This window comes from Carassius auratus, unplaced genomic scaffold, assembly GCF_003368295.1.
Source record: "Carassius auratus strain Wakin unplaced genomic scaffold, ASM336829v1 scaf_tig00216984, whole genome shotgun sequence".
NCBI lineage: Eukaryota > Metazoa > Chordata > Actinopteri > Cypriniformes > Cyprinidae > Carassius > Carassius auratus.
In genome coordinates, this window is record NW_020528836.1 from 1 (window position 1) to 144,179 (window position 144,179).

Here is a 144,179-nt window from a genome sequence, read left to right on the forward strand (position 1 = left end):
TTCTTGTGATTCATTAAAAATGTCTGTCAATCATTTCTCAAGTTGTGACCATTTCCGCATTGGGTGAAAGGTTATATTTACGGAAAAGACCATTCTCTTTACAAAAATCGACTTCTCCTGGGCCTAACACCATTTTTATTTATTTGTAACGACTGTACTAGTTTGTATAGGAAAATGTAATACCTGAAAAATGTGTTTTTATAAAGGAATTGGAGGGAGAGTGTGTAATAATGATGACATTTTATTTGATTAGATTTATTTCAGATTTGATTTTAAATGCAAAATATCAATAACAGAAAACACAATAATTTAGATATGGGGCCTATCCTATGGGAATTTTCAATAGCTATTATAATAATACATGATAATCATGATTTACCTTCTTGACTGAATCAATTTTACCTTTTTTTATTATTATTATTTTTTGTTTTTGTTTTCCTTGACTTAATATGATCAAATTAGAAATAATTATAATGATAAAAATAGAAAATGTTATTATCCATTTTTATTTCCAAATTATCCATCATTTCTTATCAGAACAATATATTTTCTAACATGAACGTGAATCTTTTTATTTTAAATAAATATATGAGTAAAAATAGCTCTTTAACATTAATTCATAATTTTGCCCAATCAGATAATTACATATTTCTTTTTCTCTTTGTGAAACCTTGAACCAAATTACATCAAATCTTTTGAATAGTATTGACATCTTGATTGTTCATGTTTCTTAAACTATTTTTATAACATATATGCTATACTTATATAAATGATCTCATTAAATATATAAATGACCATTTCAGTTATGATTAATGTTTTATTAAGCATTTAATTTAATTTCATTCCACATCTCTGAATGCAGACATATAACCTCTTTTCACAGTTTCATTATAAAATAAATAAAACAGTATACAGGTGAAGTATCAAGGTCTGTTAACAAAACATGATCAAAAATATGTTCTGCCCTTAAGGTTCTCAGCCTTTTTCTATTCTTTAAATACGATTGGTTTTATATGTATGTGAGTTAGCTTCAGTGCTGTGCATAATTTGACTGAACAAAACTAAACATTAACTGCAAATAACTGTATAGTCGTAATAAAATTAAATGTTAAATATCTCTCTCTCAATAATCAAACATAATATAAAAGTAGTAAACAAGTCTTCAACAACGCGCAAAAGCGTATTTTATCAATGATAAGGGCTGGCCACACAGATTGTATTTGATGATTGTACGTTTAACACGTCAATCATCCTGTTGTCTCCGCCCACCGTGTCGATAGTGTTCCTGAAACCGCTCGTGCCTCCCTCCTCTACAGCTCAGGAAACCTGGATAACTCGCCGGGGGGTGGGGGGCAAAAACAAACAAAACAAAACAGGTAAGTACTGTATTAATCTCTCTCTGTCGTTTATTGTTATTATTACTATAGTCATTTATTTCCGTAAGACACATAAAAGTTTCTAGTTCTCCCTATTTGGTGAACAATTTAAACAGAAGCGGATCCGTTTTCAGTTTGATGTCTCGAGCTCCCGTCAGCTTGGCTATTGAAATGACACATGTTTGCTGAATACTCTGTTGTCTTCATCGATACAACCGAATTTGTCTTTACCAGCTTTACGATTTTTAACTTCCACAGTTAAAAAGAAAGTCCACTCATATTCATGTGATATGCTAGTTTCTTTGTGTTGGCCTGACATCAGCTAAGTTAGCTGTGTTATATGTGAGTTTGGCTCTGAGTTGCAAGAAACTGCAGTTGCACTTATTAATTTTCTTGCCATTCGTTTCTATGATGGTTTAAAATCGCATTTTGCCTTTTTGTACAAGATATCATAGATGCATTTTGTTTCTGCATTCACTTTTATGATCATACCTCATAAACTCACAAATATCACTAGATGAGCTGCCTTTTGCATGTAAAACCCTGATTTAATGCAAGTACACTCAGATCATGAAAGCCTGATTTCCCACTCGTAACACTTAAATGAATTTGTGACTGTGACAGCTGACTGAACACCTTTAACATTCTGAGACGCTTTTTAATTTTATAAAGTTATTTGATTTGCAATGTGAACAGAGCTTTGCATTTTACCTGTGCTCAACTGGCAACATTGTTTTTAATTTCATAACGACTCACCTAAAGAAAAGGTAAAGCAACCGTGAGCAAAGGTCATTAGTGCTTTTAGTTTTATAATCTGTGACGGTCGCAAACTGACTAATTATAGTCAAAGCCTTTGAAATTTGCTTTGGCGTAACTGAATAGGTCTTTGAAACAATCATATCATTTAATGCAAAACAAAAACATTGCATTAAAACTCTTTTGTGATGAAAGGGTCAAAGCGTGCACGCATGTGTGAGAACCCAGACAGCCAACAGAGCTCCTTTTGGCTCCTGAAAGGTAAAGCTTGAGACAGCCCTGAGAGAGGAATGTACTTTTGGTCTACTGTGGGTTTGATTACTTGACAGTGTCGCCGGCCCAACTTTTCAGGGACACATGAGGACAAAGTGGACAAGTTTATTTGAGTTTTTTAACAATTATTAAGACTTCTGCATTGATTTCGCAGAAGTCTTAACAAGCAGAAAATTAAAGTGCATGATAAGAGTTATATTCTGGATTTTGGTCAATTTCCAAAACAAAGTCTGCAGAATGTTGAACTACAGCTTGAAACATCATACACAGACATCCATTTCATTCTAGATATTTACAGACTGTGTCAATAAATTAGGCCTCCAATTGCAGGCATTTCCTGTCAGCCTATGCTCATACTATGAGAGCTTAATCTGTTGAATCTGTCGTCGGTTCACATTTCAAACATTCCTGATCTCCACTGAGTAAAAAATTGCGATTACATCTCAACTGTAGTTTTCATTCATGGTCCTGGTGTTGCGTTTCAGGCTCAATTGCGGAATTTACATTATGTAGTGTCATCCAAGATTGATGCAGGACAGGTGTAATTCCACCCCAGACTGTCTGCTAAAAATGTAGCTTTTTTGCCATTACAGGAATACATTACAGTTTTAAAACATATTAATATATAAAGTTATTTTAAGTTGAATTAAGAGACTTCTTTCAAGAAAAAAAAAAAAAACATTTGGAAGGTAGTACATCTTCCATAATAAAAGGTCCTCAACTTCTATTTAGAATAATATATTGTTTCATGTTCTTAGGGTTCATATATATCGCTTTTTAGGATGTAGAATATCACGTTTAACTGCGAAAGGTAATCTTTCTCTTTCTGTCTCTCTCCAAACCTTTTCTTCTCTGCGCAGCAGGGCACCTTTAACATCGGATAAAGAGGTTTACCATGCCCTGAGACCCTGTTCCAGCTGTCCTACTCGTTCTGTATTCTGTGTTTTATTTATTTTACTATTTTGAGGACCATCTTGCAAGGGTTGAAGAACAGAATTCAGCGTTCAATGGATATAAAATCCTGGATTTTCTGGCAATTTTTTTTTATTGGTTGAACAAAAACACATGATTTCTCCGCACTACTACAGTCTCTGACACTATTTTAAACCAAAACCAGAAGTGACATCCCTGTTCATCTCTATCATTTCCTAATCCTTGTTGTTTTTGGAGAGGAACTGTATTTTTAGTCAACCACCTTGATAAGGTTTCATTTGATACTTCTCAAACAATATCCTCGGCTGGGCCGTTACGTTTGCTCTCTGTGCTTGTTTTGTGTTATTATAACCTTAGTTTGTGTTTATTTTTAGTCATTTGTAAGTTTGCTGACCTTAAGACAATGCACTGTTATTTGAAATTGTGCTTCCTATTTTATTTAAACAATTTGTAAGAATGGAAAATTGTTAAATTAATTACTGAAGAAAATCTGTTTAATGGTTACTTATTCAGATGCATACACCGTACCATTTAACCTTGACAAAACCTTGACTTTTTTCATATTGTGACATTTTGCCAGTGCAGTCAGTCAAAGAGAGAAAAGCAAATAATCTGACATCTTAATCTTGTACATCTTCGTTTTTATAACAAAACTGTCATTTTTGTTGGGATACTTGCAATACTAAACGGGAAATCTCCTTCTTGTATTGTGTTTTTGATTAGATGATCCTAACAGGATTTAGCATTGTTTTCAAGAAAAATGCACTGATGGAAAGGATTTAACACTATCAGGGACAGAAAAGCCTGCTGAAGTTTTCTTGTGTTTTGAAAAGACACCTGTTGAAACACTGTCATCATTTGTAATTTTTAATTTTAACTCAGTTTACGTCTAAGCCATTATTTGGGCTTAAACCTAACACTTTTCAGAACAAGTAGTGCATCCATCCAGAAAGTAATCTCTACAAATCAGAAGAAAGAACCCTACATGGGGCATTCAAGCTGTATAGTCCAAACATACTTTCCCCATCCCAGTGGCACTACCTTTTGAGCCCAGACGTCCAATATGCGCTCCCCAGGCCCAGAGAGCCCATCTACGACTGAGGAGGCTCTGCTCCATGGACAGTTCGGCGGTTGGAGCAGCGGAGGAGGAGGAAGTGGAAGTAACAGCGACAGCTGCCCCAACAGCTCTGGAGGTGTTTCTTTGCCTTCCAGCCCCGCCTCCACCAACTATGCCCTGACCCTCACACCAACTCATATCCATGTCCAGCGGTTGTCTCCACGTATTGGAAAGCAGTCCAGGCTGATCCTGCCACTGGCGGAACTGACCGGATGCAGCTGCCCACGCTCGCCGGCCCCTCCTTTGCTGGTGCTTTACTGGTACCCTCAGGGACATCGTCGGAAAGGTGTCTCTAGACACAGACAGGTGAGGGCATACTTGGCAGAGAGCAGAGTTGAGGCGGAGAAATGGAACACTGCCATACAGAGCCTTCTGAGGGGGATGGATGTCAACTCCACTACAGGTGGGTGTCAGGGTTTGATCATTCAAACATGCTTTGTCTCAGATATGTCTTTGCTTTTGTTAGTGGGAAACGTTTAATGTACCCCCTCAGTGTCTTTACTAAAGAGAAAAAATGCATCCAGATGCTGCTAATTCTTCAAGACGTCTGAGTCAGTGCTGTTGCGTTAATGTTGTGTCATTAGTTTGATGCCACTTTGATTTCTTCTATAGTGAGCTAAATTTATGTTAGTAAGAATCATGTCTGTCTGCATTTATTTTTGTAAGAGTGTGTTTGCTAGTTTGTGTTAGGTGTGCAGATCTTGAGTCAGTATAGTGGTTCTAATGGTGCAAAAATATAAATACACACCATTTATTTATATTTTCATCCGTCCAATTATGCTGGTAGGTAAAACTTGGATGTTTATAAATAACATTAAAGCAACAATGAAACAAATGTTTGCAATCAGCTGTTTAAACAAGAAAAAACAATGGTACTTTATTACTTTTATAGGCAAAGTTGTGAAAGAATTGATGGGAAAGTCTTGCCTCAGTTAATTTGAAAGTACATGAGTCAACAATCTGAAAAAGACAGCACAATTTTCACCCACATGGGAAGTTTAAGAAGAAGTTTTGATCTTAACAAAATGCCAGCAAACATCTAGTTTAAGATCTTGACTGTATATTCACTGTTTTCTGGATAGATGTGACCTATCCCAATTTCCAATCATAAAAAGAAAATGAATTGCTCTCAAATGCCATCCAGTTGAAGCATTAATGTAAGAAACTCTATGTGATTGATTTTTATTTTGTTGAATAAAATATGGAATTTGTTATTCAGATAGTTTAGGATGTGGCTAAGTGTTGTTTTCAGCCTAAAAATGAAGTCCTTATCCTCACTTGCTTGTTTTTGCTCTCTTATTGAGCAGAATTTTGTAAAAGCATTTTGCCCCGTCCCCGTCGACTGATGCTGCTGGTCAATCCATTCAGTGGCCGGGGTCAGGCAATGCAATGGTGTCAAACGCACATACTTCCAATGATAAGAGAAGCCAACATCAGCTACAACCTCATTCAGACAGGTAAGAACAACATGCACGATCACACTCATACAGCTGCAAATGGTTCAGACCAACAATCCTAAGAATTTGATTGAATTGAATGGATGTGACGTATGTGGTTTTGTTGTTAAACAGAACGTCAGAATCATGCACGTGAGTTGATCAAAGAGATCTTGCTACCAGAATGGGATGGAATCGTCATTGTTTCTGGAGATGGACTCTTGCACGAGGTAAATATCATAACAATCTCGATTGCTTTGTCACATGTATTTAATTAACTTATTACAAAGCAAATTTGTTTGGTAAGTTTCTTGGATCATCTGTGGAATTTATTAAAACAGGGTAAAACATGTTAAACGGCTCTTATCAGTAGCTGAAGATATGAAAATATTTAATAACTGTACGAGCAAAGGATGTTTAGAACATTCTAAATTACACAAGTTTGATTTCTTAAGTACCTGAATGATACCACTGGGTTTACTTTAATTTACTTTACTTATCCATTTTGTGGAAAATTGTCTTTGGCTTCGCAGTACATCACAGACAACATATGTATACGCTTAGGAAAGCATGCAATACACAATAATTTATGAAAAATAAATCAGTCACTTGCTTTTAAAATTTTGACAGCATTGGGCACGAAAGATGACTGATAAACTGATAAAACTTTAGATTATGGAACACATATTCACTATTAACTAAAAGTTTTCCCTCAATAAACTCCAAGGTAGGTGGTTATTATGTTTAGGTATAGGGGAAGTTTGGGGGGATCTAAAATATGGTCATGCAGAATAAGGCATTATAAGTACTAATAAACAGCCAGTATGCTAGTAATAATATTAAGCAAGTAGTTAGAAATGGTCCTTAAAATAAAGTGTTATCAATTGACTTTTAAAGCCTAATGTCTCTACATCTTATCTATTATCTTGCTTGCTTCATTCACAACCTTGGACATCTTGACTCAAAAAAATCAATATATTTTCTACAAAATTTGTATAGACTATTTCAAGTATATTCTATGTAAAAATAAGATGATTAACATATTCATCTGTGTGTTCTCTTTGCAGGTGATAAATGGCCTTATGGAAAGGCCAGACTGGGAACAAGCAATAAAAACTCCAGTGGGAATCCTTCCTTGTGGCTCTGGAAATGCACTCGCTGGTTCCATCAACCACTGTGCAGGGTACGAAGTGTGCTTGAGCTCACCTGGACACATTGTGTGAAAATCCCCAGTTCTTCAAAGAACCTCCCTTATTTTTAAAGGAACACTTCACCCCAAAATTTAAATAGTCATGATTTACTCACCTAGATTTCAAACATATATATTCTTATTGTTTTCTCTCAACTCTCATTGTACAGGAAATAAATATCTGAAAATTTTTTATATGGAAAAACAACAGCATTGTGTTCCCTGTAGAGATAAATTGTATTTTAAAATCTTTTTCATTGTACAAAAAACTTGCCTTTTCTGTTATTAAGATGAGTTTCATACATTTCTCAAGGGCTGTTTGCTGTAGTGTAGGTGTACTGATTGCAATGTACCTGCTTTTACACTCATAGGCAAGATCCATGTAATGCAGAGGTGATGATTCATGGCAGTATTTAAATACTTTTTTGAGTCATGTTTTAAATATGGATAGTAAATTAAGTAGTTTTTTTTTCATCATGAATATTTCTCTTTTCCTGTCTGTCTCTCAGATATGACATGTGCCTTCGGGAGCCTCTCCTTCTCAACTGCTGTTTCCTGCTGTGCCGGGGTGGGGTTAAACCAATGGACTTGGTCTCTGTTACAACCAGCCCATGCACTTCATCCACATCCAATCAGAATGGGCACCCACCCGCTCCCAGGAGGCTTTTCTCTTTCCTTTCAGTGGCCTGGGGTTTTGTGTCCGATGTGGACATAGAGAGTGAGCGCTACAGAGGGCTGGGCTCGGCACGGTTTACACTGGGAACACTAGTGAGATTGGCGTCTCTGCGCTCCTATAAGGGCCGACTTTCCTACCTTCCACCTGCTATAGTCAACCCCGATGCCACACCTCAGCCGCCCCAAAGGCCACTTTCACGTAGCATTACTGAAGGCTTGGCGGGATTTTGTCGCACTCCCATTCACCGCACCTGTTCAGACATGGGCCTGAGTGAACAAAGAAGTCTCTGTAAGGGAGATGGGGAGAGAGAGTGGGAAAGGCAGGAGAGAGAGCGAGAGAGGGAGAAGAGGAGAGAGAGGGCAAGAGGGGTTGGGGTAGTGAGAGCTAGCAGTCTCGCAGAAGACAGAGAGAGAGAGGTGGAAGCAGAAGAGAAGATGGAGGAGACGTCAGGGACCAGCTCGGAATCAGATGAAAGGGAAGAGTGTGACAGCATAGCCAGTAATAATGGGATCAGAGAAGAAGAGAATAAACCGGGTGGGGATGAGATCGACAGAGAAGACTTGATGAAAGTGAGAGATGAGGTAAACGAGTGCAATGAGTGTTATCAAACGACTCCACCTGAGATGAAACACATGCAACGTAAAAACTCGGCCCCTTCTAGCCAGATAATTAACGCCTTCTTCAGCCAGCCAATCGGTGCAGACACTGACCAAGACTTGGAGCTGGCAGCCTATGGCAAGGAGGATGAAGACATAAATGGCACCTACTTTCAGCGAGAGGCGTTTCCACTTGACAAATCTCGTGAGCGAGCCCTCACTATCTCATCTTCTCCGTTCCGTCAGTCTCCTTTCAAAGCTTTTAAATCTAAAACTTTGGACCAGAACCAGAACCCCTCACGGCCTCGGCCCCTCTCTCTTCTCCGCCAATCGCATTCAAACTCTCTCCCTCCGGAAAAAAATCCATCCCTTGCTCTGTCCCTCTCCCCGACCCCTACTTCATCTCCATCTTGCACCTCTCCTCACTCTTCTTATCTTGCGCCACGTCCTAACACACCCAGCTCGTCTTCCCCATCCCCTTCTATTCATTCACCGACCCCTTCCTTCAACTTTGACCTTGCGGATACTGGAGGACCCCTGAAGAACTGCCCTCACATGACATCCTCCATCAACCTGCCAGAGGATGATCTGCTACCTCCTCTGGACCAACCTCTTCCTACAAGTGACTGGGTCACTATTGAGGGGGATTTTGTCCTGGTTCTTGCCATCTATCAGACCCACCTGGGAGCAGATCTTTTTGCTGCGCCTCAGGCTCAATTTGATGATGGGCTGATCCATCTGACATTTGTGCGGGCTGGTATCTCACGGGCAACACTGCTTAGACTGTTCCTAGCAATGGAGAGAGGAGCCCATTTGTCTGTTAGCTCTCCCTAGGTAGTCATATTTCTGCTCGGGCGTTTCGCCTTCAGCCACTTTCACTGCGAGGAACCCTCACTGTAGATGGAGAGGTAGTGCCCTATGGGCCACTGCAGGCTCAGGTGAGCTTCGTCAGTGTTTTATATATATATATATATATAATATAAAAAATATGAAAGCTTTCTATTTTAACATGCCTGATTGTACCTTCTTTCGTCACAGGTTCATCCCTCCATGGCCCGTTTGATTGTTGGGGACTCTGGAATAAAGATTACAAGATTTTGACCTGTTTGGATTTGAACAGGCAGGGATTAGTTTGGCTCTTTGAATTATATAATATTTAGCCGTCCGCATATTGTAGGGTGGGGGTGGGGAGAGAGACAGAAAGCAAGCAGTTGCTATTAGGGATGTAATGATTCACTCAACTCACGATTTGATTTGATTCATGATTTCTTTTTTTTTCTTTTTTTACATAATTAGATTTAAGACAAATTATAAATTAAATGTGTCCTTTTATTATTGCTTGAACAAAATGCTGCACATTTCTTTGTGAAATTGAAATATTACTATAATAATATACTAATATAGCACTTGCATATTATTGATCTCTTGTTGGATTTGATTGCTTCTATTGTCTTCATTTGTTAGTCACTTTGGATAAAAGTGTCTGCTAAATGAAAAAATTTAAATATTAAGTAAATGTACATGACAAAACTAAAACTGAAATTTTATTACTAGCCCCAAATCAAATAAGTAACACCAAGAAAATAAATATCTTCATATTAAACAAAATAAGGCTTTGTCTATGCTCTTTCTATTTAAAATGAGAGGCAACCACTGCATTTTAATCATGATCCAAACAAAGATGCTGGATACAAGCAACAGGTGCAGTTTTAATCTAAATTAGATTGTAGAATTATGAAATTTGAAGCAAAAACAATGGTTTTACTTCAGTTTTGTGAAACTATACAAATATTTTGAGAACATAGTTGAAAAAAATCCTTAAAGTTAGGTATAAAAAAAATCCTGAAATCTAAAAATGTATTGATTGAAAAAAAAAAAAACATTGTTTTTGCCTTTTCATGTCTATTATTGTCATTTTATTTTTTTGAAAAACTGAGACCTAGAGGACATAGCATAACATATGAATAAAATATAATTTTTACAAAAATCGTTTGATCATTTATTTCTTATGCTCTAAACAATGTAATGACATGAAACAATGCTAAATTCACAAAGCTTTTTTTTCTGGTTCTCAGAGAGGCAAGATGAAAATAAAAAATACCATCTAAACTTTTCTAAAGACAGTAAGTTCCCCTCAGACATGCATTAATATAAACTTCTACCCCTAAATGAATTGCGATTTGTTTAGCATCTCAACAGATTTGAATCGTCACATATTTGAATAAATTTTCAACCGGCTTGCGGTTAATTGTTACATCTGTAGTTGCAATCACTGCTTTTACTGGGATTAACTAAGGGATTGCTTATTCAAGCTGCATATGCAAGGAGTATTTTTTTTAATTTAAGGAAGGGATGAAAACTAGGACGACTGTAGGGTTACACTTGGATTCCCTACACTGTAGTTTGAGAGAGAACACTAAAATGTCTATGTAGGAGGAAACGGCGAAACTGAATGTGTCCAAGTGGTGTATACATTTTAATATAATTTGATTCACAGCTGTGCCCCTGCCTTATTTTAAAGTGGAAAAAAATGACAGACATGAACAAAATAGCCAGCTTTTAGGTTGTCATGCCCACATACAAATATGGCTCCAACCGTTTTGCATAATAGGTATCCCTGGAATGCATCCCTCTCCTTTTTATTTACATACTTGTTTAGTATCACTTGCTCTGAAACCTCAATTTGTAAAGATTTATCTGCATCAAACTAAGTTTCCATCCAACTTTTGAAAACTTGTTTTATGGGACTGATCAGAAATGCAATTAGTTCCATCTTACGTACATCCATTTTTTTTTTTTTTTTTTTTTGCGAGTATTTTTGGGACAAAATAATTTTGTAGATTGAGTAAAACAGTTAAATGAAGGATTTTATATTGTATATTGCATTGCTAGTTTGTGTAAGAAATGCATGTGGTGATGATGATGATGATTATATTAAGTAACTAGCTACATGCATTGCAGTGAACACCGAAATAATGCTAGGACAACTTCCAGTTCAGCATTTTTCTTCCCCCCTAGTAATATTGTATCACTGTCTTGACATAATCCAAACTTTCATAACGTTTTGCTCATTTTTATTCCTAATGAATGAGAAAGAACTGGAAGTTATCGATCAACTGGTAATGCACTTTTAACTCCCTTTACTGAAAGATTCTTCTGTTAAATATTAGGCATAGACTATTTCATAGTGATCAGCAACTTGATAACATTTTAGACTATTTATCTCATTTGTAAGACTGATTCACTAGAGTCAATTGTTTTTTTCTGCTGTCTTAAGAGAACAGGCCTTTGAAAAGTTTAGCTGTGGAGCTGATTAAGATTGTAATGGAGCCTTTCCAGTGCTTTTAATTTTAACTAAATATTAGAAAAAATGTGCTATTTACGTTTCTTCTGTCCTTTTCATTTTCCAGAGGACCACAAATGTTCCTCTCTTTTGTGAATTTACAATGATTATCAAATAATTTTTAAATCCAATAACTTGACTGGAGTTTCTAAACAGCTGTTTCTGTCTAGTGCAATCATTTCAGCTTCTGTTGATCAGCGCTGTCCTCATATCTTAAGTGTCTAGCTGGTATGTAAGTCTAGTCATTTTATTTGCAAGTCTGGAAACTCAAAATGATTTTGCAATCAGATGGCCAGGTATTTGTTTTTGTTTTTCATTCCCTATATTTCCTTCCTCCTGATCTTTAGAGATCTAATAAATTTGTAATAAAGCTGCTGTCCATCTTGAAAATGCCAGTTTAAGATGTCTCTTCATTCTACGATGCTTGTATTAAGATTGTAAGAATATAATATTAAACATATTACATCATTTACAGTTTCTGGTATGGTTATGGTTTAATTTCAGATAAAGTTTTACTATGAAACCTTTAATTTGCGCCTCCAGTCTTTTACCTTCTGTAGGCTTTCCAAGCTAGGAGAAATAACTGTACAATAGAGGTATCACTACAGACACTGAGGATAAAAACTTTGGTCTGGTCTGATTCAACAAATCTCAGCTCAGTAATGTTTTTCTTTTTTGATTAGCACACAAACAAAAAGGAGCTGGAACTATGAAAAACGTCTTAGACAATATGAGTAAGGCACCAGTGGTCTGATAGCCTGTTTCACTTCTCTAGGTCTCTTTTTGGTTATTAGGTTTGCACAACTTTGTAAACAAGGAAGGCAACGTCTCAAACTCTCTTCCTCTTTTTCTTTCAGCTCTTCATCCTTCTCTTCACAGTCTACCCCACACCACCCACTGTAAACTTTTTATGATAACGACCAACTGGCTGTACATTACACAGCTGCTTATTGAAACATCATCTGAGATGTAATTAGTTGAGCTTTCTTGTAGATTACACTATAAAACTTTCACCTAGAAAGAATAGTCCTTTACATTGTTGGAAACAATTAGCCTAGTTACAAGATAAACACTGTATAATATATTATTATTATTAATCTTCAAACCAATCCGCTTGATCTATAGGCATACAACTTATTTAGCCTGATTGAAACGTCTTCTCCAGCTTCTTTTCTTCTTCTCTGTCTCTCAAGAGTTTCTTGTTCTTCCGAACCATCTTTTCGTTTTCTTCGTTTAACAAATGTATAGACGCTTAAGAGTGTCCAGTTAAACTTTTTATTTTGGCTTAAAGTCTCGAAACCTGTGATTATTTACCGCGGAGTGATACGAGAGACGTGAAAGTAGCACTGCTTCCTTGACCAACGGTGACTGAAAAAACTGCAATTGACCAATAAGCCATTGAGACAAATTTAAAAAAAAAAAAAAAAAAGGAAAGCATAAAATCATGCTATGGAATTATCTGTGCATAGTATTGATGAAAACAAAGTTTAACATGTGCCCTCTCACCACAAGGTGGCGTAAACAAACCATTTGCACAGCGCTTCGTGGTGATTTCGTATAGAGAGATGAATGGTTAATATTGCTGCATTTCTTAACATTTCACTTTGTCATTGATCAGCATCAATTAGATCAGTGTAATTTTAGTATCATACTAAAATAGATACCATATAGCATCTAAAAGCGATACTATTATAGTTTTAATTAATATTTAGAATTTATATTATTTTTTTATTTTATTTTCCATTTTAAGTTTACACGGTGTCCTTACCTTAGTAATTTAGTTTTTTTAACCTAATATTTCTATACACATATCTATAGTATCTACCTATATCTATAAAATAACCTCTATATAGTTCTATAAATAAATTTTATTTCAGCTTTAGTTTATTTTAGTACATCAAATCAAAATGAAAGAAAATACTAGATGTTTCCTTTGCAAATAGCTGAAATAAAATATGATGATTATTATTTTTTTTCTGTGTTTGAGTTGCTGTGTTTTCTGTGTTTGAATGCTTATGTCAAGTAAGGAAAAACTTTTTTATGGTTTCAGTTTTAGTTATTTATAATATCCCTGGTACAAATGATTTTCGTTTCTGTATATGCATTACCAAATCTATATTAAGAAACAACTGGTGACCTTGAGTGTTCTTTTGTTAAGGCAATTTTTGGCACCGGTTATGTTTCACCTGTTTTACAGGTAGATTTATCCAAGTCTGGAGGGTGGGGGAGGAACCTAAAAAAAGTTTGGGAGGTGTGTGTTTTACTTTCATATGTGTATTATAAGCCGTATGTGAATTATAAACAAAGATGTGTGAGAGCACAACTGTCAGTCGTCCAGGTGAACTCAGGGAAACAGTCTAAAGCAGTGATGGCTTGTTTGAATTTGAGCTTCTTACTCATGTTGTCCGTGCTGGTAGGGGTCACAGAAGCTTCTCTACCACAGTTCAGCCACCAAGGAGCCATGGCCCATGGAGACATCATCATTGGCGGTCTTTTCCCCATCCACGAGGCAGTGGAGGCAGTGAACAATACTGGCTTAGACAGCTTCTCTACTCCTCAGCGTCCAAACTGCAGCAGGTGAGAGTTCATTGTGAAGAATAGTCATGAAGGTCACACCAAAAAAAGTTGTTCATGTTGGATATGAAATTTATTCATGTTGGATATTAAATATTTGTTAATCTGTCATTTACGGGCACTACAGTAACATTTCGATTTGAAGGGTAAAAATAATATCATTTTTATTTTACAGTAAAAAGTTACAGTTCGATTCCAAATTGGGGCAGAAGGGTTTCAGTGACATATTGCTGGTGTTTTAATATTTAATTTAATAACTATAATTTATTATTTAATAGCTATTACAGTTATTATATATATTTATAGTTATTAATCGTTATAATTACTGAATGAAATGCTAAATTATTTATCATAATATTTAGGTAATTATTTATTATTGTTTTTAAGTCTTATTGTGTCTCTCTAGATTCTACACAAAAGGTCTAAATCAGGCTCTAGCTATGATTCATGCTGTGGAAATGGCAAACAGGTCACCCATGTTGAGCAGTTTGAACATTACCCTTGGATACCGCATCTATGACACATGTTCTGATGTCACGACTGCACTTTGGGCCGTCCAAGATCTCACACGGCCGTTCTCAGACTGTGACTCACCAACAAACTCTTCTCATCCGGTCCAGCCGATAATGGCGGTAATTGGGCCCTCTTCTTCTGAGATCTCCATCGCAGTTGCCAGGGAACTCAACCTCCAGTTTATTCCACAGGTAAGTTAACCATGAAGTAATTCATAAAAATAAAGGTTCCAAAAGCGTGGTTTTGCAGCAATGCCATAGAATAATCGTTTTTGGTTCCTCAAAAACCTTACATTAAACAGTTCTTAAAAGAACATTTATTTTCCTTTGTGTGAAGAACATTTTAAAATAACTTTTGTTCAACTACAAAGAATGTTTTGTCCAATGGAAAGATTTAATGAATTTTTGTGTTTTTTCATGGAATTATAGATGGCAATAAAAAACATTAATTTTTAAGAGATTGTAATAAATTTCAACTTTAATTGCTGTCTGTTCATCTGTTGTGCAGATAAGTTATGCATCTACAGCTACGATTCTGAGTGACAAAAGTCGTTTCCCTGCTTTCATGAGGACTGTCCCCAATGATGAGTACCAAACCCATGCCATGGTAAAACTTCTGAAGGACAATAAATGGACCTGGGTTGGCATTATCATTACAGATGGAGACTATGGGCGTTCTGCTATGGAAAGTTTTGTTAAGAACACTGAAACCGAGGGAATTTGTGTGGCCTTTAAGGCAATCCTACCAGACTCACTAGGAGATGAACAAAAATTAAACATCCAAATCAACAACACTGTGGACATCATTGAAAAAAATACCAAGGTTAATGTGGTGATCTCATTTGCTAAAGCATCCCAAATGATGTTGCTATTTCAGGGCCTGCATAGTAGGAATGTTTCAAATAAGATATGGGTGGCCAGTGATAACTGGTCAACAGCTAAACATATCTTGAAAGACGTTAACCTCTCTGATATAGGGAATGTATTGGGCTTCACCGTCAAGAGTGGAAATGTTACAACTTTTCATCAATACCTAACGGATCTCCAGTTTGAAAGTGAAGCTGAGCTGAAAAATCCATTCCTGGAAGAATTTTTTAAACAGCCTGATATAGGAAATGCTACAAATGCAATACAGAACCTGATCAAAAACAAAGATTTGGACATGGTCTTCAGTGTTCAGATGGCAGTCAGTGCTATTGCTAATGCTGTGGCTGAACTATGTGTAAAAAAACAATGCAAGACCACTACAGCTATCCAGCCCTGGGAGGTATTTTACCACACTATATGAGACACTTGCTGTCAAAATCAAAAAAATTTTTTTTTTTTTTTTGACTTGTCACAATCGAAATCCTAAAAGTCATTGCATGTTTGTTTTTCAGCTCTTAAAACAGTTGAGGAACATCACTTTTGAGAAAGAAGGAGAAATATACAATTTTGATGCAAACGGCGACATCAATTTGGGCTATGATGTCTGCCTATGGGAGGAACATGAATCTGAGGAATGTGACATAATCGCAGAATACTATCCATCTAACAGCAGTTTTACTTTCACTAGGAAAAATCTAAGTGATATTGAGGTATTGTGTTCTCATTAATTGTCATGTTTAATTGAATTGAATTGGCACAATAATTATAAGAAAATGCAAACTTATATTTCAGAAAATATGCTCATTGTTGTTAAAAGATCCCTACATTATTACAGGAAAATATCTTGTGATTACTGTGCCGCTGCTAATGCACTATTAAATTAAAGATGACAAACGATAGAACAGTAAAATGGACAGTAGAGTATAACAAAATCTTGAACAATACATTTTACCAGACATGACTGAGTGTGAAAAAAAAAAAAAATTTGAAGGAAATATAAATTTGCTAAATGAATCCAAATTACATGATTCATATTCTTTAGGTTTCTGGACCCAATATTTTTTAAATTTACAAATGCAATAAAAATACAGGTATTGGTATCAGCAAGTACCAAAAATAAAAGTATCTGTATCGGAATCGTTCTGGAAAAATTGGTATTGGTGCATCCCTAATTATTATTATTATTATTATTTTTAACATTTCAATATTAATATTTTTTTATAGTTTATTTAAAAGTTTTATAAAGCCTTCTCTAAAACAATCTTTCACTAATTTCTTCTCAGAACGTGGTATCTAAGTGTTCAGACAGCTGTCAGCCAGGGGAGTATAGAAAAACAGCAGAGGGTCAGCACACTTGTTGTTATGAGTGTCTCGTCTGTGGGGAAAACCAATACTCCAACCACACAGGTAGATTCCTTGGTGCCACTTTACACTAAAGATGAAAATCTCTGATCTTCATTTCAATTTTTATTCCAGCAGTCAATAAATACAATGTTTTTTTCTTTCAGATGCAGATGCATGTTCCATGTGCGACACTGAGAATACGTGGTCAAGCACTAATAGCTCAGAATGTCTTCCCAAGCCTAATGAGTTCTTTGAGTGGAATTGTGTGTTCGCTATCATTCTGTTGATGCTGACTGCCTTCGGGATCCTCCTCCTCTTCTCAGTGTTTGCACTGTTCTTCTGGCAAAGGGACTCTCTGGTGGTAAAGGCTGCAGGCGGGCCGCTTTGTCATCTGATACTTTTCTCCCTGCTGGGTAGTTTTGTCAGTGTAATTTTCTTTGTGGGTGAACCAAGCAATGAGACATGTATGGTGAGGCAGGTCATCTTTGGCCTGAGCTTCACGCTGTGTGTTTCATGCATCTTGGTGAAGTCCTTAAAGATCCTTCTGGCATTCCAGATGAACCTAGACCTGAAGGAGCTTCTTCGCAAGCTCTACAAGCCGTATGTGATCATCTGCATCTGCATGGGGGTCCAAGTCACCATTTGCACTATTTGGCTGACCTTGCTCGTGCCATTTAAAGGCAAAGAGGTGCAGGCCAAATCCATTCTCCTGGAATGCAAAGAGGGCTCAGATGTGATGTTTGGGTTAATGCTGGGTTACATAGCTTTGTTGGCGCTGATATGTTTCACATTTGCTTATAAAGGCAGAAAACTTCCGCAGAAGTATAACGAGGCCAAGTTCATCACATTCGGTATGCTAATCTACCTCATGGCCTGGGTCATCTTCATCCCAGTGTACATCACAATCCATGGCAAATATGTACCGGCTGTGGAGGTGGTTGTTATTCTCATTTCAAACTATGGGATCCTGAGCTGCCACTTTTTGCCAAAGTGTTACATAATTATTTTCAAAAAGGAGCAAAACACCAAAGATGCATTCCTGAACAGTGTTTATGAATATGCCAAAAAGAGTGCCGAGAACATCAGGGGCTTGACTGGAATTGATCCACAAAGAAAAACAAAGAATTCAGTCTACGTCATTTCCAATCCATCACTTGTGACTGAGGAGAAACAAGTTTCTGTACCAAAAATAGATAATGTGGCTTAAAATATGAACATGAAACATGAAACTTCAATAGACTTATTTTGTTTTTGTTGTTGTTGTTTATTTATTTTTACATACAATTATCTTTTAAAGGGGACATCATATATGCCCATTTCCACAAGTTGGTATGATTCTTTAGGGCCTTCATAAAATATCCGTAACATACTTTGGTTCAAATTGTTCAAAGGTCATGTAAAAAAACACCCTTTTTACATGGTCAAAATCAGCTCTCTTCACAGCGACCCGTTTCTTTAAATGATAATGAGCTACTGCTTACCTCACCCCTCTCTTCCATGGGTCATGTCTTGAAACTTAAAGGGATAGTTCACCCAAAAATGAAAATTTTATGTTTATCTGCTTACCCCCAGGGCATCCAAGATATTTTATTCAAATTGTTGCAGTCTAGCAGTCTTATGAATCACATCCAATATATATATATTGTCACGAGACAAAGAAGCACACGACGAGCGAGTGAGTGAAAAAATATCCCCGAAGGGTGGATTTTATTGAGAGTGCCAGTGAGGAAGTGTCGAAAGTGCGGGTCTTCGTGTCCGTGTCCTTGTATCCCTCTTGTGCGCGTGCCTGGGCTGTGCCGGTATCACCGTGGTTCGACGGGGCTGCGGCTTAAGGGCTGCTTTCTGCGGGGAAAAGAACAAAGAGTCACTTCCTGGCATGGAGACGTTTCTCCCCTTCTTCCTCCTCTGCCGTATCTTTATAGCCCGCTTGATGAGCCGCAGCTGGGCTTGCTCAGTGGCTGATGAGCGGGGACAGGTGCGGCGTGTCGGTTGCCAGGGCGACGCTGATGAGGACTCGGGACACTTGTCACACTCCCCCCCCCTAAGCGTCGTCCTGTGTCTGCGGGAGAATGGGGAGAGAGGGTAGGGGTGGGGAGTGGAGCCTGACAGACCTGCGAAAGTTGCCCACATCCTGGAAAGGCCGTCGGCGTTGGCGTTGGCCGTCCCCGCCCGATGTTGTATGGTGAAGTGGAAGTCCTGGAGCGCTAGGAACCACCGGGTCACCCTGGCATTTGTGTCCTTAGCCCGTGCCATCCACTGTAATGGGGCGTGATCCGTGAGGAGGGTGAACCGGCGGCCGAGGAGGTAATACCGCAGCTCCAGGACTGCCCACTTGATGGCCAATGCCTCCTTTTCGACGGCCGCGTACCGCGTCTCAGCGGGGGACAGCTTTCGGCTGATGTAGATCACCGGGTGTTCCTCACCGTCGTGGACCTGGGAGAGGACGGCTCCCAACCCGGTGTCTGATGCGTCCGTCTGCAGCAGGAAGGGGCAGCTGAAGTCGGGGGCGTGCAGGACTGGTTCGGAGGTGAGGGCCATCTTCACCTGCTGGAACGCCTTCTCCGCCTCCGGGCTCCAGGGAATCTTCTCGGGCTGCCCCTTCCTGGTCAGGTCTGTCAGGGGAGATGCTAAGGAGGAGAAGTGAGGTATGAAACACCGGTAATATCCCGCCAACCCCAAAAAGGCTCGTACCTGGGTTTTCGTTGAGGGCTTCGGTGCGGACAGGATGGCCTCCACTTTCTTCTCCTGCGGCCTAATGAGGCCGCGACCGACCTGGAAACCCAGGTACTTGGCTTCTGACAGCGCTAGGTGACACTTGCGGGGGTTGGCGGTTAGTCCCGCCCGGCGCAGCTCCAACAGCACCCTCCGGAGCCGCTCTAAATGCTCTCCCCAGGTCTCCGAGTGGACTACCACATCGTCCAGATAGGCTGCGGCGTAGGACATATGGGGCCGCAGCAGGATGTCCATCATGCGCTGGAAGGTGGCAGGGGCCCCGTGTAGGCCGAAGGGAAGGACCCGGTATTGCCAGTGGCCACTGGGGGTAGAGAAGGCGGTTTTTGCTTTGGCTTCCTTAGTCAGGGGGACCTGCCAATATCCTTTCGTGAGGTCTAGTGTAGAGATGAACCGGGCTCTTCCCAGGCGGTCGAGCAGCTCATCCACACGGGGCATGGGGTAGCCGTCGAACTCGGAGACCTCATTTAGGCGGCGGAAGTCGTTGCAAAACCGGAGGGTGCCGTCGGGCTTCGGGACCATGACGATGGGGCTTGACCAGGGACTCCGAGATGGTTCGATCACACCTAACCTCAACATCTCCTGCACCTCCTCCTCGATGGCGTGTCGCCGAGCCTCCGGGACTCGATAGGGCCGCTGCCGGACGATGACTCCAGGTGGTGTCCTCACATCGTGCTCGACGACCTTGGTCCTTCCGGGCCGGGGGGAGAACACATCGGAGAACTGACCGACTAGGTGTTGCAGCTCCGCCTTCTGGGCCGCGGAGAGGTGTGGATTGACATCTACCACCACGGGAGTAGAGGCGGTGAGGGCCGCAAGTTGGGGTCCGGTCCCCACCCAGCGTTTCAAGAGGTTGACGTGGTATAATTGTTCGGGTCGACGCCGCCCAGGTTGTCTGACCCTGTAGGTGACGGGCCCTACTCTCTCCAGTACCGTGTACGGGCCTTGCCATCTTGCCAGGAATTTACAGGCTGAGGTGGGGACCAGGACCATTACGTGGTCTCCTGGCTGGAACTCCCGTGGTTGGGCGGCCCGATCGAAGTGGCGCTGCTGGGCTTGCTGGGCCTTGGTCAGGTGCTCCCGGACTAGTGGCATGACCCTGTCGACTCGCTCCCGCATCTGGCGGACGTGTTCAACCGTCGTCCTGAGGTTGACTGGTTGTTGCTCCCAGGCCTCTTTAGCCACGTCGAGAAGCCCTCGGGGTTGGCGGCCAAACAGAAGCTCGAACGGGGTGAAGCCCGTGGATGCCTGGGGGACCTCCCGGATGCCGAAGAGGACGTAAGGTATCAGCTGGTCCCAGTCTCGTCGGTCCTCGGCCGCCACCCGTCGCAACATCTGCTTCAAGGTTTGATTAAACCTCTCGACGAGGCCGTCGGTCTGGGGGTGGTAGACGGACGTCCGGAGTTGTTTCACTTTCATGAGTCGACAGAGGTCAGCCATTAGCCGGGACATGAAGGGCGTCCCTTGGTCGGTCAGTATCTCTGCCGGTATGCCGACCCGGCTACATAGGAGGAAGAGCTCCTGGGCGATGGCCTTTGCGGTGGCTTTGCGGAGAGGGATAGCTTCGGGGTAGCGGGTGGCATAGTCGACGATGACCAGGATGTGTTCATGCCCCCGGGCGGACTTCGGCAGCGGCCCAACGAGATCCATTCCGATGCGCTCGAAGGGCACCTCGATGATGGGTAATGGAATCAGCGGGCTGGGGGGAGGTGTGTGTGGTGAGGTCCTCTGGCAGATCGGGCAGGCTTGGCAGAACCGTTTCACATCGGCGTCCAGGCCCGGCCAATGGAAACGGTCCCGGATCCGCTGGACGGTGTTCTGGGCCCCAAGATGACCCGCCATCGGGTGAGCGTGTGCCAGTTCCATCACCGTTCCTATCTTGCTGCGGGGCACTACGAGCAGAAGCTTCTCCTCCCCCCTCCGCTGGGCGGCACAATAGAGCAGGCCATTCCGGATGACGAAGTGAGGGATGGGATGAGGTGCTGGTTGGAGATCCTCTCCTTCCGCAACCCTCACTTGAGACCAGCAGTTCTTCAGGCGATCATCCTCGTGCTGCTCCTTCGCGAAAGCCCCACCTCCTGCCACCTGCTGAAACACATCAAAATATAGGTCAGAATTTTGGGAGGGGGGCTCACCTTCTCGAGGGCTGTCCGATGTCAGCAGCACGGGATGTCGAGGAGGTCCCTTTTCTGGCCTCCGGCGTCGGCGGTTCCCGGTCGAGCTGGCAGGCTGTGCGGCTGCGGCGAGTAGACGGTCGAACCCCGGCCAATCTCTCCCGAGGAGGACGGGGACGGGCAGGTCCTTCACGATCCCTACTTCCAATGACCAGGTTCCCGGGGCAGCGGTTATGGCGACTCGCCGAGTGGGGACCCGTCTGGTATCGCCGTGGACGCACGTGATGGCCATCCGGGCCTTGGCTCCTGACCGTGGAGGGAGGACGGTGGGCCGCATCAATGTAATGGAGCTCCCGGAATCCAGCAGCGCCGAGAACGGGCGGCCATTGACGGCGACTTCGGCCCGAGTCGCCCCAGCTGGGGGGTCGTGAACGGCACAGCCTGCCAGCCAAGCGCGTCCTGGGGAGCGTGGTGGTTCCGTTGGCATGGGCTCGTCCTGGGGACCGGGAACCGCTGGCCTGCTCATGTGCCGCGAGGTGCCCTCCGGCGTGCGTCGCTCCTGGACCACCCTTCGGGGAAAAGGCGGCGCTCGCTCCCCAGCCTCCCGGTGGTAGGCGGCATCCGCCAGCTCAATGGCCTCGATCACTTCATCCACACTGGAGGGGTTCCGCATGCCTACCGCCTGGCGGATGGATCGGGGCAAGGCGCGAAGAAGGCGGTCGACGGCCACGCGCTCCGCCACCTGGTGCGCGCTGGGATCCCCGGCCAACAGCCAATGATGCGCCAACCTGGTGAGTTCCGCTGCCTGTGCGCGAGCGGGCAATCGGGGTCGATATTCCCAATCGTGGAACTGTTGGGCCGCACATATCGGGGACAGACCCACGCGGCCGAGGAGTTCTTTCTTTAATTCATCATATGAAGCCCTTCGGTTGGGAGTCAAAGAATAATAGGCCCGCTGTGCTTCCCCCGTCAGGAGCGGGGCGAGGAGATGTGCCCATTCATCCATGGGCCAGACTTCGCGCACGGCTGTGGCCTCAAACATCTGCAGGTACAGCTCGACGTCATCACTCGCCGTCATCCGGGGCACGAGCTGCGCGGCTTGGACGCGGGGATCAGGCAGCGGAGCGCGCTGGGCGGTGGTAGTGCGAAGCGCGGCGAGCTCCCGTTCAGTTTCCCCTTGCCGCGCGGCCATGTGTTCGACAATTTGTTGCTGGCGGATGCTCACCTCGGTGAGGTGTTTGAGCAATTCTTCCATCACGGGGGAGGAGCTGCCGCCTGCACAAAAAAAAAAAAAAGAAAAGAAAAAAAACACAACGGTGAACGGGGGAAAAGACTCACAATTTTGGTGATCGCTGTCGGTGCTTCTTTCAATTTGCTGCTCGCATTCTCCACCAAATTGTCACGAGACAAAGAAGCACACGACGAGCGAGTGAGTGAAAAAATATCCCCGAAGGGTGGATTTTATTGAGAGTGCCAGTGAGGAAGTGTCGAAAGTGCGGGTCTTCGTGTCCGTGTCCTTGTATCCCTCTTGTGCGCGTGCCTGGGCTGTGCCGGTATCACCGTGGTTCGACGGGGCTGCGGCTTAAGGGCTGCTTTCTGCGGGGAAAAGAACAAAGAGTCACTTCCTGGCATGGAGACGTTTCTCCCCTTCTTCCTCCTCTGCCGTATCTTTATAGCCCGCTTGATGAGCCGCAGCTGGGCTTGCTCAGTGGCTGATGAGCGGGGACAGGTGCGGCGTGTCGGTTGCCAGGGCGACGCTGATGAGGACTCGGGACACTTGTCACAATATATAGAACACAAATTTAAATTTTTGGGTGAACTATCCCTTTAATTAAATGGGGGGAAAATGCACAAAAGGTAATATTTCATCCAATGTCCCTTTTAAGATCTGTAAGAAAGGCCAAACTTTATGATGCTTAATCTAAATGATTAATACTTTCTTTTAATTGTGGAAAACAAATAAATACATATGTTAGTATTTGTACTATTATATATTTTTGTGTACTGTGTATAAATTGTTTAATTGTAGCAATAATGTTTACAATAATGTTTAGTTTGTCAACACAAACTATTACATTATCACAACCAATAAACAGTTATTCTTCTGACATGAACATCTATTATGAATATTTACTGTTAAAAATTATTAATAATAAAATGATACTGAAATTAATTTGTATGAAATAAGCATTATAGATAATTAAATGTTGTCAAGCTAATATTGATTTCACAGCTCAATGCATTAACTAATGCAACGTTTACCCATTTAATTTTGCATATCTACAGTGGTGGGGGGGGGGGGATCCTTGAAAATGGTTTACTTTATTAAAATTAACGTTCTAGAAGCTGGGACTTTTCCAGTAAATTTACAATCAACATCTACCATATCCTGTGGAGAATGAAACTGTCTTTTCTGTTTGCTCTTCTTTTTTCTCTTTTGTGTGACAGTATCTCTCTTGGCTAGAGGCCTAACACATCACAGATACTAGAGAAACATAATGCCAGAAGCTCGTGGATTGACAAGAGCCACAAACTCTCATCCCAGACAGGGAAATAGATCATGTTTCTTATGTCATGCTGAAATCACTATGCACTCAATCACTAAAATGCTTAGTAATTGTGTAACTTGGCACTAAGGATTAGGATCTCAGCTAAGGATTTCGGTTACATAAAACAAGATGTTGTTATGCAGCGTTAATTTGAAGTGTAAAATTCAGTGGTAGCTCACTTTGAATATACATGTATTTGTATGTCTTGCTCTGTGAAGGTTTGTGTAAATGCTAAATGTTTAGGTTTACCTATTATCTGTCACCCTGAGCATAATATCACAGGCTTCAATATCAAATGTCACCCAGTGTAAGAAAGGTCTTACTTGAAATTTGTGAAACGGGCGCAAATATGCAAATATGCTGCTGTTCTTAAAATGTGACAGGTGATGAATCAATTCTTTATTTTTACCCCGTGAGAAATGTAATTATCACAGCCACAAAAGCAGACAGTGGAGTCATTATTGCCTGTGGCATGCAGTCTTCAGTTGTTGTTTTGTGGTATTCCCCTCTATGAACTAGCATGTCCAGTTTTGTCACCTGGATGGAAATATTTCTCAACACAACTCAACACAAAAATAGTATTTACTCAAAGGTTTAGATAAAGTTACACTGAAATTCATGCTCAGGATGCTAATGTTGTTGGAAGATAGTGCTGCTTATAATCTCTTGTCAAATATTTGTTGACATGATTGAGATTATGTACATGCACAATATTCTAGAATATGTGAAATGGTCACCAGGTATATTTGTAGTTATATGTACATAAGCAAATGAAGTCTTAACTCTACCGAGATAAAAGAGCAGTGCACAATGGGAACTTATCAAATTATGTTGATACAGTTTTAAATAATTATTAAATAATTATTTTTTCTAAATGAGGGGTTTTCTTGTATCAGTCATAAACTGGTAAAGATAATTATATATTTTGGCTCACAGTCTTCCTTAGCAAAGCTGAATGCCTGTTATAAAATATCTATCTATCTACCTATATATATATATATATATATATATATATATATATATATATATATATATATATATATATATATAAAAATATAGAGTCAAGTCCAGCTTTATTGTCATTCCACTACATGTGTGGACGTTGGAATTAAATTTCATGTCTTTCAGGACCACAGTGCTCCTTAAATAAACATATATATAAACATTCAACACTAGACATAAGAACAATTTTTAGACCTACACAGCTAATTTAATAAAACTATAATGTCTTTAACTATACATTATCTAACTATACATACCATAAATAGTTTACTATACATACACGTAACCTAAGACAGACTATACAAGTACTTAAAGGTGCTGTAGGGAACTTTTGTAAAAAAAATATTTTTTACATATTTATTAAACCTGTCATTATGTCCTGACAGTAAAATATGAGACAGATAATCTGTGAAAAAAATCAAGCTCCTCTGGCTCCTCCCATTGGTCCTATTGCCATTTGCAGAAACTCCATCGCTCCCGGTAAAAAATAACCAATCAGAGCTGCGGTCCGTAACTTTGTTTGTGTTCAAAATGTGTTTTTGGCTTGTCCTGAATCACTAGGGTGCACCTATAATAAGTGTTTATATTCGGACTATTTTAGATTGCTTCGGGGGTACCGCGGCGGAGTAACCCAGTACCTTTGTGATTCTTCATAGACATAAACAGAGAGAAGTAGTTCCGGCTACGATGTTCTTCCGCAAGACGCAAGCAGTTCTGTTTATTAACCGCTAGAGCGTCAAAAGTTCCCTACTGCAGCTTTAACATCATAACATAAGAGTCTTTGTTTTCACTAAGGGTCAGGTGGTGGGTGGAGGAAATGGCATCGTCCGTGAAGCGGTTTGTATGGTATGCAAACTGGAATGTTTTGGAGAGATTTGATTTGATATCATGCATGACTAACTTATCAAAGCACTTCATCATGATTGGGGTCAGTGCTATGGTACAATAGTCATTCAGGCAGGGCACAGGTAACTTCTTTTTTACTGGAGTGATGGTGATGGTGATGGTGGTGAGCTTGAGACATGTGGGGACAACTGCTTGGCTTAGTGAGGTGTTAAATATGTCTGTGAACATCTGTCAGCTGTTCAGCACAGTAATGGTTGGCACATGTGGTGATGTTCCTGGTGACTGTTACATCATCAATGAACATTTTGATGTAAGCAGTCACTGTTTCAGTATATATACAGAAACAGTGACTGCTTATATCAAAAAGAGTTCTACTTAACATTTTAAAAATGAGGCGCTCATGCTAAAAGTAGCTCATAACCTGCCAATTTAGGAGAAAATGTTAAAAATAATGGGCGTGTCAGTTCTAAATTCAGGCTTTCTAAATGTTTGTTCTAAGAGTATTTTCACAAAGCATTTTACCACTTAAACTTGCTCCTAAATCTGTGAAAAGTTAGGAGTAGTGAAGAGGACTCCTAAGTCACTAAGAACAAATCTGAACTATCCTAAAATGGCTGTTGCCAGCAATCTGCCTCGGAATATAAACATGAAAAAACATTTAAGAAACATTTGAGGATAATGAGCTTTTAAAAAGGTATCGGCTTTAGTTTGGATGTTATCCTAATTCCAAAAAAATGTTTATTAAATCCTTAATGTATAGCTGTTCTAGCGTCCAGTTTGGTTTTCATTTATGTTTGCATGTCTTACTATCAGCCGTGATTATTCCACTCTGTTAATTAAAAGGCTGTTTATAAGCATATGAAAGTGACAGTGACGTGACATTCAGCCAAGTATGGTGACCCATACTCAGAATTTGTGCTCTGCATTTAACCCATCCGAAGTGCACACAAACAGAGCAGTGAACACACACACACTGAACACACACCCGGAGCAGTGGGCAGCCATTTATGCTGCGGCGCCCGGGGAACAGTTGGGGGTTCAGTGCCTTGCTCAAGGGCACCTAAGTCGTGGTATTGAGGGTAGAGAGAGCACTGTACATGCACTCCCCCCACCCACAATTCCTGCCGGCCCGAGACTCGAACTCACAACTTTTCGATTGTGAGTCTGACTCTCTAACCATTAGGCCTGACTTCCCTTCCCATATTCACTAATTGTTTCCGAGAAGCATACATATAAGAGGCTGACAATTAGCTGAATATATACTTGTTTAATTAGTGATACTTAGCCTGCATTTTAAAATCTTTCATTGAATGTAGCAATTAACATTTTTATTTTTAAATATTTATTTGAATGTGCATATTTTTAAACCATTTTCTGAATATGGCAACATAATATTAATATAATATATATATAGTAAGCATGTTGACATCATCCATAGCAAGAGGTCAACCCTTACTCTTAGCCCAACATTTCTCTCTATTCCTTAGTAAAAGTTTGTCTCAGAAGCTCTGTGAATAGGTTTTAAGAGAAAACTCTTTTACTGCTATTTAGGAGACCTCTTAGTGGTAAGATCAAATGTTTTTTGTGGATACGGGCTCAGGTCTGGGCTTTAGCAGGCCAATCAAGATTTTGCACATCAGACTATTAAACTATTTATATATAGATCTTACTTTCTTTAGAAAAAAGTCCCTTCTCAATCTGTCATTACTTCATATTATAAATGTCATGGCATAGCATTGCAATTCATCTTTACTGGAAATAGCAAAACCTGTAAATTAGGTGTCTACCCTTTACTGTAGTGTTCCAAGCCCACATATGTGAAAACTTACTAGGTATTCCTTTATCAGTGCACAACAATTGATGAAGATCTATCTGTTCCTGTGAACTTGAAGAAAGATGTAGGCCTATGACTAATGTTTAGTTGACGTCTTGCAAGTCACACTTGCGTGCAAATTCCTTGTTTGGAAAACTATGACAGAGAGTGATTCAAATGTTATGAATCAAATGGCCCTGGTCTGACGTTTGTCTTTTTTCCTGGTAAATATTTTAAAATAGTTTATTTTGGGGCTTTATGTTACATGGAAGTTTAACATTTATATAAAACAAATAATTGTGTTCACCCAAAGAAAGAAGGCGTAACTTTTATTCTCATTGTAGTATTGTTGTTGGCGCTGCCGCCGTGGGTGGAGATGCTGTTTGTTTCACTGTGAAAGCGAAACTACTTTGTTTGGCCTTCCAAAAGAGGACAATGTCTGCTTCATCACCCCTAGAGCTGAATCCGCCGCCCGTTCCTCACTCTAACTGCCGGCTGCCACTCACTCAGGCCTGCTGACCGTCCCTCACTCTTTGCAAGTAGAAGCTACCAAACACTTCCATGTTTTCCCTATTTAAAGGTAACATGAGTAGTTGCACAAGTAAGTATGGTGACACAAAATTAACAGTGACGATTTCCAAGCAGATACAAATGAAGACTGTGGCAGAAGAGCACTTGCTCTTGCAAGGAGATTACATCCACCATACCCAATTTTGGTGCCACTGTGGTACTTGATGCTGGTCCTGAAAGCTTTCTCTCTACCCCCGTGCCAGCTTTTGCCAGATTTTAAAAGTTGGATGTTAGGGGGGCTGAGTAATCATTAGCCGCATTTCCACTGTCGGCCCAAAAGCGGGCATGCTAGTGCGTGCCAGGTCCAGTCACATTTCCATTGTCACCTCCGGTTCTTGTTCACGCTTCGTTGGTGCTTCCTTGGGGCCAACAGCCAGGGTTTTTTGGCCCAACATAAACCTTGGGCAAAAGCTGGCTAGCTGACATACAGCCAAGTATGGTGACCCATACTCAGAAATTGTGCTCTGCATTTAACCCATCCAAAGTGCACACACACAGCAGTGAACACACACCCGGATCAATGGGCACCCATTTATGCAGTGGCGCCTGGGGAGCAGTTGGGGGTTCAGTGCCTTGCTCAAGGGCACCTCAGCTGTGGTATTGCCAGCCCGAAACTCGAACCCACAACTTTATGGTTAGGAGTCAAACTCTCCAGCCACATAGGCATTAAAACTTTTTTAAATAAGTTAAGCTCAGTGGCGTAGCCACAGGTGTGCCAGGGTGTGCTGGTGCCACCCACAGTGGCAGCTGGAACACCTAAAAATGGATGCAGAATTATTTTTTATAGTCTAAATAGGGTGACCACCCGTCCTGCATAGCGCGTGCGCGCACAGCGTTTAAAGCCCAATTCATGCGTCTCCCACAAATTGAGACTGTGTCACGCATAATCAATGCTTGCTCAAAAAAGTTGGTCGCTCTATATCCTCGAGCCCCAGGCAGCCAAACGAACATTACTTGACAGTTGACTTGAGCACGCTACTGTTGCCACACCCACCCCTCAGTTGAACTGCTGACTAAGCTGAAAGTTGGTCGCTCTATATCCTCGAGCCCCTGGCAGCCAAACGAACATTACTTGACAGTTGACTTGAGCACGCTACTGTTGCCACACCCACCCCTCAGTTGAACTGCTGACTAGGCTGATAGATAGTTTTTGCTGCTTCCATAGACATCGGTGTGTATTTTACAAACCACCAATGTATTGTTTTACTAATGATTATGTATATTCAAATGTATGAAACCTAAAATAAACATTGTGTGGTTGAAAACACTGCATATTAGTTGTGATATATGAGAAGCGCTGAGCGCGTCCGTCTCTGGCTGTTCTGTGATGCCACTGAACATTCTAAATCATACTCTCAGGGGCACAGAAATAAGAATCCAATATATGGTGCAATAATGCTCAAAATGTTAAAATGTAACTTACATTTTAAATTATTTTCTTTAAAAAAAAATATCTGCCGACATTCAGACTGCCAATCAATCAGCAAACAGCAGCTGACTGTGACCCCAGCAGCTCCCCAGAGATCTTTGCCGCACATTTAAACAGAGATATTTTGATTGCACATTGCTAGCCAGCAATATGTCGCAGAGCTCCCTTCTTAATTTTTTTTTAGCAAAAAACCTAACGTTACACCTGATGAAGATGTTTCTTGTGTGCCATACTTGGTCTGCTTGCTGTGCCTCAGTGTGCCTTGCAGGGCTTGGCCCCGTATTGCTGCTTGCAGCTATATTATTTTATGTAGGTTTATGGTTATGTGGGGCATGGTTATGGTTAGGCTTAATGCTTTTGCACAGTAATCTGACAATAAATGTGGCACACCCAGATTTTCACACCCAGAGTCTCTTTTCTGGCTAAACTACTGGTTGAGCTCAAAACTCACTTTCAGTCAGCAGCGAGTGTTTGAAATAACTTGATTCGATGTGTATTATAATAACCATACAAGGCAGAAATATTTATAAGCAATGCAATATGCATGCTAGGCATTAACGTTACCATAGTAAACACAGAAAATACGACCACTTGAAGAAATCAGATGTCAGCTTCTTATTTTCTATCACAATCGTGTATTTATTTAGTAACATATTTTATCTGTCATAAGTCTTGGTTCAAGAGTTTAGCTCAGCGTAGCCTATGTTATAAAAATATAATAATGGTTTTTCTTCGGGAGCTTTTATAAAAATATAGAAATTATCATTCTTTCTAAATGTGATGTAGCATAATTGGCTACTATGACTACAAATAAACAAATACAGACTCGCCTGCATAAGCAGATTATGTTCATATTTTCATATCACTTTATCGTAAAACACTGATGCTTTTGGATTTAAATATTTAACAATTGCATGCAAACAAACGCGGCCGATTTTATCATGTTCGTTTTATGATTGCACTATTTCCAGTGACTTATTTCTTATTCGTTTCCTGATAGATTCTCTTTGTCGGTGAAATTATGGGGTTGCATGACTTTGTTCCTGAGAGGCGTGTAAAGGGCGTATTGCCAGCCCGAAACTCGAACCCACAACTTTATGGTTAGGAGTCATACTCTCCAGCCACATAGGCAATACATTTTTTTTAAAATAAGTTGAACTCAGTGTCGTAGCCACAGGTGTGGTGTGCCAGGGTGTGCTGGTGCTGCCCACCTAAAAATGGATGCAGAATTATTTTTTATAGTCTCAATAGGGTGACCACCCGTCCCGCGTAGCGTGTGCGCGCACAGCGTTTGAAGCCCAATTCATGCGTCCCACAAATTGAGACTGTGTCACGCATAATCAATGCTTGCTCAAAAAAAGTTGGTCGCTCTATATCCTCGAGCCCTAGGCAGCCAAACGAACATTACTTGACAATTGACTTGAGCACGCTACTGTTGCCACACCCACCCCTCAGTTGAACTGCTGACTAGGTTGTCAACTATTTCGTTGTTGTCATGACAGTGCACGCACATGCATACCAGACACACTGGGAAGGAACTTTTAGATGCATGCTTTCCAATTCGAAAAATTTAGAAAGTGAGGCACCGCCATCAAAAAAAAAAAAAGAGAAGGTGTGTCCTGTTTCAGACAGTTTTTTATTCTTCATGTGCCTACCTTTACTAACATGCAAGTTCACCATCCTTCCTCCCCCTCATCCTTCCGTGAACCTCTGGAGTTGTGAGTTTAGACTTTTTTTTAACTGTTCCTGTGGTGTTGAGCAACTACAATTCATTTTAATCCTATAATTTTGTATTATAATTTATTTAAAGTGAATAAATTGTAATGAAAAATAAAATAGCTAAAGTAAATCGTAAGTGGAAGTGCATCTGTCAATTCTGTCATGAGCATACATCAGCAATTACACATGTTTAGGGGAAATAGGGCATTATTAATATACCATGTAAGGTGGTATGTGCTAGAAATGGGTAAACCACTATCAGTGAGTCTGCCCATGGGGTGGGGGCACCACCGCGCAAGACAGTGTCCCACACCGTCCCTCAGAAACATACCCCTTGTCCCCCCTTCGGCTTATTAGCAGGTGGTCACCCTAAGTCTCAATAAAAATGTTTACTAAATTTGGGCTATTGTTGTTTACTTAAAAAATATATATTTTTTTTAAATAAACCCTTTCACGCGTAAGTTACAAATATTTTAACTGACCCCTTGTTTCCATGGCGATCGTAACCTCGGTTCCCTGAGTGGCAAAATACTGCAAATACTGACAGTTCAGCGGGAAGTATAAAATGCATGGGCGCGAAAATTACGTCAGAATGACGACTGAACGTTAGCACAGCTGATCAAACAGCGAACACGGCGGCTAACGTAATGTCTTGTTTCCGCCTCTCAGGGAACCGAGGTTACGATAGTAACCAGAGACGTTCCCTCTCGAGGCGGTAACTCAACATTACGTCAGCTAAGACGTATATGGGAACTGTATAAAATCCCGCCGTGAGAGCAGTGAAGATAAGCCCTGAACGGAGTCAATCATCCCCACACAAAAGCAGGACAGTTCTAGCCAATGGCCGTGTCGCTAAGAGTGCTTGCATCTGATAGGCGGAACTAGACCAATGAGACATCTGCTCCGACCCTAACAAAATTTGCATAACTTCAAGCAATAATTCGCCGTCTGCACTAACCAGGGCAGACACAACGCAATAAGCACTCAAGCATGAGAGTTAAACAGAGTAGACAGCGTTTGCGGTGACTACTGCATAAACCATATGATCCATAACACAGAGTTAGCAGCCATGGTAACTACTGTATAGCTGGTTATAACAGAATGAATAAAACTTAACTCACCGAAAGGACATGTGACGCTACAGAGGGTACATCCAGCTTGTAAAACTTGGCGATTGTGTTCTGGGAAGACAAGCCAGCAGCAAAACATAAATACTGGACAGACATACCTCTAGACCAGGCCCATCAGGAAGCATTTATATTGACCTCGCAATATAAATGCTTCCAGAATGAGCTCTGATGTTGAGGGGATAATCCTTCCCCTGGCATTCGATAGCGTCCACGATCCAGTGAGAAAGTCTCTGTTTAGAAACAGCACGTCCCTTGTACATCCACCAAGCACACGAACAGCTGGTCCGACTGACGCAAGGCGGCCGAGCGATTCATATACATCCGTAAAACCCTAACAGGATCTCGGCGCTCTGAGCATCAGCGTCACGCGAGGCTGACGGCTCAACAGATAAGGCGGGCAGGGAAACAAAACGGTGTATTGAGTGACTTCGGAACGAAACCCGGTCTCGGCTGGAGAGTGACATTACAGTTGCCAGGCCCGAAACCAATGCAATATCGTTCACCAAAAACTCATGAAAGTCTCCAAGGCGCTTCGCCGAGGCGAGAGCAAGAAGCAAGGCAGTCTTCCGGGAAGCTCCTTAACCGCAATCGAAGCTAATGACTCGAATGGTAGAGATAGAGCCCTCAAAACTAGAGCTAAATCCCACGGCGGCACGGAGGGCGGCCATGAAGTACACAATCTCCTCGCTCCCCTGAGAAAACTGATTACCAGAGCGTGCTTACCGATCGTTTGCCCGTCAACCGGGAAACGAAAGCAGCAATAGCGGTCACATACACCTTCAGCGTGGATGGTTTCAAACTCCCGCTATCCATACTGTGCTGTAGAAAGTGCAAAACATCCGACAATATAAATGTCCTTGCACCATTTTGTGAAAACTCCCCACTTCTGCGTGTAGCAGCGAATGTTTGATGGTGCTCGCGTCTCTGTAAGTGTGTTTAGCACAAGTGAGTGCAGAGCGTCCCGCTTATTAGGGTCCCCGCAGCGGCCACACATGAAGGTTCCACAGCTCGGGGCTGGGGTGCTATATTGTGCCGATCGCCTGAGACAGCAGGTCGTGCCTGAGGGGGATTTGCCATGGGGGAGCCATCACTAACTCTCTCAGGTCCGCGAACAAGGGCTGATTCGGCCAGTTCGGGGCCACGAGTATAACTGACGCTCTCTCCTCCATGATTTTGCACATCACAGGCAGAATCTTCACCGGAGGGAGAGTGTAAGCCTGGCTTCCGGCCAACGCGATCTCAGTGCATATCCCTGCAGGGGGGAGTGAGATAGCGAGAAGAACGTCTTACAGTGTGTGTTCTCGCTCGTGGCAAACAATCAACTTCCTCCCTCCCGAGTCATTAGATCTGATCCTGGGTGAAGCCTCCATCTCCTTGAGGAATCCCGATCCTCGAAAGCATGCTCACTCCACGGTTCAAAGTACCAGGGATGTGCGACGCTCTTATGGAGATTAAGTGTCGGTCCGCCCACAACAGGAAACTCGCTGCCTGTTTTAATAGAGCTCTGGAGTGCACGCCGACCTGGCGATTTATGTACGAGACCACAGACGTGTTGTCGATTTGAATCAGTACATGGTGCCGCTCCAATTTCGACCGAAAGGCTTGCAGGGATAAGGACAACACTTCCAGTTCCAAACGGTTTATGTGCCACCTTCTCTGTGACTCCAACCACAGGCCTGAGGCAGGTACACCCAGACGCACTGCTCCCCAGCCTGAAGTAGACGCGTTCGTAGAGAAAAGAACTCCTGGGCTGAACATATCCGGGCTGTTCCACGGTCTTAAAGTGCTGACGCAACTGTGAATGACCGTATGTGCCTGTAGCGGCCGCAGTGTAGCAGACCCAGATGGCACACTGAAGAAGCCACCGCCATCAGTCCCAGAAGCCTCTGAAACCTGCCCGGTCTGAAACAGCGCAGAGTCGATGAAATGCTCTAGAGAGAGATGGGCTCGTATGGCCATCGAGTCCAAACATATTCCCAGATATGTTACAGTCCGACTCGTAAAAACACGCCCTTCTGCATATTCACACGCAGTCCAAGCGTATCCTAACGGCGAAGCATTGTTTCCACGTGACTGATAGCACATCTCTTGAGTGGGCTAAAAACAGCCAATCATGCAGATAATTCAACATGCGCATTCCGCTCGATCTGAGGGGAAATTTCGCTCTATCGCTCCCTCTCGAGCAGACTGAGAACTTCCTGTTGCAGAACAGGACGGTTTTGGGGCAAAGTCAGTGACGGGACCACGCCATTGAAGCGGGGAGGTCTGCGTTTGAATTGGAGAGAATATCCTTCGTGAATTATTCCCAGTATCCATGGTGAAACACCCGGGATAGCCCTCCTACCATCCATGAGATGACACTGCGGACGCGTTACCTCTACAGCCACTGATGGCTTATTTTGATCAGGGCCCCGCCCCCGCAAGGCTGGAAGCACTGGCGGGAGGGTGGGTCACGTCGTGTAATGGTGTGACAGTCTTACGCCATGGAGAGGCCATTATAATCATGGCTTGTGGCTCTGCGCTGTTTGAGACAGGGCGAGTGACACAGTGATGAGTGTAAGAGGAAGTAAAGCTCTTTTGTTGATTGTATACATGCTTTTATTGTGGAACTCACACAAACAGCATTTAAACAGACATAGCAGAAAAGCTCAATGACATCATCAAAGAGGCCGGAGGGAGCAACTGGAACGTTTAGGAGCGTCCTACGGTCCGCGTCTTCCAGGAAAGCTAGGGTAAGTCATAGGTGCCTGTAAGGATGACCATGAGCCCCATGAAACGGCTGAGCAGAGCGCTAGTAACCATCAGTGGGAGATCAGTTGCCGCACGCAGATCCTTGATGACGTCAGCGCTACTGTGCCGCCGTCTGCCTGAAACACCTTGAGTATTGCCCTGGCATGAAGAACAGAAGCTGCCTTCCCTCAGAAGTATAGGCTTTCTGCATCTAAGGGCCGTGAACTGCACGGCTTGGAAGGCAGGCTGTGGTCCGAACCAAATGCAGAGGGAGACGGGCACAGGTGTGCGGAACGGTCTCCTCGACGGGGGGAGGGTTTCCGCCCCATCCTCGTGCGTGAACATGGCCTGCGTAGCAGAGTGGGTGCGCGCCGATTGGGGTGAAGCCCACGACCTCACCACGAGCTCTTGCATGCCTCAATGCCGTCTGGTAGCAGCTCGACTTGAGGAGCCACGAGTCCAGTTACCTTTCACAGGCTCGTCAGGTGCATTGTAAGTGAGACCCAGCTCCATGACGGCCTTTCCAAAGACCCTGATGAGCTCCTCATGGAGGTCTGCAGGGCCCTCTTGGTCGGGGCGGTCTTTTTCCAAACCTTTTCCGACGTCGAAAGCGACATGGAGTCGTTTTCCTCGCCAGCTCCGAAGAGGATGAAGTTCACGGGGCGGAAGCTATCGTCCACCACGCCTTCGGGCGGGGGAGGGCCCACCAGCGGCTCGCTGGCGGCAGTGGGCCTCATTCCCGCTGTTTTCCGAGCCACTCTGGCTCTGAGGGCGCACAGGCAGCTCAGCAACGTGTGATCTGTGTGAGAAACCCAGGCAGGTCACAAAGAACTGGTGAAGGTCTGAATCTAGCATTAGCAGCCATCGGATGCGGAGAGGAAAAACAGGGTGAGTAGTCCTCTATTGCAACTTTCACGATGACTTAGATAAGACTTCTAGCGTGAAGAAAGAGATTCTGATGTAATTTTCGCACCCATGCATTTTATACTGCCCGCGTCAATTGGAACGTGGCAAATTACATTTGAATAGATAGATAGTTTTTGCTGCTTCCATGGACATCAGTGTGTATTTTACAAACTACCAATGTATTGTTTTACTAATTATTATGTATATTTAAATGTATGAAACCTAAAATAAACATTGTGTGGTTGAAATCACTGCATGTTAGTTGTGATATATGACAAGCGCTGAGCGCGTCCGTCTCTGGCTCAGTGCCAGCCAACGCGCGAAAGCTGTTTGAATCTTGCAGTTCTGTGACGCCACTGAACATTCTAAATCATACTCTCAGGGGCACAGAAATAAGAATCCAATATATGGTGCAATAATGCTCAAAATGTTAAAATGTAACTTACATTTTTAATTATTTTCTATAAAAAGAATTATCTGCCGACATTCAGACTGCCAATCAATCAGCAAACAGCAATCCAACAATAAGCCTTGTTATCTATTATGGTAATTTGCAGGTCGTGTCAAAATGTTGTTGGTTTAGAATAGATAAATAACTCTTGACTCATGTACGATAATTTTGAACTTCTGGTACGATACTTGGACATTTCCAATCTGGCAACACTGTGTAGTACCTACTCAGTACGCGATTTGTGACGCACCGAATGTATCCTTCCCGTCTGTCAGGGAACTGAGGTTACAAACAGTAAAGAGACATTTTCTCTGTGTTGACTGGCTATCTCAATCATTTTGACATTAACAAGAACCAATTAAATCACAGTAAACGTATTTAATTGTGTAACAGAACGTTTTATTTGTCTGTTTATTTGTCTACATCATTTCACACAATATCAACATTTGTCCTCGAGGAAAGCATTGATCTCCTCTATACTGCAGGTTTGTACCAATGATAACTTAAAACACGTTCTTTTCTTGATGCGAGAACCCCCCCCCAACTTAGAAACCATTGTACAAACATGAGAAATTGTACAAAACTATACACAATCGAATGTGCTTGATAAAATTTCATTTTACAATCTTACAATTTGTTTTCCTTTGTTAATATATTGAATTTCCATTACTATGACTCTTATTTGGATCAATCACAGGAAAATGGATTCAAGTCATTTATGGGCAGAACTGTAAATAATTACATCAAAAACAGAAAACAGAGAGGAACTTTTTGCCAGACAAGTTTCATTACTAAGGCAATCTTACTAAGTAAATTCATATGAAGAATGTTAAAAAAAGGATATATCATTACAAGAATTAGAACATAAGTTCCTTAGCTGAGGAAATCTGAGCGCTTGTGGGGAGGGACCATATGAGGAAAAGCTCTTTGAATGAAGAAAGTTGTGAACGACATTTTCCTTACATTAGTATTTCACTGTACACCAAGACCATTTCACAGAAAAACATCCTCCTTCTTCCCTCAATGTATATATAATATACACATTTTTCAAAATCTAACATGTGAACATTAAATAAATCAAAGCCAGACAGAGCAAAAAGAAACACCTTCCAGGTGAGATCAGAGACAACCCAATGATATGCATACATACAAACAACTATCTTAGTGATCACATGACCACACTTAAATAATTGCATGCAATGCTTTTAACGCTTTGATAGCATTTGCAAAGAGGGTGCTCAAGAGAAAGCAGGCCATGTGCTGGTCTCTGAACAGCAAGACCCCACAGACCGTTCCCTTCTAAAAAGCACAATAAATACGACTCTAAATCTCCAAGGTCAGCAGTTTGTTGATATTTAACAAAATGCCAGAATAAATAGTGTAACTAGGCATGATATGCCCTCAGGATGCATTTTGGACAAACATGGCATGACATGAACAGTGAGTGCGCTGGCACACAAAGTGAGGGAATTCATCCAATGCAAATACATTGGTTACTTTGTCTGGTCATGTTATTTCTGTCACGCCGAAAATACATATTTGTTTGCATAGAAGCATTTACTTCACAAAAGAAAAGAACTGTCAGAACTAAAGGCTGGGTGTTTTTCACACACTTTGTTTTCTGATTGAAGAGGTAGTTTCACATTTCTCAGGGGATATGGAGTTTACTTTACAGGAGACCAGTGCCAATGTCTTATAATCAAAATAATAACATCAACAACAACAACAAAAGCAAGATGCTTTTTCTAAGTCTCAACAGGACTTAAACTACTCTAAGCTTTGCTCTCCTCAGCCCATCTCACAGATTTTCTCTCTTGATAATGGAGCTTGGGATATGGGCAAGATGGAAATGGAAGATTTAGTGGGTAGGGTTTGGCGTCATCTCTGCTGTGAGTAGCGTGTACGGGCCTCTGTGTCTTGAAGCGAGGCTGGAGCTGAGGTCCTGCGCTGCAGAGAAGTAGGGAGAGGAGACACCAGGCAGGATGGAGGAAGCAAGACCTGAAGCTTGGCCAGTAGCAGAGGGATACGGATTAGAGCTGGAAGCCTTCCATCGGTCCTTCAGACTGCTGGAAAATGTACTGGCCCTGATTCTGATCCACCTGCGGAACGATGCTTGCATCCTCCTCCTCGGCCCCAAAGTAGTGCTCGATCAGGTCAAAGGCCTTCTGGTAAATCTCCTGGTTCTCATGGCTCTGCAGGAACTCAATCTTGTCCAAGCCTGTGTGGGAATATCAGTAAAACAATTCTATAAACATATGAACAAACAGCATGACAAACACAGTCTGCATGAAAGGAAAACATATGACAATTCAGATAATAAAAAAAAAAAAAAACAGCATCAGCAAAATCAAATCTTATAATAATAATGATGTTATTTTTAATGAATACTACTCAGACTATTAGTATAAGACTAATCAGAAATTGTGAAAACCAATTGAAAAATAATATAACGCCTAATTGTTAGAGACTAATATATTAGGATTGAGATAGAATTGCTGACAAATGAGCAACTTTGAACAAATCAAATATTTCAGGGCTGACTGTAACTAGAAATATTTATAAATGACTACAAAAATTCCAAGGAGAATTGATTTTCCAGAGCGGGAAATCAAAAATGACATCAACATGAGGTGATGCAAGGTACGAGGTGCCTACCATAAGCCTCTTCTATGAGAGCGCAGTAAGGATTGATGCCCGATCCATTCTGCTTAGACTCCTGTTCTCCCAGTCTGAGGATGTTCTCCAGGCCGTTTAGAGCCACCTGCACAATCTTGGAGTCCATCACCGTCAGCAGGTCACACATGGGCTTTATGGTGTTGAGAGAAACTAAGTACCTGTGTGTAAAGCACATTTACATCAAATACTGTCTATCAGCAAAATTGTACCCCAGAATAAAGTTAAATGGAAAAAGTTAACAACATAAGGAAAACAAGATTCTCAGAGGATTTGCAGTAATGCAAAGAGCCTCTATCCAAAAAAATCTTAGATTTAGGTAAAAACCAATGCAAAAAAAAAAAAGAGCACCTTATCTGCTCTGGTGTGCCTCCAGAGGTGGCATTGGTTATTGCCCACGCGGCCTCCTTCCTGGTACGGAACTCAGCTTTCTGCAGTATCTCGATTAGCACTGGGAATATGTTGGCATCGATTACCGTCTACAACAGAAAAAGCATCAAGCAATGGCTGTTCAGACACAACATATATGGTATCATAATCTTACAGTGTCTCAGTCAGTCTGAAGTACCTGGATTTGCACTCTGTTCCCAGCGGTGATATTGGAGACGGTCCAGCAGGCCTCTTTTTTGACAGATTCTTTCGGACTGCTAAGTAAATGGAGCAGGCAGGGCAGAGCGGAGCAGTTCAGAATCACCTGGCGAACAACAGAGCAGCACAACAGATCAGAAAACTGCACTCTTATGATACTGCAAACAACTCAGCATATGATAAACAAAAGCTACACTACCTGGGTCTGAATATCGTCTCCTGTTACAATGTTCCCCACTGCTCTCAGTGCAGGGGACACCACCTTGTAATCGCTGTGCCTGTGAATGGACAATACATGGAGGTTATTTAAGTCAGTGATAAAATAGATCACATTGTTGACTGCATGAGTCAGCATGTCTGGTTCTCACATGAGCAACTCCACCAGCCTGCGGCACACGCCTGAGTCAATAACTGTCTGGATTTTGTCATTGGGTCCATCAGACAGGTATGAAAGTGCCCAGCAGGCATCTGCCAGAACATCAGGATCACTGCTGAAGAGCAATCTGGAGAGCACGCTCAGACACGGTGACACCTGTAAAGAAACAACAGTTGTTTGATCAAGTATTCGTATCATGTTTATAAGGAGAAAACACTGGTTTTCACAAAGCGAGGGTGTTTGTGTGCATCACTGAAATTTGATAACTAGGCAACTGGAATGTGGGTTATGCAGAACTGGTTTGCAAACTCACCTTTGCAAAGTCCGGAGGTGGATTTTTTCCTCTGCACAAGTTGGATAGCGCCCACACAGCGTTCCGGGTGGTAGTGAGCCGGTTTGATTTTGCAAGCAACCTGGAAAGACAAGGGAAGAAATAAACTGATGCGCTATGTAATCATACCACTAGATGGAGGTAAAGTCTTTTACAACAGACACACTATAGAAGAAAAATGCTATAGCATAGTGAAATATAGGTCCTGTCCAAAATGGCACACTCCGGACTTGTGCACTTCCTCAGAGTCCACACTTTGGTGACGTCATGTAGTGCTGACCTATAGGACCCTTGGCACGAGTCCACGAGGGTGCATTGTGAGGTATTTTTGGGACAGACTCGATCGTCACGCCGGAAATAACGGTCTGGTCTGGTTGCTTTTGCTTATGCCACCTGGGCATTAGACAATATATACATGCTTATTTAAATAATGTATACAGTTTGTAATAATACATAATGTTCCATTAGAACTAAGATTACAATTTTAACACATAATAAACATGTGCGTGAGTTTTAGATGAATTTACAAGTTTAAATATACATACTAGGTTTACATATGACTCAGTAAAGCCCTGACATTCGGTTCTATTTATTTAATGAATCATAACGTGATCGTATTATTATATGCGTTATTATTATGTTTGAGATATCAACCACTGGTCGATGACCATACTGTTTGTATAAACTGTAGGTAGCAACTGGTAAAATCTACACCTATGTCATAAAAACCGTATTGATATCTACACTTAAATATTTTCTTCTCAGCCATGTCACCAATTGCTCTTGAGCAAAATCTCCTACCATCCGTTGTCTGATTGGCATTTCGCTAGGATTCCTGGGTAGTTAAAGTGTGCGGAGCCTGCATCTATGCGGGCTTCAAGGAAGGCCGCTTCAAGGGTACAAAGGGGGTGCTGCTGAGCACACTTCAAAGCATTAAAATGCTGAATGGGGCGGCCTATGGACTCGTAGAATCAGCGAGCAAGCGCAATTTAAGTCAACGAGACTAAAAGTCAACATGAAGTGCGCCATTTGAGATTTATTCAACGTTAGCTGTTCTTAGAAGGATAAAGCTCCTAATCATAAGGCTTCTACCAATTAGATTTAAATTCCTTGAACAAAAAGAGATTTAATTAATTTTGTACCACTTTATAATCCATATAATTAAAAAAAAACTTAAAATGGATCTTAAAGCAACCTAGACATAATCACCTAGTCAGGCCAGGTAGCATGTCATATATAATAAAGCTTGAGATTAAGGTTTAAATATTAATATTTTTCTTTATAATTCACTCTGCTTCAGGAGGCCTTTACTTATCCCCTGAAGCAATGTGGGATACTTTTTATGATGGATGGATGCACTTTATTGAACTTCTTTTGGATGATTTAAAAATAACACCCATTCACTGCCATTATAAGCTTGGAAGAGCTGGGACATTTTTAATATAACTCTGATTGTTTTCATCTGAAAGAGGAAAGTCATACACCTAAGATGCTTTAAAGGGTAATTTTCATTTTTGGGTGAACTATTGCTTAGGGCAACACAACCGTTTTCAATATTTATTATAAGAAATGTTTCTTAAAAGCAATAGTTCACCATAGTCAATGGGAACCACCAACTGTTTGATTACCAGCAATCTTCAAAATATCTTCATATTTCTAATATGTGCAACATAAGAAAGCAACTCATACAGGTGTGGAACGACATGCGGGTGAGTAAATGAAGCCAGAATTTTTTTCTTTTTGGGTGAACTATACCTTTAAGCACCAAATCAGCATATCAGGATTATTACTGAAGTTCAGCAAAGATATAGTGACCTGCACCATAGAGATACTAGATAGCTTTCACCAGGTGTTATAGACTTCCCTTAAAAACAGCAAAAAGTGCAATCATGGAGTTGTGATCAGTAGAAGACACTTACTGCTGAAGAGAGGGCAAGATGCTACAGTTCAGGACATAGTCTCTGCACTCTGCATTATCCCCGGCAATATTTCCTAACGCCCACACTGCCTGCAAAAACAGTTATACACAACTGATCATCATCATGGTGCTGTTAAGTCCTGATAAACCATCTATTGGCTGAATGGCATGAACCAGGTTAGAGTCTGCAAAAATCACCTGCTCTTGTACATCTTCATACTCGGAGTTGAGCAGCTCTATGAAGATAGGCACAGCCCCCATCTCAATGACCACCTTGGTGTGTTGGAAGGTTCCTGAAGCAATGTTGGTCAGGGCCCAGGCAGCTTCAAACTGGTCAAAACGAGCAAAAATAGCATCTTTAAACTTGGCTGTAATGGCAATTTAGCTTTTGCAAGGCTTGTTCTATGAAATGTACTTACTTGCAGAGTCCAATTATCACTCCTTTTTAGGAATTCAACAAACCGGTTGACGACACCAGTTGTGTTGATCACCTCATCAATGGGAGGATTGGGCTCTGAGACAAATGAATAACATCTTAATCTTATATTTAAACAACTGTCATCCTTGAGTCTATGAGACACAGGAATAAGGTACCAACCTTTAGAGAGCAACTTTCTAAACTTCTGAGTGGCTATGAGCTGCTGGTCTGGATCCTCAGAGAAGATCATCTGAATCATGTCTTGGGTTATAACTCCTTCCTGCAGATTCACACAATTATTATACAAGATGTATTTTTCAAAGAATCATAAAAATTGTATCAAGGTTTCTACAAAAATATTCAGCTGTTTTAAGCATCGATAATAAGAAATGTTTCTTGAGGAGCCATTCAACATATTAGAATGAGTTCTGAAGGTTCGAGTGACATTGAAGATGGGAGTAATATCTGCTGGGGAAAAAAAACAAACTGTAAAATTTATAGAAATAAAAAGTTGTAAAATATATAAAAATATAAAACTTAATTTTTTAACTGTAATATTTTGCAATATTGCTGTTTTACTGTATTTTTAAACAAACAAATGCTTCCTTTGAGTGCATAATTTGTTAATTTATATATACCGTATTTTTTGGACTATAAGTCACACCTGAGTATAAGTCGCATCAGTCCAAAAATACATCATGATGAGGAAAAAAACATAAGTCACACTGGACTAAAAGTCACATTTATTTAGAACTAAGAACCAAGAGAAAACATTACCGTCTACAGCCACGAGAGGGCACTCTATGTCTTCAGTGTAGTCTACAGGAGCACTGAGCAGCACAGAGCGCTCTCTCACGACTGTAGACAGTAATTTTTTCTATTGGTTCATATCTCTTGGTTCATTTCTCTCGGTTCATGTCAAATTAATTTTGATAAATAAGTTGCACCTGACTATAAGTCGCAGGACCAGCCAAACTATGAAAAAAAGTGTGACTTATAGTCTGGAAAATACGGTACTTTATATTGATATAATGCTGAAATTCATGTTAAACAAATTCTATAGCATGCTTCTGCACTACAAAACATGTACAACTGTGCTAGTTTTACATGTTAGAATCCTATATAGGAAATTCAATATGCTTAAAATGATGCAGGACTAATAACCAAGCCCCATGTCTGTTATCTGTAAATCTACTATCCAGTCATCTGTATATTATCTGTTTGTCTGCTGACTAGATTACTTACACCTGATACAGGTACAGTGGAGCTGATATCAGGGTCCTGAATGGGGCATTCAAGCATGGACTCATCACCAGGTGGCAGACACACATTCCTCCTCTTGAATAGCTGAGGAAAGAGAGGAAAAATGTACTTTCATAAATAAGTTACTTCTGTACACAAACCTTATAAAAGCAAATCTGGTCTTACAACCCTCCAAAATATACACTTTTATTCCATATAAAATCAATCCTTCATGAGCAAAACTGTAATTTAATTTGCTTGTATAATAAGGGAAAAAAATGTTGACAAACCTGCTCCTCCCTCTTCTGTTTACGAAGCTGTATGCCATCCTCCTCTCTCCGTCTCCGCATTTCCTGGGGGTTCAGGGCTTTATTCTTGTAGCTCTTCATTCGATAATTTTCTTTGCCTGGGCTTGCCATTGCGTCTTTAGATCAGAGAAAGAAATGTGGTCAGATGTGCATTGTGATACTCAATTTCTGTTGTCTATTCAGCATATCAACTTTGTGAGTTATTGGTTAAGCCTATAGCAATACAGACAAGAATCATAACTGGTCGAGTCAGTTTGCAATTCTCCTCATAATTTGAGCCAAACAGCAAGTTGAGACAAAAGGAATGGTTTATGTGAAAGCAATTATGCTTGTTAATACTAGCATTTCCTGTGTGACAGCACTAAGAGCTAAATGACACTTTGCATGCTGAACTTCCTTCATTATATAGTTAACGTTTTTGTTGTTCAGCTCATTTTCATATCAAACATGGTTCAGAACTAAATATTTTAACGGCAGCTTTTGTCTGTTATTACCTGTATCTTTGGTTAAGGACTTTTTATGTACGGTATCTTGCACATAATGAAGAGTCTTTTAAGCAAGTTAGTGAATCACCAATACAGAATCAGAAACATTTATGCAGAGATGGCCAAGCCAGCAGGCCAAAGTTGGCCCACGATAACCTTTACTTTGGCCCACCATACTATTTTACAAGACATGGGGGAACAAATATGAAAATATAGGGCAGAAAAACATGTCATGCATATCTTAAATTTTAATTTAGTTGTTTTCTTTAATTTTTTTTATTAGATTGCATTGAAATATAAAAAAGGTACACATTTTTAATGTTGCATAGTTAGAAAAAAATCTACCTTCATTTCAGTTTCTTTGTAGTAAAAGGTTTGCTAAACAGATTTTAAAAACCAATGAGTAGTTATTTTAATTTCTTTATTCAGTAAACTACAAAATGAGACATTATGCAAAAGGGAGGTCTGAGTCAACGTTTTAGGTTCAATGTATAAAGAAAAAAAATATATGCATTAAAAATAAATGATTACTAGTGCTGTCAGTCCCAACATTCCACAGAAGAAATAAAAACAAACAGAGAACAACATGAGGGCAAATAAATAATGACAAAAGTGTTTTTTTTTTTTTGAAGGAACATAACATTTAAGATTCAAAACATACGTCGACGTCATCTCTAGCTTCTAAACACTCAGTTTACACACACTGTTTTTAATCGGATCAGCAGGTTTTGTGTTGTATGATGGTGGAGGACTGGACTGTTTTCCAAAGACAATATATCACATACTCCATAAACAATCAAAGCTCTAAATATACAAGTGTAAGAAGCTTAATCTTAATGTCTACACAAATGATTATATACCTCATCATCATTATTATTATTATTATTATTATTATTATTATTATTATTCATATGTTGTGTGCAATAGCTGGACAGCTGGAACCAAGACCATATGGATCCCAAAATCAAATCAGTTATATAAATACACTAAAACACTGTACGTTAAAGGTTTATAATCTCTTCAATCATTTAGATTTTTCACTTTCATCCTAAACTGTAACTCAGCTTCTCTGTGCTAGCATGCTAACAGTGTTATGCTAGCTTGGATTAAACGTCAAAATGGTAACTACTCTATCAAAGCACCATGCTGCCTCATTCACTTCCTGAAAAGAAAATACTTTCAAATCTAAGTTGGTGTATGAATCTCACCCATTGCTCGTAGATCGGAGAGGAAAACACTGGCCGTGTGTTTTTAAATTTCTCTCAAGACCCTCCCGTGTTCCTCCAGCTGAGGGCAATATGGCGTTCGCTGGAGAGGTACGTCACGTCCGCTGCTGTTTCCGGTTTTCAGGAGCGGCCTCATTCAATCATAATAAATGGAAAGTGAAACGGGTTGTTGCTCAAAACAACATATATATCTACCTCTGAACAGGTACGTTGCATATACATGTCGATTTCGACATTGTATCAAACTGATTTTTTGTTGTTGTGCATGAAGTCCGTGGAAGAAGACTTTTAAATGTTGTATATGTTGACAGAATCGATTCACTGTCACGTCTTGATCAAATCCAGATTTCAAGTTAACTACGGCTAAATAGCCACGTCTGAGTTTTATGATCAATTCATAAAGACGTTTTAAATGCATTCAAAACAAAAACGCGTCCATCACCACTGTGTACAACGGTTATCAGTGTTTATCAGGTAACATATCATAATTAACGTTACTACAAATACTTTTAGTTAAGGCCTGTCACGATTATGAACTCTATAAACCAACATTACACAGGAGTAAAATTACATGTATTATTATTATTTATAATATTTATATTAAAACATATACAAAGGTTTACCCATATTTAAGTTTATTTCATTCACACTAATGTGTGTGTGTGTGTGTATGTATTAGGGATGTCAAATTTCGATTATTTCCATGATCGATCATCGTTTAAATTAACGATCAATTAATCGATTAATCGTTAACCATAATACTGCAAAATGCGTCTATTGCAGGCACGCAGTCAGCGGTATGACAGGATGTGCAAAAGCCACACACACACACACACAAAACGCTTTCTCACTTGAATTAAAGAGGTTTTAGTCTGAATAAAATGCTAGTAGCAGGATTATAAAATGAATAGATGCGATTATGATCATTTGATAAAATGAAGAGAGCGCGCCATACTTTTGAGGTCATTTTACTTTGTTGACAGTTTCCAATCCCGCACGGAGAACGCTGAATGCGCCTCTTTAAATGGTTTTGTGGTGCTCGTTGTTGTATTTTAAAGCACAATTGCAATGTTTTCAATTGACATTATTGTATAAAATTATCCGAAATGTGGAGCGCGTGTGACTGCGCTGCACATTAAGTGAACTACATCGGCGCTGCTGCACCAAAACACAGTTGCTCACATTAATTTGATCCTGCTGGATTCTGTCCTAGAAAATGTCAGATTTTTAAAAATCCGGCATACAGCGCATTAGATCGTGACAGTGCATGCGTGCAGACGAAGATGAGCGAGCGGGGGCTTTGGCTAGATTTATTTGGAGGTTATTGCTCATGTCTCATTCGGCACAAATCGAAATGTTTCCATATTCGCAATGTATTTGAATGTTAAACTATTATTTATAATGTAAACTAGGCTTGTACTTAACACGCATTCGCATATAGACGGAAAAGATGATCCTCTTCATATGAGCAAAAACGTCCTTGGCATAACAGCAGAGTGGACCGGTATACTACGGTCTATTTAAACTGAACAGTGTAACCTTTTAATGTTTAGTTGACATTTTATTTTGATAATGAACAGACTGCGATGTAAGTTTGAATCGCTAGAATATACGTGTGCAGCAGGCTCTGGGGCGGTCGAAACAGCTGAGACATTAAAAAATATATATATTTTCCGCAAAAGTGTTTACTTTCATTTGTGCACACTCACAATAAAAACAGAAGATTTGTGCTCTTGTAAAATAAAGCAAACAAACAGAATGCGTTGTCATCCTTTTTTTTTTTTTTTGTGTGTGTGAACTTATGGAGCGCCCACACTTCTGTTTTAAATCCGTTAATCTTAATTAGCCTATTTAAGTCGGATATATTTCGCATAGCCTATTTAAAAAAAAAAAAACATGAAAACAAATTGTTATTTTTATGTTGGGCCTATTACTTAGTAGGCTATAAATTTTCCTTAAAGCGTCCCATTTTGTCCCAGGGCTTAGCACCTGTGCCCTAGTCAGGTCCATGCAGAAACTTGTGAACGATGCTCGGCGTCACCGTTTAGTGACAGCAGTGAATGCTCCAGGAATGTGTCGGTCACAGCGCCTATTAATCGCTGTTTTGAATCCAGAAATTATTTATTTAGAAATTATAAGATCTGATTATGACAAGTGTGGTATAAAAGCTTTGTTTATTAGAGGAATAATAGGTTAACTGGAAAATGTTAGATTGCGACCATGCTTTTGGACCCCATAGTCTTCATTTACGCAGCTTTGTTCTGGTTTGCCGGTTGGTCACGAATTTCCACAAAAAGTATATTTAGGCATCGTTTCTTTTCCTAAATCTTCATAGTCTAACCCTCTAATTTCCCAGGTTTATTTTATTATCTTTCGCTTTTAATAACTGTTTTCGCATCTCTTACTGTGGTAAACATGGGAAGGGAAATTAAAGATTTCATGAATTAAGAATTCGTTCGATTTATTAATTTGTTCCCTTATTTCACTTAAATCATGGGTTATTTAGGGAACAAAATTAATGAAACATGGACAATTGCCACATTAATAATTCGTAGGAATGAATTAACAAGTTGTAGGAATGAATAGACTACCTGTCCTGTCACTGTGTCCCGCAGCCCTGCAAAGCGCACGACATAAAACAGTTATCTGATGAAATGATTAGTAACTACATTTCTATTGCATTTAATGTTGAAGAACTTTTATGTTGTTTCTATTTTAATGTTCTTTAAAGTTTAAATCACATTAAAAGCTTAATTTGTACATTGTGAATGAATGATGATGCTTTTATATATCGTCACCGTCACTCACAGCCGCTCGCACGTGTTGAGTGCGCATGAGCCGCACGCAGCCCAACATTGAATCGGTTAACCGACCATCGACAGCCTTAATCGATTGCATCTCTTATCGACAATTAATCGATCATCGATTAATCGTTGACATCCCTAGTATGTATGTATGTATGTATGTATGTGTATATATATATATATATATATATATATATATATATATATATATATATATATATATATATATATATATATATATATATATATATATATATATATATAAATAGTTATAATTATTATTATATAAAATTTTATTATATAATAGTAATATATGTAGAAATGTATGATTTCCTTTTTGAAATGTATGATGGCTTTTATTTTTTAAAACATTCCAAATGGGTACATTGCAAATAATATGAAATATTAACAAATGTTTGCCATATTTCTCTTTTTGGTCCACTAATGTTTCAAGTATCATATCAAGTATGGTTAATATTATATTACATATTATTGTGTAATATATTTAATATATTTCTGTCATAAATCCTTAGATTTTATTGTAATTTTAAGGCAGTATGATTAAATCCACAAGCATTCATATCACATTAAGGTATGTTAAAATCATTGTGAGAGGTCTGTTGGTACTATTGGTACAAAAATCAGATTAAATGAATATCAGATATCCTTCGAACAGTGTGAGAAGCTTTCAGGGTCATTTTGATTACTATCATGATTAATTTGTCCTTTTGTTTCATCCAGCCTTGTGACAATGCCTGTGTGTGACATCTGCTGTGAAGAGCTCCCATCTGAGGCAGAGATGAAAACCCATCTCTTCCTGAGTCACATGGAGAATGTGATGGCCTGCCCGTTCTGCTCTTTGTCTGGTGTTTCATACGACGAGATGAGCTTCCACATCAACACCGCACACATAGATAAAGACAGCCAGGACACAAAAACAACAGTGGTTGACAGTGGGCAGAAAAACTCAAATGACTGCACTGCTCAAAGACCCAGTTCTACAAAGACATCCAATGTAAATGTGAAAAATATGGAAACTGTTTCTCAAGCCTCACCTCAGTCGCCATCTCCGGTAAATGGGATGACCTCCTCGATTACAGGGACCTGTCTTTCTCAGGAAACCTCAACTAGTTTGAAAAGTTCACCACCTGCAGCAGCCACAGCGAGTGGTGCAATAAAACTTGTCAGAACTACACCAACATCCAGCAACAATGCAAGCAGGGAGAGGAAAGATGGCCGCCGGAAATCAAAGCAGAAGCGCTTGTCCTCACCTATTAAAGGTGCTCTTAACTTTACAAAATAAAACTGATTTAAATGAAGCGGTATGACTAATAGTTTCTCTTTGTGTATTTCAGAAAAATGCTTTTCATGTCCTATGTGCAGTTTGGTCTGCAAAGATTGCTTTATTCTGCAGGAGCATGTTGAGCTTCATCTACAGGACCAAGATGCAACTGAAGGTGTCTTCCCTTAAAACATAAATATCACTGTTGCAAGTATATATATGTATGTTTTGTCATTTTAAGTGGTCATTTTACACTCTTTTTATCATCAGCTGTCTATGATTGATGTTTGATATGGTTTGTCCTCTTAAGGGGCCGGTCCTGGGGCTGGCACTTCAAAAGAAGCATCTTCTACAAGCAATGGTAGATCAGGTCAGTTAGTAAGGTGGCTGATTTGGCAGTTCTGAGTAAGTGAATAGGTCAAACTAAACTATACCTGTATTTTTGGGATCTCCAGCTGTGATGCACTATGAGTGTCCGATGTGTGCTCTGAGCTGCACCAGCAGCTCCTCCCTTCAAGAACATGTTGAGCTACACCTGGAAAATGGCTCAGCATCTGCAACAGGTATGTGTATATTAATAAGTATGCAACTGCAGATTAACTTTTTTCTGGAATTGTTTGTTAGGTACATTTAAATGTAGAAATCAAGATGTTGTGTGGGTTCTGTTTACGAGTAAAGTGCATCAAGAAAATATAAATTAATCAACATGAAATCTGTTGTAGCTATTGGTGCAACAAAACTTGTGGTTTCTTAAAACATATGATTTTATATTCATTTGGTTTGGGTGTTTTGAGGTTATTCATCTGAAGACCTGACTCTGGCCAGGAAGCTTCAGGAGGAAGAGGAGCAAAAGTGGAGGGAGGCTGAGACTAGACGGGAAGCAGAGGACTTTAAGAAGCTCCAGGTTAGCTAAAGAAAATGTCACTGTGAAATTTCAAAAAAATGTTCACCTTAAAGGTGAAAATTGTCCTAATTTATTCACCATTGTATCAAGCCACTACAAAAGTGTTTTTATTTCATATTCAGAAGCAGTTTGGGCTTGATAACAGTGGTGGTTATCGCAAGCAAATGGAGAGGACAATGGAGAGGGCTGTCTCGCGCGGTCAGATGGTTCCTGCAGAGTTCCACAGGAAAAAAGCAGAGATGCTTGAATCTCTGGCCTCTGGGATGGATGATGGCAGAAGCAAAACATCAGGTCTGATGGAGAGTGCATCATAGAGCTACACCAATTATCTTTACATATTTGGTCCAACTGGTGAATTATAAGACTGAAAATCTATTCAGTTATTTTCTTAATCGTATTATAAATGTTAAGAACAGTTGTGATTCTTAATATTTTGTATTGAATTATTTGATAGATAATACAAATTTCTAGATACTTTTTCTGTAAGTTTTTTTAAATAATTATTGATCAATTTAATGTGTCCTTACTGAACAAAGGCATTCATTTCTTTGAAAAACAAATCTTACTGACCTGAACATTTTTTTACAACTGTAGTGTGTGTGTGTATATATTTTTTATCAATATATGTTTAATTATACATTTATATTTTAATGAGTTTAATACTATTAATTAATAATGTGTAATAGTAATTAAGTGAAGTGACTTTCAGCCAAGTATGGTGACCCATACTCAGAATTTGTGCTCTGCATTTAACCCATCCGAAATGCACACACACAGAGCAGTGAACACACACACACACACACACACACTGTGAGCACACACCCGGATTAGTGGGCAGCCATTTATGCTGCGGCGCCCGGGGAGCAGTTGGGGGTTCGATGCCTTGCTCAAGGGCACCTAAGTCGTGGTATTGAAGGTGGAGAGAGAGCTGTTCATGCACTCCCCCCACCCACAATTCCGTCCGGCCCGAGACTAGAACTCACAACCCTTCGATTGGGAGTCCAACCCTCTAACCATTAGGCCACGACTTCATAATGTATTATTTTTATCATTATTATTATTATTAGGATTTTAATTATATAGCTGTTGATTTTTAAATGATGCGGGGAAAAAACTGTAGTAGATGAAAATAAATAAAACGGCTCAAGGCTTAAACGTAACCTTTCCGTTTCAGGACTTGTGGAAGCTCTCTGTAGGTACTATCAGAAGGACGCCTCTGACTGTGCTCATGTGTGGCTCTGTGCTGAGACTGATCACTACTCTTCATCGGAGGGGGACAAAGGTTGGGGATGTGGCTACAGAAACTTCCAGATGCTTCTTTCATCTTTGCACAGGATGGAGCAGTATAACCTTTTACCTGGTATAATATCAGTTACATCATGTTATTGTCTTGGCTCCATGTTGATTGTCCTTGTAACTGTACCCATCATATAATTTCCCCTAACAGTTTCAGTTCCCAGCATTCCGAGGGTGCAGGCCTTAATCGAAGAGGCGTGGGGTCAAGGTGCAGATCCTCAGGGTGCTTCTCACTTCAACCATCGACTGCAGGGGACACGGGCTTGGATAGGAGCCACAGAAATCTATGCAGTTCTCACCTCCCTTAATGTGAAGTACGCATTGAAACCCAAAGTTTACATTTACACACACACACTACCGTTCGAAAGTTTGGGGTCAGAAATTTATATTTTAATATATATATAATATGGTTTTCTCAAAAATATTAAGCAGCACAACATTAATAATAATAAGAAATGTTTGTTGAGGAACAAATCAGCATATTAGAATTATTTCTGAAGGATCTTGTTGTGACTCTGAAGACTGAAGTAATAGCAGCTGAAAATTCAGCTTTGCTATCACAGGTATAAGTTATATTTTAAAATGTACAAAAACAGAAAAGTTCATTTAAATTGTAAAAAGAACAAAACAAACGCAGTATTACTGTTTTTACAGTATTTTATTCAAATAAATGTAGTCTTGGCAAGAGACTTCTTCCAAAAACAAAAAAAAATCGTACCAACCCTAAACATTCTAAATCATGTAAATATCTTAAATATTATTAATTTCACATCTTAACTTTCTTTAAAAATTTTAGAGCCCGAATTGTGGATTTTCACAAGCCCACTGGCCCAGGAGATACGCATCCCAGACTTTTTGAGTGGGTCAAGGAGTATTTCTCACACTCTGCCAGTAGGGGTGCAAGACTGCCACCCAAAGTAGTGCAGACGACATTACCACCTATATACCTCCAGCATCAAGGTATTTCAAGACTTCTCTTGTAAACCACAGCACTTTAATAAGAATCAAGTGAATTTATTATCTCTCTTGAAACTCCAGATTAGTATAGCCTCAGAGAAATAGAAATACCTTTATAAGATGATGTACATGTTGTCCTATCTTTATGATCAGGCCACAGTCGCTCAATCGTAGGAATGGAACAGAAAGTAAATGGAAACCTGTGCCTGCTCCTCTTCGATCCGGGGTGTGCACCCAAGGAAATGAGGAGAGTGCTGTCACAGGATACAGCAGCTGCCATGGTACGACGTATGCGCAAATTCTCCGGTGGCCTAAAACACAGACAGTATCAAGTGGTCGCTGTAGAAGGGCTGCTGACACCTGAAGAGAAACGGGTAATTAAGAGCTACAGCTTAAGGAATTCATAGCTCATTTCAAATAATGAACTGCATTTAGATATTTGATATGCATAGTCTATGTTAAACTCTTGAGCTACAGCTTGATATCTGTTTGGCATGTGTGTTTTTCAGAGCCGTATTCTTAACTCAAGGACACTATGTGCTGAGAAAATCCCTTGATTGGATTGTCCACATCTGCTGACTACAGTTTTATCTACTAGTTCCTGCTACTTTTATCAGACTGTGAAACACTGTATTTTTGTATGAATGTCAATAAACAATAATACAAATAGAACTATATCTTACTTGCTGCACAATAAGTCAGTTATAATTACTTTTTATAATGTGTGTGAGTCTTCAGCTCTTTAAATTCTGATTCATTGAATGCTCAGCTTGTTTTGTCTTTATATTAAAGTTGTATGCATATGGTTTCCATTTTCGACACCATCATTGGTCAAGAGATATTTGTGAGCTTTATGCTTTCTGAGGAAATCTGAACCATCAGCATCTCACTCCTTTTTCCCACACTGCAGGCCAAATTCAAGTCATTTACAGATCCTCCCCTCCTTTCTCTGTTTCATGATCAAATGTGTTATGTGCTAAGATAAGCTTCCTGATTTAATCAGGGCAGACAAGCTTCAAGTCCCAAAACAGACCGGAATCTCACAGTCACTCAAGAGGAGAAACCGTGAGAGAGAGAGAGAGAAATGGCAGGTAAGTGCATGGTTGAACTGACCAGGTAGGCAGCACACCATAGTTTAGAACTAAAACCCATCATTTGGCTTAATGTAAAAAAATTTTTTTACATAAACACTTTCTGCTGCCAAAACAATGGGATTTTAATCCATCTGGATACATGCATTATTTTTTACATCACTTGATTCCTCCCTCATAGACTTTACAATAAGGTTCCATGTTGTAATTTTAGTTAACTACATTAATTAATATGCACTAACAATGAAAAAACAACTCAATTATTTATTAATCTTAGTAAATGTTAGTTTAAACATTGACACGTTTGTTATAAAAACCAAAAGTTGTGCCGTTAATATTAATCAATGGAACTAATCTAAGATTAACTAATAATGAACTATTTTTTTTATTATAAATGAGGGAGTTTGGCCCTCATTTATTATAAATATGAATATTACAAGGTAAGCTGACAGGAAGGCTAAGCGTTATCTCTACTTGTGGTCTGTGGGAGAGAAAACACAACGTAACACTTTGAGTCTGTTTGATTTACATTTATATATTGAACAATATGTTCTCTTATTTTGTAATATAATGGGTATTGGAGTAATTGTATTTTGGAATTCAACATCAGACCGTGACGGACTGTTGTGTATCATTTTCTAGTGAAACTGGGCTGTGTTGAAAAAAAATCTAAAAATCGCGTTCACCGGAAGAGAACTTTCATTCAAATCAGTTCTCTGTAGTTCTTACCGTAATATGAGCAACCCTCGAAATAACATTGCAGCTTGCCTGACCCCAGTCAAATGCTGGACATTCTTTATGCTAAGGTTTCCATGAATATATGTATGCCCTTTAATTCACTTAAGAGATTTTATGTGTAAATATTGTTTAGTTTGTTTATATCTTTTTTTTTTTTTTTTTTTTTTTTGATGAATTCATATTTGCTTTATACATTCTCTTGGTGAATACTTGAATGTAGACACTGACATATAATTTGTAACATGTTTTAAATTGAATTTGTATCTTTATTTACATTTTTGGTCTCTCAGAGGGTTTCAGTCGGAGCAGTGGTGAGGCCCCTGAATATAAGCTGGTCCCTCTTAGAGGCTTCAACCTAATATCTGGAATCCACTCTCCCGAGGTGGTGGATCAAGTTCAGAACTTTGAGATTCAAGACTCGGATGTCTTTGTCATTACTTACCCCAAATCAGGTAAGCGATCTATTGGAGCCACATACTACAGGTAAAAGTGCAGTACAGAACATAACATCTCTTCACTTTTTGGACGAGAAAATTGTAACTTACTGTTTATGAAACTGTATTTGTGTTGGCTTAAACTCAGACAGTATAAACAAGCCACAGTTGCTATTATTTTTTATTTCTCATAAACTGCTCTCAACGTAGTGTGAGCAAACACTACATGAACATTAGATTTATACTGTAAAGTATATTTATTTATTTATAACTGTAAATCCATGCTAACTGAGTATGGCATAATTAAAAAAAATCTTAATTAGTAATCTTAAAAGACATCCTATTTGCAATTTATTAGCGCATTTGTAAACATGTTCTTGCTTCTGTTGATCATCTTTGCAGGGACTATTTGGTTGCAGCAAATCCTGAGTCTAATAGAGGTCAAGGGTGATGTTACAGCGACAAATAATCAGCTGAATTCTGAGCGAGTACCATGGATTGAACTTTTAGATTCTAGGAAACAGTTTGTTTCTGCCCCTTCCCCTAGGATTCGAGTGTCTCATCTTCCATACAAATTCATGCCACTTGGACTGAAACAAAAGAAGGGCAAGGTGAGCTTGTTTCTATCACCACTGCATCTGAATGTCTTCAGTGAAATAATCATGTACTGAATAATTATGACCACTGCCTTCTCTTGCAGTTTTGCATGTGCAGTCTCCTTAAGTGTATTGCAAATGTTTACATGATCTCTTCACTCTTCCTAATGACTAATAGGTCATCTATGTGGCCAGGAATCCAAAGGATGTTTTGGTGTCTTATTTTCACTTTCACAAATATGCAAATATGCTGGAGACCCCAAAAGACTTTGATACATTTTTCGAGAAATTCATGGAAGGAAATGGTAAACAATCTTTTCATCTATGTTGTAATTTCAATCAAAGCAACTGTTTGACCAGCAATACTCAACATATATCATGTGTTTCAGTTTTTGGTAATTGCTGGTTTGAGCATGTCAAGAGCTGGTGCTCCCACAAAGACGAGATGAACTTCTTGTACATTACATATGAGGAGATGATTAAGGTTTGACTGGTTTGCTTGTTTTCTTGATAAATAAGATAAACTGTACTCTACCGTTTAAAAGTTTGGGGTTAGTAGGAATTGTTTTAAGAAATAAATGCATTTATTCTGCAAGGATGCATTCAATTGAATAACAATAGTAAAAACCTTTATAATTGTACAAAATATTTTTTATTTAAATTAGATAGGCTACTATTCTTTTGAACTTTCTATTCATCAAAGAATCCTAAAGAAGTATTACAGTTTATGGAAAAACACTAAGCTAAGTATACTAAGTTTTTGTTTTCCTTTCCACAAATTAAATTGTATTAAATAAGAGCAGAAAGTATACATTGAAAATACAGATTAGGTATATATGCATTTTGTCTCATTTTCCCATACAAATATGTACTTGAGAGGCAAAATTAAGGTGTCATGTTTTGTTTTCTGAGAATTTTTAAACTAAAACCATGAAATTATTTTTGTTGAAATAAAATTAACTGAAATAAAACTTATTTTGTTTCTGTTGCCAAGGCAACATTTATTATTATTTATTATTTAGTCAAATAACATAGAATTTCAATAATTGTTGAAAGTTATTTTCAAACTTTAAAGTGCCGCTAATACAATTATGTAGACATTTACATTTAATTAACATATTTATTCCTTAATTCCTTCTTTTAATTGGTTTTAAGACATCTTGAATTTACTTTCATAAAACCTGCGGACACCCTTAATGTTTTTACTGCATTTACTGATAAAATAAAAGCAGCCTTGTTATAAAGACTTCTTTCAAAAGCATTAAAGAAGAGAAAAAAAAAAGAGTATCAGTCCAGAATTGTATGCTTGCATGCTTGCAGGACTTACGGGCAGTGGTTGAAAGGATCGCTTCATTCTTGGAGAGGAACTTGACATCACAGCAGTTGAATGACGTTATTGAGCACAGTACCTTCAAAAATATGAAGAACAATCCTCAGGCCAATTACCAGCAGATCCCTGTCATCCTGCTGAACCACCAGCTGGGAACATTTCTGAGGAAAGGTACATAACACCTCACTGTTTCAAGCACACAGATTAAGTAAAATCATAAAATTATACAATTAAAAATCAGAAAACCAACAAAGTTTTGTGATTGTGAATCTGTCATCATTTACAGACAGCCTTTACAGTGAAAGTAAATGGTGGTTGCAGATTCTAACCTTTTGTGAAAAAATAATGAAAGTTATACAGGTGGGGGAAAACATGATGGAGTAAATGATGACAGAATCTTCATTTCATAACATTGACAAGAATTTTTACTTGTAGTGAACTTAATAATTATACTTTAACTGTGTGCTCATTTTTGGGTTGACTCATATACTCTTATAAACCAAACTTTCTCAATGTGTTTCCACCCATCCTGTCATTCCTACAGCGTATTTATAGTTATATTTTCTCATGTGCATGTAAGTATTACATCTGTTCTAAACATGAGGATAACATTTGAAAATGTTCTCCCTAATCTCTTCCATTAAGTAATTTGAATGTTATTAACTTGAATTTAGTTATTGACTAGAATATAATCTTACTACCTTAACTCTGAACAGGAACTGTTGGTGACTGGAAGAACTATTTCACTGTGGCACAGAATGAGAGATTTGACAAAGTGTACCAACAGAAGATGAAAGAAGTTCCTCTTTCTTTCATCTGGGATATGAATGATCTCATCACACCATGATTTATTCAAGCTCATCAGCATGGTTTGAAATCAAAAAAGTAAAACAAATAAAGAAAATCTGAAATGGTTTAAAAGTTTGGAGTCAGTAAATTATTATTATTTATTTATTTTGGGAAGATAAAGCACCCTACTGTTTGGTTTAGAATATTTGGGGTCCGTTAAATAAATTGATAAATTTAATTTATTAATAAATGTATTCAGCTAGGATACATCTAATTGGCCAAAAGTGACAGTGTATACTTTTACACGGTTAACTTCTGAAATCCTGAAAAAAGTCATTGTTTTTACAAAAATAATAGATACACCTGTTTTGATCGTTTATAATAATAATATGTTTATATAAAAAAATAACTTTCTCTTTAGCATCAAATCAGCATATTAGAATGATTCCTGAAGAATGATGTTACATTGAAGGCTGGTGTAATGGCTTTTGAAAATTATGCTTTGCCATCACAGGAATAAATTTAAATCTATTCAGTTTTCAAGTTTTATCAAATTAAAGTTCAAGGCAGCGTCAGACAGATATGTGGCGTCACTCACTGCTGTCCTCTTCTGGAATACTGTTTTAAAAAGAGGATTTGTGTAAAAAAATGTACAATTCTAAATCTTGTGTGTGCATTATTTTTTGTGAAATAAACAAATGTTTCAGTTAAATGCAAAATAAAGTTAATTCCAAACATATAATTCCCAGAAGGGACATAACGCACAATTTCACCCAATCTCATATTAATCTTGAGTATCTATGGAGTAGTACTGCATCCTTAAATGTGGTGGAGGGAGTTATTTCTGGATGAATTGGACAGGTGATTTGAAGCGATGGTCTTCAGTGTGGCGCGTGATGCAGTATTTAGTTAAAGCACGTACGCAAGGCTTATTCACCCTCGGCTTGTCGTGACAGCTGAAGTGGATTCTTGTGAAATGTAAAGATGACTGTGTGTACCATGAGCGCGCAGACTCCCCCACCAACATTTCAGCAGTTATTAAAGTCCTGCATTTCTGTCGGCTGAACCAGCAACTATTTCACAAATGGGAATACAGCGAACTCATGACAATATTTTACATTCAAGCTACCCATAAGTTTTATAGTGAAAAGTACTTTAAAAGGTTCTGGAATGCAATAAAGTATTTTTAAAGCATTTGTTGCATGGATAATAATACAATATCATAATAAAGAATTCACATAGGCCTATCAGACGTTACAGGGAATTCTTTATATTTTAAGGTATTCAGAACAGAGCAACATAAAAAACAATTCTATACAATCACAGGACAAAGTTTTACATATATGTCATATGTAGCCTATGTTTCTTTCTTTCTGTTCTTTTTATTGTACAGAATTATAAATTAAAACACAAATGATAATCTGGCCTGTTTTAGGCTTTTTCTTATTTTTATAATTTAGACATCCATAAATTATGGAGAAGAAAAACTTACTCATCATCTCACTGGATGTGCCTTTAGATGCACTGATATAAGAGTTTATATTTTCATTTTTAATTATTTGGTTATAAAGTAGTGATTTAAAGCTTTCTATAATAATAATAATAAAATATATATATATATATATATATATATATATATATATATATATATATATTATCATGTCTGTGAGGCAATACACTGAAAATAGGTTCATCATTGTGAAACGCTCATGTTCAAGCTAGAGACGGCAGAAAGCATGTTTTCTTTATTTTTTAAAAGCACTAGCATTTTATAAAACTAGACCCTTTATAGTTTAGAATGATGTATTACTCTAACCTCTATGAGCAAAAATGACTGCATATTTTAAGTTGTTTCCACTGCTAGAAAAAAAAAAAACAATCTTTGTGCATAGGTAACCCTCGGGAAAAAAGTTCATTAATTTATTTTAATGTCGAATATATGTTATATAAATATATGAAATGTAGGACATGTATACATTTTAAAAAGTGCACCCCCAAGAATAAAAGTTAAACTCTTCCGATGGTTCCACCCTACATTTAGTCATGAAGAGCCACGATTGAAAAAAAAACCTGTACAAAACCCGGAAATCACAATTAGACCTTTGGCCATGTTTAGCATGAGAATCCAACTCTTTAACAGTGTAAACAACTCTGAATGCATAAAACAGCATTGTACCCTCCCTTTAAATATTGATACATAATATAAAGTCAATGTTAATCAGAAACAGTGGAGCAGAATCATTTGATTTTTCATAAAATTTCAGTGATTTCCTTAAGTGTTGATTTGAATATCCTAATACTTTTTGGCAAATATATATTTTTAATGGCATGTACTGAATAGATACAGTCAGACGAAAAAAACAGAACGTGATTGGAGTTAAACTCAGGATGTAATACCTGCCCGGTCACATCTATAGGAAACACCAGACTAATGCAACTCTTGTGTTAATGAGACCATTCAGCAAAATAAGAGAATGTTTTTTTAATAGCAATAATTGTAACAAATGACAACATGTTTGACATATATTGTAAAATCATATATGGTAGTGAATGAAAAAGGTTTTGTGTTTAGAATGGGTGAGCTAAAGTCATGCTCCACGAGGCTGCTACAGAGGACGTCGGCATCTATATGAGAGTTAACAATTCAGTCCTCATCACTGCATAAATCCAGTGGGTTGAAATCAGGGTCATCCTCATCCAAATCCAAATCGTCCATGTCTTGAAACAGTGACTCGTCTACTTCTACACTGTTCCCACCTAGAGGAAAAGAGCAAAGAAGACCAACTTTGAAGGACAATCAAGTTTAAAAGCTTCGAAAAGAAAAAGGCATCCTATGGCAGCTTGAATATAAAATAATAATAATAAAAGACATTGCTTACTGTCTTCCAAGAACTGGATATCTGATGTGTCAAGATTGTGGTCGGTCTCAAAAAGCTGTTTTCCTGTAATATAAAAAATAAATGAGCAGAACATGACAAAAGGTGGTTCAGATTTGGGTTTCCAAACTACTTTCAGGGTTATGATAGCAACTCACCTGTGAGTTTTACTTTTCCGGACTGCTCCTCTTCTTTCTGCCCTTTTTTCTTTAGTTCTGCCATTTCTTGCTCAAATTTAGCTTTCCATGATAAGAAGTTCTCAATTGTCACCACAGTGCCTTGGAATGCACGCTGAGAAAAGCAAAACGAAAACATTTTCCATTTTAATATAAAAGATAGGCATGTTGTGGTACAGTTTGGCTGGTCTTTTTTAACCCAAGTGGTCAAATTTCTTTTGTTAGTCATCATGGCCCTCTACTGGTAGAAGCTGTACTTACACCTTTAGCAAAAGCATTATTTGTCTTCACTGACAGTCTTTCAAAAGTACTTGTTTATTGTGGCTAAACAAACTTTTGGAATTGTTGCAATGTCTTTATTAGTTGTTTGGACTCTCATTCTGATAACACCCATTCGCTGCAAAGGATCAACTGGTGAGCAAGTGAGGTAATGCTAAATTTCTCAAAATCTGCTCTAATGAAGAAACAAACTCATCTACATCTTGGATGGCCTTAGTGGGAGTAGATTTTCAGCAATTTTTATTTGTGGGTAAACTATTCCTTTAATGTTAGTCTATTTTCAGAAGGCGCATGCTCAAACCTTCTCAGCTTCTTCAGCCTCCCTTTCTTTCCTTTGTTTCTCTTCTTCTCTTCTGCTCTTAATCTGGTCAATTATTTCGTTAAGTTTCTCCTGCACAGCTGTCACCAACGTGAATATCATAACCATTCCCAGGTTTTCTTCAGCCTACGAAAGAAAGAGGTTATTAGGAAAAACTAAAGGAGAGTAAAAAAAATAGCCAACATCAGTATGTGCACTTTATCAACTGTTAATGTGTCTTGCTGGGTAAGATGTCATTTGTGCAGACCTGTTCCTTTAAAAGCATTAGAATGTCTTCTGTGTATGAATCTTCCAGGTTCTCCAGTGAGATGATCTCACAGAGAGGGGGCTCGTCTGGGTATTTCTCCACATATGTAAACTTTAGGGTCACCTCCACCGCTAAAACAGACAGAAATCACATGAAAGCGGTACACACAGTAACCCAAACTCAGTCCTGAAGGGCCACTGTCCTGCAGAAATTTGCTCTAACTTGCCTCAACACACCTTCCTTGATGTTTCTCTAGTATGCCTAGTAAGTCCTTGATCAGCTGGTTCAGGTGTGTTTAGTTAGGTTTGGAGCTAAAATGGGCAGGACAGTGGCCCTCCAGGACCACGTTTGGAGCTTACTGTATCATATTGGATACACACATTTATAGGGCCTCTCAGTTATGTATATATCGTTCAATCGACATTGTACTGCATTGCATTTTCGTCCTTCTCCTATATCATACTGCATGAGCAATAAAAGCGTAATATATCAAATATGACACTTAACAGGGATAATGATAGTAGAACACACACTGTAACATATTCATAGGAAAGCACATGAACTTACTCTCTTCATTTTCTCCCGCGTCAGAAGTAACTGTGATGGTGAAGCTTGTGGGCTTCTCGGAAAACACTGCATAAATGGAGATATTTTAAGGAAAGAAACAAACTAATTAAATATACAGAGCTCACCGTTGCTCATGTCTTATTCTCAAAGCCTGGACGTAAACAAGTGTGTGTGGGTGACCACTGACTGAAGCAGTACGTAAACATAAATCTGTCACGACTTCTGCTCCACATTTTGTTTTGCTTTGTTTCTTAACCTGTGACAGCTTAATCTGCTGCTATAAAGAATTTAATCAAAAAGATGACTGATTGGCTCTTACGCTTAACTTACTTTGTTACATGAAAAGCCTCTCGGCTAACAGGCAGCGGGGCGAAGTTATAGGCGTAAAACATACAGTTTTCGGTCAATCTTACCTGTAAATGAGTCTGGGTAAATGGACTCTATTGCTTCTAGTTCATTCTTCTGTTCCTCGTCGTAGTCTGTCATATTTTTTGTCACAAATGTCCATAGATTTAAGGCTGCATGAAAGAAACGTGTGCTAAGGCCCAGCTGTCATCGATGTCGTCTGCAATCACCAGTAATGTCTGAGCTAGGGTCAGAGAGGCGTAACAAATAACATCCCAATTTGACTTGCTCTGCTAAACACAATGGTACCATTGTGGTAATTCATGTTGTCTCCGTCTTGAACCTGCTGCAAAGATTGTACACAAAATAAATAATGGATAAAAATAAGCGTGTGAAAAGGCTCGATTCTGGCATAGATTATAAAGCCTGTCGGTCCAATCCCGACTGCCTCTCCTGTCTCCACAATCTTAAATTTATGTATTTTGTCTTAATGTAATTTAAAAAATAAATAAATAAATAAATAAATTTTAAAAAAAATTTCAGAATCTAAGCTTCGAAGAATAAATTTATAATCATCTTGTCTTTTCTTTTTTACTTATACATTTATAGTTTAATTGATCCATTTTTGCTGGGCGTGTTGCCCATTGAACAAACCCTTTCACAGTATGAATCGGTATTTATGACACTGGATGTAGAGCAGTTTTATTGTTTGTGTGTTTATTTAGTGTACAGACAAGAACAAAAATAAAGGCTTTTCCTTATTTTGGATATGGGTTTATTTACAGTTCTAACCTGTCAAGCCTGCTGACATCAATTAGACAAGTTTGACACTTTAGCTTCTGGATACATTCTAGCTTAAATAGTATTGTACACTCTTAAAAGAAATGGTTCTATTTAGAACCACAAATGGTTAAATCACCCACTTCATATTGAACCCCAAAATAGTTCTACATAGTTTTGGTAAAAGTTTCTATTGGCCAAGTATAGAACATCAGGGTACTGCATAGAGCCTCAAGGACCCCCCCCCCCCCCCCCCCCCCCCGCCATCATGCCACACCTTCACCTTGTAATGTTAACCAGAAATACATTGAATTGGTAATTTACCAGCTGAACAAACTAGGATGGTCTAGACTGCCTTTGTCAGCAGGGTAGATGGGGGTGAAATTGCAGTATTTCTGTCAAAGTACATTCATAATATTTGTACAGTCATAATAAAAATTCAAATATTAGAATATATAATTACATAGATCAAGGAACAAAACAACACACACACAAACAAAACTGCACATGCATAAACAATTTGTTTATTTATATGTTACTTTTAAATCAGTTGAGGCAGATGGACTGAGTGTTTGTTATTGTAGTTTTTGCCATTGCCCCTATCCTTTAAAGGAAAGACCTTGAGTCAAGCTCAGACTCAGGTTTGTACACAAGGGCAATGCTCTGTGGCTCAGACTCAGTTCCATTGTCATTAGTTATTATGCTACATTTTGTTACTTCGTTCCAATCAATATTTATTGCACACTTAACTATAAACAGTCTTACATTGAATAACAGTTTAATATACATTAATATAGTTGTTGGCATATGTACTTCTCTTTCACAACAGTGCAGGAAAAGCATACCACAAACATGTCTGAAACCACAACCTTACTATGTGTAATATTTATGACATTATATTGTAATTGGTCCTGGCCCTTTTTTATTGTTGTTGGTTTTTAATTTGTAATTTTTTTGCTAAGATAAACTCATTTTGATCACAGAGGCCCATTCAGAACTAATCTCTGGGTATAAACTACTGAGGAAATGAGTGTCGGGGACACTGCATGTGGTTTCCTGTTTGTCAGGTCTTCTGCTTAAAACCTACAGAGGAAATAAGAAATGTGGTTTCCATGTTCTAGATTTAGTTGGTTGGCATAAGTACAATGAGACCTTATTGTAGAGGTAATCAATATTGTGCTGGACATTTACTTATCAATACTATACAGAAGTGCATAAAAGTTGCACACTGTCTGTTTTATAAGAATATTGTGAAGAAGGTTTTAAAATGTAGATAGGCATAAGAGAGCTATTGATTCAAAGAGTGCACAAGGGCTAAATGACAATTGCCTTGAGAATGTGATTCATTTTTTGACATTTTTAGTAGTATGCTATGCAAATTGGATGTTGTTACTAAAAGTGTCACTGAAATGTGTGAAACCCCTAGGGCTTGAGGCCTGTGTTGGTTTACTGATATAAAAGTATTAAATTACACAAAGTTTGAATAGCACTACGACCACTTCCTCAATGGGTAAAACAACATTTCTAAAAACTGTCAGAACAGGTTGTAACTACCAAACAAAAATATAATTCTGTCTTGATTCACAGTGGCTTTTTGTCTTCCAGGTCAACTTAAAAATGTTCTCTCTAAAGTTACCAGTCCATGTAGTGTTCTATACCACCTCTTTGCCATCTTCCCCCTCCATAAAAAGTTGCTTCTCAGGGCTGTCAAGATAAGTGCACTCTACATATCTCTGCAGTGTGCTGTCGTATGGTTCACTTTTCTTAAAAGTGTATATAGTAGAGATCTCCTTCCAGGCCTTGTGATTTGGTAAGGGAAAAGGTTCGGGACTTTTGTTGTCGAAGAAACTCTTGAGGTTTCTCTCTGCCAGTTTGGTAGCAAAATCTTCTGCAAACAACTCAAACTGTTCCCTTTCGTTCTCCGTGTAGATCTTCTGGAAAGTTAACTGAATGTAGCTTACTTGAGAGCGACAGTTTTTAAAGCAATTCCCAATTAGTAATACGGTTGCCGATATGATAATGATGGACCAGCCGAGGATCTGCAACAATAGATTGATCAGTTGAATGTTATAAGGTAGAATAAATGTAAGTTTTATAGCAAACTATTATTAAATGAAATTAAGCAGGCAAAAAAGGTAAACTGAAGTTGGGAATGTTTTAGCGAAGCATGATGAAGTCACTTTCAAATGGTTTTCTGTTGATCAACACAGTGATTTGTTTGACCAGTTTAAATTTTTTGCAAAATCTCCTATATAAGGGAACATCTTTCACCCTCAAGATGCAAAATTCCCAATCACATCAACTGCATTTTGCCTGCTAAAATTCACAGAACAATGGTAAATGTGACTGCATCTTTGAAAGGATTCCAGAAAAAAAAAAAAAAAAAAAAAGTAAAAAAAGAAACATTTCACCGTCCGTGCTCACCTGTGACTGGGCTCTCAACATCAACAGCAGTTCCGTGTTTTCTTTCTCAGGAAGCTGGGACTTGCTGCAGGGCACTCTGGGCAACTCGTCCTGGCATATACGGGTCTTGTTTTTGCAGATAATTTGCACCAGCACATTTTCATCCAGGCCACTAACAGCACACTCATAAAAAGTTCCATTTAACAGTGCTACACTAAGCCACATGACAGGGGCAATGCAGGCTCCACACAGCACTTTTACAATCACTTTTGCGCATCCCACAAAGTTACCACTGGGGCAGAGTTTGGAAGGGTTGAGACAACACCCTGTATATAACCGCCAAAGACGTGTGCAAACAAAGAGACCAATCGCCAACAAAACAACAGCAGGGCCAAGCAGAAAAGTTAATCCATAGGCAAAATTCTGACTACGGTTGCATGGACACTGGAAAGACACAAAGGCAAAAATTTGTTCTCTACCTATTGTCACAACAGCCATGAAGCAGTACCCGATAGAGGACTTCTTATTGGTGAGGAACTTGAGTAGAGTCTTAAACGAATCCATTGCTGGTACAGGTGTGGGCGCAACACTCCTAAGCCGATGAACAGAAATGAAACAGGGCTGGCACTCGCATTTCTCGCACTATTATAGGGCTTGGGCGGCGCGTTGCATTCTGGGACGCGGCGGCCATGTTGATGGCTTCGCAAATGTAAACATACAGCAAGTTGAACGAGAAGAAACAGAGTTGGGAGAAAGAAAAAAGATGTTAAAATCGCGAAAAGGTTGTGGGATTTATAAGGATAAGCTAAATAGGTATGCCAGAGACCGGGACAAAATCGGCACTATTAACGGTTTGGATCCATAAGAAAAAAAAACAACAGAAAGTGGAGTACTGACAGCTACTTGCCGCTGCACTTTTCCATTACAGATATCCTCGATTTACTTGTTTGTTTTGAGAGCGGAATAGGTCCGAAGCTACAAGTCATTGGAGTCTCATGTACAGTTCACAAATGGATGGGTTCAGGAGCTGCATATCATAGAACCGGCAAAACAGTATACAGTAATTCGGACAAAGGTAAGCTGCGCTCTACCTAGCTTCTAGTTTAGTAATGGTTAGTGCTAACAACCATTCACACATGGACTTTTAACTATGTGTTTCAAAAGTGTAGTTAGTAGCTGTCACAGTGAAATGACATTGACAATTAACATTCTTTAAATTTAAATGTAAAACAATTTAAAGATGTCCTTAAATTTATATCAAGTATAGAAAGACTCCTATGTAGGTAGATGTGCACTGCTTAGGGTAGTTCAACATATATAGTTCACCCAAAAATGAAAATTCAAAGATCTACTCAAAGATCACCTGAGAGCAGTGTACTCTGCTTTAGAGCCTGTCAATGGAAGGACAATTTTCAAAAGGAATTGCAAATTATGTTTTCAATTGCGTTTTCCACATGTGACAAATTGTGACAAAATCCAAACACAATTGCAAATCTTGAACAAAAACACTTTCAGAAACAACGAACAAAAATTACCTTTTCAGTTTTCATGAATGCACAGTGACTGCCAAATTTCAAATGGAAAAGCAAAGTCCGTTTGCAGCTGTATTTTCCATTTATTATGAGTAATAAGCCTCTCATATTGATCAAATACTGCATCATAGCAGCTTTACAGTATTAAATAGGAAAATAGTGTGTAATAATGCAAAGAGACAACAGTAAACACTCAGTTTTCAGTTAAAGTCAGTTCATCATTGATTCAGTGATGTATCGTCCCTCTGTGCGATCAAGTCGATGATATGGCTTGATATTAATTGTCCCAAACTAAGGAAAACCAAAGAACCGAAACTCCATCGGTGACAGAATGGAGAAAAAACCTTGGGAGAAACCAGGCTCAGTTGGGGTCAGTTCTCCTCTGACCAGACGAAACCAGTAGTTCAATTCCAGGCTGCAGAAAAGTCAGATTGTGCAGAAGAATCATCTGTTTCCTGTGGTCTTGTCCTGGTGGTCGTCTGAGACAAGGTCTTTACAGGGGATCTGTATCTGGGCTCTAGTTGTCCTGGTCTCAGCTGTCGTTCAGGGATGTAGAGGTCCTTTCTAGGTGCTGATCCACCATCTGGTCTGGATAAGTGCTGGATCCGGGTGACTGCAGTGACCCTCTGATCTGGATACAGACTGGATCTCGTGGCTACGGTGACCTCGGAACAAGAGAGAAACAGACTAATGTTAGCGTAGATGCAACATAAGAATAAGTACATGAGGTGTTACTAATTACCTGTTATGTCTGTTTTTTCACTGTGTTGCACGTTACCTGCCAAAACTCAAAGGGAATCGCAATTACTTTAGCAATTTACTTTAGCCTCACATGGAAAACTGTCAATTTTTGCTAGAGGTGGTACCATACTATGGAGCCAAATGCTTTGAACAATGGAGGTTAAGGCACTACTAAAGGCAGCTGCCGCTCCGAGAGATGCGTGTTAAAGAACAGACAGTGCAACCCGGATCTCCCTATATTCTTGGCACCTCACACAATAAATAATTCTGTCATTTTTACCCCAAATGCAACTACTATCCCCTGCTAACAGTTAGAGCCACATGGTACTATTGGTCAATATTCACCATTAACCAAATGCTTTTCACCTGAGGAATAAAATATAGGGTAAGATGCAAATAGGTAAATAAGAGTAGAACTGCAATGTTGTTTTGCTGACGGGCATCAGAGTGCATACAGTGAGAGATTAGGGGTAAAACTACAGAATATATCCCAATAAAAACATGCCCCATAGTATAGTCCCACGCTTGACACAAATTGACAGCTTTCTGTGTAAAGCATCTGTAATTCAAATGCTTTTCAATTGCGTTTGGACTATGTCACAATGTATGCGTCCACATGTGGAAAAATGCAATTAAATATACAATTTGCAATTTATTTGGAAAATAGTCCAGAATATCCTTACCTGTCCATTGATTATGATCAATGTCTGAGAGATCTGCTGGCATTTTTAAATCGCCATGACAATTGGATGGGGTTTTGTGGACTCTGCTGGGTTAAGGAATTCCATGTTTGTTCCAACCTTTAAAATAAGGGGAAAAAAAAATTTGTTATATATAAACAGAATATGATATAGTGATTGGCTGAAAGGTGTGCTTTCAAACTGTCCAGTTCCAGTTATTATAAATCACAGTTTTATGTTAATATGCTGGCTATATCAAACACACACAGTCACTGGCACAGATAAGGGAGATCACACTGCATGCGCGCACACAGACATTTCTATGACAAGTCACGCAGGTACGGGGTTACTCCGCAGCTTTAAAACAGTCCATATATAAACACTTATAGATGTACCAAAGTGATAAGGACAAGTCAAAAACACGAGCTGGAAAATTGGTATAATATGATGTTTACGCTGCTAAATTAGGTAAGTTACATTCTGAACACAAAGTTAGCTTTAACTATAGCACGAAATACAAATATATGTGCGTTTAAGTTACGTAAGGGTTAACGTTAGTTGATTATAACAGACAAGCAATTATGTAAAATGTATAATAAACACGAACTTACCGTTAGACGCATCAATAAGACTGCACTCGACGAGTTATTCTCTCACAAATGTATCCATGTGCTTTTCTGACAGGAAAAAACACATTTTGAATTATAATTTGTATGTAAAAAGACTTTATAAACAACAAAAGCAAAACACCTCACTAACGCGTCCTAAGTCAATCGCTGTGCGTGCGCGCACTTTGAAATGCCCTGAGACGTCGATTCTTTTCCGGGAAATTTGTTCGAGAATTACTGAACCGGTTTATTTGAACTGGATCGTCGGTTCTTTTAGACCTGCAGTCCGACTATATTGTACGTAATTTGTATGATTTACATGTCGATATGGACAACTGCAGGCGTTTAAATTAGAGCAGAAAGTCGTATTCACTTTTTGAACTCATTTGACTCACTTAAATGTTAAATTCGGTTTTCAGTGTCAGAAACGACTTTTTCCTCTATTTTCACAGGTATTCGCATATTTCAGCCATCCGTCACTGTCTGAAACTTAATAAAACTATTAATCTGTCGTCTCACGATTATGCGAGTCACGTAACGTAGGTTGGCCGTTTAACAGTTCATCATTTAACGTAAATAATGTTGGCCTGTAGACGTTTAACAGTATTGTTGCCGCAAAAAAAGTTATAATTCTGCCAATTTAAAATAATTATTAATGAAAACATTAAATAAACTTACCTTAAAACAGTTGAAAGCCGTGGCTTTGCCCCGTTGTTCTTCCAAAATGACAGTTGGGGAGCGATTTAAACATCTTCAAGGCGCGTTAAATAACCCAGCGCTGACCTGAAACAACCCAGCGACGCAACCCAGCAGGTTTAACCCAACACCTGGTAAACTGAAACTACCCAAAAGTGTTTAAAAAGAAATAAAATAACCCAACAAAATGACCCAACAGACTCAACCCAGCATTTTGGGTTAAAAAATAACCCAGCCGTTTTTAGAGTGTACTGAAAGCGTTTTTTGTGCTGCAAATCCATTTATCCTTTGCTGAAATTTCCGTGTCTTCGTGGAGAGAGCGCATCATTTTTGGAGAATCATAGAAAGTGACAAAAATTTGGTTTTATTGTGAACCTTTTTTTTTTTTTATACGAAATTTGAATAGCATTTTCATTTATCGAATAAATGGAGCAGAACGAATATTCGAATGTTCGACTATTGGTGCACACCCCTAGTTTTAGCCTGCTTGATTTTTATCAGCATTGAAACACTTTGCTGCTCCAAGGCTATGGATTATATTTTTACTGGAATGAAGTGTCATTAATCACTAAACATTCCGTCCAATGACATCCTAAAATAATTCACTGTTGACAAGTTAACATTAACTCATTTGGATTTGGAGCTGGCTCCGACCTCCGTTTATACGTATCCGTTAGGATTCTTATTATCAGGGGCCAAGCACCAAAGGTGTTTAGGCACCTATTAGCCACATTTCCACTGTCGGGCCAGTGCGAGCCAGGGCTTAAAACGGACGGGGCGTGGCTAATAGTCTCAGGCCAGTAGCACCGAGGCCAGAATAGCACAGGGTTTCCACAGTTAATATAAGTTACTAAATAAATACGATTGTGATAGAGAATAAGAAGCTGACATCTGATTTCTTCAAGCGGTCATATTTACCATGTTTACTATGGTAATGTTAACCTTTAGCGTGCAGAGTCTTTTGCATTGTTTATAAATATTTCTGCCATGTATGGTGATTATAATTCACATCAGATCAAGTTATTGCAAAGACTCCTGCTGACTGAAAGTGAGTTTTGAGCTCAACTTATTTAAAAACAAAAAAGTGCTTATTGCTGGTGTTATTTCTGTTAACTTTCTGAATTGATCTGCAGCGCAAACTCTTTTTTTTATAAAAGCTCCCGAACAAAAATCATTAGGCTATTATATTTTGATGATAGGCTATGCTACGTGGAGCTAAACTTTCAGACAAGACGACAGATAAAATATGTTACTAAATAAATACACAATTGTGATAGAGAATAAGAAGCTGACGTCTGATTTCTCCAAGTGGTTGCATATACTATGTTTACTCTGGTAATGTTTAGTGTGCATAGTCTTTTACATCGCTTGTAAATATTTCTGCCTTGTGTATTGATTGTAATCCACATCGGATCAAGTTATTTTAAACACTCACTGCTGACTAAGAGTGAGTTTTGATCTCAACTTAATTGAAAAATCCTTTAATGCTGGTCTTAAAGCTGTAATTTTTCTCAAATGATCCGCGCTGACGCTCTCCAGATGCGGAGAAACCCCGCCATTGTTCATAACCACTCCTCTAGCCCCAGCTGGCCCGCTTTGGCCCAAGGTTTTCGTTGGGCAAAAAAACCCTGGCCGTTGGCCCAGAGGAAGCCCCGAACGAGACACAATCAAGCCCCGCAAGTGACAGTGGAAACGCGACTGACCCTGGCACGCACTAGCATGCCCGGTTAAAGCCCTACAGTGGAAACACGGCTATTGTATCCGTTAGGATTCTTCTTCTTCTTCTTCTTATTATTATTCTTCCGCCGAAAGATTATGGCAGCCCATAGAACCGCTTGCGGGAAAGTTGTGAAATTTGGCACACTGATAGAGGACAAGAGGACAGTGTCAACATTAACCTTAGCAAATCTGAAGTCTCTAACTCCAACTCTCTAGCGCCACCACTTGCCCAAACCATCAGAAATGTTAAGCTAGTAACATTATAACCATAAAGTACAGAAGGAACATTATAGTTTAATCTCAATCCTTGGCTCATGGCAAGTCGGATAAACCCCAAAATTCACCAGTTTTCGGTCAATCTTACCTGTAAATGAGTCTGGGTAAATGGACTTGCTTCTAGTTCATTCTTCTGTTCCTCGCCGTAGTCTGTCATTTTTTTGTCACAAATGTCTATAGATTAGACACTGCATGAAAGAAACTTGTGCTAAGGCCCAGCTGTCATCTATGTCATCTGCCATCACCAGTAATGTCTGAGCTAGGGTCAGAGAGGCGTAAGAAATAACATTCCAATTTGACTTGCTCTGCTAAACACAATGGTACCATTGTAGTAATTCATGTTGTCTCAGTCTTGAACCTGCTACAAAGATTGTACACAAAATATTGGATAAAAATAAACGTGTGAAAGGGTAAATTCTGGCATAGATTATAAAGCCTGTCGGTCCAATCCCGACTGCCGCTCCTGTCTCCACAATCTAAGTTTATGTAATTTGTCTTAATGTAATTTAACAAAAAACAAAAAACAAAAAAACAATAATTGAAATATACACGTGAATTAATACGAATTAATGTGATTAATGTAATTATTAGGTTTTAAAACCTCCTAAGAATCTAAGCTTCGAAGAATAAATTTATAATCATCTTTTCTTTTCTTTTTTACTTATACATTTATAGTTTAATTGATCTATTTAGCTGGGCGTGTTGCCCATTGAACAAACCCTTTCACAGTATGAATCGGTATTTATGACACTGGATGTAGAGTAGTTTTATTGTTTGTGTGTTTATTTAGTGTACAGACAAGAACAAAAATAAAGGCTTTTCCTTATTTTGGATATGGGTTTGTTTACAGTTCTAACCTGTCAAGCCTGCTGACATCAATTAGACAAGTTTGACACTTTAGCTTCTGGATACATTCTAGCTTAAATAGTATTGTACACTCTTTAAAGAAATGGTTCTATTTAGAACCACAAATGGTTAAATCACCCACTTCATATTGAACCCCAAAATAGTTCTACATAGTTTTGGTAAAAGTTTCTATTGGCCAAGTATAGAACATCAGGGTACTGCATAGAGCCTCAAGGAACCCCCCCGCCCCTTTAAAGAGTGTATACTTGCACTGGCTGTTATTGTTTCAGGTAGATCAGCTTGACCACTGCCATCATGGCACACCTTCACCTTGTAATGTTAACCAGAAATACATTGAATTGGTAATTTACCAGCTGAACAAACTAGGATGGTCTAGACTGCCTTTGTCAGCAGGGTAGATGGGGGTGAAATTGCAGTATTTCTGTCAAAGTACATTCATAATATTTGTACAGTCATAATAAAAATGCAAATATTAGAATATATAGTTACATAGATCAAGGCAAGAAACTGGAGCAAAAAGTATTAACATTCAGTACAAAATTGCAAACACAGTCTGTATGTACATATGTTACTTTTGTATGCACATGCATAAACAATGTTTATTTATATGTTACTTTTAAATCAATTGAGGCAGATGGACTGAGTGTTTGTTATTGTAGTTTTTGCCATTGCCCCTATCCTTTAAAGGAAAGACCTTGAGTCAGGCTCAGACTCAGATTTGTACACAAGGGCAATGCTCTGTGGCTCAGACTCAGTTCCATTGTCATTAGTTATTATGCTACATTTTGTTACTTCGTTCCAAGCAATATTTTTTGCACACTTAACTAACTATAAACAGTCTTACATTGAATAACAGTTTAATATACATTAATATAGTTGTTGGCATATGTACTTCTCTTTCACAACAATGCAGGAAAAGCATACCACAAACATGTCTGAAACCACAACCTTACTATGTGTAATATTTATGACATTATATTGTAATTGGTCCTGGCCCTTTTTTATTGTTGTTGGTTTTTAATTTTTTTGCTAAGATAAACTCATTTTGATCACAGAGGCCCATTCAGAACTAATCTCTGGGTATAAACTACTGAGGAAATGAGTGTCGGGGACACTGCATGTGGTTTCCTGTTTGTCAGGTCTTCTGCTTAAAACCTACAGAGGAAATAAGAAATGTGGTTTCCATGTTCTAGATTTAGTTGGTTGGCATAAGTACAATGAGACCTTATTGTAGAGGTAATCAATATTGTGCTGGACATTTACTTATCAATACTATACAGAAGTGCATAAAAGTTGCACACTGTCTGTTTTATAAGAATATTGTGAAGAAGGTTTTAAAATGTAGATAGGCATAAGAGAGCTATTGATTCAAAGAGTGCACAAGGTAGGGCTGGACGATTATGGCCTAAAGTCAAAACCTCGATTACGATTAATGAACGAATTCTGTTTAGTTTTTTTGCCCTCCTTGTTCACTTACAAGGTTTGTACTGTAAACAGGGCCATAGTTGGGGTTTGCGGGGCCCCGGTTCAGGTTGTACCAGTGGGGGCCCTGTTTGAAAGTGTTTAATTTGTATGTTCGTTCTGTTTATTTGTTCATCAACACGCCCGCCACGTCCCAGAATGCAACGCGGCGCCCAAGCCCTATAATGCGCGGTCACTTTAAGAGACAATGAATGCATACAATATAATACAAATACGATTTTTTTTCTCAACTGTTTACTTTAACTTAAGACATAACTGACTGACAGCACAGCACACGAGTAACCAGCTATTCAGTTCAGCTTTTCCGAGTCTTGTGTTTGAATGCTTTAAAGTCTTTTGAATGGTTACATTTGCAGAGTGGCAAGGCTTAATAACGTGAAAATTATACGCTTTCACGACGACACGCAGCAGCGTTCTGTCAACTGTCCTGAGCGTCTTTTTATACTGGCCTCAGCCAGACGGTAGAGATCGACTATTAAAGTTGGGATATTTTTTCCTATTGAAAGAACGATCATAGCTCACTATCAGCAGTTATTTTATCTATGTTCGTAAAATTTCTTACATATTATTGCTCGGTGTAAGAGATAAATAAAGATTAAAGGTAAACAGTACCAGTACGAGTGATTGCGTGTTTGAATTAGTCATACCGTCTCTGACTGTTATATTTTTTGTGAAGCTGGGGGTTGTAAATAGCCTAGTTCCTTCAAATGTAGAAAAATATGTTATAATAGGTTTTGAGATTCGAAGATACTTTAGTGATAAATCACAGGACAGCGCTGACATCTGCATTCCTCCGTGCGCACGATCTTCATAGCTATGCAGCTGCGTGAACATGGTAGCTCTATATAATAATACACATCCCATCGTCTAATTGCTTGAACGTCCAAACCATGAAACAAATACAACTGACAAAGACTCAAGGCTCATCGCTCGCGCACCATCACTATGTGTTGAACCGGCGTTCACCTCCGTGTTTTGCTTTTATGCCACTGACTGGCAGAATCATGTGGCTACACGCGCTTTTAAGGGGGAAGTATTAACAGGAAATAATCGAAATAACCGACATGGAAAAATTACGTCGGTTAGAGGTTCTAAATTTCGGTTTCGATTACTTTTTGATTAATCGTCCAGCCCTAGCACAAGGGCTAAATGACAATTGCCCTGAGAATGTGATTCATTTTTTGACATTTTTAGTAGTATGCTATCCAAATTGGATGTTGTTACTAAAAGTGTCGCTCAAATGTGTGAAACCCCTAGGGCTTGAGGCCTGTGTTGGTTTACTGATATAAAAGTATTAAATTACACAAAGTTTGAATAGTACTACGACCACTTCCTCAATGGGTAAAACAACATTTCCAAAAACTGTCAGAACAGGTATAGCTACCAAACAAAAATGTAATTCTGTCTTGATTCACAGTGGCTTTTTGTCTTCCAGGTCAACTTAAAAATGTTCTCTCTAAAGTTACCAGTCCATGTAGTGTTCTATACCACCTCTTTGCCATCTTCCCCCTCCATAAAAAGTTGCTTCTCAGGGCTGTCAAGATAAGTGCACTCTACATATCTCTGCAGTGTGCTGTAGTATTGTTCGTATTTCTTAAAAGTGTATATAGTAGAGATCTCCTTCCAGGCCTTGTGATTTGGTAAGGGAAAAGGTTCGGGACTTTTGTTGTCGAAGAAACTCTTGAGGTTTCTCTCTGCCAGTTTGGTAGCATAGTTTTCTGCAAACAACTCAAACTGTTCCTTTTCCTTCTCCATGTAGATCTTCTGGAAAGTTAACTGAAGGTAGCTTACTTGAGAGCGACAGTTTTTAAAGCAATTCCCAATTAGCAAAACTGTTGCCGATATGATAATGATGGACCAGCCGAGGATCTGCAACAATAGATTGATCAGTTGAATGTTATAAGGTAGAATAAATTATACGTTTTTATAGCATTTAACTATTATTAATGAAATTTAGCAGGCAAAAAAGGTAAACTCAAGTTGGGAATGTTTTAGCGAAGCATGATGAAGTCACTTTCAAACGGTTTTCTGTTGATCAACACAGTGATTTCTTTGACCAGTTTGAACCTTTTGCAAAATCTCCTATAGAGGGGAAAATCTTTCACCATCAAGATGCAAAATTCCCAATCACATCGACTGCATTTTGCCTGTGCAAATTCACCGAACAATGGTAAATGTGACTGGATCTTTTAAAGGATTCCAGAAAAAAAAGTGAAAAGAAACATTTCAGCATTAACCGTCTGTGCTCACCTGTGACTGGGCTCTCAACATCAACAGCAGTTCCGTGTTTTCTTTCTCAGGAAGCTGGGACTTGCTGCAGGGCACTCTGGGCAACTCGTCCTGGCATATACGGGTCTTGTTTTTGCAGATAATTTGCACCACCACATTTTCATCCAGGCCACTAACAGCACACTCATAAAAAGTTCCATTTAACAGTGCTACACTAAGCCACATGACAGGGGCCATGCAGGCTCCAGACAGCACTTTTACAATCACTTTTGTGCATCCCATGAAGTTACCCCTGGGGCAGAGTTTGGAAGGGTTGAGACAACACCCTGTATATAACCGCCAAAGACGTGTGCAAACAAAGAGACCAATCATCAGCAAGACAACAGCAGGGCCAAGCAGAAAAGTTAATCCATAGGCAAAATTCTGACTACGGTTGCATGGACAATGGAAAGACACCACGGCAAAAATTCGTTCACTACCTATTGTCACAGCAGCCATGAAGCAGTACCCGATAGAGGACTTCTGATTGGTGAGGAACTTGAGTAGAGTCTTAAACGAATCCATTGCTGGTACAGGTGTGGGCGCAACACTCCGAAGTCGATGAACATAAATGAAACGTATATGATTTCTGCTATGGAACTCCTATTTCTCGCACTCTTATTATCACTGTTTTCCACACCTCCTTTATATCCTTTTGGCTTCTTCACAGCTCGTCAAATCCCTCCCCAGTCCATCCTCTGCCCCCTCCCATTTAGTGAAGGGCCATGACCAAAACCAGCTCATCAAGTTCCACAAGTCACAACAGAGATGTGTATGGGCACATTTACACATACATCACGCAACCGCAGTCAAACAAAATGTTATCCCAACAATGCAATTGATGTTTAAGTAAAAAGCTGAGATTTGTAACGGACATCTTGCTTTTTTATTATTGGAATGCCTGAATCTGGAGGTTTCCAGCAATGGAATTTGAAAATCAAGAGACTGGAATAGCAGATTAGTGCGTGTTAGGTCAAACAAAAAGGTGTATTGCAACATAATGCTTTACATTAGGAAAAGAAGTGATTTGTTCTGGTTATGTATAAGAAGACAGTTTCTGTTCTGCTCTGGTCTGGTGCCCACTGTGTTGCTCTGCCCTTCTCCAATAAAGACTCAGCTTTAACGCTAAGTGCAAATGGTGTAACTTAATGATTATTGATTTGTTTGTTGAGTGAGTTTTTAGCAGTGTAATTTTCAAATTGTAAGTGATTATTTCATGAAAAAAGGCATTAAATATTGCCTGTTGAAATATGAGTTCACTAATCATCATTGTGCATGACACAAGAATAAGTAACACCAAATGTCTACGATATAATGTAACTCTTTCTTTGTACAGTCCTTTAGAAATGGCCAGGGCACAGCTGTTACAAATACAATTGAATGAGGAAATCTCTTTAACCTGTTTATTTAAAAAAAAGTTTTTTATTGTTCATATATATATATATATATATATATATATATATATATATATATATATATATATATATATATGCTGAAAAACAAAGCTAAAATCAAATAACAAAAAACAAGAAATGTAAAAATCATACAGTTATTGACAATAAAAGCTAAAATAGCAATATAGGATAACAGTGAACTGACAGTGTAATATATAGGCACAGAAAATAAAGAAGCCATTAGAGCTCAGGTTGCAACAATAACAACGTATACATAGCATGAAAAGCTGTCAACTAGACGGCGTCTACAGGACCAGTTTGCTCTCATCCACAAAAGCAAGTGCTGCTGGGTTTGAAAGATCATTTTCAGATCTCACAGAAACCCTTACTACTGGATTTTCAAGGTCCTCACAAGTGCTAACGTACTTGTGCAGGATGCTGTAGTATTCGTCCATACTTCGGAACTTGTAAAAAGAAGATATCTTCTCCCAAGCATGTCTGGGTGGACTCTTCATAGGAATGGGTTTGGTTAAATCAAAGAAACTTGTTATGTTTCTCTTTGCCAGTTTCTCAGCATGCTCAGCTGTATAGCTGTCCAAAATCGCACTCTCCTTGTTAGTGTACATCCTCCAAAACTTCAGCTGCATGTAACTGATGGGAGAATAGCATCTTGCTGTGCACGTGAGTAGAAAGGCGAACGTCATCACAGAACCTATCAGGATCCAACCAAGTACCTAAAAGTATTTTCCAGAATTATTCAAATATTAAGAGACATATTTATTTGTTGAAAAGATTTGTTAAAGCACAGATATCCCTATGTGTGTGTGTATATATATATATATATATATAAAATCTTTTTTTAAAGATGACTGAGGACCTTATGAATGCAAACAACAAGGTATGACTTTCTGTAGACCTGCTAAAATAACCATTTTACCTAAAAATGAATAGCATTTAGGCTTCTGCTGTAAAGACCACTCCTAAGAAATGTGTCTTTGTTCTGAAAATGTGAATGAGACAATCCCATTGTGTGAATGTGAATGAGACCGTATCATGATGGACCCCACCCATCCCTCCCACAGTCTCTTCCAGCTCCATCATCTGGAAGATGATACCGGAGCATCAGAGCCTGCTCTGTCAGATTGCTCAACAGATTTTTCCCCAGGCTTTGAGAGTCCTGAACACCCTCCTCTGAAACCCCACACAAACCTCCTACTACCTGAAACATGGACCATCTCACCCCCTCCACCCCCCAAGCTTACCACATCACAGAAAATCTGGCTGAAACTCTTTTTTGAAACCTTTGCTTGTGTGTTTGTGTGTGCTACCCTCAGGTGAGTGGGCCTGTACAAACCACCTATAGTAACATACTCTCCTCTATGTGCACTACAGACAATTTTTAGACACACTGCTGTGTGTACATAATCCCCAAAAAGTGTTTACATGCTCATGCACTACAAATAATCTTGCACTGTTCCCCAGCTGCTTGACTTACGCTGTTTCTCTTTGCACATGTACAGTATCGTGTGAAGCATTTGTATAGTCTGTATTTTTTAAGTTTATGTGTATGCAAACATTTATATATGGAATATTTATTGTCCAAATCTGTCAGTAGGTAAGTTTTATAGGTTTATACTGTTTTACTTAATTGTACATCTGTATTTATGTATAACACTGTGGCCCTGTGAGGCAACACATTTCATTCCCCTGTATGTCCACACATGTAGCTGAATGACAATAAAGCTAAACTTGACTAAACAATTTACATTTAAAAAATATTTATTTCTTGTAGACCAAAATATTTGTTGTTGTTTATGACTACGACTTATGGACTATAAGTGAGTCATCAAAAGTCTGCGAACCCAGCTATCAGCAAACGTAATCAGAATTCTGGGTAACGTTTTTTCAAACGTTCATTATTCCATTAAAGTTAAAATAATGTTTATTTAAAGTAATCTGATCTTTAATGATGTTCTCAAAACATAATTTATACATGGATTTTTTTTTCTCAGACATTTTTCAACTTTTTTTATGCGTCACTAATTTCTAACTTTCCCATAACATTTTCAAAACGATACAATGGAATGTTCCCTAAACGTTTGCAAAATCGAGAAAAAGTTTTTAAAATATTTAAAAAAAAATCTTATTTCGAATGTTCAGAAAACATTCAGAATTAATGTTTTCATAACTTAATAGGAACGTTGGAACAACGTTCTAATAACCTTTTTATAGCTGGGAACGTTCCTTTATTTCCCTGAAGCTCCAGCGATTTAATCAGTGTCAGTGCATTGAAGAACGAAACTATTGCCATTATTTATTATTAAATTACAGATTTTGCTACACATCACAAATACATTACAAGAACGGTTTTTAAATGTCTTTAAACACAAATCTTAACGTATTATCACCCCTTCAATTTCTGACAAAAAATCCTCTCAAAAGTCGACCCCCCCTGAAACTCTGACTGAGATGGGCCTATTGAGTCCAAGTCAGCTAACAACTAAAATTTCTAATCTCTATCCGAGTCTTGGCAAGTATAGGTCTCTGCAGGAAAGTCTCAGTCTTGGATTTGAGATTTAAGTGAAATTAGGCTACTTAATTTTTTTTCTCGGACAAAACTAAAATGATGCCTTGTCTCAAACTTGGCTCAGTGCTCACCTGCGACTCTGCGCGTATGATGGACAGCACCGCCATTCTCTCACTCTGCGGAATAGTGGTGCCATCACACGGGAACTTGTCCAGCTCTGTCCGACAGTGAGGATACTTTTCGTTGCAAAGCTGACGTCTAAAAAGTGTAATGTTGGCGCCAGTCATTGAGCACTCGAAATACACCCCTCTGAGAAGAGCAACTGCGATCCAGCTGAGAGGCGCGACAATTGCAGTCGTGGTGACTTGAAGAAAAACACACAAGAAGCCCATCGCGTAATTTAAACGACATAGCTTCGATTTCCTAAGACACAGACCCGTGAACAGTTTCCATGTTTTACTGCTCAACATGTAACTTAAGATGAGCAGTGCAAGCGCGGGTACGAGGAGACAGACGTTCCCATAAACGAAATTCCAATCATTGCAAGGACACTTAAAAGCAAAGACCGAGAAGATGTGCTCGCTACCAGCAGTTATAAGAGCAATCAGTCCGAATCCTAAGTTGGTCTGCTGTTTCTGAGTGAAACTAAGCAAAGATTTTAACTGATCCATGCCTGCCAGCTGACGACCTCTTTGTTCTCAAGCAATAAACCATAAGATGACACTCTTAGTTCCGTTATGAGACACTGCGTGTCACCTGCAGGCGGACGCGCAGTAAAAGCATACAAAGTGTTGAGCTTAATTTAAGAAAAACAAGTTAATGTTTGCTTTTCAGCTGTAATAGGAAACTGACTTCATGAAAAATTAAGAAACTAAAGTCTACACACCAGTTTAGTTTAAATTCATTGCAGGCGAAAGTGGCACAGTGTGCAAAACACTTCATGCTTTCAATGACGTGTAAAGTTGCAATCTGCATATTATTTCAACCACAATCTAAAGCAGTGGTTCTCATTGAGGGGCCGGGACCACTAGAGGGCCTCAGCAAACTTCAATGATATAAATATTTTAATTTTTATTCATTTTAAAAGTCAAAGTAATATCATCTTAAAACTTAATGGGACTTGCCAAGTTTATAAATAAATAAAAATATTTTTTATTAGGCTATATTACAGACTGTCTGTTTATTCACTAATTATGTTATAAAACAACATATCAGATACCAAAATATACGTAACTTAAAACCAATAAGAAAATGTTTTTGCTGGTTTGCTCTTCATATTCAGCGCCTGTGGACACACATGATCCCACGCGCATGTGACCGCGAGAGGCGGGGACTGATAAGACTCTAGCGTTTACCGTAGCTCAGCTGCATCGGGCATACGTTACGAGTTACGCCCCCAGTCTCTAGACCTTTTTCTCCTGAGGTCGATGCAGATATTTCGTTTGGGTCAGTCAAAGTTACCAAATGACCCGACATCGGATAAAATCGAGAGAAGGGGACTCTGGACACGAAGGTACACTGCGTGCGTGCGCTTTTTAGCCCGGTGTATCATATGTTTGTATATTTACGTTGAATATTCTCTGACATATAGAAGCGTTTAGACAGTGATTACGGATGGATGCTGAATGGATGTAACGTTACTGAAAGATTTCACAGCTGATTGTCATAAGGTTGCAGTTGGGCGGGTCTTCAGTGAGGATTACATTTCTTGTTGCTCAAATATTCTCGTTTCTGCCCTGTTGCTAGGAGACCTTTGACAGTTGAGGTTTAAAAGTAATTTTGAAAGGACTTAACGACCAATCACTCTAATCTGCCTTTAGTGACAGAGGTGCTTTGTGTTCGTGACGTAATTAACCTGTCAAAATAATGATGATAATAATAATAATAATGGACAAAAAAACATCCGCATACAGGTTATTAATATATATATATATATATATATATATATATATATATATATATATATATATATATATATATTTATTTATTGTAATATATAACCTCCGCTTTGACTTTAACGCGTCGTTATCTGACTTAAACTGTCATTGTCTCCTTTGATGGATTAAGAGTGTATTCTGGTTAAGTAGGTCAGTGACAGGCTGAAGATGATAGATGGGACCATTTGAGTGACACACCAAAGCTACTGAGAAAAAACAAATGTCATACTGTTTAATGGACATTGTGGTTCTTATGTCTTTCCTCTTCTCTTTTCTTTTCTCCTCCATCGTCTGTGGACTACAGTCTGCTGACTGAAGGTCATTTTGTAATCAGATCAATATCTGCTGGGATCCCTCAGACACCATGGGCTATTAGGCTCCAATGAGTTCTGCATCAAATCGCCTACTCTCTGCCTTGAAACCATTTGACCATCACATGAGGCAGTATGAGAGGAGCATCACAGACTGACTTTGGATCAGAATGAACTTTGCCTTGTAGCTGTTTTGTATCCAAACACGTTGTGCATCCATAGGGTGAGTTGGGTTTTATTCTGTTTCTTCTATTGTGTTGTGCTTGAGCATTACCGCATGTGTGAATCTCCCAAAACTATGTCTGGGTCATATTTTCACTTCCCTGCCTTTCATATAGAAAATAATGAATGTTGATAGGACCTTTAAGATTTTTGTTCACCTTGTACCATATTCTTATGACCGTTATGCACATTTCATCCCCAAAATTCTAAATAAATTAATATGCATTATTGTTTTAATTATTAGCTTGAGTGCAAGTTTCATTATTCTCAATTTTTAGATTCTCTATATTGTAATTTGAAGTTGTCCTGTCTGATGAAACAGACATATTTTATTTATTTATTTGTAATTTTGTTTCATGTTAATTTCATTTTTTTTAATTCATTTTTTTTTTACAAATGTTATTATTATTACTATTAATGTTAAAATCAGCATAAAGCTAGAGCAACAAGTGCTACCATAATGTCTAAATACAATTTAAAAAATGTCTAATGATTTCTTTTGTATTACAATATTAGAATTTTGTGAGTTACATTTTAATATAAAGTGTAGGCTATAGCATGTAGGATACTTCATATGTTTCTCAATTGAGAAAATTTTAGAAAAAAAGCTCAATCTTTTTTCAGTCTTTAAAAGCTCTTCATCTCAGTAACTCCATCGAGATATTCAGAAATATTCAGTCTATGAGAGGCTGGAGTGCTCAGATATGTAGGCTATGTCCCTATTCACTCTCAGTCTTTGCTGTTTCTGTTCTTTCACTATAGAGTGCTGCACATGCTCAGTCAGGCCTGTCTGGTGTTTTGTAGTATCAGCAGGAAGCAGTCCTTCCTCCTCCTCCTCCTCTCTCCTCCAGGAGCATGCCCTCTGAGCCTCCTCCCAGGTACGTTCTGGACACCTCAGTCTACCTTGAGAGGTGACCGTGTCCTCAGCTCTTTGGTGAGATTCAATTTGATGTAGGTGCCGTTGGATTTGATGCGAGGTCTTGTGACATGATTAGAATTATTTAAAGAGCTCTGGAGGATATCTGAGGTCATCTGAAGCGTTTATCTCCCAGAAGGCGATACTACTGCATGTTAACTAATACTTTAAAACATTTTTTATAAAGTTTTCTGCAAAAAATACTTAGAAAACAGTGACAGTTTAACTGACATTGATGAGGCATTTTGGTGGCTATATTCTATACTCTACATTTATAAGATTAAAATCATCAAACATGAATATTAACTAGTATTAAAATGTTTTTCTTACTGCAAAATTCTTAGAGCAACATGATGTTTTCATTACTACCCCTCCTCCCAGCCCAGCAACTGTTGTCAATAATAACAATAATAACATTGATCACAGTGTCACCCTCATAGGCCATCTGTGCAAATAATGCTACGTCACGCTACAATAATGCAGTTAGCATTCATTAAATCATGTACAATATAGCATTTAGCTCTCCAATGTGAATAACTAACCAAAAATATTATCAAATGTTGGTAATTCCCATATGCATATTAATTCAAAAGAGGTTTTTATTTTTAAATCATAAAAATATAATTTTATTGTAAAAGTGTATATATTGCCTTCTTAAACCTGTTATAAACAGGATTACACATAAATTATTTGATCTGGTTCTCATGAGAGCCTCTGCAGATGTGGTATGGTGCTCATACTGCACATAGTGTGAGCCATTAAATAGAACTATAAAAAAATGATAACAGTAATAATAGTATTATTGCACTTTGTTTTGTTAATAAAATTAATAAACAAACAAAAAAAGTGTGATAATGCTATTATATTTTAAAATTATGTTTAATGTTTTAATAATGTGTTGTTTAATTTTTATTAAATAAAAATAATACTTTATAGTACATAAAAAAAATCATTGCTAATAATTACATAAAAAAAAAAATTAATAAGCATTTTCAACATTTTCAAAGCTAAAATCAGCAAGCTTTTGTAAGGGTTGCCAGCAAGTAAAGCCTATATCGTACTACATGACTTAAACCATCGGCAGATCGCTGTGTTGTTCAGACTACATAAATTGCTGTCTGTCTTGAAGTCATTGTGGTGTTCACACTACGTGACACTACGTAAAGGCGGTCACACTACACAAGCTGACAACAACTCTGTCACCCAACGACTCTAAAAACACACTCGAGAATTTTAAACAGGAGTTGTTTATTTGAAAATGAACATCAGGAAGAAATTAGTGCTGCAAGCTGCTAATGCTTTCAGCTCAGAATGGAAATCTTATAAATTATAACAGTTAGCTGATCAAAAATGGTGATTGTGCATTCACAGCTGTCAACCATGTTAGTATGCAAAAGAATGGTCTGAACATATTTACCCAGTGCATTTTTTATTTTGTTACAGATGCACACATGTGCTCCACATAAGTGCACCCCTGGTTATAAATATAAATTTTGTTTATAAATGTAAAGTGAAGTGAAAGTGAAAGTGAAGTGACATTCAGCCAAATATGGTGACCCATACTCAGAATTTGTGCTCTGCATTTAACCCATCCGAAATGCACACACACAGAGCAGTGAACACACACACACACACACACACACTGTGAGCACACACCCGGAGCAGTGGGCAGCCATTTATGCTGCGGCGCCCGGGGAGCAGTTGGGGGTTCGATGCCTTGCTCAAGCTCACCTAAGTCATGGTATTGAAGGTGGAGAGAGAACTGTTCATGCACTCCCCCCACCCACGATTCCGTCCGGCCTGAGACTAGAACTCACAACCCTTCGATTGGGAGTCCAACCCTCTAACCATTAGGCCACGACTTCCACAATGTATAACAATTTAGGCTTGAAATTATATTTATTTTATTTGTATTTATCTTTCAGTACAGTAAATGTACAGTATCTTTACAGTAAAATAACTTGTTTTGTATTTTGTAAACATACATACACTACCGCAGGCTGTATGTATGTAGAATTGCAAAGCATACAAAAATATATATATAACCATATGGTAAGGTTAGTTAACCAATTAATAAGTTTCACTATAGTATTTCTGCATTCTTTTTCTATTTATTTTGTATTTTCTTCCCGGTGTACAGACAGAGAATGAGAGCTAAATCTGAATTTGTTGAGCTGAAAAGAGCTGTTCAGGGCCACAGGAGCAGTGAAAATCAATGACATCTCACTTACTGAATAGATGTATTGATAGACCTAGTGTTAAGCAGCAGGCAGAAAGACACATATGCACACATGCACACTTTATTGTTTCTGGGCACAGGATTCCATCATGAGATGTTCACAATTTTAGATGTTCACAATTTTCAAGCATAGGCTTGTCTTGCAGCATTGTTTTGTGTTTCAGCTCTCAGGACATGCTGACAGGACAGAGGCTGTGTCAGTCCAAATCCCACCAGGACTCTGTCCTCTCTGCTCTTAATCAGCAGCGCAAAGACGGACTGCTCTGCGATGTCACCCTGGTCGCCGGGGACCAGAAGTTCCATGCTCACAAGGCAGTTCTGGCAGCCTGCAGTGATTACTTCCGGGTGAGATTTTACATTCTGGAGGTGAAACATGATCAATGAGAGTGTTTACCACTCAAGTTTCTTTAGGCTTCTATGCTCTGTATAAAGCTACACTTATGGGAGCCCATTTCTGCTACGTAGGAAAGACATTGTGTTTTTCAAATCATAATTATGACATAAAAAGTCATAATAATAATATACAAATGTTAAAATTATGACATACTAAGCCATGATTATAACATAAAAAGTTTCAATGATGACAAATTATTACAACATAAATAAAGAAACAAAAAGAGATTATAAGATATAAAGTCATAGTTTAGGACATACAAAAACATTATGATGAAAAATTGAAGTTATTTGATAAGGAGTCATAATCATGACTTCAAAGTATAACTTATGTCATAATTATGACTTTATATCTCTTAATTCCAACTTGTGATGTCATAATTATGACTTTGTATTTCAGAATTCTGAGTTACCAAAGTTTGACGTTTTTCTTATGTGGCAGGAAAGGGCTTCCATGAATATCCATATTTTTGGAACAGAAACGGAGATTCAGTTCACACTTTCTTTTTCCATACAATGAAAGTGAATGGGGACAAGTGCTGCTGAGTTCCAAAAAGGCACCATAAACGTACCACTGAAGTAGCCATTCGAGTTGAGTGCAAAATTACAAATCTTCTGAAACCATCCAAAGCTTTGTAGGAGAAAATGACAGAAATGTAATGTGTACTTCTTAGTCGTTAAACACTAAAAATAATGTGTACATATACATTCAAATATGTATCAAAATGTTTTGTGCCAGGTTTGAAATCACTGTGAAATTATGGGAGCTGTAAAGCATAATTCCATTTCAATACTTGGAAAACAGCAGCATAAATATGCTGTTAAACATCTTGTTTTGTGCTTCACAGAAGTCATGCGAGTTTGGAACAATGTGATGACAGCACTTTACTTTATAGCAGTGCAATCCTGATTCAAAAATGTACAGTTCACATGGAAGGCAAGACAGGAAATGAAAAGTCGGCAGCGGCCTTGAAACTGTATCAGAGAGATTTGATTTTGGTTTGTTCAGAAGATTACAAAGAGGAAACGCATCCAGCTCTGCAACAGAGAGAAAGATTATCTTCACAGTTCAAAGACCAGAATTAAATAGGGCAGGTATATTTATCTCTATATGTCTCCTGAGAAGCTCTCCACCTCTGTTGGGCTGGAATGATAAGATTTTATCCTTCTGTTTTTGATTTTAGCCCTTGGTTTCTGATGAGGACACCTGCCTTTGTTAGCGGTCGTGGCTTATGTTAAACATGGACTCATCCAAAGCTTCAGTCGATATAGTTACTGTGTACACAAATCAAAGCAAGTTGTTGGCTCAGTTTGACAGCTACCCTTTGATGTAGTATGCCTGAAAGGTTTGTATTTTTCCCGATTTCTATTTAGTGAAATGGTTGAAAAGATTCAAATAGGCAGGCTTGCGTGAGCATGTGTCTGATGCTCTACTGTGAATACCAAAATGATTTGCATTAGAAAATTAATCTTATTTTATAAACTAATTAATAAATCACAAGTATTTCACTTTGGCATACAAGTGGTCCTGCATTGTTTGTGCATGAATTATACGTACGGTTTTAGGGCTTGTTAAGGAGAGATGTGTTATCTGAAGCACAGAAAGATGGTGTTGTTTTTGTCTGTTTTGTCCTCGCTGTTGTTTTTGTGGTGCACTGTATAAACATAAAACATGCATTTCAGCTCATGTGAAATACGATTGCGTGGTACTAAAGATTCACAGTGCAGCAATGCCAGAAACACTCATGTGAGGCACTGAATAAATCTGTATTGTCATATGGTTAAAAAGGCATGCGTTGTAAACTAATTAGCTCACAAAGCTGTTATCTGACCAGCTGCTCTGCTTGTCGAAGCTCTGAAGTCAGCCAGCCAGACGTGTGATTTAGGACTGGTCATCCTTAGTACCACAAACCCCTTCCAAAAAAATCCTGTAAGTCTTGCTTATGGGCTGTGGTGTCCCAGTAAGGAGCTCTCTAATTACCGTCAACAAACCAACAACTCTTAGCTCTAATGAGTGCTTTTGAAAGTCTGAATGTGAGGTCAGGCATTAAAAAAGTGCTGCTTATAAAATAGATAATAGAAAAACCCAGTAAACTTGTACCAGGCACTTCAAATATGTTATTACTTCTGGGAAAAAAGTTTCTGAAGGTGAGGTGACAAAGATGAGATTATAAACATTTGCAATCTATTTTCAGCACATTTAGGCTTCAGACTGAGCCAAGACCTGAATTAGATGTCTATTGATTCTTTTAAAGGACTAAACACTGATACTAATTTTAATCCAGAATAAGGCTTTTTTTAACACTGGATCGTCATCATTAGAAGCATTAGGTTTGATCAGTGGTGTTTGGCAGATGTAATGATGATCCAATGTCCTTTGACTTCCTCTTCTCCATGTGCTCTGATCAATGGCCATCCTACACTCGCTGTGTGACAGCAATCAATGCTTTTGATTAGTGTACTCCTGCCAGAGAACACAGCGGGACAGCGCTGGCCTCTTGCTCTCTTTATTTTGTGAGTGCCAAACTAAAGACCGCACTGACTGATGGTCATGGACTCGCTTTCATTTCCAGTACAAGACTCTTTAGGCTTGAATGAAGAGTTTATTGACGTTTTATTTTAACCCTTTAACTGCCCCACCAAGAAAAAAGCATTTGAAAATTTTTTTGTTTGCATTTCTTATCTCCTTATGTCATTAGTTACCACACTCAATGTATTTTTTTCAACACGTCCCATAATTTTTTAAATATCGGCCTCTACCAAATGGTTGATATGTCACTTTATGGCAAAAGTACCGGAATTCATACACATACTATGGAAATCATAAAATATGAACTATAATGAATGATCAGAAAGTTATATTTCTCAGCAAATAGTACATTCTGACAGCAGAAAGGATTATCTGAAAACATTAGCTTAGCTTTTCTACGTTTACCATAAAGTGACAAATCAACCATTTGGTTGAGCAGGCAGTTAAAGGGTTAAAGTCTATTTACAAGATGCTATATTACTCTAGTTCTGTGGTGCATCCTGCTCATAATTTTTTGTGTGTCTGTCTTCAGGCCATGTTCAGTCTTTGCATGGTGGAGAGTGAGGCAGATGAGGTAACTCTCCAGGGTGTGACTAGTGTGGGACTGAAGCACGCACTGGACTTCGCCTACACAGGCCAGGTAAATTCAGCATAGCCCACACAGCTACATAGAACCTGAATATGCAAAACAAACTAAAATTGACTGTGCCTCAAGGAAAGACAGGTCTTTAGGTTCTGGAAAGACCCTATAATGAATACACTCTACAAATAGGAGCAGATAAGTGAAATAATTGTGAATAATCAAATTTATTCTAGAGCTTCACAAATGGGCTTATAAACATCTAATTCTGGTTATTATATGTGTGAATGTTATATTATTATATATATCTTACTATACATTTGTAAACTGTGAGCTTATGTTCTTTGATGCATATTTATGAGGTCAGTAACATTTGATTGAATAAATAAAGATTGCAACAAGCATGTGAGCAGTTTTAATAAGTGCTTGTCCAGTTGTGAAAATGCCACCATGTAGGTCTGCCCTGGCTTTTTAAGTTGCCTAAAGTAGAAGTCTTACATCAGTTAGTTCTGAGCTTGTACATGCTCATACGGTAATCCTGTGCCGTGTTCACACACAGCATATTATGGTAATTTACTGGAAATGTGTTCCTGTAGCTCAACTGGTAGAGCATTGCGCTAGCAAGGTTGGGGGTTCGAATCCCAGGGAACACATGATAGTAGAAAATTGTTAGCCTGAATGCAATGAACATCTAACATCTAACTTTGGATAAAAGCGTCTGCCAAATGCATACATTTAATTTAATTTAATTTAAATGTTACAAGACCATATAATGCACTCTGTACATTACTAAGGATCATGAAGTATGTTAAGACATTTAATAAAGTAGTCTGCTATACACATTTCTATAGAGATGGTTTAAAATGCAACACTTACTTTTAGACAATATTTAACTCAGGGTCACTGTTCTGTGTTTCTCTTCATCAAGGGGTCCTTGACCAGAACAAGACCCCTGATTGCAAGATTGTGGTTTCTTAGGATAGTCTTACTTCAGTCCTTTGTTTGTAGATCATGCTGGAGCCAGGAGTGATACAAGATGTCCTGTCTGCTGGAAGCCACCTTCAGCTGCTGGAACTGCTCAGCCTCTGTTCCCACTATCTCATTCAGGTGTGTTTATGAGTAATTTCTCTTCAGCTCAGCAGGTACTACATATAACTTCACTGTGTAATCAGATCTTTCTTTTACAACATCATTGTTTGTGTCAAAGTTTGTTTCTATAAAAGTGCTACTGTGTTCCTGCTTCCTGTTCATTTATTAAAGGAATGGTTATGAAAAAAATGAATTCACTCTTATGTTATCACCCTTATGCTCTTTTCCATTTGATTACAATGAATGTTTATTTGGAGCTTCCAAGCTTCAAAAAGACACAGATAACCATAGAGTTATCATTAGAGTATATATCATAAGAATATATGATTCTCCTGAAGCTTTTGTGTGAAAAATCTTAGTCAGTATTCTTTAATGATTTTGAGCTGATTCTGCAGAATTCAGATCTCCAGCCTTCACTGCATTTAAAATGTGCTTGTTAATAATTTTATCCAGTAGATGGCAGTCAGTCTCTGTGTCTTCGTCATCATGCGTCTGTGGAACATCCTTAGAGGATATATCTCTCCTTTGTTCTTTCGTTTACTTCTAATTTTCCAGGCAACATTTTTGGATATTGGGGACTTTGATGAGATTCAGCTCTGTCGAGCTTCTAATAAACATTTATTATAACTGTAATATATACTGTATTACAATATTAAACAACTGTATGTGTACATTCATGGTGATATCTTTGTAAGATTAAATTTTATAGTGTAATACTCAACTAGTCTGTGTTCATAGACTTTAGCATGAATAAAACCTCTGACCCCCTCTGACTGTGAATCTGTCTGTATTTATATCTGTGCCTGCAGGAGCTGAACAGTTTTAACTACCTGGACCTATACAAGCTGGCAGACCTCTTCCACTTGCCGGCTCTAGAGGAAGCAGTGGTGGGCTTTCTGGTGGATCACCTCTCTGAGCTGCAGAGGAACAGACAAGAGGAAGTGCTGCTTCTACCTTACCGGCTCCTCAGGGAAGTGCTAAAAAGTGACCGCCTCACCTCCCTTAGTGAGGAGGAGATATGGCAGGTGTGTGGGCCGCAGATTCACAGACTTAAACTCTTCAAAACAGTTATAAAAATATTTAAGTTTTACATCATATGTAGATCACTAATGTGAACCTCTCTGCTAAAGCTCAAGAGGCTCTTTGGAACATCTTGAATCATGTAAACAATGTGATCATCAGGTTTTACACAAACTCGTGGAGCTCTCCGGGCTGCTGTCATTAAACCAAAACAATGGACAGTCCATTTTGTAATCTACCTTATTCACAGACAGTTGTTAGTTTAGATTAGATTCAACTTTATTGTCATTATGCAGAGTACAAGTACAGAGCTAATGAAATGCAGTTAGCATTTAACCAGAAGTGCAAGAATACAGTGTTTTATATACATAAAAGTGAAACTATGATTTACAGAATGTACAGTGGAGTTGCTATATAAAGTATTGAGCAATTTTATACAAAAGTATTTATACAAAATATTTATACAAAATATAAATAGGAATCTAATGTAGGGGTTGTATGTACATTATGAACAGAGCAATGTAGGATTATATACACATTATGAACAGCAGCAACGTGAGGACAGTGGTAATAAATACAGTTTGATGAGTGTGCAAAAGTATTATTAAACAATGTATTCTATGCAAAATTACAGTAGTGCAATGATATTTTTATAGAAATAGTTTACTGTGCTTACAGTAACAACTTTAGACAGTTTATAGTGTAATAGCTTTAACAATGTGCAGTCTGTGCAAAATATGAGTAGTGCAAATACATGTATGTAAAGTACTGTGACCGGTGCATTTAAAGGCAGGTGCAGGTTAGATTGGTGGTGTGGAGTTCAGAAGTGTACTCCACACCACCATATGATGCATTTCCACAGTCATTAACATCGTAAATATAGATTTTTTTTTTTATATGATCATTTTTAAATCTTTATCATATTTTTTTAAATCTTTATGTTTTATTACCTTGGCTTTAAATTAAAGAACACTACTTATATTCAGTTATATTTGTTGTACTTTCCGTTCACCGCTGTAGAAGTTCAGCCAACTATGATGACTTCCGCTTCTGAGGACCCTGGAAATTTGAAAAGGGTCCATTAAAGTAAAATGTTTAGATCAAGTTTTCACTATAATTTGTAATATATTATAATTGAATACTATATAATAATGTGTAATTTAATAATGAAAAATGTTGTATTGAATCAGAAAAGAGCGTCTCAGACTTTAGGACCCTGTGACATTCTCTATACTGGCCGCCAAACACAAAGCGTCTGAATGCGCAAGGCCGTGTACACAAACTCCACCTGTTTAATTTATGGTGTAAGTTTGAGAAAAAAAGGTGTGCAGACAATGTGTGTGTGTGTGTGTGTGTGTGTATGTACACACGGGCGGAGGCTGTAGTCTAGGTGGGGGCTGTGGTGTGACTATTCATTTGCACCAATCAGGCATCCCCACCACACCCCCCACCCAGCCTCTCTCTGATTAGGCCCACCGCGGCTCCATCAGCACCTCAATCCCCCAGCTGTCACTCTGGCCGCCCTACTGATTGAAAACAATCAGCCCTCTGATGGCACAATTACCCTGACCCTTTAACCAGTTGCTGCTGCCATAATCAGGCCCTGATTAGGCTGCTTTGGGCCTCCTTCACTCTGCAGAGAAGGTTAATTTGGGCATCAGATGGAAGCGTGATGGGCACAGGGGCTGGTGCTGCCGTCCGCTGGTCCGAACGTGCACCCGCCATTACTACCCTCGATATAGTTTGGCTTGATGTCAATCATCATCATGCAGAGTTCTCTGAATCTCACGCTCTGGAAATCATATTTTCTTCCTCTTTGTTGTTTTTTTTCTTCTCTCGCACTCACTCTCTGTCTTTCTTTCTCCGTGCGGGAGTGGGTGGGGGAGTTCATTTATTTTCTGCCCTGAGGAAGTTCTCTGATCCAGTGTGACCTTCACAGTCAACAGACGCTGCCTCGCTCACACCTCACTCTCTCTCTCTCTCTCTCTCTGTCTCTCTCTCCCTCTCTCATTTTCCACTCTCATTCATTCTCTTTCTTATTCTTTTCTGTTGGCTGTGAAAAGGAAGAAGGAGGGTTGAAAAAAACAACAACTAAAATGCAGAGAACGGAAGAAAGCAAAACAGAACCTCAAACAGAGCGTTACATGATCAATGACGCCGAACAGGAATGGAGGGTTTTGCTGAAACCTCCGCACACTTAAACTTAACGGTGTAATTATTTAGGAATACACTCTATGGTACCAGTGGTTATCGTCGAGATTACAGATTTTTTAATTTATCAGAAATTGTATACCATTGTGTCAATCTTATACTTTACTCAATATATATATTTATATTTGCTGATATTAGATCTTTAATTGTGCATTTATCACTTCAATTGCTCACTTCACGTTAATCAATGTTTAAAAACATTAAGAATTTAATGGTCTATTATCCATAACAATACATGAATACATCTGAAAACAATACATCTGTTTTTCTTACTGCAAATTATAATGTTATGATGCCTAAATTCACAAATAGCCTTTAGTTTAGACAGTATTGTATAGAATTTTATGTCAGCAATTTATTGCTTATAAGCCATAACATGTAAATAGTTATAGTCTTATGGGCATTGGATATTATGGCTAATTTTAATATGAGTAAAAACATATAATTTTTATTGTTTTATTTGAAGCATTTCTTAAAGTTAAATATGCATAAGTAGGCCATAAGCAGTTTAATGAGATCAAAAGTGGCTCTGTTTGAGCTTCTGACAGAGGTCTGAGTTTGGGGAAGGATTTCCTGTTTAAGAGCCAATCATCATCTCTGCAATTTGGTGCTGTTAGTGGCTCAGAAATAACACACTGTACCACAAACTCCCATGTTTTTTTTCTAGAAGTACCAGTTAATGCATTTTAAATAATTGTGTGTAAGTACAGTAAAAATCGGAATTCCCGTTGTGCCATTAAATATTTAAAGGATGTAATACTCCAAGAATAATGGCTCTTGCGTTAGCAGCGCAAAAGGTCGTGAGCACAATTCCCAGGGAACACACATACTGGTAAAAATGTATAGCCTGAATGCACTGTATGTCGATTTGGATAAAAGCGTCTGCTAAATGCATAAATGTAAATGTAAAAATATATTACAAGCATTTAAATTCGCCATTTGTGTGTAGGAGACAGCTGCGGAATGTCTAGAGATGGTGGCCCATGATCTCGGAATGCTATAATAAGTTCTCCATCTCAGAGCTGATTGTGTTAAAAGCCACTTTGTTTCTACGAGAGTGGCATCGCTTATCTCCAGCCATCTCCGCCATACTCACATGCCTCTGCAGCTAAACAGTCTAGATTGCTCTCAGGTTCAATTAACTCCTCTTTGTCTAACTCCCTTGGCTGCGCTGGAGTGCGTTTGTGTGTATGCTTCACACGCACGTCTCATGAGCGTGTGTGCGTGCTCAGAGATCCCACCCCCCATCTTATCTGCAGCTGTCTTATCACTGTATAGAGACACAATGTCTTAAGCATTAGCATGCAATGATACAAAGCATTGGCCCTGCATAGACAGACGGTATTGTGTGGATGGTGTGAGCTGCAGCCTGTAATATGAGCAGTATGATCTCCTGATCCTGAATCGGTGGTGAATACTGATGAGCCACTCTGCCCCACTGTAGTTGCTGGTGTGTTGGCTGGAGCATGACTGCAGATACCAGTACATGGAGGAACTGCTGCAACACGTGCGCTACGGCCTGATGGAAGTCTCTGCCCTGCACCATGTGGCCAACAGCCACCCCTTTCTCAACTCCAGCAGCACTGTCGCCGCCCTGGTGGAGGAGGCGTTGGACTACCACCGCTCTGTATTTGCACAACCTTTACGCCAGACAGCACGAACCACGCCGCGTTTTCAGTCCTTGACGCTATATATTGTCGGCGGGCGCAAACGGGAGGTAAGTCGTGTACGGGAGCTGCGATTCTTCAACCCTGCCACACAAGAGCACTTGCGCGTTGCCGGGGGTTCGAACTGGAGCGAGTTGACACCCATGCCTGCTGGACGAAGTCACCACTGTGTGGCTGTCATGGGCAACTTCTTGTTTGTGGCTGGTGGGGAGGTGGAACATGCCACTGGAAGGACGTGTGCGGTGAGGACTGCATGCCGGTATGATCCAAGGGTAAACCGCTGGACTGATATTGCACCAATGAAGGCTTGCAGGGAGCACTTTGTGCTGGGAGCTCTGGGACAGTATCTCTACGCCGTTGGTGGGAGGAATGAACTGAGGCAGGTTCTGCCTAGTGTGGAGCGCTACTGTCCCAAGAAAAACAAGTGGACCTATGTGCATCCGTTTGACCGTTCGCTGTCCTGTCATGCAGGCTGCGTGGAGGACGGGCTGCTCTGGGTCTCAGGTACTAATACATTACTTAACATTTAGCACACTCCCATGCATTTATCAGGCATCTGTGTGTGTATAAGACCCTCACTGAGGTTCTAGGCCCAACATTTAAAAGCATTACTAGAATTGGTTTAACGTATGGCTTCTTCTGTTTCAGGTGGTGTCACTAACACAGCTCAGTACCAGAATCGACTGATGGTGTATGACCCAGGACAGGTAATATATTGGTATTTATGTGGTTATATTAGACTAATGTAGCTGGGTATCATTTTTTATGTGTAAATAAGATAAATTTATTCAGCAAGTAAGTTAATACACTTATATTCCAAAATAATTATATTTCTTAAATGCTGTTCATTTGAACTTTCTATTCAACATAAAATCTTAAAAAGAAGTGTATCACGGTTTCCACAAAAATATTAAGCAGTATGATTGTTTTCACTGATGATAAGAAGAAACTCGTTCCTTGGGAACCAAATCATCATATTAGAATGATTTCTGATGAATCATGTGACAGTGAAGAATGGAGTAATGACTGCTAAAAATTAAGCTTTGCCACCAGAGGAATAAATTACATTTTAAAATATTAGCATAGAAAACAGTAACTTTAAATTGTAATAAAGTTGCACAATATTTCTCTTTTTACTGTATTTTTGGTCCAATAAATATAAAATTGGTGAGCGTAAGTGACTTCAAAACACATATTTACTGGGGTTGGGTATCGTTTGAATTTGATTTCCGATTCAGATTCTTATCAATTCCCAGTTTCGATTCCAATGTGGTAAAAAAAAAAAAATAGATTAGAAAAAAAAAATAACAATTAGATATCAGGCACATATTTATTTGGTCTCTTTTTGCAAAACATTTAGATGCAGCTGAATACCATGAATGAAAGTCAACAGGCTACATAAGAAATGAACTTGATTAAGAGCTGTTTGTGTGCAAAATAGAGCTGCATGATTATGGATAAATTGAGACTTCTTTTAATGGATGTTGTAGTTCTCTTACGATTCTGAAGAAAAAACAGACATCTAAACAAAATCACTTGTAATTCATGAATGAATGATTCAGCGACTTACTCAAGATTTACTTCTTTCATTATTTGGATGAATTGCCATTTTTGAATGAAAAATATGAAATACATATGATGAAATACTATTAAAAATATTACTAATATAAATATTTTTAACAGCCACCTACTGGCATAAATCTTTATTTACTTTACTTTCAAAAGGTGATTTACTCTATTTTAATTGCTATGGTAGACATCAATGTTTATTTTTTAACTATAAACTTTTATCCCAGTACTTTGTTACACATAAATAATTATACTGTGTGGTTGAAAAGACTGTTTGTGAAGCTTTTTCATACATATACATGACAGCTGTTCTGTTTAGGTCAGCGGCAGTGCAAACGCAGATTTGAATGTTATAATCGCACAGGGACGAACAGAGATGATCACACTGTTGTGATCGCACACATCAAAGGTTTAAACAGTTGAATTGTTCTCTTTTATTAAAAAGTTACCATTCTGAAAGTGGAATAGATTTTTGATTCCCAACCCTAATATATGCTTATTCAAAATATACAATACACAAAATATGCCTGTTACTGCATTACTGTAGTAAAATCTGAAGATTTTAAATGTGACTTATTTTAATGCCTCACTATAAATATACAAAAATATTAATCTAATGGTTGTTGGTATAATACCATTATTCATTACAGTTTTGTGTTACCAAGAATTGTTTTGGAAAGATGTATTTTTAGTTTTATGTCAGATAAATTATTGACCACAAATTAAAATAATTATGATCTATTAAAAGGACTTTAAATTAAATTAAATATGGCATCTACCCTGATTAAAGTCAGGGGTGTTTCATATGCCATTAACATACAAACTGCTTTTAATGTTGAATAGAAGTTAAATATTAATTCATATTGTGCAAATGCTAAAAAAACAACAACAAAAAACAACAACACAAGGACCATTTACACACCACTCCTCTACACCACTGCCATTTATTAATATTACATTTAAAAAGACACAAGAATAAGTATAGTAGAACATCTGTGGTCAATGCAACTGTGTATTTTTCAAAGAGAGAGATATAAAGAAAAAAAGAGGAGGAAAGAACAGGAGGCAGAGGCTCATTGGTATTCAAAGTGGCTTTGCATTCACCTGCCAGGAAAACTAACCCCCTACCCACACCACCCTCAACAGATGGTCGCCAAACACACACGTGTAGATCCACACTCTCACTACTGCTCGTGCAATCTCTGCATCTACACACACCTCTCACAAGTAAATGGACACACCCATGCACTGGAATATGCTGAAGAAATAATGATTTGCTCAGACAAAATAAAAATAAAATAAAAAAGTGTGTATATATATGTTAAAAAATTCTGTTTAATTGTATATCTTGAATTTATTTTTTAAATAATTAAATTATATGCTTTTTTTTTCTTTTGATATTCCCTCTCTGTCATAGAATCAATGGTTAGCGCGCAGTCCCATGTTGCAGAGGAGGGTGTACCATGTGATGGCGGCAGTAAAAAGGCAGCTGTATGTGCTGGGGGGGAATGATCTGGACTACAACAACGACCGCATCCTGGTTAGACACATTGACTCTTATGACATAGACATGGACCAGTGGACACGGTGCACCTTCAGTCTTCTCACAGGTCACTACACACACACAAACACACAAATTCCAGCCGAGTAATAGATATGATTATTCAACTATTCCCTTTCTCTTTAAAAGGTAGCATTTCTATATATATTGTAATTGTTTTGAATCACTATGTTTTATTACTGCTACTGGTACCTACTGCTACTGAGAAATATAGTATTACATCACTTGCTCACCAATGGATCCTCTACAGTGAACAGGTGCCGTCAGAATAAGACTGAAAACAGCTGATTGTTACAATAATCTGAAAGTAATCGACATGACTCCAGTCCATCAATAAACGTCTTGTGAAGCAAAGGCGTTTTTAACTTCAAACTATTGCTTCAGGCTAAAATACTAGTCCTTTATCCATTATATTGCTTTCTCCAATCATCAAGCATCGCTTGCAAGTGAAAATTTTCTAAACCATTTAAACAACTAAGTAAATATGTTAGGGGATTATGATGTGAAAGAACAATAGGGGATGGACTTTCACTGGAGAAAGCATTATTATGAATTTTTGCCAGAAGTGACAGTTTAAAGTTAAAAATGTCTTAATGTTGGAATTGTTTCTTACAAACTTGCAGTTTTAACTTTACAAGACATTAATTGATGGACTGGAGTCATGTGATTATTGTGATGTTTTTATCAGCTGTTTGGACTCTCATTCTGATGACACCCATTCACTGCATAGGTTCTTCTATCTGTGAGCAAGTGATATAATGCTACATTTTTCAAAGAATTTCGTTTTTTGGGAAAACTATTTATTTAATGGTAGCACATTGTATAACATGTAGATGCCTAGCTGTGTAATTTATATTTTTATACATTTTCATTGTGCAGCATGTTACCTTTTAAAATTGTATTCTTCAATAACTACTGACATTTAATAGGAATGTGTGCAAGAAGTTTTTAAAAACACAGATTTTGGAGACAAATTAGTATATATAAAAAAAAAGAAATCATACTTTCAAGCAAAATGAAAGACAAAGTGGCTTTTCACGTCTCCACTGTTCCTGAAAGGGTTAATAGACCATGGTAATATTTTTTACATTATCCTCATAGGCCAAAATGAGGCAGGAGTGTCCGTCCATGATGACAGAATCTATGTGGTTGGTGGATATTCAATTTGGACAAATGAACCACTTGCCTGCATTCAGGTGAGTTGACTTGGATGGTGCATATGTTTGAATGACATGTTGGATAATTAGTGTTGAGATGCCATCATTTGTCTGTTTGGCAGGTGCTAGACGTGAGCACCAAGGGGAAAGAGGAGGTTTTTTATGGGCCAACGCTCCCATTTGCTTCGAATGGAGTGGCCACGTGTTTCTTGCCTGCGCCATACTTCACCTGCCCCAACCTGCAGACCCTACAAGTGCCACATCACAGGATAGGAGCTCTCTAACCTCTCCACTCATAACTCATTGAGGACATTCCCCCAAACACACTATGAACCAATGAGATCATGTGAAAGCCTATTGTACTTTCACATATTGTGACTGGTGGATGAAATCATCTTTGATCATATACGTTGATCTCATAGGGCCAATGTTTTGATGGATGTGGAAACCTTCAGAAAGAAGTTACGGAGTTGTTTTATTGTCAAGCTTCACTGACATTTATGCATTTCTGAACTGGAGGTGCTGTGAATGATTAAGAGCCACTTTATGGCCCAGTCCCAGTTGGTGCAATTGATCGATGTGAGCCTGTGGTCCGTCAAGTCCACAGGATTGAAGGTTGTCCCATTTATCATTTTAACTTAAAAAGTGTTTTTATACCTCACTGTGAGCTTTTACATAACAATCCATGCAGAATTAATTCAAAGGAAATACACAAGAGCAACATTTGGGACAGGGCTGAGGTGTAAGCGACCTGTTTTCATAGATCCTTAGGACTCCATCCACTCTCCATTCTGACTTTAATGTTACACCGCTTTTATCCACACATCAGTTGAAGTTCCTTTTCATTCCATGTCATTTCTCAGCCTGTGACAAACTGTACTTTTAATCAAAACTCAGGATGAAGACTGTACAATTGTTTACTGAACGTGTATGAGCACAGCTGATGACAAATGCACACACACACAGCATCTTAACAATCTACTTCAACTGCGGCATCTTGACTGTTCTCCATCCTACCACCAGAAACCCATTCCGTAAGAAAACGTGTAAGAGCACACTTTTTTTACACAATGTCTCTAATAAATACAACATTTATGCAGTTATTCAATAATTATTGACATTTGTGAGTTCTTGAATCATTAATTCACTACAAACAAAAGACGAGCAAGAGCTGTTCCCAAACCTATTTTTTTGGGGTTTCCAATCCAGTCATTTGTGATTACTGGGTAAGGATGCTTGAAATTATTTATTTATTTATTTTATTATTATTTTTTTTATTATAAAACGGATAGTTCCGGTCCTTGATTCTGATTGGTTGAGTCGTGTTAGAAGCAGTGGTAAATTAACATACACCTTTGTTTACTTCTGTGTTGCTCGGCAACAGCTTTTTAGGAACCACAACTGTTTCTGAGGAACTAACATTACATTGTTCAGTGGAAGAATACTGTTTTTATTTATATCATATACACAATTTAATTGCTCTGTTTTATTCTGTGAAACATTTCCACGTATATGGAATAACTGTTTTATAAAAGCAGTAAGCCCTGTGAAGCCGTGGTTTACAGTGAATTTATAACAGCTAAGGGGCGTTGTTTGGCACTAAGCGAAGCTGAGAACTGATCAAATGAGTCAATCAGAAGGATTTGTGTACCAGTTTGACCAATTTATCGATTTATGGGTAAGTTTCACGCTACACAAGTAATATAACATATATTTCTGTGTAACGTATGTAGATTAGCTCTGAGTAGTTCAGTGAATGAATGATCGACGTGGCGGAGTTACACGGCGAGTGACGAGAGGGAGACCGCGCGGCACATTTGATGGCTCTGCTCTAATGAAGTGTGATGCCTGTGCCACACGGGCGAGGTGCGAGCGGCACAGCTGTAAGACAGGACCAGGAGCTGAGATGGAAATGGAAGAATGATTTGGATAGAGGAGAGTGGGTGGGGGGAAAGAAGTGTAGGGGGGAGTGATGAGAGGCTCTGGGCAATTTGTGCCAAAAATTGTATGAAGATTGCAAACGGTATGAATAGTTAAAGGAAAGGTTTGGTGTGGAGTGATTGAGGGAGCCATGTGTGTCATATCTGTGGTTTCATGACTGATTTTGATTGCTTGTCTGTGCAGTTGTCATAAAAGTGCTGATAGCAATAGACCATATGACAACTTATTGTAACCAGTAGACAACTTATTAATCGCTATCTCGTGTTTTAAATATGAAACTAAAACCGCCAGTAGGTGGAGTCAAGTCACTACTGTGAGTCATGAATCATCTAATTCGTTCAAAAGGACAGATTAATTTAATTCAGGAACCTTCAAGTGACCGACTGGATTGTTTAAAGGTCCCCTTTTTCGTGATCCCATGTTTTAAACTTTAGTTAGTGTGTAATGTTGTTGTTGGAGTATAAATAATATCTGTAAAATTCTAAAGCTCGAAGTTCAATGCCAAGCGAGATATTTTATTTGACAGAATTTGCCTACAAAAAACGACCCGTTTGGACTATAGCCCTCTAGTTCCTGCAGGAATGACGTCACTAAAACATTTTTTTTACTAACCTCCACCCACATGAATTCACAAAAAGTGGGGCGTGGTCTTGTTGGGCTCTGAAGGAGATGTCGTTGAAACGCTGTTATTTTCATCTCTGAGTCCAATCATCTTTGTTTGGGCTTCCCAGGGATGCTGTACTTGGAGATTAATGGTTACAATTTATGTTTAACTCGGTTCCCGAAAATTATAATCCACATGTAAAACTATGTGCAGCATTTTTTTGCGGAGGACAGCTTGCTGAGGACAAATTCCTCAATCTCAATCAGTTTAATGCCGGATTCGCAAAAAGATTATTCTTGAAAGATGGAGCTAAGATAGATATAAGAGCTGGAGATAATTTGCTCAACCAATTTGTTCATGAATTAAATACCCTACCACTAGTTTGTCCGAAGACACCTTAACAGACAATGTGTTTAAAATGTAAGTTAAGTCATTTATTGTAACTTGTTTAACATAACATAACTGTTTTATAGTATCAATATCACATTTACCACAGTGCCGAAATTCGGGATTCTTGTTCGTCTGATATTGCTTAACTTTGTGTGTCCTTGTCTACCTTGTGGTTCGTTGACCAGCATCAGACAGCGCAGCAACAAAGGAAGAGGAATCGTGTGTAAGGCAGGATCTCGATCACAGTTCACAGGAGAGAACAGCAGTGAGTCGAGGGGGAGGAGCGAGACCTTTAAACTGGAGGAAGTTGTCTCTGCGGAAACATTATTATTCCTGAAATGTTGGTCATTTCCTTCTACACATGACTATGTAAGAATCTACACTCACCTAAAGGATTATTAGGAACACCTGTTCAATTTCTCATTAATGCAATTATCTAATCAACCGATCACATGACAGTTGCTTCAATGCATTTAGGGCTGTGGTCCTGGTCAAGACAATCTCCTGAACTCCAAACTGAATGTCAGAATGGGAAAGAAAGGTGATTTAAGTAATTCTGAGTGTGGCATGGTTGTTAGTGCCAGACGGGCTGGTCTCAGTATTTCACAATCTGATCAGTTACTGGGATTTTCACGCACAACCATTTCTAGGGTTTACAAAGAATGGTGTGAAAAGGGAAAACATCCAGAATGCGGCAGTCCTGGGTTGAAAATGCCTTGTTGATGCTAGAGGTCAGAGGAGAATGGGCTGACTGATTCAAGCTGATAGAAGAACAACATTGACTGAAATAATCACTCGTTACAACTGAGGTATGCAGCAAAGCATTTGTGAAGCCACAACACGCACAAGGCGGATGGGCTACAACAGCAGAAGACCCCACCGAAAATTGCATGAGCTCACCAAAATTGGACAGTTGAAGACCGGAAAAATGTTGCCTGGTCTGATGAGTCTCGATTTCTGTTGAGACATTCTGATGGTAGAGTCAGAATTTGGCGTAAACAGAATGAGAACATGGATCCATCATGCCTTGTTGCCACTGTGCAGGCTGGTGGTAGTGGTGCAATGGTGGGGGATGTATTGTTGGCACACTTTAGGCCCCTTAGTGCCAATTGGGCATCGTTTAAATGCCAGGGCCTACCTGAGCATTGTTTGACTCTGACCATGTCCATCCCTTTATGACCACCATGTACCCATCCTCTGATGACTACTTCCAGCCGGATAATGCACCATGTCACAAAGCTCGAATCATTTCAAATCGGTTTCTTGAACATGACAATGAGTTCACTGTACTAAAACGGCCCACAGTCACCAGATTTCAACCCAATAGAGCATCTTTGGGATGTGGTGGAACGGGAGCTTCGTGCCCTGGATGTGCATCCCACAAAAAATTTCCTTCAACTGCAAGATGCTATCCTATCAATATGGGCCAACATTTCTAAAGAATGCTTTCAGCACCTTGTTGAATCAATGCCACATAGAATTAAGGCAGTTCTGAAGGTGAAACACAGCATTAGTATGGTGTTCCTAATAATCCTTTAGGTGAATATATATATGTAACTAGTACCTCAGCACATGTAGAATGCTCCTCCTGAGTTTCTCCCCTTGTGGGGTGGGTGTTGATTCACAGGCTGCCAGCAGGACAGGATGATTGACCACTACTCCAGTAGAGGGTGTGGCTGGGAGAAATCGGCTCAGGTACTGGGAAATGACACTGTGCAGCTGCTGCTTCAGGTATGCCCCCTGAGATTGGGACACACTCACTGCCACTGACAAACCCTGATGACACCAAGACAATCTTAGTTATGACAAAAACGGGGAACAAAATCAACAGTGATCTCAGGATATAGGGAAAGATGTTCCCAATAGTCTGAATATAGTGTGTGTATTGGATTTGGAGGCATGTTAACCTGCAGAAATAATGGCAGGCTTTATTTGAGGGCTGAGAGCATTTGAGTGTGCGTGCTACTGTCCAGCTGGAGGAGAGCGTGGGGCAATAAGAGCACATCTACAATGCGGAAGAGCAGTTGCTGCGCTTTGGTGGTGGCCAACAGGTAGCTCCAGTGCTTGACCAAACAGCCTAAAAAATATATATATACAAAACATCCATATGTATATAGTCACATGAAGACCTGGTCGCAACCCATTTTACTTTTGTATTTAGATGAATTTTCAAGTGAAATATTACTCCGTACTCTGTCAAAAAGCGCTGACCTACAGTCCAGTATACTAGCTGTAGACCCTCCCGGCTCTTGTTTAGCAGGTAAGGCTTGATGTATTTGAGGATGTCTCCTACATACTCTAGTGCTCGGGCACCACTGAAGAACGCTCCGAGAAGAGCTTGAGCTCACAGTATGAACGACCCACAGCCTAGTAATCCACAAACACACAGTGTTGGAAATACATTACTGTTAGAGTACTATGTTTCCCTTATACATCAGAGCTTCTGGTTTGTGTGTGTGTACCCTGATGAACACAGCCATTGCAGGTTTGGGCTCTTTGGCAGCAACAGGATGTAGTCCTGCTCTCTGCAGCACAGACTCCACTTTTGGAAGTCGGAGGACCTGCCTGGTTAACTCGGCCAACTGTTCATCCAGATTTCTGCCTGTACACATGATACCACACCTGCTTGCTCTGACACACCATAAATAATTTTAATAATACCCAAACCATTTTAATAACACCAATTCACCATCACTTGAACAAACTGGGGTTGAAGGAATAATTCATACAAAAAAAAATTCATAATTTAGTCATAACTCACTTACGCACATGTCATTCCAAACCTGTATGGCTTTCTTTTTTCTGTAAATAGTGATAATTGAAACTTAACTGAATATCACGTTTGGTGAATTTGATCGCAATACATTGTGTGGGTAGTTGTGGCCTTTTGGTTAAAGAGTCATACTTGTAACCCAAAGGTCGCAGTTTTGAATCTCAGGTCTGGCAGGGATTGTAGGTGGGGGTAATGAATGACCAGTGCCCTCTTCCCCCCTTAAAGGTCCCGTTTTACGCGCTTTTTTGTAGCTTTGATTGTGTTTACAATGTGCAATATAACATGTGTTCATGTTTCGCGTGTAAAAAAACACAGTATTTTTCACACAATTCACCTATCTGTATACCACTGTTTTCACTGTCATAAAAAGGGGCTGATGACTTCCTTGTTCTATGAAGCCTCTCCTTCAGAAATACGTAACGAGACCTGATTGGGCCAGTGGTACCTGTGCTGTGATTCGACAGCAGCTGAGAGCAGGCTGCCCTCCTGGTAACGTGATTGGGCTAGAACGCACATGCTGGAGATGTATTTATAGTCACAGGAGCATTTTTACTGACGAGATGCGCATGAAAACCGCATTTGTTTTTTTTGCACAGCCCTAACATCTAGTTAACAAAGCTAAACAGCGTTGCCCTTTGTGTAATAAGTTACAGAAACTGTTAAACGCACCAACTTAAATAATAAAATACACTTACCAGTTGTGGTCCATAAACAACGCCTTCTCCAGACAAAGAGGGAACTGCTCCATCTTTCAAGAATAATCTTTGTGCGAATCCGGCAATAAACTGATCGAGATTGAGAAAGTTGTCCTCAGCAAGCTGTCCTCAGCAAAATATGCTGCACATAGTTTTACATGTGCATTATAATGTTCGGGAACCGAGTTAAACATAAATTGTAACCATTAATCTCAAAGTACAGCGTTCCTGGGAAGCCCAAACAAAGGTGATTGGACTCAGAGATGAAAATAACAGCTTTTCAACGACATGACGACAAAAACAAACGGCTCTTCCTTCTTCTCCGTTGGAGCGCAACAAGGCCACGCCCCCCTGTTTGTGAATTCATGTGGGTGGAGGTTAGTCAAAAAAACTGTTTTAGTGACGTCATTCCTGCAGGAACTAGAGGGCTGTTGTCCAAACGGGTCGTTTTTTGTAGGCAAATTCTGTTAAATCAAATATCTCGCTTGGCATTGAACTTTGAGCTTTAGCATTTTACAGATATTATTTATATTCTAACAACATTACACACTAACTAAAGTTTAAAACATGGAATCACGAAGAAGGGGACCTTTAATATTTAGCTAATTCCACAACTAAGGTGAGACCTTTGAGCAAGGCAATGAACCCCCAACTGCTCCCCGGGTGTGTGTTCACAGAGTGTGTGTGTGTGTGTGTTTGTTCATTTCTCGCTGCTGTTTGTGCACTTAGATGGGTGAAATGCAGAGCATAAATTATGGGTTAAGTATGGGTGACCATACTTGGCCACACATCATGTCCTTTCCTTTCCTCATATATAGCCCTTAATAAAGTGCCTTAAAATAGTAGTTAAAGAAATAAAGCAGTTTTAACAGTAAAATAGTGCATCACAGAGCACTTTCCAATAGGTGGGAGAAATGCACCCTTTTACACTGGTTTGCCAAAAGTCATAAAATGCAGTATGGTTAAATAAGTCGCGCCTTCTGGATAAAAGGCAATCGACAATTAGTAAAATCATTGCATCACTGTAGCTGCAGTTAGATGCTCTAGTTCTCATTGAAATAGTTGCGCTTGGGACTGCAATAGTCCTGCATGCCCAAAATAGCTGCCTGTAAGAACCACAAATATGGCCGAATAGTGAACTGAATTTCCTTGAAAGGGACTGAAGTGTAAAGTCCAGGATAGTGACAATATTCCTGTTAAATTCTTAATACATTAGGTTGTCTTTACAAAAACCATAACCATCCATTCAGTTTTAGAACTACATGAGGTTAAGTGAACGATGAAATAATTTTCATTTTTAGGTGAATTTATACATTTAACCACTTGTCATACCATGCCGTTATGGCTTGATGAGATCTTTGTACCTGCTCTTGAATCTGGAGTATCTTGGCTTTTATGGAGTTACTGTTGTAGAACACATCAGATCCAGGCACGTACACACAAAGCCTGGGCCAAACCTGAGCCTGGCCCAGAGCTGACCCAACTGACCAGCTCTCTATGAGAGACAAGAATTATTGAGCTCACAGTCCAGCTATGCACCAGAAGAAAGTGTAAATGGAGAAAAAACACTCACCCATTTTGTAGCAGGTGATTTAGATAGTGGGTTACCAGCAGGGGGTGGAGCATCTTGTCCCAGCCGACGCTCTGCATAATGGACTGGATGGGGTGGGCCTGTAATCCTAATGGCATAAAATACTATTAGATGTTACACATTCATTCCCACATTTCTACCCTTAAAAAGAGCTACACTTAGTGAGTGAGACCGGGTCATAATATTTCTCAAAATCAATCAAAACCCCCTCCCCGAAACACACCGAGTTGTCCTGGATGTGAGCATCAGAATGAATGCACATTCATACAGTTCCTTTCATTTCAGCTCTTTTAGAGCAGAGCCCACAGAGAAAAGGAAGCTATGCAAAGAGAGCCCCTGAGAGAACAAGAGTTCATTTTCTCAGTTTCCCTGACCTGCTGTGGCGTCCGCGAGCTGTGGCGGGGGGGTCTGGGAAAGCCTCATGCTGCACAGGAAGGGGAAGAAGTGGGACCAGAGTGCTGCTGCCACCGCTTGGTGGCGCTCTTTAGCCACGCTGTGGAGAGGAACCCGACTGGTAGAGTCTATAAAGTGAGACGGCTGGCCACAGCGCTGGTGAACTCTCCTAAAGAGAGAAACAGAATAATACCAAGCACATGACTTTTGTTTTTTTTTCTTTCAGACTACAAGTGTGAAAATCTTCAAAATAATTGTCTCTAGGGCTGCACAATAAATTGCATGTGATATTTAATGCACATCTTCTCAGTGAAGCGGGTCCTGTCCTGGATTTGAAAATGGTGAAAACTCAACTGCTTAACTCTAGGGGAGTTAGAAAATGAGACTATTAAAAAAAAAAAGTGGAGTGTTCCTTTAAATATGACTGCTGACTTTCTCATTGTCTGTATTATCTCCAGCCCCCTCTACCCATTTTTTTGCTTTGAATTCTCCACATCTCTCTGGACAGAGGGATTAGACGGAGTGTGCTGGTGTGGGGCAAGTGGTTCCTCCGTGGCCTGGCGGTAGCTGTGAGGCTAGGTCTGAATGGGAGGCTGAGAGCACGAGTCTGGCTCTGCAGTGGTTGGCATAAGCTCAGATAAGCAGCTGAAGGGGCTGTAATCTCATTTAGACTGGAGATGATCCTCCTGTCCTGTCATTCTCAGCGATGAAAGTGAGAGCGCCGGGGCAAGCGTCACGTGTGCAGGCACATACACACCTTCGCGCCTTCCAGCAAGGTTGCATCTAATCCACGAAGAGCTGAGACAATCGATTAGAAAGTGAATTCATTAGCTTCGTTACCATGGCAGAATGGGCCTTTCACACCCATCAACCCTCATTGTACAAGACATCGTCAGAGACCCCACTTAATCCCCTCACTGCAGCGTTTTACACGCACACACCCCGATTAATCTCTCCCCGGACTGCAGCACAGATTTCGAACACACACCTCTGGAACATACAAGATCACGCCAGGCACCCTTGTGTAAACTGACACACAGAATCACACACTCAGATAAGCACCATGAGCATGCCATCTGACATCTCAGTATCGCTCAACACACACCCCGTTGATGGAGGAGCACGTCCTTCACTGTGACATTAGGCAATGCTGCTTATTTCTGACCATGCATGTGTTGTGGTATCAGCTAATATGCCTTTCAAAATAGTTAGTAGGCATACTGGAGTGGGGAGAGACTCAATGAAAACCAAATCAAAGTTTTGTGGCTTTAAGTCTGTGTTCATAAGCTCTGAGGCTAATCTATATGCTAGTGTGCTCATAAAAAAAGAAGAAAACAATTTGCTTTCCATTTCAATAGTAAATGTCAACACAAGGTTTTTCAAACCATTTCACGGAGTCTGGAAGGTTTTAGGCTATCAACATCAACGTTTGAAGGGTAAACGGAATAGTGAAGAGTTATTGAATGAAATTCCCATAGTAAGGCTGTAGGCTCTGTTTGCTCTAGGGAACATTTCTGGACAATTAATGTAATGCAAGCATGATAAATATTAATTAATAGCAAAATGAATCCTAGCTTAGTTTCCAACTCAGCAGTCAAAGACCTCTTGAAATCAAAATTCAACTTGTATATTAGCTATATGCTAATTCAGGAGTTTTCCAACTTTTTTATGTGGAATATTATAATTTAAAATATTAAAATTGTCAAATTATTTAATTATATTTTAAAATGCAATTTACAAAGCTGAATTTTCAGCAGCCATTGCTCCAGTCTTTATTGGCATGAGATCCTTCAGAAATTATAAATGTCTTTACGCTTACTTTTTAATAATTTAATGCACAATTGCTGAATAAAATTAATTTCTTGCTTTTGAATGGCGTGTGTAAATGAATGTGTGTAAATAGGTGTTGGTTGTGTTAATGTATGTATATTAAAACATTTAATTTTTGTGGAAAAATAATAAATGCATATTAAAAAGAACATACCGTTTAAAAACTAGGTAATTGTCTTTTAGGTTATCTTTGTACAAAAACAGAAGAAATTATTTAAATATGAAATGGAAAATATGGACCCACTTTATATTAAGTGGCCTTAACTACTATGTACTTACATTTTAATTAATAATTTAGTACAATGTACTTATTGTGTACATACATGTTTTTACATTGTACTATTTTAAAAAACTGACATGTAATTACATCTGTATTTAATTTCTGTAATTACATTTATAATTACACTGTTGACCCATACTTTACACCTTAACCCACCCTTAAACTTACCCATACCTCCAACCCTCTCCCTAACCTTACCCCTATCCCACCTCAATAGCAGCAAAAGTGTTTTACAATACAATATGAACACAATAAGTACATTGTACTTATTTTTTTATGTAAGTACATAGTAGTTAAGGCCACCTTATATAAAGTGGGACCGAAAATATTAATAATTTACAATGATAATTAACAATTCAAATGTATTTGTACAGCACTTTTCCCAATAAATTTAGGTCCAAAGCAATATATTTAAAAAGGTTTTCCTCTAAAATATTTACTCTTAAATATTGATAAAAAGTTTTTTTAAATGTCATTCTCTTTATAGAAAACAGATCAAAAACACTGATTACTCCTGTTGCACCACACAGATTTTTATCCAAAGAAAAGCTCACAAGAATTGACCACCTACAACCTGCAACTCACTAACAACAGAAAATCATAGCTCATAGTGGTGAGGTAATGTAACCGTTAGTTCTTTAAATAGTCTAGAGTTGAATCACTGAATGTGTTTAGCTCATTAATAAACCTTAGATTAAATTCACAACGATTCTTGCATTCTTTCAAAGCATTTTTTTCCTAACACTTTAAGTGAGTAATAAAGTTTTTGTACTTAAAGGAGTTTGACAAATAGCCCTGCTGTGTTGAACAGAAACATAGAAACAGAGATAATGCTCGCCACCTCCCTTCTTATCCTCGGAGTCACCATGCTCTCCATTCTCCCGAGGGGAGATGATGTGCATGGCGAAAGCACAGCGGGAAGGAACCAGATTAATCGATTGGCGAGAACTCGATAATTCACTTGGCAAAGACGCCACAGTGCTGCATGGGTCAACATTGTGATCTCACTGCCCACACACACACAGAGGATCGTGGCAGAGAATGCAATGAGGAGAATTAGAGCGTGACTAGAGCCTGGCCTGTGCTATCTGCGTGAATCATCCGTCAGTTACAGTCTGCCTTACGTCGCCCCGTAGCCGCATGCTGGCTAATTCACATAAGCCTTGCACATACAGTCTCCAACCTATCAGCCATAATGAAGCCAGAGTTCAATTTACTGGACCACATAATAACGCATTAATTGTGTCAGTGAAAACGCATTAATTCAAGCAGTACAACAGAACCACGATGAAATTAAGAGTAATTTGTAAGGACACGTCGAAGAACCCCCCCGTCTCTTTAAACTGGGTCAGGGAGGTCAGGGGGATCTTGGTGCCAACATGAGCCTGTTCAGAAAAAAACTTGCTCGCCTAACTTTTATCACCCATTAATGTGCAAATGAGTGCCCCCCCACCCACAGATCCTGCTTGGGCATTGTGAGAATTAGTAGTGTTAAAGTGATTCAGAGTTATATGGGAAAAATGAGAGGAGTGGACACTTTAAGCAGTGAATTCTTTACCTTGGAGGTCTGTGTGTGTGTGTGTGTGTGTGTGCTTTCAAACTCGGACACCTTACTCGATCGCACCCTAGCCACCTCTGACTATGTTAGCCGTGTAAGGCACACCGATGTCCCTGCCATGAACTCGTCCCTCCCTTCAGCTCAGTCCACACTCTCCAGCCAGGACCAGACCCATGGGCCGAAACTCAACACAGCTCTCTTCCAGCACCTGTACGGGCTGATCCGGGTGCTGCGGGCCCCTGGAGATGCACAGGGAACCTTACAGGGGCTCTGTGCACAATGGATAAGCTTATCTTCCCACTATGTTATAACTACTGCACAATAAAGCCATTGTCAACATACAAGGGATGCAGGGGAGAGATTTGAACTGCGCAGGGGCCAGGGTGCCATATATACGCTTCTGGGATCACTGGGGGGGGGGGGGGGGTGGATGCCCTGTGCGCATAAGGAACCAACACATCTTAACGTCTAAAAGTAAAGCATGTGTGTACTCTCACCGTAATTGGGCCAGCACCGTCTGCATGAAGCCCAAAGCATAGCTGAGCTCGGACTGGCGGCAGGCGGGCAGCAGCGGTCCAAAGCCCTCATTCAGAAGCCTCTCCTCTGACAGCATAAGATTAGGACTAGTCCCAAACACCTCGCTCACTCCCTCCAGGTACGAGCTAAGTGGCGCCCACAGAGCTAGTTTGCGTGAAGGCTCAGTGGTCTTCAGGTAGAACTCGCGGGCTGCTTGGCTGAAGTAGGTGGCCAACTGCTCCGCCAACACGCCTGCATCTAGTACCTTCTCCAAATACAGCAGCACAAGAGCCAGCTGGCCCCTCCACTGCAGCACGAGGAGGGCCAGGGGCGTGGAGTCAGCGGGCAGCACAGTGAGCAAGTCGCATGCTTGGCTTGCCACGTCCTCCAGCTCTGCACACTGCGCCAGGACCAGGAAAAGCAGCAGGAAGTGCAGCAGGCCCGTGTCAGAGAGCTCCGTCATCCTCCTCTGGTAGAACTTTGAGTAGAGTCTGGACATAATGGGGAATAAACAATGTTGATAAGATTTTCTAAACAATCAATCAATATTGTAATCTATCTGATCATGTTCTTATTTCCTACAGTTTAATTAATGAAAAACAGATTATCTAAAGCAGTGTTTCTCAACCGGTGGTATGTGTACCCCTAGTGCTCCATCACGTAATTTCAGGGGGTCCATTGAATCATTACAAAAAATAAATTTTTTGATTATCATAAACTGATGTTATTTTATTATATATTGAGACGAGTAGTTGGCGATACTCAGGCCTAATGTACAATCAACATCTACAATACACAAAATTTTCCTCATTGTCTCAAGACTGATCAATATTTAATTAATTCCGATGATTTCCCACCACAAAAATGCAGCCATACACTAAAAAAAGCCTGTTGGGGTCCATCAGGATTACACATTTCAACCAAAGTACTCAACTCATCGCTAACCTCCTCCAGACGTTCAGTCTTCCTGGAAAGCTATGCCTGTGAGCAGCATGTGCACGTTTGCCTATGTGTGTGTATGTGTATGTGTGTGTGTGTGTGTGTGCGTGTAAGAGAGTGTTGTTTGATCCTCCGGGCACCACGGTGAAATGCCTTTAAAAGACCATGTTAAATGTCAGAAACACTCAGGCACACAGTGGTAGCTGCACTGTCGTGTGCGGCTCAATTTGCTGCAGCACAGAAGGAGAAATCAATATTGACCCCCTCCGCTCCCCCTTCTTTCTACTGTTGACTGTTTGGCCCAAACAGAACCCTGCAGGTTCCATAACAAACACACTGCACTACAAGCAGCCCTTTGAGCATCCGTTTAATGTTTGGACAAAAACACATCACGCAAAGCTGCGGGGAGTCGCGCCACATCGCCGCTACAGATAGAAGCGATGCACAGAAGTGTGGCGCAAGCTTTTAGAGGCTGACCCAAGAACGAGCCAAAGACGAACGGAAGGCTGTCGAGATTTTGTTTGTATTTTTTGCCTGTCTGTGTGGTTTTGTTTGTTTATCATGGACAGCTTTTTTTGCGCCTGCCACGAGCAGATGCTGCTCATTCCCAGAGTATGAGCTTGAATGCACACTCCCTGCCGATCTCATTAATGCACCGTGTGCCGTGCCTCCCACCGAGCGCTCCAAGCCAGAGTGCCATCAGCGAAGCCCAAACCTCCCTGTGTGTGTGCTTTTGGTGTGTAGGGGAGGAGGAGGTGGTCCTGGTGCCGGCCAAGTCACCCCCCGCCACGGCATTGCTGGAAGCCCAAATGCCTGCGTTAAGGTGAATTAACCACTATGCTCGTTAGCTAATTAGCCTTCATGATTGCTGCACGGCTGAGCAAGGTCCAGACAGAAAAATTCATTATCCAGATCCTGTTCGTTTCAGCCTCTCACCGAAGCTCCACCAGGCAAACCGGATTGGTGACAGATCTGAAATCACTAAGTAGGGGTGACTTTGCAAATAAGTGCGAGTTCCAAGACGTATTCTCACCTGCCCTGCCCTCTACATCAAATGTTTTATACATACTCTTCAAGTCTATTATTTTGAAACCCTGCATAAAAATCTGATTCAGCATGGATCTAGTCATTATGAAACTACATCTGGTATTGTAGCGGTCATTTAAACTTTTTCAAATCAAATTACATTAGCACAAGTGTTTGTGTGAATTGAAATGATTAAAATATTATAATATTAATATTAAATTAAAATGCGAGTGTGATCTTGCAGTAATGAGCTGATATTTGGACACCACATTAATATAAACATAAAATGTAGTATAATTAATTTATTAAAATGATCAGATTTACATGGGGGGGGGGGATGTGGACTTCTGGGTTCTGCGGTATGTCATGACTCCAGTTACAGAAAAAATATTTGAATGTTGCAATAATGAGCCGATATGGACACCCCAAGTTAGAATTTATATATTTTATTTTAATTCTTAAAACATTATTGTTTCCAGATTTAAATGGGGGAAAAACTCTGACCAATAGCCATTACATCATGGCTCCAATAACGGACATATTTGCATTAATGACTTACTAAATTTTTGCTGTAATACTCCCAGAGCATTGTGACAGCACTGACATTTGGGCCCCACATCAGGCTCATGCTGAGGCAGCAGTGGACAACCATCCGTATCTGCTCTTCCTGTGCAGCTTTCTGAAAATGAATCATAATAGTATTTACTTTCAGAGTACATAATGTGTACAGTGTAAAATGGTATCTAATGTGCAATATTATTTTAATCACCTTTGGATCACAGCTAGACTTAAGCAGCCCCATAACAAAGCTCCAATTATCCTCAAGTTGTTTCTGAAACAGGAACAAACTTACCAATGTAATATTCATTATTAAAATTAATAACATTTCATCATGTGATGCAAGTGTGTGTTGATCTACCTCCTGTTGAGCAGTGCCGTTCCGGTTGTGCATCCCAATCTGGGCCAGGTGTGTGAGCAGCCACCAGGTGAAGCCTTCAGGGTCTTTACAGTGCATGGGGAGCCCTGGGGTCAGGGTCTCCTGGATGCGTCCCCTTAAGGACAGTCTGCAGCAGGGCATTTAATTAACTCCAAAAAGACCGGATTGAAAGAATCAGAATCCAGAATCATACGAAACAACCATCTATCCAGAATCATACGAAACAACCATCTATGCGGAGACTGTGCATGTGCTAACCTGAGTGTGTATTGTTTTGCTCCTTTGCTCCACTAAATGCATGAGTAGAATCCATAATTCCTTTGTGCAGAGGCAGTGATAGTGATGGCTGTTCAGAGTCTCTGTTGGTCTCACCTAGAGAGAGAGAGAGAGAGAGAGAGAGAGAAAATTAAAGATTGTTCTACCTTCTAACCTTTACACCACAATGTTTGTTAAAAACACACACACCTTATTATATTTGTTCATGGCCAGGCCAATGAGATCACAGAGCAGGTTGTTGACCTGGTCCTCAAACAGACTGATGTTGGTGAGCGTCTCGCCTGTCAAATTCACGAACTAATGCGCGTAAACTACCTGACCTTTCAAAATCACCAGAAACCAACACTCATTAGTATGACAGTGACAGATTTAAGACCACACATGCAACCTAGAGACAGCTATTGGAACTTACCCATCATCCTTTGCTCCAACAGTGCAGGATCTCCAGAATGGACCAGTGGATGTCCAGGTGCAGATGCAATACAGTAATTGGCAAGATGGAGGAAAGAGCTGTAAAGGGGGTGACACGGTACACTGTTTTTTTGTAGTCTTTCTTTCATAACTTGGGTGAGTAATATAATGAAATGTGTAGTTCAACCAAAAATGAAAATTCTGTCTTCGTTTACTCACTGTCAAGCTGTTCCAAACCTGTACAAGTTTCTTGCTTCTGTTTAATGTCAAAGGAAATGTTGAAAAAGGTATAACAAACAGTGGCTAGCCAACAATGACCACTATGGAAGTCAGGGGGGTACCAGAACCTGTTTGGTCACCCACCTTCATCAAAATGTTTTCTATTGTATTCATAAGAAAAAAAACATCATAAAGGTTTGGAACAACTAGAGGATGAGTATATGATGACAGAATTTTAATTTTACATAACTACATATTGAGGAATATCATCAAAAGGCTAAAAGATATAATTTAACTTATGACAATGGCAGACAGGTGTTCTGTGGTACCTTTCCCTGATGTTGAATTGTAAGAGCACTCTGGACATTAGCTGACAGTTTTTTGATTCGTCCAATAAGCAGTGTGATACTGAAGAGCTCCTCCACCAAGACTGATGGCACTTTGAGCCTCTGCGTCTTTAAAGGGGTGAACAGGACCTTCACCTATGGATTGTGTGGGCTCCAAAAATCTGGAGAGCAAAACACAATGTGAAATATATTTCTGATATGACTTTGCTACTTCCTAGCCACTGCAGTATGCACCTGTAAATGAAGACCTTGATATAGCTGAGGAACAGCACACACTGCTGTCTCAGTTCCTCTGCCTCATGATGAAGACTGCTCGCTTGACCTGGAAACTTCAAAATATAGTTTTTCATATTTCCGCTGCAAAAATACTGTCAGACTGCAACAACTCTTCCGAAAATGACTGGCTCCAGATGCTTACCAAAATCACGCGAGCTGGACTGCACCAACGTCTCCAGTTTTAACACCTTTTGTCTGAAAGGAAAGACAGATTGTCAAATTAGCAGACTTCCTGTTTCAGCAGACAACATGGCAATCGTCCAGAGCCAACACACCTGCACTCGTACCTGAACAAGCCAAACAGAAGTTTGGTAGATTCTACCAGCGCTGTTTCTGTCACCCATGGGAAGTCAAAAATATCAACTGTGTCTCCCTCAAAATCTACAGGAGCTGGATCGAGCTTTAACAGCAACCTAAACATAAAGGAAAGAGGACATACGCTTAACACATAGGTTGAGACAGAGTATATCATCATTATAACACCAGGACTTTGTACCTCTTCAGGGCTCCTCTAATGATGTAGCCATTTGATGACAGTCGTCCTGTCTCTTCTCTACCTGGTTCATAAGCACAGGTGAAGCAGGGAGGCTGACTGGGAGCAGATTCACCATAATGATCCAGAGCAGATGGGGATACAGGCACTGTGAGGGACTGCAAGAACTCGCCCTCCATGTCAACAGGACGGTACAGACCACTGGGAAGAGTTTTGAAAGAGAAAATTATTCAACTCTTTTCAACAAATACACCTTTAACCACGAATTAATCGACATTATGTTCTTAAACAATCGTTTAATAAAAAAAAATCGTACACCAGGGAAAAACATTGACTGAAAAAAAAAAAAAAAAAAAAAAAAAACATTAACTGTAAGGAATGTCCAGCAAATATCTTAGACTGGTTTACGTTATTTTCAACAGTTAACTGTTCTCTTCAAGACCTAACGTTACAGCGCTAAATTGTGAGCTATAGACCTGGACATTGTATCAGCAGAAAGAGAAACCTATAATTTATAGTTGTAAATATAATTATACAACTAATTAAGTCATTTAGGAGTTAACAACTTCTATAATATCACTTACTTCAATACTGTAAACAACTGCTGAGTCTATGAACGACCTTCTTCCCGGTGTATCAACGTTCCCGGTGTATTCCCGGTGTATCATCCAAACCTCTCTTTGATTGGCCAGAAGTTATAGGGGGCGTGGTCATGGCCTGTAATAATAATAATAATAATAATAATACCGCATTGCAAACAGTGAATCAAAAAATCGTTACTGTGTTTTTGTCATTTGTTAGTAAAGAAACTTATGTAATTGCGCGTATCATATAAAACGTCAATATATTTACATTACATGCAAGAAAGGTGTTATTGCCTTTTAAATCACAGCTCCAGGCTGGCAGTAAGGAAATAAGAAAATGCGATTTTGAATCATGACGCATTAATAGGCTACGTATTAAGTCCATACACAACATTACTACTGTCTAAATATTAACTAATTTATTAAGTAAAATTTTACCCAGGGTTATCCTGATTTCCATATGCAGATCTATCTCTGCTGCAGCTTTGGCCACCACCATGCATACATTTAAAAGCATCTTTTTCAGTCCCTAAAAAGCAGATATCTTGATTTGATCATCTTTTATTCGACGCTCAGGTCTTATCGGCTAGATTTATATGCGGATGTAACGGCATGTTAAAACATATATCGATTGACTTTCTTTTTTTACCTGTCACATCTACGATGAAAGAGAACTGATGTCGTTTTGTAGCCTCTCGGGTTTGTTGCATCCACATTATGCTTGCGTCTTGCCGTAGGCTACAGCTCAGCGCGTGCACGGACAGAAGGTAAGGAAGACGTCTGTGTCGTCTAACAAGAACAGGGCACTAAAAATGGATGCCACTTGCATAATTTTTATATTTTACTTGCGTGCATGCAGAAGCAATTTTTATTTATTTTTGCAAAATATAAACTGGCTGTGGTCGAATTCCTAGCAAGCACCCTACTAAGACAGCACTGAAAATGCTGTCCAGATTTTCAGACAGTCAAAATGTTCAAGTGAGTCCCCTTATGTAGCCATTTTTATTGATTAGGTTGTCCTAGAGAGGCTGCCATCGTCTGTCTCAATCTGTTAGTTCTGAATAATTTACGTCCTTAATTTGCGAATTAAATAATGTTCCTGTGTAATCAGAGCATAAGGACGTGTCAGGCAATATGCTGATTAGTGTGCATGAACTCACTGCAGTTGTAATGATGAGATGAGCTATTGTCTGTATGTTGCAATATATTTGGAGCATACAGATGAAGCTATAGCCTATTTGACCTTACAGGTAACCACCCTTGTGAAAAAAAGCAATAGTCTAAAAGGGCAAAAACAAAGAAAAAATGCAAATAGTCTTGAAAATCATGCCTGCTTGAATGGCATCCTATGGCTATTTAAAACAATTAATTTATGTTAAACTAGCATTTTTCCCCCTCACAAATTAGACCAATTTACTTGTTTCCCCATGTCTGTGTCCCCCAGGATACAATTGAAAAAACAATAAGGCTTAAGTATAAAATAACTACTCAACAGAATAAATCCCTGACTCAAATAGGTATATAAAAGGCATACTTTAAAAGGGACATACAGTTAAAGCTCCACAACGAGTTTAAGTAATGACTCATATTTTACTCCTTATTGGGTTCCTTCCAAAAAAACATTCCACCATTGTACTTCAAAATGTTCCCGTCTCTTTTATCTGAAGGTGCCCCCCATGGCTTCGTCTTGATCAATTAAACTGCTGAAAGGCCCTCTCCCTCAGCCTTTTCAGTACAGTGCTTTAAAGAAATATGAAGTTATCAGTCGTCCTAAGCAATACGAGGGGGAAAAAATAAGTAGTTTGTCTATAAAAATGTCCAGGTGCTTTATCAGAGTCCCTGTAGGCCTTGAGACCCTTGTGCTGAGTGTTCGCTCTATGGAATGGATCATCTGTATTGCAGCCCCCTGTCCCCCTCCTTCCTCACTTCCTCAGGCTGAGTAGAGCAGCTTAGTGGGAATATGTTCTGGCTTTACAGAAAGATTGACTGGACCGGGCAATATTGAGGAGCAGGAAACTCCATCCATATTGAAGTGCATGCAGAAATACTGATGTAGTACATTATTTTGAACGTGTTATCATATCTCGTCTGTTCTTACCCAAACCATACATCTGAAATATCCAAAATAGTCCATAAATGATGCCTTTTAACATTAATTTCTTTGTGATAATGTTAATGGAAAATAGACCTAAAAATTTCATATTAAATGTTTGTCTGTGCTTTCTGAACTCTTTGCAAAGAATACAGTGGAACCCTGCAGATGGTGAGTGAAGGTAAAGTTAGATAAATGCATTGTTTGTATGCCAAGAGCAACTAGAGATAGCACTGTGTTTTATTGCCGAAGACATTTGCATAGAAACCTGTAGATAGAGTGTGTAGGAAGAGGTTGTGTGGGTGGTTGTTATTGGTTTCTGTCAGACAACCGTGACCTAAGGTGATGGACTTCAGGATTTTTCTGCTTGTGGCGGACAGGTAGTGTTTGTATGAAAGAAACTTAACATATCTTTCCAGGAAAAACTTTCAGATCAGTTTACAATGTGGAGTGCAAGATACTATAAAATTGACTGTTTAGTGATATCAGTGATGCTGTCATGGCTAAATATTTATTTAGCATATGATCAGCGTTAAAGTTGTAGTGGTCAAACTTTTATTTTTGTTATTTTTTTATTGATAAATCTGTGCATTGAAACTTTCATTTAAAAGTACTGAAAGTGAAATTATTGAAAACAATTTTACTTCAGAAATTAAAAAAGAAAGCCATTGAACTTGATTGTTTCATGTTAACAAAATTAATTTTTAAATTCTAAAAAAGCAATTATATTTTCCTAAGACTGAAAGTGAATTTGAAGCTTGGCATGAATATATTAGATTATTGTTTATTAGCAACTTAAATGTTTGTTCATGATGTTCATTGTTTTCTCAGTATTTAAGTAATATAATCCTTTATTACTAATTCTGCTCCATGTATATTTACTGTTTGATACTTTCAACACACCATCATGTTCCTTTGCTTAGCCTTTGTATTCATATCTGCATGTTACCAGCAAACATCACTCTTTCACCTCTTTACTTTGCTGAAACATCCTCTTTCAATGTTACTTGTGTTCCTTTGTTCCTCTGTTTATTATAAAGTGTTTTACATGAAATATGTATGAAACACAAATGGACCCTTCAGTTCATAAGCATTTTAATAAGTGAGTTTGCCCAGTGCAGATATTTATGTGGACACACAAACTCTCAATTTTCAGATCATGGTTCTGGTTTTATCACCTGTTAACTCAAGAGTGCTTTTAAGAGCAGAATGGTGAAACCTGTAGACTAAAAGATCTCAGACACTGAATTATCTCAGCATATCATGGGTCTAAATCACTTCGTTTGATTGATATGTTTTCCTCTTATCACTGTGGTCACTTTTCATAATAATCATATCAGTCTTGTTAATACAAATGCTTTATTAATTCATTCCCTTACAAGGCTTAAAAATGTAGAAATATTAAGAAAACTAAAGGGAAATATACTTCAGGTCAAAACATAAGTTTTCACAGTTTCGATCACATTTCTTTTTCAAATTCGATTTTTGTTCTCTATTTTTAAAATTTCCATGGACCACTTGGTTTGTAAAATAATCCTACATCTTTACACAGTGTAAAGATGTAGTTATTCAAATTCTTTCATCATGTCTGCCCAGTTGGCTGACATTAGTCATAAATGTATTTTCAACCATTTAGCATAGACCTGTTAAAGTGTCATATTAGCATTGAGCTTAAGCATAATACATTCTAGAAAAATACAACTTCATTTCAATGGGGCAACTTGTGGGACTGTACTTTTTGTTTGGACCCAGCGGTGATGCCCCTTTCAGCCGATCAGTACGTTGCAACCAGCCATCAGTCCTTTTGAACTGTTGAAGGCTTCACTAAATGTACGTATTTAAGAAAGAGTGCTCGCAGCTCTTAACTGATATCATTGTGAATGGCAGGGTATGGACTGGAGAGGCCCGCTGCGCTGATGCTGCTGCTGCGGCTGTCCACACACTGCTGCAGTTGCACAGTTTGGCCGCCTGAGGGCAGCGCGGGACCGGACCCCAGTGGCAGTGGAGGGAGGACAGGCGGTCGAGAGATCGCTGGCCGTGCAACACGGACTACGGTTCATCTCACGGGTCAGTGCATATTTTAAACAGCCTTTATTACCCTAACCCAGACCCCCGTTTTCCCCCTCCCGTTTCTAAATCCGTTTACTGAGGGTCTTTTATAAGCAGAAATGTGAAAAGTGCTGACTGCTATTCCCATTTTGAGGATATCTGACTCCATCAAATTACAGTTGGGTTTTTGAATATTTCATATTTGATCAAAAGCCCTTTACAAGCGCTGCACACACATGGGCCACCTGGGGCATGATCAATTTTTAAAACTCCAATCATTATGCACACATTGACCCACAATGCCCACTTTAATTCAGGTATTTATTACGGAACCTTTGCACCCTTTTCACTTGTATTATTTCAAAGGTTCCTAAAGGCTTTAATGAAAGCCTAGGCCCATAGTGTGTAGCATTAGCCTTTTGTGCTATAAGATTTGTGTTGGCTCATATACCAATCCATGCGCTCTTACTGCTATCGAACTGCACAACGTTGTCATTCCCCTTTTTACCCCCTATCTAAAACACTTTAAAGTGGCCAGTGGCTCAGACAGAGGCCAATATTGGCCTTGGCTACACCTTGAATAATGAATAATTCATCTGTTTGACCTTTAGCTGAAGTTTATTGGAGGGTGAGGGCGTCCTGCTGGCCTGCCTGCTGCCTGGCCCAGCTTGAGCTCTGTTTCCCCTCTCAGTCATGTCCCCTTCGATATCCTCGTCTTCCCTCGCTGTCGCCAAGTGAGGTGTGAGGACACAAAATGTCTTGACCATCAAAGTTCCTCGCCGTGTCTTGGTCTTTTGTTTTGACTTCTTTTGAAGGTCAGGTTTGTTACGTCCACCTATATTAAACATAACCTCTGACCCACCATGAGCTACTCGCTATCATGGGATGGTCCTCCTGTTATATATCTATCTTGTGAAACATATTGTATGTAAACGTACATCCACTGTGTGGAATGACAGTGAGGGATTGCTCCGAATCGGTTGCGTGTTTGAAGAACTATGTTCATTTTCAAATAATCCTCGATCCCAGCATCCCATCGGTAACTCTTTTGCAAAAAATGGCTGACTAGACTGTTTTACCAGTTGCCTTAGGCAAATGCTACATGGCATTGATATTAAATTCCCTCTGTTAAGTCTGATTTAATTGTGTCATTGGTGATTTTTGACCTCAACTGGGCAAATATGTCAAGTTCTGCTCATTCCATTTCTCTTAGCTTATGCTCTCAAATGGGTTATGTCTGCTCATCGTGTTTTGCAATATTAACATGTTCTTCACGACTAAGACTGTGGGATTGAGTGGTTATCAAATGGGTACTTTGAAAACCTTTATATATTGATAACATGTTTGGAAACATTTGCATCTGAAAGGTTTTATTCCACAAGAATCCCCAAAGACACCATCAATGATAATTTGTTTCTTTCTGAAAGAAATGCTTACTTTTCCACTATTATCCATAATTACCCATTCATATATTCCAAAAGTTAGAGCTAAAGATTTAAAGATGCAGAAGATTTGGAATGTATTATAAATGTGGCAACATCTCTCTGGAATACTTTATTAATTGGTCAATTGCAGAATTACAGCCTGAGATATTTCAGTATTTAGTGTCTCTCATGGCAATGCTTATCTGCACAACTGAAACGCATGCTGATTTCATGTCTCTTTGTCACAGTGCAGACTTGCTCTCTGTAAAGTGCAACGGTCAGTTCCTGAAGCAAAAACCCAATTCATTTTCTCAATAGGGAAACTGATTTTTAACGATAACTTATAAACCTCTGATAACAAACTTGATATAATGTTGTTAATCAATAGGATATTCTTTTGTTGAAGCTTATGTCTGCATTATTTCAACTTACTTTTTTAAATAGTTGCATGTAACACTGAAATTCCTGGTGGAAAAAACTGCGTTGCCCATTATTGTGCAAAGAAATCTACACCAATCAAGGAACCGACAAGCAAATTGTGCTGAAAGAACTCTTTAGTGCCTGTCCTTTTTCATGATGTAATGTGAATGATGTAACATGATTGGTCTCCCTGCACTCTCAATCTACTCAAATATTTGACAGGCTTCATAGGATTGTAGTTATTTTCTCTTTAAAGCTGTTAAGTACACAGTTTTGTTCTTTGTTGTTGTTTCCCCCCGCTGCCAGTTTTCCAGTGTTTTTTTTTAATGTCTTTAAAGTTTGTAACGTTGTGATTCACCATATAGCTTTTTGGTTTGGTGCATGACTTGTAACTATGTAACAAATATATATTTTTTTAATCATTGTGGGAAAAAATACTTCTGGAACCAAAGCCGCTAAGAAAAATGTGTAGTCACTGTTACACTTTATCCTTTCATACGAAACCGGTTGCCACCATCTTAAATATAAGTTATCGATTTCAATTTAAATGAAAAAATCTGTATTAATTTTAACAACAGTATTTTTTCAGTATCTGTCTTGTTGATATCCTGAATTAATAATCCTATTATTAAGTAGAAGCTATATTATTGGTCTAAAATATGAATAATATATTAAAATATTAAAACAAATGTGCAATTCTACATATTTATTTTTTATTTGGGGAATAGCAGTGTAGTATGTGGAGTTTAAGATCCACGTAAAATGGAAAGATTGTGGCTTTCTTTGACATATGCTTCATTAGACATGCCACAAAATCTCCTCACATTCATATGGGATTGACCAGCTGTGCCACGGGAAGAAAGATCATTTCTTGTCGTAATAGAGGGATTGGCAGAAAGCGTCCATAGCATACATCGCCTCAGAAAAGCTACCCCTCTGTGAAGCAAATCTTCACCCCATCTCACTAACATCCTCTCACCATGTAGTCCACCATAGCATTTTGCACTTAATACATCCCTCACACCTTTCAACGACATCATGTGTATTTGAAGGTCATTACAATATGTTTGTTCTCACTTGGAACAGTTATGGGCTGTAGACGCTGTCAAAGTGAGCTTGCTTTTATTTTATGTGATTTATAATGTTCTCAGTGACTCTTCAGTCCCATCATTAAAGGTCACTGATGAATCTCTCCATCTGCAAGGGCGATATTAAAATCTCTGAACATAGCGGCTTACATGCTGGCTAAATGAAAACCCCATTGAAACCTGCTGACACAGGTGTAGACAGAGTTTGTTTATATGGAGGTTTTCAGTGTAGGCTGAGACTTGTATCGTAGACCTGTGTGTTTACTGTAATGCAATCCGTGTGTAATTGTTGGTGTGTGTTAGGAGTCAGTAATCATCCTACAGTGTGGTAAAGAGTGTCCTGGCACATGTCAGGAAGTGTTCCAGAGGTTGTTTGTGCATTGTTGGGTTGAAATGGGATATGTGTGTTGTGTGAGAAAAGTGGGCACGAGCACGCAGACGCACGTTAGGCAGATAATGGTAGCTATTATGGGTTTGAGGTTTTCATGTGAAGTGCCAGGAAAATATCCGACACCTTTGGAGCGCAGATATACACCTTTACACTTGTGCACACTTCGACCTCTGGTGAACGTAAGAGCTAGTGGTTTTTGAGACCTCCATACAGTGTGCTAGTAAAGTGCTATAAGAGGTCAGTGTTTGTTTGTCTGTGTGTGTGTGTTTTGTGATTCTTTGCATTTGGTTCAAAGTATAAAAAAGAGTATTTCAGTTACATCAACAATGTTGTTTTAAAAAAAGCAAGTCCTAACAAAGTTATTTTAAGATGTGAAAATTATGTTAATAGTCATCCACTTATAATGGATGTCTAAGTGTGTATTTTATCACCACTGCAAAAGCATTTCACAAGACATAGGTATTAAACATAACACATGACTAGTGTGAAAATCACTTTAAAAACCTTGCCTCTTTTTACTATTAAAATATAAAAGAATGCTGGTTACGAGTTAGCAAAGGGAGAAAAACCTTGTCCTCTACATTGTCCTTTCCCCAAAGACTTCCACTGTAAGAGCATCACAGCAAATGTGATTTGTGTTTGTCTCGGAAATGATTGTCTGTGGGAATCAAAAGTATCTCTCAGATGATGTTGATTGGATTTTTTTAAACTGCTATGTTGGATAAAAGATGTTAAAAGTATCCAAAGTTTATTAAAGTTGTAGAATCTTGGTGGCATGTCTGATTAAAACACTGCACCAGTCCTTTGTTCTTTTTTTTATTCCATTGACTGAAAGAAGCTTGTCATAAGAAATTTGCATGACAAAGTAAACAAATTCCACCCACCTCACCAATGCAAAAGGAAGGAAGTGAGGTCTTTTTTTAAACTTTAACCAGGGGAATATGGGTAATTTAGTGCACCATCAAAATCTAATTTACTAGGAATTGTGGGAGATGTAGTACAAAGAAATATAAGAAAAATGTAAAAGAATTCTTTTTTTTACATCATACAATTTTCTGTTTAGTTTATTTTGAAACGGGTAAACCTGTCCTTTGAGTATAGCGAGGGCTGAAAGTGTGTCTGTGTGTGTGTGTGTGGGACAGAGGTCTTCCCTTTCCACCCAGTGGTGAAGGGTCTGATGGGATGCACCGAAATTTCGACCACTGAAAATAGCATTTTTCCATATGACGCGCTGCACTGCCTGGCAGTGTTCAGTTGCAGGTTTCTCTCTCTCTCCTAGCTGTCTTCAGTGTGACGCCTCACTCAATATTCTGCTCTATATATGTGTGTTCTGTTCATGTACCGCTCATGCTCACTGGAAAAGCAAACTCCGCTCAATGCGCCGACAGGAAATTTCTATGTAGTAAACATGTTTCTGTTGGCTGTAGTGCTGCTGTATGTTACATGTAACATGGTGTAGTACAGCTGTACTGGGCAACACATGTAAATTTAAGCTACCCTCTCATTCACTGCTCTGCTCCCCCCGCTATGCTCTGCTCACATGCTCTGATAATACTGAATGGAAATAATATATTGATATTTATTATTAATATATTTTCTGTCAACTTTTTTGTGTCACTTTCATTAAAAGTCTTACAAAATTACTTTATACTATTTAATAAAATAATAACTAATTATTACAACGCATTTTGCTATTCTGTTTTTAGACAATTGCATCCAGAATTTTAGTTTTTTTACTCCCATTCAAAACAATATATATTTTTTATAGTGTTTGACTTTTGTTTTGTTTTAGTGTATAAGTATCTTTCTTCTTTCTTTCTTTCTTTTTCTTTTTCTTTCTTTCTTTCTTTTCTTTAGTTACTCTAACTTTCTTTAATTACAATTTCTTTCCAAATCCTTCCCAATTATTTTAACAGACTGTGACAAATTGTTTATTTTTATTTGACAATGTTTATTTATTTATTTTTTTAACTGACCATGTATACAGGGCTTGTCAAACAGACAGCTTCCCTTTTTTTTGGAAATGCATTAATACATGCATGACAACCACACTTGTTACACTTGTTGTTTTTTTCTTTTTAGTTTTTTCCCCCCCTTTTTGTTTATATAAGAATTTTTTTTCAAAAAATGAATTCAAAGAACCAACAGAGACATGAAAGCACTGTTACATCCTCTATATGCTGTTCGAGTGAGTGTAATTTGCGTCCTCTGTGTTTTCATAGTTTAGCTAGTTTTTCTTCAGTCGGCAGTTGAGATATGATCTGCCAATCTGTGTTTTGGCTATTTCCATAAACAGGTTTCCCCATTTATCTTGGATGCACCCTTTCTCTTTATCTGATATTAAGTGTGTGATGAGCATTTGTTGATGTGCTTTTCCCTTATTTATTTATTTATTTTTCTAGGAACATTACAATAAGCTGTATCCAACATATGTGAACATCCCACCATCAGTCTTTTTAGATTCACATAATATCCCATCAAATGCAGGCCAAATGTTGTGAATGTTCTGGTGGATGTCAGACACTGTAAGTATATAGTACATTTAGAGTGAAAAATGGGGAGTGTGTGCACGTATATGTGTGTGTAATCATGTGGACACATGGCAGTGCTCTAATGGTAGTGAGGGAGTTTGTGTTCTATTACAGAGAGCTGTGAGATAGATACGGCTGTGCCATTTACTGTGCAGTGGAGATGGAGACAGGTTTAGGCCAGGGCAGAAAGGAGGGAGGGAACGCCATTACACACACACACACAGCATGGTGTTTAGCCTCTTTCTCTTTAGCTCTGTCTGTTACTCTCTGTATTTCACCCTGTTTTATTTCTCCCCTCAATGTACTTGCTGTTTCTTCCCGTTGTGTTTTTCCGGAGCAGGATTGAGATGAAAAAGTGCTGAGGGCAATGCTCCGACTGAGGCTACAGAGAGACAGAAACATGTCTACATCTCTGTAGGCAGGAGAGATAGAGATAGATTTATAGACAGAGAGAATGAATGCATGTGTGAGTGAATATGAGAGAGAGAGAGAGAGAGAGAGAGAGAGAGAGAGGGGAGAGAGCTGATGCTGTATGCTCTCTGCAGGGTGAGATGATGTATGACTGGAAAGGCCACATGTTGGCCATGTGATGGATTAGAGCACTTTGTAGGAAAATTACCGAGAGCGCCTCACCACCCCCAAGTCCTGTCTTTAATAAACTCCGCACACACACACACACACACACACATCTATGCAGACTAAAAGAAAGTGTGTAGCCTAGATAAACGTATCTGGACTCAGGTAATGCCTGTTAATCAACATAAATTTACAGTCATTTGTCCAGCATTTAATTCAATACACCTGAGCAGCAGAAGAAAATTCCTTCAATAATATAGTGGTGGTGGTGAAAAAAATATATACTGGTGCTTATAAAGTATGATTTCAGAATATAAAAGTATGTGAGTAAGTCATGGCATCAGCAACTCATTGGGTTCTTTATTGTGCCATATTTATGAGTCAAACAGGATATTCAAAGAGAAACAGTTGAGGACAGGACTGGATTTTAATTGTCACAAATTGATTGGATACTGGAAAGTGGGGCATTTTATATCAGAATGGAGCCAGTCGTGTACAGTATAGGAGTTTGCAGTAGATTGTGGAGGAGTTTGAAGGAAGGACAAGTTGACTCTTTAGAGTACCTCAACATATCCTGAAGGTATTGCTTATTTGTAAAAATAAATTGTTAGTTGTTATTATTATCATAACCTTTATTATTATTATTATGTGATTATTTTAATTTCTTAAATTCTGATCTGACTTGATGATGATCCACTCCACGACTAGTTACACTACTGTTGAAAAGTTTTGGGATAGTTTTGTTTTGTAAGAATTTAGTGCTTTTATTCAACATGAATGCATTCAATCAATCAAACATGACAGTAAAGACCTAATGTTACAAAATATATCAAATAAAGACTGCCCTTTTGAGGGTTCTTTTCATCAAAGAATCGTAAAAAAATATATCATGGCTTCCAAATATTAAGCAGCACGAGACTAGGAATATACTGCACAGGTCGTCATCCTCTCATAAATGAAAAAAAAATTGCACAGGTTGATAGTGAAGGTGAATAAATTATCAAAATGAACCATTAAAACTTTAACCGGTAACCCATATAGGGGTAGAGTGTTTTGATGAACACAGGAACAATAATAAACGGGGTACATTTTGATCTTGTGCATACTGTATGGTTCTAGATGTTGCTGTGGAAGTTGTTGGCTGATGTGAGCACTCCAGAAATGTAATTGGTCAGGGTTAGAACCCAAAAGAAAATGGATAGTTTCAGTTTACCTCCAGCTTAAGAGGCATATGAATATTCAATGAAAGAGTACGAGGAGAAAAAACACAATGGAGAGAAAGAGGTTGAGGGTTGGAGGCAAAGACCAAAAGGGCTTCCTCATTAGCTTTCCCTTTTGCCCTCAGCAGTGCTGTACATCAGGCTAACAATTCACCATCCTCATCTCTCACTGTTTATCTGCCACAATAATGATAGATCTCAATTAGGTTGAAATAATTAAACAAATTAAACAATCAAACAAATTCAGGAGAGCAATATGCACAGATAAAGCACCATTTACAAGCCAAAACTGTTTTAAATAAGTTGGAGATTTTGATGTGGGAGGACAGCAGGAAGTAAATTCACTGGAGAAATTTGTATTATGGATTATGGACACGTAGACCAGAGGCAACAGTTTAAGTTTCAATTGCCATAATGATGTATTTGTTTACTTTTTTTTGTTAATTACAAACATGAAGCAGATTTTTGAGTATGCAGACATTTTACTGAACACTGTAGCTTGTGAAACAGCAGCACTGTTCAAGTGTTTTAAGCATGGGAAGAGAGCTGATGAGCTCGTCAACCTAAGACAGTGCTGCTTTAGAACAGGACTGCCTAGAATCGAAACTCCGAAACTATGCTCTCTACCCAACAAAACAGACAAACTACTTCTGTTCTCCCAAATAAATAAGAACTTCTCAAATTCTGCTGCTCTGAGTTTCACAGAAAACTGGCTGAATGAAGCCATTCTGGACTTACAGCATGTTACATGTCCTGTTAAACCACAATAAAGGATGTATATCACAGCTTTGGGGTTATCACTGTTTGGTTCATCTTATACAGACCTACAGGCAAACACTGAAATCAACTAAACCTGTAATAAGGACTGTAAAAAATGGTCTAATGAAGCAGAGTGGGATTTACAAGCCTTTTTCGACTGCACTGATTGGAATGTTTTTGAAGCTGCTGCCACCAATCTGGAAAGCTTATAGAGACTTCATACATCAGTTTCTGTGAGGACATGTGCATTCCTACCAGGACTTATTAAACATGCAACAATGACAAACCTAGCCTGGTTATACCAAACTCTGCTACTTCGCTTTGCTTTGTAGACAGAGTCTGGAAGGGCATAATTGACAAGCATTTTCGTTCTCGTGTGGGGCGCTCGTCTGAAATTTAAAATCACTACACTTTTCTCCCCTGGGCTTACTCTCACGAAACTACACTATACTCCCCAGGGCTTACAAAAACAGGGGCACCATTCACTGCCATTATACAACTTGGAAGAGCCAGGACAATTTTTTTATATAATTTGGATTGGATTCACCTAAAAGAGGAATGTCAGATACGTAGAGTAAATCATGGGCTAATTTTCATTTTTGGGTGAACTGTCCCTTCAATATATCTGATTCAGATTCTTTTCAGTTCACATGAAGTTTATTGATGGACTTGGGTTCTGTGAATTACTTGTGGATTATTTTGATTTTATCAGCTGTTTGGACACTTGTTCTGACGGCACCCATTCACTGCAGAGAATCCATTGCTGAGTACGTTTTGTTTTACTAAACATCAGAATCTGTTCTGATGAAGGATCAAACTCATCTATATCTGGGATAGCCTGAGGGTGAGTAAATGAAGCACATTTTCTTCAGTTTTGGAAGAACTGTTCATTTAACTCATATTTGCTTATATTTGAGCTAATTATTTGAAACAATTCACTTATTATGAGTATACAGTACATGTTGTTGGACATGTAAAGCAGATTATTAAAATTAAAATGAATCAGGTGGGCTTCCAATACAACAAATTAAATATTAAATGAAGATCCATTTCATTGTTGACTCATTTTAGCTGCAAAACAATTAAATATGCTACTGAAAATTAAGTTAAGTTGGTTAGTGTCACTACTTTAAGTCAGTTACCCCACGTCTGCATCTGAAACCCTGCAACCTTTTTCACTAGAACCTTGTTTTTCTTCTTATCTCTCTCTCTTTTTGTTTCAAACAAAAACAGCATCATCATCTCTAGATTGCAGGTCCATGTCACCTCAGCAGCAGTAAGAGTGGCATTAGTTCTGCTTGTGTGTTTGGGCCCTATCTTGCACCCAGCGCAATTGACTTTGTACACCGACGCATGTGTCATTCCTATTTTGCACCTGCGCAAAGCGCGTTTTTCCCTCCACAGAAGCACGTCGCTAAACTAGTGAATGAACTTGCGCTCCCTGGGCGGTTCAGCGCAAAAAAGGAGGCGTGTTCCGGCGCAAACGATCCCTGGTGCTATTTTGCTGTTCCATTACACAATTGCGCCACTGACCAGAAAAAACCTAGTCTAAAGTCAGTGGCGCGTTGCGCGTTGTTCATTATGCTATTTTAAGGGCGCATGCTTGGCCATAATGTATAGCGTGCACAACGCGCATACACTTTGCTCATGTAATCTACACAGATGCAACAGTATATTTAAAAAAATATTAACACATGAGAAAACGGAAATCATTGTGGTGTGACACGAAGATGTGAAAAAAAAATAGGCATAAAACTAGCTCACAAATTATTCAGGCTAATTATTCTCCCATCCCCATACAACACAACTTCTCTCTCTGTCTTTCACTGCTCTTACAAGAACACCAGTCTCCTCGGCTTTGAACCGCTCCTGGCGTGCGCCTGGTAAATACGCCATAATAATAGCAATCCGTAATGGAACTTGCGCACCTGCTTTTAAAGGGAATGTTGGATGACGCTCTGATTGGTTTATTTCACGTTACGCCCAAACCACACCTATGAATAATGAAGCTACTTCAGACCAACCCACTTTAGATTTGCGCCGGGCGCAAGAGCCATTTATCCCGCCGGGAAAATAGCAACAGCGCCGAGACCCGCCCACAAACTTACTTGCGCTTCGCGCTTTGACACTTGCGTTTCAGATCGTCAAAATAGGGCCCTTTGTGTGTGAATGTTTACAGGACGCGTATGTATTTGTTACATTGTGAATTGCAAGCCACAGAGCGGCCCACAGGCCGTGGCATCGCGGTATGTGTTTGTATGTCCCTGAGGGGAGATGTGTTCCACATAGTTTATGATTATGGTTTCTGTGGGGGAACAAGATGCGGCGAACATGTGAGGTATACTCCAACAGCCACACTCACACAAAACACAAGAGACAAGGACTGCACCACAGAGTTCTGCCTCTCCCCTTTCGCGAGGTCTGATGTCTTTGTTTATTTTTTATTTTTTTCGCACATTCCTTCCCTCCTGTCATCATTTAGATCCGACAGTGGGGGCAGCTCCTAGCAGCGGCTTGATAGACATGTCAGGAGTGTAAAATACCTGTGTGGTATGAAGCACGTGCACACACACGCAGAGTTCAGCTGTGCCAGGTTAGAATTTTTCATCACAACCTGATCCCTGATGGTCTCTGAACCGCAGGACAGCTGAAGCATTATCGATGCCTAGCTTCCTTTATATAGTATTCAATTAAAAGGCGGCATTTCAGGATGCTTTATTTTAGACCAGTTATTGGCAAAAGTGTTGTAACACAATATAATTTTGGGGTAGACTTTTTAACATTGTGTGTGAGCCAGATATTAATTTATTTTTCCAGTGGACTTTTCATGGTGTTCAATACACCTGATGCAGACTTTTTCCTAGAACTCCAGAAAGCAGAAGAGCGGTTTATCTGAGTAATGGATTCATTTTTTCAATTCCAGTTTTGGAAGTTTGTTTTTCTGCAGAGGAATGTGGTATTTATGGATTTTTCACCTTTCTTTGATACTCAGAAAACTCAAGAGAGATAGGAAAATGGAAAGAGAGCATAAAAATGGGAACTGGACATTATATAGACCAAGTTTTACCTGAAGTTTTGTTTTCTGTTAATGTAAATTTCACTGACTATAAATATGGTAATCATTGAGTGGCATGTATTGCTAATATCACCATTGTATCAAATTACCATCTCTTTGCTTTTCTTGAATGGTGATTGCATGATGGTGAGAGTGGGGTAAGCTATTTTATTTTTCATTATCATTTTATATCTTATTACGTAAAAAAATCAGCTATACAAAGTGCACCCATTTCATCAAATGACTTGAATAAATATGAAAACAATACAGTACAAATAAAACCATGATATTACTGTCACTCTGTGCTAGTGATGGGAACCTAATTCACTACTGAAAAAAATGTACATCACATGTTTTTAATATCTGGTCATTGCTCAGGCCAGTATTCAGAATGCATTGTCTCAGAGTTCACTTTCTCTTGATTTCATAATCTAAATACTCTAACGTTTGATTTATTACTAGAGACCATTGCTATAGACTGTGTAAATATATAGTAATTTTCATGGCTACAGTAACAACTTACAAAACACTTCTGTAATTAATGTTGTGTTTGCATTGTGTTACACTGATACGCCCATTTGCGCGAATGTTCAGGCTGAAATATGATTATCACATTAAACCCAGATATGATTAGTGTGTGTCGTGCAGGAGCTGATGGCCGGGATGCAGAGACTGAAGGTGTGTGTAATTGATAGTGACAGTCCTCTCTTACATTTAATTGCTGACCATGAATCAGATTACTTACTCAAACTGCTTTCATTAGCGCTGAGAGATCTGTGGCAAAAACAGCTCACACTGGATTCATTTTGGCCTGTGGTGGGATGTGTATATATGTGGTTGCTTGTGATTCTCATATCCTGATGGATGACTTATTTGATTTGTGACATGATGAATTATTTTTAGCAAAAGCTAGTATCTCAGGTCTCTGTAACAGGTCTTTTCAAGTGGTAATTCCAGTCAAATTAAAGTCAGCATGAAGGCAAAACTGTTTGTCTTTACCTTCTTCAAGTCAAGTGAAATTTATTTATGTAACACTTTTCAAAATTAACATTGTTTCTAGCACATTGTTTCAAAGCAGCTTTATGGAAAATGTTAATGTTTATAATATCTTAATATCAGTATACATTTTGTGTCAATAAAAGTACAATGCCTTTTTGAAATAGTAGGTTTGCAAGGGTGGTTGCACTGTGTTTTTGAGATGGGGCAAGTGGGGTAAGTTGTGCAACTGTTTCGGCATTTAAATTTTAGTTGATAATCGTTATGTTTATTTAGCATTAAAAATGCTTCCCACTTTTATAATTTGTGTATATCCATCATAGGCTGCTGTATATGAAGTGCCCACTCTAAGTATATTGTTTCTTAACAATAATGCACAGTTTGCTAGATTAAGGGGCTGTCACATCTTACCCCTGACACATTGTACCCCACTCTTGGTGTAGTCTGAGGCTCTGCACACTTATTTTAGTCATTCATCTCTGTGAGACGGCCTACTGTTGCAGTCATTTCTGTGAAGTATACTGTCATCTCTGGAAAAATACTTTTACAGTCATTTCTGAGGTATTTTAGTCAGTCATCTGTAGAAAATACTGGAGTCAGTCACGCTGAAATAGTATAATATACTCTGAGGATGACAAGCATGTCCTTGAAGTTGACATTTGAGCAAAAACACTTTGAAAGGAAGCCTATGCTATTAGAATGACTCTCACAGTGGGGTTTATCAGCCGTCGTTGCTGTCAAATAAAAGTGTTTTTCTGTTTGCTGAGAATCTGTTCACAATTACATACCGACAATGTAAAATAAAGCACGTACGATGATTTTTCATCCAGGCAACGGGAGCTAAACAGCATTAGTACAGGTTGAATGGAGACGGCCTTGGTTGGTCCACTAGCATTAGCATTGCGGCCACTTGTGACCAGACGTGGACACCATACACAGCATGGGGGAGTGTGCGTGTGCTAGAGATCTTCCTGCCACTATCCATCAGTGCAGATCTCGGCCAGCCCGAGCTCGGCTTCTACTGAGTGTAATGGGGTGTAGGAGAGCCGAGGGAGCAGTGTGCACTGCACTAGGCTCGGCCCTGGCAGCATTATAAACTTACTGTGTGATTATTGTCAGAGCGGGACTCTACCGCCTGGGGGTCCACTGTGATGGGTAGTGTGTCAGGGAGGAGAGCGAGAGAGAGAACACAAGCTGAAGGAGAGAGAGGAAGCAAAGGGGGAGGGGGAAGATTCATGGTGTGGTAGACAAAGGGAGCTGGAAGAGAGTAATACGATTGAAAAAAAGGATAGAGCAGGACAAGCAATGAAGAATCATTTAGAAAGCTACTCTACGGTGGAAGAGAAAGCAAGAGAGACGGAAATTAGAGAAAATTGTTAAGAACCTGACTGTGCCAAGATTGTTTTTCCCTTTTTTTCCCCACCACCTCTAAACGGCGGAGATGTGGCCTGTCTCTGGCAAGGAGAGGGAACTCAATTTGGGACAATTTACTCTGCGGTCTTCTCACTGATATACCTTCGGGACAGAGAATAGGGAGCGAATGAAACTGAAGGAAGATAAAATCAGCGAGACACTGACACACACAAACAGAGATGCACACTCACACGCACACACGCAGATTTCACTTAGTTAGCTTGAACTCTCCCAGTTGGTCGATATGATTAAGTCTCTATGGCAATGAAAATGAAAAACCTTTGAAAGGGTCAAAGGAAAGCCACTGGATTTGATTTCGTTCCACCCTGAAGATTGATGTGGCTAGACAGGGTGCGTGTGGATGCATGAGTGTGTCTGCTGTGATTATTTTGTGCCTTCTGTTTGCATGGCATCATCCTTCTGCTTCCATTTGACCTTTAACCTTACATTTGATCATACAGGACTGACAAAATGACAGTGTAATTATCCCAGTTTTGTGGAAGCTATGGTTATATTACACAAGTTACTAAAAAGGTAATTTAAATCGCTTCAGATGCTGTACTTTAATATTATCTGTAATTTAATCGTAAGCTGTTTGCTTGGTTTTTGGCTCAAAAACAATGGTTGAACTCAGCAGTCATAGCAGACAGCTATTAACTTGAGAAAATACAAAAAGTACATTAAATAAAACCAGAATAAATGCTTATTCATATACTGCAGATAAAAAAGGTAATAAATAGTATACCTTTTTAAAATGGACATCTAAAAATGCAGTGCAGAGTTTGTCCAAATAACCACATTTGGGAACTTTGCACGTGACCGTTTGTCTGCTATCATGACTAATACGTGAAGACTGTAAGTGTGCATAGAACTTTTGATAACCTGATGAAACACACTACATCATAGTGTTGCAAATGAAGTTTTTATTTACACATTTTGATTTTCAATACTTAACACTAAAAATAAACTTCTAAATTACTGTTCAGTATAACAGAAGGCACAATGACATTGTGGTAAAAAGCAGTTGCAAGCGCGTTACAAAATACAGATCAAAATACTCGTCTCTGCAACAATAAAATGTGCAACACTTTATGTATTACTACCAAATTATATGTAATATCTAATTAATTAAATTTATACTGAAAAGTTTTCTCAACATCTTACAGTTTCTGGCATGACAAATCATGGGCCATGCTTAGGCATTAATACCAGTATTAGAGATTGTGTGCAAAGGGATAGTTCACCCAAAAATGAAAATTATGTCATTAATGACTGTCAACCTCATGTTGTTCCAAACCTGTGAGACCACCGTTCATCTTCAGAACACAGTTTAAGATATTTTAGATTTAGTCCGACAGCTCTCAGTCCCTCCATTGAAAGTGTGTGTATGGTATACTCCCATGCCCAGAAAGGTAAAAAAACATCATCAAAGTAGTCCATGTGACATCTTTCGGACAGTTCGATTCTATAAACCGGTTGAAGGAAACGGTTCACTGGTTAAATCGAATGATTCGTTCGTGAACCGTATATCACTACCCTTGAACGCGCTCACAACAGACCTGGAAGAGACAACAAAGCTGAATAAAGTCGTAGTTTTTGCTATTTTTGGACCAAAATGTATTTTCTGTGCAAATGTAAATTCTAACTGACCCTCTCATGTCACATGAACTAATTTGATGATGTTTTTCTTAACTTTATGGACATGGACAGTAGACCGTACACACAGTTTCAATGGAGGGACAGAAAGCTCTCAGACTAAATCTAAAATATCTTAAACCGTGTTCCGAAGATGAACGGAGGTCTGGTGTTTGGAACGACATGAGGTTGAGTCAATTTTGGGTGAACTATCACTTTAAGGGCACTGAGCTTTTGCATTATTCTGAGACAGTAAAATCTGTTTCATGCACATGCTCTTAAGCCCAAGGCTGCAAGTGTGTATATGAATCAGCCTTTTGAAAACTACATAGGACAGTGTAGTTGCCATTACACACATTTTGTTTGGAAACGCAAGCAAAGTGCTAAATGCACTTGTTTGACCGTTTCACTGTGTCTCATGGCTTTTTCAGGGTCTTGATGCAGCACAGCTCATCAATGGAGGGATTTGAAATTCTGAACATACTTTCGCTGCATCTCGTTTTTAAACGCAAGAACTGATTCTGTCTGAAAGACTCTTATCGTCTACCATGGCATCACTGTAAGGTTTAACTTAAGAAGAAAGCGTGTTTAATATGAAAGCAAAATACTGTAATTTGGTAATATCAGGATATACTCTATGTCCACCAGATTGGCTGGATACTTGAGCAGATGGTGGGAGCAACCCATCTCTGGTCTAGCATTGAAGACAATACAGTGAGTGCCATGTGTGAAAAAATTTCCGAAGTACATCTAACATTTCAGCTATAGCTGCTCTTTTAGATTGCACAGTGTCTTTAACATGCAATAGAACAATTACATTAGACAAGCATTACATAATAAAACGCAATATGTAAATAAATGAATATGTAATTTGATTTATCACAGTTTGAATGTACATCAGATACTGACAGCCATCAATCTCTGTCTATCTGCCAGTCTGTCTCTGTCATTCAGCTAGAGGATAGTGCTAACAAGAAGGTCATGGGTTTGATTTTGAAGGAATGCACATGCTGATAAAATATATAGACTGATGCTGGTGAATATGTAGATGAAAAATGTATTCACTATATCATCAAGTTGTGATGAAGACAAATATACATGTTTTGTATATATGCATACAGAAATGATATTGTCAGTGTTTTGTAGTATTTTAGTTGTAGACGTAGATATATATATGTATATGTATATGTGCAGATATAGATGTATAATTGTCCACAACCATTCACTTGATTATACAACAAGGGCACTGAATATTTTAGCAGGGGATGTGCTGGAAAGTTGGACAGTGCGCTCTGTATGCCTGGAGACTGCTTTAGTATGCAGAGCAGGCTCTATTGATGAGCTATCTCACAACACCCAGCTACCTCAGACTGCTGACAGAGCGCTTCCTCTTTCCTAGCTCTCTCCTTCTCTGGGTGTCTCTCCTGAGCATAGAGATCTGCCTCTTCTCATCTATATCATGCATTAGAGGAGGAGAATGAACAAGTGTGTTTGATTTGGGGAAAGAGAGAGAGGTCAGTATCATAGGAATCTGTATTTATGTGAGTTCTAGGGAAAATATGATGAATTAACCTACTTGGCTATTTATACATTGAGATCCAAGTCTTTATTTATTTAGTCATTTAATTATATATATATATATATATTTCACACAAACACACAAGCAGAACTAATGGCACTCTTACTGCTGCTGAGGTGACATGGACCTGCAATCTAGAGATGATGATGCTGTTTTTGTTTGAAACAGGTCTGTGTGAAACAGAAAGAGAGAGAGATAAGAAGGAAAACAAGGTTATAGTAAAAAGGTTGCAGGGTTTCAGACGCAGACGTGGCGTAACTGACTTAAAGTAGTGACACTAACCAACTTAATATTATTTCAAAATCAAGAAACATTTAATTAAAAATGACGAAGAAATGTTTATGAAGCTGAAGTATTTGTATATTACTAATGAAATTGTCAAATTTATGACATTTATCATTAATCATCAATTTACAGTACAAATGATCAGTGTTGGGGGTAAGGCATTACAAATAACATGAGTTACGTAATCACATTGCTTTTTTCAAGTAACTAATAAAGTTACACATTACTTTTTAAATTACAAGAAAATATCTGAGTTACTTTTTCCCCATCTTTTGATTAACAGCTCTTCTGTCCCCGTGTTGAAAAATATCAGGAGTAATATGTCACTGTATTTCTACAGTAGAATAAAAGTGGACATGCATTAAATAATGAGATTAATGCATTTATCTCACTCCTAAAAAATAAAGATTAAAAACAGCTAAATGCAACTCAGAATGTGTATCAAACCTGCAATATTTAAATGTTAAATAACACAAATATAATTTATGTATTTAATCCTATTTTATTAACCAATGTCTTCAATGATTCCAATGTCTCCAATTCAACCATACTAATAAGCAAAAATGACTCTAGATAAACATTTGTACTTCTTTTTTTTTATTGCTGAAGAGTGATGAACTTTCCTCATTTGTGTTCTATTGTACAGACGTGAATTTACTTTCTTTTCAGCCTGAGAGTTATTCATTTAGCTATTGGTGTGAAAGGGCTTTTACTTTTACCAAAAAATATAACTTTTTTATATTAAAAACAAATAAGAAAGCCCTGCCCAGATTGAAAAAGTAGCGCAAAAGTAATGTAACACAATACTTTCCATAAAAAGCAATTAAAATAACATAATTTGTTACTTTTTAAGGGAGTAACGCAATATTGTAATTCTTTACTTTTAAAAGTACATTTTCCCAACACTGCAAATGATACTGAGGCACAACATTCTTTTTGAGAGTCATCATCAGAGTTCATGTACTTCTGAAAATATTTATGAATTCAACTTTTTAACTTATTGTTTTGCAGCAAATTTCATTTGCAATTTCTTAAATGTTGGGAAAAAAAAGAGTTTTAAAATAGAAGAATTTTCACTAATGGTCTTGGACTTTTGGGCCCTTGTCAATGTCAGATTAAAAAATCGAAACAATGAAAAGGGATTCTTTTTTTCCTAGGGACAGCTGTGCTTGGTTATTTGAAGGGAGGGTAAAACACAAATTAAAAGGTAGAAACAAAACGCACACTAATGGTTGAATGATTTGGAATGCTCCAATAAATCAAATCTTGACACATCGAAACAAATTTACACAGAGGTGTGATTTTTAATTTTAGGTGGCATGTTTATGCAAATTAGTTTTTTTTTGTAGGGATTCTCAACCAGACCAATGCTGAGCTGACAGGAATGGAGGAAGCACAGACTGACATGTGTTTAGTGTGTGTGACGATTCTTCCTTCATCCCATCCATGTGTGTGTGTGTGTGTGTGTGTGTATGTTTGTATGCACACGTGCACACGTGCACACACACAATTTTTTACGATTGTGAGTTGGAAGTGTTGAATACACGACTTTGTGACTTCCTCATACTTTGCTGTTTACTGGAGATCTGTAGATGTACTTTCTTCATTGAAACCCTGCAGCTGTGATCCTAATAGTGAGGAGAGATACCACCATTGAGAGAGTGGGGTTTGTTTGTTTGTATAAAGAATTCATTGAATTGTTTTTTTTTTGTATACAGTTAGTCAATATTGTAATAGGGTTAGGGAGCACTTATTCTTGGCTGTTGCTGTGTAGGGGGCAAACACAATTAGTCTTGTTACCTGGCTAGCAGCCAAAGCCCTCACTGTGAGAATTAGACTTCCTCTGATTTTTTCTCTGCAGGTGACAGTGGCCAGTATACAAAAGAAATAGACTATATGAATACTAGCGTACAGTACAGAATGCAATAGGGTATACACAAATAAAATGTCAAACTGTAGTTCGCTTCACTCTTGGTACATGAGCTCATTATGTTGCATGTCTAATTAAGTTTGGTGTCCAATTGTAATCTCAGTAAGAAATGCCATATTTATTATTATTTTGTATATTATTTTATTGTCTAAACTTTTTTTTTGGCAGCGTGATAAAATTATATTAAAAATGTTAGCTTCTGGTTTGTTCATTGCAACAGAATTCAGAAGGTCGGGTTGAGGGCATTGCATTGTGGGATACAGTATTCCATGCGAAGTGTTCTCACTTCACATTTTGGCAAAATGTACTAGGTCATCCAGTTCTCCTGTCAGATTATGTTTTGGAAACTTTTTATTTTGAGATATTTTAAGGATAAATGGTATTTTTAAATGGAAGGCAGTGTGCACATTAGAAGTCTAAATGGGTTTCAGAATCTTACTTTCCATGGAATATATGGCAAGTTGCCTTGTTTCATTTCAGACAGAAGGTCTGCTAATGAGCTGTCGATATCAGAGACCTCACTGTCGTAGACTGTCGTCTGAGTAGCTATTGGAAGAGACGATTGACGCCTCCACACTGAAGTGGCCGAGATCTGGTCATTGAGTTTCTCAACCACATTAACAGTGAGCTTGGCTGTGGCTGATCTATTATACACGAGGAGATCTCACATATGTTTTACTATAGCTTTGAACCCACCTCCACGTGTTGGTGTAAACAGCTATTGTCAGAAAAAACGTGTGAGGAAATGGAGTGATACTGTGTGGGAATGCTGTTGGTCAGGTGTAGGCACACAGCCATGTTGAGTTGACCTGCGGTGGCCTCCCCCGAGCTCTCTCTCAATCAACCACCGTGCTAATTACAGCAGTAATTATGTAATTACCATGCCTCTGAAACACATCCAACACAAGCTGAGACAAGTCAAAGGTAACATGGAGATAAGGCCAGAAAAACATACACTCATTCAAGCACAGAAGCAGTTCTTCTGCTTCTACTGAAACTGTCTTTTTTGCATTATTGTCTTGTGACTTTGGCGCTATTTTGAAAAGGAAAGTGAGAAATGATAATGACACAAGTTAGAACATCCAATGTCCACAATGGCACCAGAATCAATGTAATAACCGTAAGGCAACATCTCAGACAGAAAAGTTTTTTTTTCTAAAAGAGTTGAAGTAGTTTGTTCATTTTTTTGTTTTTATTTCCTCCAGATGAGATGTGGAGGAGGGATGCACTGGGTCTCTGAATCATGGTCCTTCTCTTACCTGCATCACACCCCCTGCAGGCACACCAAAACCTCTTCATGACCTTTTGCTTTCAAACACATAGAGTTGGACCCCCCACCAGCCCCTGACCAGTGTTGGGTATAGTTACTTTGGAAAGTAGTTAGTTAGGTTACAACGTTACCATCAATTAAAAGTAATCAGTTATGATACAGCGTTACCTATTCATAAAAGTAACGCGTTAGAGTACTCATGCGTTACCAAAAATTAAAAGCCGTTTGCAGCGGCCCCTTTAAATGCACCTAGAAGTCGTGACTCCCGACAATGAATAACGTCAGTCATCCGACTAAATGAACACTGCAGGATAACAATAACAGGAAAGACAGTCAGCAATCGGCTATTCCACATGGCGTTTTATTTATTTATTATCACAGAACATATTTTTAATCAAAATTCGCACCTAACGTTACCCAGCCCGGGTAGCCTAGG

At 39.1% G+C, this 144,179-nt stretch overlaps 9 protein-coding genes and 2 pseudogenes across 14 annotated transcripts; 5 read left to right on the plus strand and 6 right to left on the minus strand.

The window, feature by feature from the left end:
- Window positions 1-3,419: 3,419 nt before the first annotated feature.
- Window positions 3,420-9,630, plus strand: LOC113099630 (sphingosine kinase 2-like; annotated as a pseudogene).
- Window positions 9,631-13,943: 4,313 nt separating this feature from the next.
- LOC113099629 (G-protein coupled receptor family C group 6 member A-like) lies at window positions 13,944-18,233 on the plus strand. The gene is made up of 6 exons (XM_026264507.1): window positions 13,944-14,272; window positions 14,676-14,973; window positions 15,290-16,048; window positions 16,161-16,358; window positions 16,932-17,055; window positions 17,157-18,233. The coding sequence occupies exons 1-6, from the start codon at window positions 14,064-14,066 to the stop codon at window positions 18,197-18,199; spliced, it is 2,631 nt and encodes an 876-aa protein (XP_026120292.1). The 5' UTR covers window positions 13,944-14,063; the 3' UTR covers window positions 18,200-18,233.
- A 19,125-nt stretch (window positions 18,234-37,358) lies between these two features.
- Window positions 37,359-46,641, minus strand: LOC113099641 (importin subunit alpha-6). Its single transcript, XM_026264523.1, has 14 exons — window positions 46,529-46,641; window positions 44,818-44,951; window positions 44,531-44,632; window positions 43,466-43,565; window positions 43,287-43,381; window positions 43,066-43,197; window positions 42,869-42,957; window positions 40,932-41,031; window positions 40,611-40,774; window positions 40,442-40,520; window positions 40,223-40,348; window positions 40,006-40,133; window positions 39,637-39,815; window positions 37,359-39,199 (listed from the first exon to the last, which is right to left on the minus strand). The coding sequence occupies exons 1-14, from the start codon at window positions 46,530-46,532 to the stop codon at window positions 39,012-39,014; spliced, it is 1,620 nt and encodes a 539-aa protein (XP_026120308.1). The 5' UTR covers window positions 46,533-46,641; the 3' UTR covers window positions 37,359-39,011.
- Window positions 46,614-54,461, plus strand: LOC113099640 (ubiquitin carboxyl-terminal hydrolase ZUFSP-like). 3 transcript variants are annotated; one of them, XM_026264520.1, is made up of 12 exons: window positions 46,614-46,751; window positions 50,092-50,630; window positions 50,706-50,807; window positions 50,943-51,002; window positions 51,088-51,195; window positions 51,427-51,536; window positions 51,659-51,827; window positions 52,711-52,896; window positions 52,984-53,146; window positions 53,629-53,792; window positions 53,943-54,163; window positions 54,299-54,461. In XM_026264520.1, exons 1-12 carry the CDS (start codon window positions 46,696-46,698, stop codon window positions 54,344-54,346), a joined length of 1,926 nt encoding a protein of 641 aa, XP_026120305.1. In that variant the 5' UTR covers window positions 46,614-46,695; the 3' UTR covers window positions 54,347-54,461. The 3 variants fall into 3 exon arrangements, with proteins under 3 accessions (XP_026120305.1, XP_026120306.1, XP_026120307.1); XM_026264521.1 differs by having other exon boundaries at window positions 50,943-50,993; XM_026264522.1 differs by having other exon boundaries at window positions 46,670-46,751; window positions 50,082-50,630.
- A 326-nt stretch (window positions 54,462-54,787) lies between these two features.
- LOC113099631 (amine sulfotransferase-like) lies at window positions 54,788-58,899 on the plus strand. The gene is made up of 7 exons (XM_026264508.1): window positions 54,788-54,880; window positions 55,909-56,070; window positions 56,455-56,663; window positions 56,827-56,953; window positions 57,038-57,132; window positions 57,969-58,149; window positions 58,695-58,899. Exons 1-7 carry the CDS (start codon window positions 54,874-54,876, stop codon window positions 58,823-58,825), a joined length of 912 nt encoding a protein of 303 aa, XP_026120293.1. The 5' UTR covers window positions 54,788-54,873; the 3' UTR covers window positions 58,826-58,899.
- Window positions 58,900-61,234: 2,335 nt separating this feature from the next.
- LOC113099632 (RWD domain-containing protein 1) lies at window positions 61,235-63,819 on the minus strand. The gene is made up of 7 exons (XM_026264509.1): window positions 63,645-63,819; window positions 63,232-63,297; window positions 62,665-62,795; window positions 62,400-62,543; window positions 61,802-61,934; window positions 61,647-61,709; window positions 61,235-61,524 (listed from the first exon to the last, which is right to left on the minus strand). The coding sequence occupies exons 1-7, from the start codon at window positions 63,715-63,717 to the stop codon at window positions 61,412-61,414; spliced, it is 723 nt and encodes a 240-aa protein (XP_026120294.1). The 5' UTR covers window positions 63,718-63,819; the 3' UTR covers window positions 61,235-61,411.
- A 1,051-nt stretch (window positions 63,820-64,870) lies between these two features.
- Window positions 64,871-67,650, minus strand: LOC113099636 (calcium homeostasis modulator protein 5-like). The gene is made up of 2 exons (XM_026264515.1): window positions 66,781-67,650; window positions 64,871-66,395 (listed from the first exon to the last, which is right to left on the minus strand). Exons 1-2 carry the CDS (start codon window positions 67,321-67,323, stop codon window positions 66,009-66,011), a joined length of 930 nt encoding a protein of 309 aa, XP_026120300.1. The 5' UTR covers window positions 67,324-67,650; the 3' UTR covers window positions 64,871-66,008.
- A 7,850-nt stretch (window positions 67,651-75,500) lies between these two features.
- Window positions 75,501-78,965, minus strand: LOC113099637 (calcium homeostasis modulator protein 5-like). Its single transcript, XM_026264517.1, has 2 exons — window positions 77,611-78,965; window positions 75,501-77,229 (listed from the first exon to the last, which is right to left on the minus strand). Exons 1-2 carry the CDS (start codon window positions 78,151-78,153, stop codon window positions 76,843-76,845), a joined length of 930 nt encoding a protein of 309 aa, XP_026120302.1. The 5' UTR covers window positions 78,154-78,965; the 3' UTR covers window positions 75,501-76,842.
- A 161-nt stretch (window positions 78,966-79,126) lies between these two features.
- Window positions 79,127-82,428, minus strand: LOC113099639 (calcium homeostasis modulator protein 6). Its single transcript, XM_026264519.1, has 2 exons — window positions 81,681-82,428; window positions 79,127-79,756 (listed from the first exon to the last, which is right to left on the minus strand). The coding sequence occupies exons 1-2, from the start codon at window positions 82,218-82,220 to the stop codon at window positions 79,328-79,330; spliced, it is 969 nt and encodes a 322-aa protein (XP_026120304.1). The 5' UTR covers window positions 82,221-82,428; the 3' UTR covers window positions 79,127-79,327.
- Window positions 82,429-82,872: 444 nt separating this feature from the next.
- On the plus strand, window positions 82,873-102,059 carry LOC113099633 (kelch-like protein 32). 4 transcript variants are annotated; one of them, XM_026264510.1, is made up of 12 exons: window positions 82,873-83,062; window positions 83,791-84,020; window positions 84,782-84,897; window positions 87,339-87,519; window positions 90,630-90,737; window positions 91,686-91,784; window positions 92,576-92,791; window positions 96,442-97,168; window positions 97,313-97,371; window positions 99,651-99,843; window positions 100,896-100,990; window positions 101,074-102,059. In XM_026264510.1, exons 3-12 carry the CDS (start codon window positions 84,875-84,877, stop codon window positions 101,233-101,235), a joined length of 1,863 nt encoding a protein of 620 aa, XP_026120295.1. In that variant the 5' UTR covers window positions 82,873-83,062; window positions 83,791-84,020; window positions 84,782-84,874; the 3' UTR covers window positions 101,236-102,059. The 4 variants fall into 4 exon arrangements, with proteins under 4 accessions (XP_026120295.1, XP_026120296.1, XP_026120298.1 ...); XM_026264511.1 differs by having other exon boundaries at window positions 83,805-84,020; XM_026264513.1 differs by lacking the exons at window positions 82,873-83,062; window positions 83,791-84,020; window positions 84,782-84,897 and adding exons at window positions 88,416-88,662; window positions 88,752-88,913 and having other exon boundaries at window positions 87,438-87,519.
- Window positions 102,060-103,934: 1,875 nt separating this feature from the next.
- LOC113099628 (protein MMS22-like) lies at window positions 103,935-119,115 on the minus strand (annotated as a pseudogene).
- Window positions 119,116-144,179: the final 25,064 nt, after the last annotated feature.

Coding starts and splice junctions, on each gene's coding strand:
- LOC113099629 (XM_026264507.1), top strand. CDS start 14,064: ATGGCTTGTTTGAATTTGAGCTTCTTACTCATGTTGTCCGTGCTGGTA. Junction 14,273..14,675: donor CAGCGTCCAAACTGCAGCAG/GTGAGAGTTCAT, acceptor GTGTCTCTCTAG/ATTCTACACAAAAGGTCTAA. Junction 14,974..15,289: donor ACCTCCAGTTTATTCCACAG/GTAAGTTAACCA, acceptor TCTGTTGTGCAG/ATAAGTTATGCATCTACAGC.
- LOC113099641 (XM_026264523.1), bottom strand. Junction 43,566..44,530: donor CCACTGTACCTGTATCAGGT/GTAAGTAATCTA, acceptor GTGAATCTGCAG/GAAGGAGTTATAACCCAAGA. Junction 43,198..43,286: donor GTGATAATTGGACTCTGCAA/GTAAGTACATTT, acceptor CGTTTTGACCAG/TTTGAAGCTGCCTGGGCCCT.
- LOC113099640 (XM_026264520.1), top strand. CDS start 46,696: ATGGAAAGTGAAACGGGTTGTTGCTCAAAACAACATATATATCTACCT. Junction 51,003..51,087: donor TACAAGCAATGGTAGATCAG/GTCAGTTAGTAA, acceptor TGGGATCTCCAG/CTGTGATGCACTATGAGTGT. Junction 51,828..52,710: donor TGGCAGAAGCAAAACATCAG/GTCTGATGGAGA, acceptor TTTCCGTTTCAG/GACTTGTGGAAGCTCTCTGT.
- LOC113099631 (XM_026264508.1), top strand. Junction 56,071..56,454: donor CATTACTTACCCCAAATCAG/GTAAGCGATCTA, acceptor TCATCTTTGCAG/GGACTATTTGGTTGCAGCAA. Junction 58,150..58,694: donor GGGAACATTTCTGAGGAAAG/GTACATAACACC, acceptor AACTCTGAACAG/GAACTGTTGGTGACTGGAAG.
- LOC113099632 (XM_026264509.1), bottom strand. CDS start 63,717: ATGACAGACTACGACGAGGAACAGAAGAATGAACTAGAAGCAATAGAG. Junction 62,796..63,231: donor CGCGGGAGAAAATGAAGAGA/GTAAGTTCATGT, acceptor TGTCTGTTTTAG/CGGTGGAGGTGACCCTAAAG. Junction 61,935..62,399: donor AGGCTGAAGAAGCTGAGAAG/GTTTGAGCATGC, acceptor TGCTTTTCTCAG/CGTGCATTCCAAGGCACTGT.
- LOC113099636 (XM_026264515.1), bottom strand. CDS start 67,323: ATGGATTCGTTTAAGACTCTACTCAAGTTCCTCACCAATAAGAAGTCC. Junction 66,396..66,780: donor TGTTGAGAGCCCAGTCACAG/GTGAGCACGGAC, acceptor CTATTGTTGCAG/ATCCTCGGCTGGTCCATCAT.
- LOC113099637 (XM_026264517.1), bottom strand. CDS start 78,153: ATGGATTCGTTTAAGACTCTACTCAAGTTCCTCACCAATCAGAAGTCC. Junction 77,230..77,610: donor TGTTGAGAGCCCAGTCACAG/GTGAGCACAGAC, acceptor CTATTGTTGCAG/ATCCTCGGCTGGTCCATCAT.
- LOC113099639 (XM_026264519.1), bottom strand. CDS start 82,220: ATGGATCAGTTAAAATCTTTGCTTAGTTTCACTCAGAAACAGCAGACC. Junction 79,757..81,680: donor TCATACGCGCAGAGTCGCAG/GTGAGCACTGAG, acceptor AAATACTTTTAG/GTACTTGGTTGGATCCTGAT.
- LOC113099633 (XM_026264510.1), top strand. CDS start 84,875: ATGCCCTCTGAGCCTCCTCCCAG. Junction 92,792..96,441: donor GTGAGGAGGAGATATGGCAG/GTGTGTGGGCCG, acceptor GCCCCACTGTAG/TTGCTGGTGTGTTGGCTGGA. Junction 97,169..97,312: donor CGGGCTGCTCTGGGTCTCAG/GTACTAATACAT, acceptor CTTCTGTTTCAG/GTGGTGTCACTAACACAGCT.